Genomic DNA, 144179 nt, shown 5'->3' on the forward strand with positions numbered 1-144179 from the left:
CATCTTTTGAATGATACTCACTGCTGCTACTGAAGTTCTCTCAGAAGTGAAAACATCTTCACCACACCCCCATGTGAAAATCTAGCAGAATCTTACATTTCAATCAATTAGCTTCTTTCTGTCCTAAACTCCGGTGGTGAAGGGACTGAACGTCTCCTCCATTAACCAGCCAACATCAATTAGCCTCACTTCAAATGGTCATGTGACATTAGAGCTGATGCACCACCATTTCCTCCATCTCATTGTCTGCAAGAGTGACATTACTCAAATGTGACTCCCACAAACATTGGCTGTCTTCCAGTTTTACTTCATTAATACCTGGCTGCCACCTTAGCTAATTGTAAAGATTGGGGTTTTGCTTGACCTGTAATCAAACTTTCCCGTCTCTGATCTAATTAGTCTTTCAACGCACTTTAACCTCTCAATTATCACATAGCTGCATTAACCCTCTTCCTTTCAGGTGAAATCCTTACAATTTATTACAGTTACTGTCTCTTAAATCTCTAACTATCCAGAACACAAATCTTCACCTTTCCACTTGTGTAATGCCTCATTCATGTATCTCCTTGTCATCTGACAATTGCTTCTTTTGGTTCCCATCAAATAAACCTACTAAATATTGGATTTTCTTCTTTCTGAGAAAGTAATGTGTGCATAAAACTAACTTAAATTGACCTGAAGTTACACATTCATAAGTGATATGTTAATCCCATTTAATAGATGAGTGCTATATCATTTATTTCACTAATATCTCAATTTCAATGTGTTCTAACAATTCATAGAGAGTCGTAGAGTTGTACAGCACAGAAACAGCCCCTTGGGCCCAACTCATTCATGATGACCAGTTATCCTAAACAGATCTAGTCCCATTTGCCAGTATGTGGCCTGTATCCCTCTAAACATTTCCTATTCATATCCACATCCAGATGCCTTTTAAATGTTGTAATTATATCAGCTTCCAACACTGACTCTGGCAGCTTGTCCCACTACACGAATTACCCTCTGTGTGAAAAGCTTGCCCCTCAGGCTCCTTTAAATCTTCCCCCTCTCACCTTAAACCAATGTTCTTGGACTCCCTTGCCCGAGGTAAAAAAAGACCTTGGCTATTCATCTTATCTATGCCCCTCACGATTTTATTAACTTCTATAAGGTCACCTCTCAGCGTCCCATGCTTCAGAGAAAAAAAGCCTCAGCATATTCAGTCATTCAGTCTCTCCCTATAGCTCAAACCCTCCAATCCTGGCAACATCAGTGTCAATCTTTTCTGAACCTTTTTAAGTTTAATGAAATCTTACCTATAGCAGGGAGACCAAAATTGTAAGCAGTACTCTAAAGGTGGCCTCACAAATGTCCTGTAGAGATGCAACACAATGTCCCAACTCCTGTACTACATTTTTGCAGCAGTAGCAGAAGCAGCAAAAGCGAGGACCAGAGGGCTGCCAGGAAGGTACGTTAATTGTTTAAAAGCTTACCTCGTGTATCGGCAGAGCACATACTGAACAGGAGCGGACACCAGAAGGCTGAGAAAGTGAGGTAATATATTTGGGTGGTTGCTTTACCTGAAATACTACTTAGGTGTTAATACCATTTAATCGACACTCAGCCTTTCTTTTTGATTAGAGAAGGAGGATTTCAGTAATGTTTCCCACTCATCCTCCTCCTCCTCTAACCAAAAAAAAAGTTCTGAGTGCCAGTTCGCTAAGGTTACTGTATTTTTTTTCCCATGGTCTCTTTGGGAATTCAGAACAGTGGGAATAGAGGTTAGGGCAGTTGGATGCTCCTCCTGTAGAATGTGAGAGGTAAGGATCATCACTAGTGTACCCACTGATTTTCATCAATTCCAGCTCCTCGGAAACCGCATTAGGGAACTGGAGCTGGAGTTGGTTGAACTTCAGATCATTCGGGAAGCTGAGGGGGTAACTGAGAGGTGTTACAGGGAGGTAGTCACACCTCAGGTACAGGAAAAAGGTAGATGGGTTCCAGTCACGGGACAGAAAGGGAGCCGGCAGGCAGTGCAGGGATCCCCCGTGGCCGGTCCCCTCAACAACAAACATACTGTTTTGGATACTGTTGGGTGGGAAGACTTACCGGGGGTAAGCTGTGGAGTACAGGTCTCTGGCACAGAGTCTGTCCCTGTTGCTCTGAAGAGTAGGGGAGAGAGGAGTAGAGCATTAGTCATCGGGGACTCCATAGTTAAGGGGACTGATAGGAGGTTCTGTGGGAATGAGAGAGATTTACGGTTGGTGTGTTGCCTCCCAGGTGCCAGATTGTCTCCTAGATATCTTGGATTGTGTTTTCCAAATCCTTAAGGGGGAGGGGGAGGGGGAGGGGGAGCAGCCTCAAGTTGTAGTCCACATAAGCACCAATGACATAGGTAGGTAAGGGATGGGGACGTAAGGCAGAAATTCAGGGAACTATGGTGGAAGCTTAGAGCTAGAATAGACAGAATTGTTATCTCTGGTTTATTGTCCATGCCACATGCTAGCGAGATGTGGAATAGGGAGAGAAATTGAACACATGGCTACCGGGATGGTGCAGGAGGGAAGGATTCAGATATCTGATAATGGAGCTCATTCTGGGGTAGGCAAGATCTCTACAAACGGGATTGTCTACACCTGAACCAGAGGGGTACCAATATCCTGGGGCACAGGGAAATTTGTTAATGCTCTTCAGGATGGTTTAAACTAATTTAGCAGGGGAATGGGAAGCTGAGTTGTAGCTCCAGTGTCCAGGAGGTTGAGAGAGTAGCGTGGTCATGAATAAGGTTGCAAGGTCACAGGAGTGCACCAGCAGGCAGGAAAGTGGTTTGAGATGTGTCAACTTCAATGCCAGGAGCATCCGGAATAAGGTGAACTTGCAGCATGAGTTTATACCTGAGAGTTCAATGTTGTGCCAATTTTGGAGACATGGATAGAACAAGGAATGGAGTGGGTGTTGCAGATTCCCGGGATTTAGATATCTCAGAAAGATCAGGAAAGGTGGTAAAAGAGGGCGAGGTGTGGCATTGTTAGTCAAGGACAGTATTATGTTGGCAGAAGGGACGTTTGATTAGGACTCATCCATTGAGGTAATATGGGCTGTGGTTAGAAACAGGAAAGGAGAGGTCACCTTGCTGTGAGTTTTCTCCAGGCCTTCAAAATGTTTGGAGCCTCTGAAGTAGAGAAAAGGATTGCAAAGATGATCCTGGAAAGGAGTGAAAGTAATAGGGTAGTTGTTATGGGGGCTATAACTTTCCAAATACTGACTGAAAATGCTATAGTTTGAGTACTTTTGATGGGTCTGTTTTTGTCCAATGTGTGCAGGAGGGTTTCCTGATACTGTATGCAATCTGGCACCTGGGAGGCAACAAGAGGCAAAGCCACATTAGATATGGTACTGAGTAATGAACCCAGCCAGGTGTTAGATTTGGAGGTAGGTAAGCTCATGGGTGATAGTGACCACAATTCGGTTATGTTTACCTTAGCAATGGAAAGGGATAGGTATATGCTGCAGGCCATGAGTTATAGCAGGGGGAAAGGCAATTTTAAGGCGATTAAGCAAGATTTAGGATGCATAGGATGGGAAAGGAAACAGCAGGGGATGTGCACAATTGAAAGTGTTGTGAAATATGAAAGGGTTCAGAAAAGATTTACAAGGATGTTGCCAGGTTGGAAGATTTGAGCTAGAGGGAGAGGTTAAATAGGCTAGGGCTGTTTTCTCTGGAGCGTCGGAGGCTGAGGGATGACCTTTTAGAGATTTATAAAATTATGAGGGGCATGGATAGGATAAATAGACAAAGTCTTTTCCTTAGGGTGGGGGAGTCCAGAACTAGAGGGCATAGGTTTAGGGTGAGAGGAGAAAGATATAAAAGAGACCTAAGGGGCAACTTTTTCACTCAGGGGTGGTACGTATATGGGATGAGCTGCCAGAGGAAGTGGTGGTGGCTGGTACAATTGCAACATTTAAAAGGCATCTGGATGAGTATATGAATAGGAAGGGTTTGGAGGGACATGGGCTGGGTGCTGGCAGGTGGGACTAGATTGGGTTGGGATATCTGGGCGGCATGGACGGGTTGGACCAAAAGGTCTGTTTCAGTGCTGTACATCTCTATGACTATGACTCCATGACTAAAAGCTACTGTGTGTCCTTGATAAGTTCATACCTGTCAGACAGGGAAAAAGTGGTCGAGCAAGGGAGCTGTGGTTTCCTAAAGAAGTTGAATCTCTTGTCAAGAGGAAAAAGGAGGCTTATGTAAAGAGAAGCATGAAGACTCAGCTAGGCCACTTGTGAGAAACAAGTTAGCCAAGAAGGACTGAAAGAGAGAGCTAAGAAGAGCCATGAGAAGTCTTTGGCAGGTAGGATCAAGGAAAATCCTAAAGCTTCCTATATGTATATCAGAAATAAAAGAATGACTAGAGTAAGATTAGGGCCAATCAAGGACCGTAGCAAGAAATTGTATGTGGAGTCTGAAGAGATAGGAGAGGTACTGAATGAATATTTTTCATCAGTGTTCACACAGGAAAAAGACAATGTTGTCGAGAGGAAAACAGATACAAGCTACTAGACGAGACGGGATTGAGGTTCATAAGGAGGAAGTGTTAACACTCCTGGAAAGTTTGAATACAGATAAATCCAGGGGTTGGATGGGATTTATCCTGGGATTCTCTGGGAAGCTAGGGAGGAGATTGCAGAGCCTTAGGCTTTGATCTTTATGTCATCATTGTCTACAGAAGATTGGAGGATAGCAAATGTTGTTTCTTTGTTCAAGAAGGGGAGTAGAGACAACCCTGGAAATTATAGACCAGTGAGCCTTACTTTGGTTATGGGTAAAGTGTTGGAAAGGATTGTAAGAGATAAGATTTATTATCATCTAGAAAGGAATAAGTTGATTAGGGATAGTTGGCACGGTTTTGTGAAGGGTGGGTCGTGCCTCACAAACCTTATCGAGTTCTTTGAGAAGGTGACCAAACAGGTGGATGAAAGCAGTTGATGTGGTATACATGGATTTCAGTAAAGCATTTGATAAGATTCTCCACGGTAGGCTATTGCAGAAATTACAGAGGCATGGGATTTAGCGGTTTGGATCAGAAATTGTTTAGCTGTTAGAAGACAGAGTGGTGGTTGATTGGAAGTGTTCATCCTGGAGTTGAGTTGCTAGTAGTGTATTGCAAGGATCTATTTTGGGGCCACTGCTGTTTTTCATTGTTATAAATGATCAGGATGAGGGTGTAAAAGTATGGGTTAGTAAATTTGCAGACAATACTAAATTCGGTGGAATTGTGGATAGTGCCGAAGGATGTTGCAGGTTACAGAGGGACATAGATAAGCTGCAGATCTGGGCTGAGAGATGGCAAATGGAGTTTAATGCAGAAAAGTATGAGGTGATTCACTTTGGAAGGAGTAACAGGAATACAGAGTACTGTGCTAATGATAAGATTCTTGGTAGCGTGGATGTGCAGAGAGATCTTGGTGTCCATGTGCGTAGATCCCTGAAAGTTGCTGTTAAAAAGGCTTACGGTGTGTTAGCTTTTATTGGTAGAAGGATTGAGTTTCGGAACCAAGAGGTCATGTTGCAGCTGTACAAAACTCTGGTGCGGCCGCACTTGGAGTATTGCATACAGTTCTGGTCGCCACATTATAGGAAGGATGTGGAAGCATTGGAAAGCGTGTAGAGGAGATTTACCAGGATGTTACCTGGTATGGAGGGAAGGTCTTATCAGGAAAGGCTCAGGAACTTGAGGCTGTTTTCATTAGAGAGAAGAAGGTTAGGAGGTGTCTTAATAGAGACATACAAGATGATCAGAGGATTAGATAAGGTGGACAGTGAGAGTCTTTTCCCTCACCAGATGACGGCTAGCACGAGGGGACAACACCTTCTTCCCTTTCCGGTCCACCTTCAAGGAAATATGCACCTGTACCCCAAAGGCTCTTTGTTCAGCAACACTCATTCTATCATTGTGTATAAGTTTTGCCCCGATTTGCCTTACCAAAATGCAATATCTCACATTTATCTAAATTAAATTCCATCTGCTATTCCTCAGTCCATTGGCCCATCTGATCAAGGTCCTGTTATACTTTGAGGTAACCTTCTTCGCTGTCCACTATATCACCTATTTTGGTATTATATGCAAACTTATCAACCATACCTCTCAAGTTCACATCCAAATCATTTATATATAACTGATGAAAAGCAGCGGACCCAGCATCAATCCTCACAGCAACCAGTCAAAAGCAACCAGTCCGAAAAGCAACCCTCCATTACCACCCTCTGTCTCCTACCTTCAATTTAATTTTGTATCCAGTTGGCTAGCTCCCCTTGTATTCCATGTGATCTAAGCTTGTTAACCTGTCTACCATGCAGAACCTTGACCAACGCCTTGCTAAAACCTATCTAGATAAGATCATATATTCAAATTTATTCAGAGTGGCATTAGTGCTTAATCTAAATCCTCTTCGATTTTATTAAATTACTAAAAGCAAGAGCTATTCCTATGGGAGTGGACTATATTGTTAAATGCATCAGTTGTGAATTTGGAAGACTTTCTGGTGATTGTATGCAAAGATTAGAAAGTGCCAGGTATCATGGTGAAGCTGATTAATATCCTTTCTGCTTTGTAATCCTTCCCTGGATCATTTCCCTCTAAAAATTAGAAAAATCTTTACTGTTGGCTGTTTTTCATGGCCATCTGGTAAAGGAACTAGATTTGAATTCAATTAGTATAACCTCAGACAATATTTTTTAAGTTGCAATTTAAACTTATTTGAATCCTGGTGGCAATTTATAAACTGTGCACATTTCTCTTTATTATTCCGTCAATGTTATACCAGAAAGTGGATAATGAATGATGGAATTCAATCAAGAAAAAAGTAGGGCCATTTGAACATACAAACAAGGAATAGGCCATTCAGATCCTTGAGCCTGCTCTACCATTTAATAGGCTGAGCTGATTGTAACCTCAAATTCACATTACCATGAATCTCTCCACCTCTGTCTTAATAATATTTAATCGCTCTCCCTTCCACGACCTTTTTAGGAAATGTTCCAAAGACTCACAATCCTCTGTGAGAAAAATAAATTCACCCCACCTCTGTTTTAACTGCCCCCTTGTGCCCACTTACCCCATTTCAATGCTTTCCCATTACAAAGCATCCTCTCCACTTCTACCCATTGAGTCATACAGCATGGAACCGAGAGTGTGTGGTGCTGGAAAAGCACAGCAGGTCAGGCAGCATCCGAGGATTAGGAGAATCGACGTTTCAGGCATACGCCCTTCATCAAGAATCTGGCATTCCTGATGAAGGGCTTATGCCCGAAACATCGATTCCCCTGCTCCTTGGATGTTGCCTGACCTGCTGTGCTTTTCCAGCACCACATTCTCGACTCTGATTTCCAACATCTGCAGTGCTCATTTTTTTCGTATAGCATGGAACCAGATACGTTGGTCTAACACATTCATGTCAACCAAGTTTCCCAAACTAAATTAGTACACTTTGCCTGTGTTGGGCCCATATCACTCTGAACCTTTCCTATTCATGTACCTATCCATGGTGATTAGAACCAGGTGGATCTTATTGACTCTGAGATCCTTGATTGAATTTGTTAACCTGGGCCAATCAGGGATCCCTGGCCGACCAATCTAACCAGGGTATGGATTTGAGGTTTGTCTTCATTTCCCTGCTAACTGATTTGAACGGTGGGGTTTGGCATTTGGCCTGGCTGCCCCTTCCCCTGTAAATAGTGGGGTTTTTGTGAACTGCTGCTTTTCGTTTATTGTTAACTGTATTTTGTACTGTTTAATAAAATAATAAATATATCCACAGGGGATTCCATGCGTTATGTTTGCAGCACTGTTATCTTATGTAGACTTGAATTTACTGTTTGAGATTTTTTTTTCCGTAGAATGCTCTTTGTTAACATTTCCATGAAAGAAAATATAAATAGGGGATTATAAACTCCTGAATTCAGGGGGGCTGATTCCGAGCTGGCTGGCCACAGTCACTGTGCACAAGTAAATAAAGGATGACTTAGTGATGGGGAAAACCCATGTAACCAGGGTATTCAGAATCTCCTCACTTCAGGGATTGACTCTGAGCTGACTGACTCTGAGCCAGTGTATATCTAAATAAAGGGTGACTCGGTACAGGATATCCTGTGTAGTTATGTCACTATCGAAACATCTTTTAAATGCTGTACCTGTACATCTACCACTTCCTCTGGCAGTTTATTCTACACACGAACCACCCTCTGTGTGAAAACGTTGCCCCTCAGGTCCTTTGAAATTTGTCTCCTTGCACCTTAAACTTATGCTCCCTAGTTTTGAACACCCCCACCCTAGGGAAAAGACCTTTGCTATTCACCTTATCTATGCCCCTCATGATCTTATAAACCTCGATAAGGTCACCTCTCAACCTTCCACACTCCCTCTCAGGGTTTTATGTTTCAATCAATTAGCCTTGTGCTCTCCTAAACACCAGTGGATACAAGCTTAACCTGAACAACCTCTCCTTATAAGAAAACTACTCCATTCCAAGTATAAGTTTAACAAACCTTCTCTGAACTGTTTCTAATTCATTTGCATCCTTCCTGAAATAAGAAGACCAATATTGTACACCATACCCTAGTGTTGGTTTCACCCATTGAATTGTATAATGTAAAACACAGTCAAAGAACTATAAACTGTAAACCAACATTGTTCCTTTTCCTGAAAGACAAATAAATGCATGAAGGATGAATTGTTCCAAAAGACAGAGATACTTTGTAAATAGAATTGAGTTTGCAGAGCTGAAAGCTAGCTGACAATTGGACTTATCTCGGGGAGTACTTACAACAGAAAAATCTCAAGATAAATCAGTATTGCCATTGACAATTCCTAATTACCTTATTCTTCCCCTGCAATGATAATGAGTTAATGTTAGTGCCAGGGAGGAAATGGTTTGACCATATGGTAGCCATTATTAGTGAGGAAAAATCTGTAAAAACAGGCAATAAGTTTCCTGCCAAAAGCAAAATTCACGCCAATGAGCTACATGAGAAAGTGATGAGCTTAAGGTTGCATTTTTCAGAAACAGTAACAGATGCTGAAAAACACTGAGAAAACTCTGTTTAGCTATTATGGTGCTTGAGGGGTATTGGAATGCATTACCATATCTGTAATTCATATCTGTCACAGAATACCTCAGGTGGGAATTGAACAGTTGGCTAACTGGCTCTGAAAGATCCAGGTTGGTCAGTCAATAACTTGAACAGTTGTAACCTTGGCTTGGAGCTAAATGACAGCTTACCAAACCTGCCTAATGTGAAAAATAGAAAAGAGATAAGAACCATATCACATTAACAAGAGCTTCAGTTTTATTTAAAAATTGTTAAATAAACAAATGGTTTAGGGTCAAAAGACTATTGACTCAATTTATTGCTTTATCCTTCTGAGCTAGTTTAGAGGAATAGCCCAGTTACTAAAAGGGTGCAATCAAAAAGACCTGAGGCCACTTCTGTCACAGTCGTTTGAATCTTACATTTATTCAACCAAGTCTGTGTTATGTTGAATTTTTAAGAAGGTTTTTCAGTGCAACATCAAAAAAGTATGGCGCTGGAAAAGTACAGCAAGTCAGGCAGCATCCGAGGAGTAGGAGAGTCGACATTTTGGCCTGATGAAGGGCTTATGCCCAAAACGTTGATTTCCCTGCGCCACGGAAGCTGCCTGACCTGCTGTGCTTTTCCAGCACCACACTTTTTGATTCTGATCTCCAGCTTTTGCAGGCCTCACTTTCTCCTTTTCAATGCAAAGTCTAGCAAGATTTCTCTCCCTATCTTACCAAGCATACCTCATTAATTACCAACCATATCCCAATAATGTCTCTCATGTGTGATTTCAGACCCAAAAACAGCTATTCCATCCACTGTAATCTCATTCAAATTCTCCCTTTTTCTTATTACATGAGAAGACAGCCCATAATAGGTCAGAAAGAGCCTGTACAGGTGGAAATGTGTCACTAACCCATATATGGAGAGAATCCTGGCTGTCACAGGTGAAGACTGGGACTGCTTCTGCAGAGATGCAGAAATATCCATATTCAGGCCAAATGTGTAAGTTCCACACTTGATTGCACTGCCACTCTCACATCAACACTACTGTCTCTCTCTCCATCGTGGGACAGCATTTCTAATCACTGGCCACAATATTTTCTCTCTCTTTTATCTTTCAGGTTCTGAAAGTCTATCCTTGACCTCTGTGACAAAACATCCGGATTTCCCAGAGGCTCCATCCTTGACCTCTGAAGATGAGAGTACTAAGGTCTCAGACCACAATGCAGCAAGGTTGCCTCATACATTTCCCACCAGCCTAGGTGTGAACCCCCTCAGTGGAAAGTGTACTGATAGAGAGTGAGAGAACACAATCTGGCGAGCACCTCACTGAAAGACCCCCACAGCTGGATGAGAAAGAAGTGCCCCAGGCTGCTAGCATTCGGAGGACTGCCAGAGACCAGGCACCTGTTCGGGCCCAGGTGGGAGTCAGCAGTGAGAGACTTCATTCACATGCATACAGTTGAGCAGCAGCAGCAGACAGAAACGTTGAAGACAGTGTGCGTCATCAGTGCAGCAAGTCAAACGACTGGCTCTGCCTCCATGGAAAGGTTAGCAGCTGCTATAGATAGCCAGGCCCAGCACTGTCTGAAAGGGTGGGAATCCTCAACACATTTAGGATTTATTTAGACGAGTTCTTAAATGCCATAGCAGACTGGGCTATGGGCTAAATGCTGTACAATGGGATTAGAATAGATGGATGTGTGTCATGGATATTATTGCCTGAACAGTATCTTTCTATTTGTAAGAACTCTATGACTCCATAACCCTCAGTGTCTGTTGGAAAGGCATACACACCTTCACTCCAACTATCAGTCCCCAAGACTGAAGACATGGTGAAGGAGAGACTGGGGACCTTGACCGGAGTCTAGGTGTCCCCTCCTCACAAGGAAACAGGGCAGTGTCAGGGGGCACCCAACCAGAGACAGAACCACACAGATAGGCCTCTCTACACTCAGGACATTGCAGAATTGGCCTGGCCCTCCATCCCCACCCTGCCTGCGCCTCTCTACCTCTTGGAAGGTTAACTTTCCTCTGGAAATAAGACCCTGAGCATGCCTTGCCAATCAAGATAAGTGTCTCTGAGGTCAGCCCACCAAACCTCCAGAGTCAACAGTCTCAACAGATGAGCAGGCTTACTCCAATTCAGATCCAGGGAGTACGCTAACAATTTATTGGAGGGAGAGAACAAAACAAACATATTGAGAGCATTTTGGTGGCAGGAGTTAATAAAGCTTGTACGTCCGTCTCAGTTTATTCATAAACGTTGACCATGTTAATTTTTCTGTGTCTTTCTATGTAGGCACTAAATGTATCTTCACACTATCATGCAGCACCTCATGGCCACAGAGGTTCCACAGCAGGGGGCAGAACTGAGAGTCCCACTGCACCATCTGGAAGCAGAGAGCACAATGTGTACCCATAGCATTGGGTTACCACGACACCTTTGTCCCCCTTTGCTCACTGTCTCAAATGTTTGGCTGCCACTGTGCATAAAGATGTAGATAAAGAATTGTCCAGCAGTGGCTGTGCCAGGGAGGTGCCATACACTGAGAGGCTCATTGTAATGTTGCTTCCCTTTAAAAGCCTAATGGTCAGTGTTTGCCGCAGCCCGCTTTCTTGAGCCACTTACCTTGCCCACTTTGAGTGTGGTCGCAGCCATTTTCTTCTCCATTACGTCCTTCCCATTTGCAGAAGGCAATGAGCACTCCTTTGCCAGTAATTTCCAGCCTCAGCCTGAGCATATCAATGAGCTGCCAGATATCCAGATCCCCTTGCTGGTAGCCCACCTGTAACTTCCATTGGCTCCACATTTCCCCAAGGCCCCACCACCCTGCCTACCTTTCCCACCAGCCTCTGGCAAATGAGGTGACCATGCCAGGTGTGCACATACACTATCTCCACCTTGAAGGCTGCTCCTGACTATGTGTGACCCATTCTCCAGTATTACATCTTTGCCAACCATATTTTACCATTAAGCCCCCTTGCAGACCCTACTTCACCATCCCAATTTTGCAATTGCACTGAACCTATAGCCTCCAGTCCTGAAGACTACTCTGTCCATGCTCAGCCCCACAGCATCAGCCACAATTGTTCCCCACCCTTCCCACCTCACCTTAGTTTCTGTGGATGGACCGAACAGAATGACCCTTGGTCCACCCTTTCCACTGATATGAAAGGTTAGTGCCAGGCAGGTTGTGCTCTGAACCCTCACTGGTCCTTGTACATCTCCCTAGCTGTGTTTTGCTTACCATCAGACTTGCCACAATGGAGCCAATTCCCTGAACAGAAGAGGCATGAATACCCTGATTGATGAACCACTGACCAGATGCTTAATGTTGGCCAAATCCCTTGATTGGTATGGGAGGATACCCTTGGCTTACTGTGCCAGGACCTCTGACTACCATGGATTTCAATGACAACTGCTCCCCTAAGACTCTGAGACGTGATTGTCTGCTTTTGAGACTGCGCTAATTGACACAGCGTTGCAAGGCAGGGATTAGATTAGATTGATTACTTACAGTGTGGAAACAGGCCCTTCGACCAAACAAGTCCACACTGACCCGCCGAAGCGCAACCCACCCATACCCCTAACCTAACACTACGGGCAATTTAGCATGGCCAATTCACCTGACCTGCACATCTTTGGACTGTGGGAGGAAACCTGAACACCCGGAGGAAACCCACGCAGACACGGGGAGAATGTGCAAACTCCACACAGTCAGTTGCCTGAGGCGGGAATTGAGCCCAGGTCTCTGGCGCTGTGAGGCAGCAGTGCTAACCACTGTGCCACCGTGCCGCCCGTAAATGCTGTAAAGTATGCTGGGATGCTGTGAGTATGCAGGTCAGCTCTATGTGAGTGAGTGCTAAGAAATTAAATGAGCGTCCTGAGATAAAGCTTATCCACTCAAGGTGTTGGGTGCCTGTCCCTTCTGCAGCCTTTCAATAGTAGTTGATGATCTACTGGGCAATTCATGTCTCTGCCAATGCATTGGTAAGTACCAGGACGTTTGTGAGTGATTGTCAGATGCCAGGAGTCAATGTCGATGGAAGGGAGACACATGGTGTCCGATGGTTATGGCCTAGTTTGGCCACAGTCAAAAAGGAGGCAGATCAGAGCAAGTTGAATCCACTATGTACCCACTCTGGCTTCCTCGTCAGGTCTTCCCAACGTCTAGCTCATTTGGCAAGCTGAATATTAATGAGGTAAATGTGGCATTAATAAAGTGTTCAGCAAGTGTTAATCCTCATCAGTTGGCAACTCGCCAGTGTCCAGTGAGAATCTCGCCATACCATTTGTGAAAAGTATAAAACATGGAGTGAAATGATCTCAAGATGGAGATATGCGGGATGGCTCATCCGATTCTTCCAGACATCAGGCCATAGCCCATGGCATTAGACCTGAAAGGATTCTGTCCAGTGTCAAATAACTTTCCCTCCTGCCGGGAGGGAAAGTGTGAGTGGATTGGTGTCAAACCCAAAAAGGTGTTTGGTGGCTAAATTGTACTGGCTAATTAAGGCTCAGGGTTCAGAATGAGCGAAGAGCCCTTGCCTATCAGGAGTGATGCAAACAACAAGCTACCATCTTTCTGATGGATAAATGTTGTGAAGAGTCCAGAGATGATTGCAATTCACACTCAAAAGTACTGGCTGCAGTGGCAGACCTTCCACAAACTGTTCTGTCAATGTCAAGGACCACAAAGGAATCCAGCTGCAACCAGGCACAGAACATGAAGCCAAACCTTACTAGGTCTAGGCAGTGGTCAATCCCATGGCAAGACGAGGAGAAGTCAGAGAGGGTGCAGATTGTTCTCAAGGGGGAGACGGCCTAGCAGGAGGTCATTAAACACATCGGAACCAACAACACATGAAAGGAAAAGGCTGAGTTTCTGAAGGGAGAATATAGAGAGTTAGGCAGGAATTTAAAAAAGAGAACCTCAAGAGTAGTAGCATCTGGATTACTCTTGGTGCTGCGAGCTAGTGAGGGCAGGAATAGAAGGATAGAGCAGATGAAAGCATGGCTAAGGAGCTGGTGTATGGGAGAACAATTCACATTTTTGGATCATTGGAATCTCTTCTGGGATAGAAGTGACCTGTACAAGAAGGGCGGATTGCTGCTGAATGGGAAGGGGACTAATATATTGGCAGGGAGATTTGCTAGAGCTGCTCGGGAGGATTTAAACTAGTAAGGTGGGACCGAGGGAGATAGTGAGGAAAGAGATCAATCTGAGACTGGTACAGTTGAAAAAAGAAGCGAGTCAAACAGTCAGGGCAGGCAGGGACAAAGCAGAGAACAAGGTAGGACTGATCAATTAAAATGCATTTATTTCAATGCAAGAGACCTAACAGGGAAGGCAGGTGAACTCAGGGCTTGGTTAGGAACATGGGACTGGGATATCATAGCAATTACAGAGATGTGTCTCAGAGATGGACAGGACAGGCAGTTGAATGTTCCAGGATATAAGGATAGCATTATAGCTGTGCTGAGGGAGGATATTCCTGGAAATACATCCAGAGAAATAAGAAAGGGATGATCACATTATTGGGATTGTATTATAGAACCCCCTAGCAGTCAGCAGGAAATTGAGAAACAAATTTGTAAGGAGATCTCAGTTATCTGTAAGAATAATAGGGTGGTTCTGGCAGGGGGTTTTAACTTTCCAAACTTAGACTGGGACTGCCATAGTGTTAAGGGTTTAGTTGGAGAGGAATTTGTTATGTGCGTACAAGAAAGTTTTCTGATTCAGTATGTGGATGTACTTATGAGAGAAGGTGCAAAACTTGACCTATTCTTGGGAAACAAGGCAGGGCAGGTGATTGAGGTGTCAGTGCGGGAGCACTTTGGGGCCAGCGACCATAATTCTATTAATTTTAAAATAGTGATGGAAAAGGGTAGACCAGATCTAAAAGTTGAAGTTCTAAACTGGAGGAAGGCAAATATTGACAGTATTAGGCAAGAACTTTCAAAAGTTGATTGGGGCGTTTATTTGCAGGTAAAGGGATGGCTGAAAAATAGGAAGCCTTCAAAAATGAGATAACAAGAGTTCAGAGAGAGTATGTTCCTGTTAGGGTGAAAGGAAAGGCTGGTAGGTGTAGGGAGTGCTGGATGACTAGAGAACTTGAGGTTTCAGTCAAAAAAAAGGACGTCTATGTCAGCTACAGACAGGATAGGTCGAGTGAATCCTTAGAACAGAATAAAAACAGTAGGAGTACACTTAAGAGGGAAATCAGGAGGGCAAAAAGGGGGCATGAAATAGCATTGGCAATTAGGGTTAAGGAGAATCCAAAGGGATTTTATAAATACATTAAGGACAAAAGGGTAACTAGGGAGAGAATAGGTCCCCTCAAAAATCAGCAAGGCAGCCTTTGTGTGGAACTTCAGGAGATGGGGAGATACTCAACGAGTATTTTGCATCAGTGTTTACTGTGGAGAAGGACATGGAGGATATAGAATGTAGGAAATAGATGGTGACATCTTGAAAATGTCCATATTACAGAGGGGGCGGTGCTAGATGGGTCTTAAAACACATAAGAATGGATGAATCTCCAGTACCTGATCAGGTATACCATAGAACTCTGTGGGAAGCTAGGAAAGTGATTGCTAGGCCTCTTAGTGAGATATTTGTATCATTGAAAGTCACAGGTGAAGTGCTGGAAGAGGTTGGCTAATGTGGTGACACTATTTAAGAAAGGTGGTAAGGAAAAGCCAGGGAACTATAGATCGGTGAATGTGACATTGATGGTGGGCGAGTTGTTGGAGGGAATACTGAGGGAAAGGATGTGCATGTATTTGGAAAGTCAAGGTCTGATTAGGGATAGTCAACATGGCTTTGTGTGTGGATAAAAATGTCGCAAAGCCTTGATTGAGTTTTTTGAAGAATTAGCAAAGAGGATTGATGAAGGCAGAGCGGTAGATGCGAAATATATGGATCTCAGTAAAGCGTTTGACAAGGTTCCCCATGGGAGACTGGTTAGCAAGGTTAGATCTCACAGAAAGAGGGAGAACTCACCATTTGGACACAGAACTGGCTCAAAGATAGAAGACAGAGGGTGGTGGTGGTGGAGGGTTGTTTTTCAGACTGGAGGCCTGTGACCAGTGGAGTGCCACAAGGATCAGTGCTGGGTCCACTACTTTTTGTCATTTATCTAAATGAATTGCAGGTGAGCATAAGAGGCATAGTTGGTAAGTTTGCAGATGACACCAAAATTGAAAGTGTAGTGGACAGTAAAGAACGATACCTCAGATTACAACAGGATCTTGATCAGATGGGCCAATGTGCCAAGGAGTGGCAGATTGAGTTTAATTTAGATAAATGCTAGGTGCTACATTTTGGGAAAGCAAACCTTAGCAGGACTTATATACTTAATGCAAGGTCCTAGGGAGTGTTGCTGAACAAAGAGGCCTTGGAGTGCAGGTTCATAGCTCCTTGAAAGTAGAACTGCAGGAAAAGTGAAGAAGGTGTTTGGTATGCTTTCCTTTATTGGTCAGAGTATTGAGTACAGGAGTTGGGAGGTCATGTTGTGACTGTACAGGACATTAGTTAGGCAACTTTTGGAATGTTGCATGCAATTCTGGTCTCCTTCCTATCGGAGGGATATTGTGAAAAGATGTACAAGGATGTTGCCAGGGTTGGAGGATTTGAGCTTGAGGGAGAGGCTGATCAGGCTGGGGCTGCTTTCCCTGGAGCATTGGATGCTGAGGAGTGACCTTATAGAGTTTAGATTAGATTACTTACAGTGTGGAAACAGGCCCTTTGGCCCAACAAGTCACACCGCCCCGCCGAAGCGCAACCCACTCATACCCCTACATTTACCCCTTACCTAACACTACGGGCAATTTAGCATGGCCAATTCACCTGACCTGCACATCTTTGGACTGTGGGAGGAAACCGGAGCACCCGGAGGAAATCCACGCAGACACGGGGAGAATGTGCAAACTCCACACAGTCAGTCGCCTGAGGCGGGAATTGAACCCCGGTCTCTAGCGCTGTGAGGCAGCAGTGCTAACCACTGTGCCACCGTGCCGCCCAAAGGTATCGATAGGATAAGTTAGACAAAGCCTTTTCCCTGGAGTGGGGGAGTCCAGAACCAGAGGGCATAGGTTTAGAGTGAGAGGAGAAATATATATAAGGGGCCTAAGGCACAACATTTTCACACAGAGGGTGGTACGTGTATGGAATGAGCTGCCAGAGGAAGTGGTGAGGCTGGTACAATTGCAACATTTAAAAGGCATTTGGATGTATATATGAATAGGAAGGATTTTGAGGGATATGGGCCAGGTGCTGGCAGGTGGGGCTAGATTGGGTTGGGATATCTGGTCAGCATGGATGAGCTGGACTGAAGGATCTGTTTCTGTGCTGTACATCTCTATGACTCTATGACTCATTCCCCACGTGCTGCTCTGGGATTGATTCCCCACACGTTGCTCTGGGACCTATTCCCCATATGCTGCTCCGGAACCTCAGAGCAACAAAACTTCAGTTTGTAATGAGCAGAGATTGCTCAAACAGATCCATCAAACTGGAGAGACTCTGCTCTGTGGTTGTGACATTGTTTGTTTGGAGCATGGAATTGCTTTTCTCTCTCATAATGACGTTCTTTGCCCTCCCTTCACTGTCACTCCACCATGGCTTTGTTGCCTGGCATCCAGCCAGCACAGCAAGCTACTGCCCATTATCAAGGTGCAGTGCAAAGCTGGACCATAGAGATTCTGGATCAGTGGTGCTGGAAGAGCACAGCAATTCAGGCAGCATCCGAGGACAGGCAAAATCGACGTTTCGGGCAAAAGCCCTTCCCCGAAACGTCGATTTTGCCTGTCCTCGGATGCTGCCTGAATTGCTGTGCTCTTCCAGCACCACTGATCCAGAATCTGGTTTCCAGCATCTGCAGTCATTGTTTTTACCATAGAGATTCTGTACTGTTTGAGCTCATTCTGCAAGTTCTTCTGCAGCCTCCCCTACACTGATAGACAACACCCTTCCATCAACCCTGCTGTAGTCTTTGGGTACCACTGCTTAGGAACTTTGGAATAGGTTAAGGCACCTGCAAGGTAGATATTAAGGAAATGGTCAAGGAAAGATGAATTTGGATATGTGTGGATTTTGGATAGCTTGGTACAGAATGATTATTTTGCACAATGATATCCTTTCAGTGTCACGTGTACGCCATTGTAGGAATACAGCGAATAGGTTTTATAATGTCTGCCTTCTTATGGTGATACCTTACATGCTATCGTGCCAGTCTCCGCCTGGGACTCAAAATCTGTGCTCCGGGATTGAATCCCCACGTGCTGCTCCGGGACTGAGTTCCCACTTGCTGCACCAGGACTGATTCCCCACATGCTGCTCCAGGACTGATTCCCCCCTCGCTCCTCTGGGACTGATTCCCCAATGTGCTACTCCAAGATTGATTCACCATGTGCTGCTCCAGGACTGAATCCACAAGTGCTGCTCCGGGTTCTGAAAAGATTTACAAGGATGTTGCCAGGGTTGGAGGATATGAGCTACAGGGAGAGGCTGAACAGGCTGGGGCTGTTTTCCCTGGAGCGTCAGAGGCTGAGAAGTGACCTTATACAGGTTTACAAAATTATGAGGGGCATGGATAGGATAAGTAGACAAAGTCTTTTCCCTGGGTTGAAAGAGTCCAGAACTCGAGGGCATCAGTTTAGGGTGAGAGGGGAAAGATATAAAAGAGATCTAAGGGCAATTTTTTCACGCAGAGGGTTGTACGTGTATGGAATGAGCTGCCAGAGGATGTGGTGGAGACTGGTACAATTGCAGCATTTAAAAGGCAGTTGGATGGGTATATGAATTGGAAGGATTTGGAGGGATATGTGCCGGGTGCTGGCAGGTTGGATGAGATTGGGTTGGAATATCTGGTCAGCATGGACAGGTTGGACCGAAGGGTCTGTTTCCGTGCTGTACATCTCTATGACTCTATGACTGATTCCCCACTTGCTGCTCCGGGATTGATTCCCCACACGTTGCTCCGGGACTTATTCCCCATATGCTGCTCCGGGACTGATTCCCAATAAGCTGCTCCAGGACTGATTCTCCACACACTGTTCTGGGAGGTTCCCCACATGCTGCCCCGGGACTGATTCCCCACTCGCTGTCCAGGGTCTGAATCCCACGTGCTGCTCCGCGATTAACTCCCCACATGCTGCTCCTGGACTGATTCCCAACATGTCGCTTGGGGACTGATTCCCCATGTGCTGTTCAGGGACTGATTCCCTATGGACTGCTCTGGTACTGAATCCCCACGTGCTGTTCTGGGACTGATTGGCTACTCGCAGCTCCGGGACTATATCCCCACTCGCTGCTCCGGGACTGATTCCCCACACGCTGCTCTGGGACTAATTCCCCAGATGCTGCTCCGGGCCTCATTCCCCAGACGCTGCTCCAGGACTGATTCGCCACACACTGCTCCGGGACTGATTCCCCATTCGCGCTTCTGGGACTGAATCCCCATTTGCTGTTCTGGGACTGAATCCTCATGTGCTGCTCCAGGACTGATTCCACACACATTGCTCCAGGACCAATTCCCTTTGTGCGGCTCCAGGTAGATGATTCTTGGAATACTGCATGCAATTCTGGTCTCCCTCCTATGGGAAAGATGTTGTCAAACTTTAAAGGGTTCAGAAAAGATTCACAAGGATGTTGCCAGGGTTGGAGGATCTGAGCTACAGGGAGAGGCTGAACAGGAGCTGTTTTCCCTGGAGCGTCGGAGGCTGAGGGGTGACCTTATACAGGTTTACAAAATTATGAGGGGCATAGATAGGGTAAATAGGCAAAGTCTTTTCCCTGGGATCGGGGAGTCCAGAACTAGAGGGCATAGGTTTAGAGTGAGAGGGGAAAGATATAAAAGAGATCTAAGGGCCAACTTTTTTACGCAGAGGGTGGTACATGTATGGAATGAGCTGCCAGAGGATGTGGTGGAGGCTGGTACAATTGCAACATTTATAAGGCAATTGGATGGGTATATGAATAGGAAGGGTTTGAAGGGATATGGGCCGGGTGCTGGCAGGTGGGACTAGATTGGGTTGGGATATCTGGTCGGCATGGACGAGTTGGACCGAAGGGTCTATTTCCATACTGTACATCTCTATGGCTTTATAACTCTATGACTGATTCCCCACTTGCTGCTCTGGGACTGATTCCCAATAAGCTGCTCAGGGACTGGTTCCCCACACGTTCCTCCGGGACTTATTCCCATGTGCTGCTCCAGGACTGATTCCCAATAAGCTGCTCTGGAACTGATTCCCCACACGCTGCTCTGGGATTGATTCCCCACACACTGTTCTGGGACTGAATCCCCACGCGCTACTCCGGGATTGATTCCCCACTTGCTGCTCCAGGATTAATTCCACACGTGCAGGTCGGGGACTGATTCTCCGCATGCTGCTTCGGGACTCACTCCCCACGGCTGCTCCGGGACTGACTCCCCACGTGCTGTTCTGGGACTTATTCCCCATGTGCTGATTCCAGACTAATTCCTCACACGCTGCTCCGGGACTGATTCCCCACGCGCTGCTCCAGGACTGATTCCCCACGCGGTGCTCAGGGAGTGATTCCCCTTGTGCTGCTCTGGGACTGATTCTCCACACGCTGTTCCAGGACTGTTTCTATACTTGCTGCTCCGGGACTGATTCCCCATGTGCGGTTCCGGGACTGATTCCCCATGTGCTCCTCTGGGACTGATTCCCCAGGCGCTGCTCCGGGACGGATTCCCCACGTCTGCTCCGGGACGGATTCCCCACGTCTGCTCCGGGACGGATTCCCCACGTGCTGCTCCGGGACTGATTCCCCACGTGCTGCTCCGGGACTGATTCCTGACGTGCTGCTCCAGGACTGATTCCCCACGTGCTGCTCCGGGACTTATTCCCCATGTGCTGCTTCCCTACTAATTCCTCAAACGCTGCTCCAGGACCGATTCCCCACTCACTGCTCCGGGACGGATTCCCCACGCGCTGCTCCGGGACAGAATCCCCATGTGCTGCTCCGGGACAGAATCCCCACACGCTACTCCAGGACAGAATCCCCACACGCTGCTCTGGGATTGATTCCCTACTCACTGCTCCAGGACTGATACTCCACATGCTCCTCCAGGACTGATTCCCCACATGCTGCTCTGGGACAGATTCCCCACGTGCTGTCCTGGGACTGATTTCCCCACTCGCTGCTCCGGGACTGATTCCCCATGTGCTGTCCTGAGACTGATTCCCCACTCGCTGCTCCGGGACTGATTCCCCACATGCTGCTCCGGGACGGATTCCCGACGTGCTCCTCCGGGACTGATTCCCCACGCGCTGCTCCGGGACTGATTCCCCATGTGCTGTTCTGGGACTTATTCCTCATGTGCTGCTTCCAGAATAATTCCTCAAACGCTGCTCCAGGACTGATTCCCCACATGCTGCTCCGGGATTGATTCCCCACTCACTGCTCCGGGACTGATTCCCTACGTGTTGTCCTGGGACTGATTCCCCACTCGCTGCTCCGGGACCAATCCCCACTCACTGCTCCGGGACTGATTCCCTAAGTGCTGTCCTGGGACTGATTCCCCACTCGCTGCTCCGGGACCGATCCCCACTCATTGCTCCGGGACTGATTCCCTACCTGCTGGCCCGGGACCGATTCCCCACATGCTGGTCCGGGACTGATTCCCTACGTGCTTCCCCCGGGACTGATTCCCCACACGTTGCTCCAGGACTGATTCTCCACGTGCTGCTCCAGGACAGATTCCCCACGTGCTGCTCCGGGACAGATTCCCCACGTGCTGCTCTGGGACTGATTCCCCACTCGCTGGTCTGGGACTGATTCCACACTCGCTGCTCCGGGACTGATTCCACATGTGCTGTCAGGGACTGATTCCCCACGTGCTCCTCCGGGACTGATTCCCCACTTGCTGGTCCAGGACAGATTCCCCACGTGCTGCTCCGGGACAGATTCCCCACTCGCTGCTCTGGGACTGATTCCCCACTCGCTGCTCTGGGACTGATTCCACACTCGCTGTTCCGGGACTGATTCCCCATGTGCTGTTCTGGGACTGAATCCCCACACATTGCTCCTGGTCTGATTCACCACTTGCTGCTCCGCGACTGATTTACTTTGTGCTGCTCAGGGACTGATTCCCCATGCGCTGCTCCAGGACCGATTCGTTACACGTTGCTCTGGGAACGATTTCCCATACGCTGCTCCAGGACTGGTTCCCCACACTTTGCTCCGGGACTGATTATCCATGTGCTGCTCTGGGGCTGATTCCCTATTCGCTGCTCCAGGAGTGATTTCCGCATGTTGCTCTGGGACCTATTTCCCACGTGCTGTTCCACAACGGATTCCCCACGCGCTGCTCCAGGACTGATTCCCCACGTGCTGCTCCACGACTAATTCCCCACGTGTTGCTCCGAGACTGATTCCCCACACGCTGCTCTGGGACGGATTCCCCACATGCTGCTCCGGGACGGTTTTCCCCACATGCTGCTCCAGGACAGAATCCCCACGCGATGCTCCGGGACTGATTCCCCGCTCGCTGCTCTGGGACTGAAACCTCACGTGCTCCTCTGGGACAGATTGCCCAGGTGCTGCTCTGGGACTGATTCCCTACGTGCTCCGGGACTGATTCCCACGTGCTCCTCTGGGTCTGATTCCCCATGTGCTCCTCCGGGACAGATTCCCCACGTGCTGCTCCAGAATTAATTCCACACGTGCTGGTCAGGGACTGATTCTCCACATGCTGCTCCGGGACTGATTCCCCACGTGCTGCTCCGGGACAGATTCCCCACGTGCTGCTCCGGGACAGATTGCCCACGTGCTGCTCTGGGACTGATTCCCCACGTGCTCCGGGACTGATTCCCATGTGCTCCTCTGGGACGGATTCCCCACACGTTGTTCCAGGACTGATTCCCCACATGCTGCTCCGGGACAGATTCCCCACATGCTGCTCCGGGACAGATTCCCCATGTTCTGTCAGGGACTGATTCCTCACGTGCTCCTCCGGGACTGATTCCCCACTTGCTGCTCTGGGACTGATTCCCCACGTGCTCCTCCGGGACTGATTCCCCACATGCGGCTCAGGGACTGATTGACTATGTGCTACTCCGCGACTGATTCCCCATGCGCTGCTTCAGGACTGATTCCTTACACGTTGCTCTGGGAACGATTTCCCACACGCTGCTCCAGGACTGATTATCCATGTGCTGCTCTGGGGCTTATTCCCTATTCGCTGCTCCAGGAGTGATTTCCGCATGTTGCTCCGGGACTGATTCCCCACGCGCTGCTCCGGGACTGATTCCCCACGTGCTGCTCCGGGACTGATTCCCCACACGATGCTCCCGGACTGATTCCCCACGTGCTGCTGCAGGACTGATTCCCCACGCGCTGCTCCGGGACTGATTCCCCACGTGCTGCTGCAGGACTGATTCCCCACGCGCTGCTCCGGGACTGATTCCCCACGTGCTGCTCCAGGACTGACTCCCCACGTGCTGCTCTGGGACTGATTCCCTATGTCCTGCTCCGGGACAGATGTGCTGCTGTGGGACTAATTTTCCACATGCACCCGGACTGATTACCCACATGTTGCTCCAGGACTGATTCCCCATGTGCTGCTCCGGGACAGATACCCCACATGCTCCTCCAGGACTGATTCCTCATGTGCTGCTCCAGGATTGATTCCCTACTCACTGCTCCGGGACAGATACTCCGCAAGCTGCTCCAGGACTGAATCCCCACGTGCTGCTCCGGGACTGATTCCCCACGTGCTGCTCCGGGACTGATTCCCCACACGCTGCTCCAGGACTGATTCCCCACGCGCTGCTCTGGGACTGATTCCCCACGCGCTGCTCCGGGACTGATTCCCCACGTGCTGCTCCGGGACTGATTCCCCACACGCTGCTCCAGGACTGATTCCCCACGCGCTGCTCCGGGACTGATTCCCCACGCGCTGCTCTGGGACTGATTCCCCACGCGCTGCTCCGCGACTGATTCCACATGTGTTGCTCCGGGACTGATTCCCCACGCGCTGCTCCGGGACTGACTCCCTACACGGTGCTCCGGGACTGATTCCACAGGCACTGTTCAGGGATTGATTCCCCAGGCGCTGCTCAGGGAGTGATTTCCCACGCACTGCTCAGGGACTGATTCCCCACGCGCTGCTCCGGGACTGATTCCCCAGGCGCTGCTCAGGGACGGATTCCCCATGCGCTGCTCAGGGACTGATTCCCACGCGCTGCTCAGGGAGTGATTCCCCAGGCACTGCTCCGGGACTGATTCCCACGCGATGTTTAGGGAGTGATTCCCCAGGCACTGCTCTGGGACTGATTCCCACGCGCTGTTCATGGAGTGATTCCCCAGGCACTGCTCCGGGACTGATTCCCCAGGCGCTGTTCAGGGAGTGATTCCCCAGGCACTGCTCCGGGACTGATTCCCCACGTGCTGCTCTGGGACTGATTCCCCACGTGCTGCTCTGGGACTGTTTCCCCACGTGCTGCTCTGGGACTGTTTCCCCACGTGCTCCTCTGGGACGGATTCCCCACACGTTGCTCCGCGACTGATTCCCCACATGCTGTTCCGGGACAGATTCCCCACATGCTGCTCCGGGACTGATTCACTACGTGCTACTCCGCGACTGATTCCGCATGTGCTGCTCTGGGGCTGATTCCCTATTCGCTGCTCCAGGAGTGATTTCCGAATGTTGCTCCGGGACCTATTCCCCACGTGCTGCTCCAGGACTGATTCCCCACTCGCTGCTCCACAACTGATTCCACATGTGCTGCCCTGGGACAGATTCCCCATGTGCTCCTCCGGGACTGAATCCCCACACATTGCTCCTGGTCTGATTCACTACGTGCAGCTCCGGGGCTGATTCCCCACGTGCTGCTCCAGGACTGATTTCCGCATGTTGCTCCGGGACTGATTCCCCACTTGCTGCTCTGGGACTGATTCCCCATGCGCTGCTCAGGGATTGATTCCTTACACGTTGCTCTGGCAACGAGTTCCCACATGCTGCTCTGGGGCTGAGTCCGTATTTGCTGCTCCAGGACTGATTTCCGCATGTTGCTCCGGGACTGATTCCCCACGCGCTGCTCCGGGACTGACTCCCTACACGGTGCTCTGGGACTGATTCCACAGGCGCTGCTCAGGGAGTGATTCCCCAGGCACTGCTCCGGGACTGATTCCCCACACGCTGCTCCGGGACTGATTCCCCAGGCGCTGCTTAGGGAGTGATTCCCCAGGCACTGCTCCGGGACTGATTCCTCACGTGCTGCTCTGGGACTGTTTCCCCACGTGCTCCTCTGGGACGGATTCCCCACACGTTGCTCCAGGACCGATTCCCCACATGCTGCTCCGGGACAGATTCCCCGCGTGCTGCTCCGGGACAGAATCCCCACGTGCTCCTCCAGGACTGATTCTCCACGCGCTGCTCCGCGACTGATTCCACATGCGCAGCTCCGGGACTGATTCATTACACGTTGCTCTGGGAACGATTTCCCACACTTTGCTCCAGGACTGGTTCCCCATGTGCTGCTCTAGGGCTGATTCCCTATTCGCTGCTCCAGGAGTGATTTCCGAATGTTGCTCCGGGACCTATTCCCCACGTGCTGCTCCAGGACTGATTCCCCGCTCGCTGCTCCGCGACTGATTCCCCACGCGCTCCTCCTGGACTGAATCCCCACACATTGATCCTGGTCTGATTCCTCACGCGCTGCTCCGGGACTGATTCCGCAGGCGCTGCTCAGGGAGTGATTCCCCAGGCGCTGCTCAGGGAGTGATTCCCCAGGCGCTGCTCAGGGAGTGATTCCCCAGGCGCTGCTCAGGGAGTGATTCCCCACGCGCTGCTCAGGGAGTGATTCCCCAGGCGCTGCTCAGGGAGTGATTCCCCAGGCACTGCTCAGGGAGTGATTCCCCAGGCGCTGCTCAGGGAGTGATTCCCCAGGCGCTGCTCAGGGAGTGATTCCGCACGTGCTGCTCCGGGACTGATTCACTAGGCGCTACCAAAATGTTTCTCTCCAGATAATTATCCAAATTTCCTTTGAAAGTTACAATTGAATCTGCCTTCAATGCACTCTCAAGTAGAGTATTGCAGACCCAAACCACTTGTTGCATATAAACATCTTTCCTCTTGTGCTGACTGGGTATGGTTTGGCCGCGGACAGAAGTTATCAGTGAGGTTCAAAGCGAACAATCCTTGCTGCATAGCAGCCAGGATCCAGCTTTAACAAGGTGGCTGAAAGGTTGCTGGATTAGTGAATTGGCAGAGCATGAATAGATGGGAGCTGCTACCAGAATAGCAGGCACAAACCAGTTGGATATTTTGAATGTGGTCCAACTCAGAACTCAGAGACATCAAAGCCATTTATGTACAAGCAATGGCACCTTTACATATTGTTATGGACCAGTCCAAACTCCCCTCAAAACATGTCAGAAAGATAGCCCAGATCCTAACTTTTTCTTATTTTGAAGGTAGATGTGAAGTAGGTGCTCCAAGAATGATGCAACTGGTCAAACCACTCATCTTTAAGCAAGACAGAATTTATTTAAACACTCCAGTTGAAACACAAACAAAAGAAAGTGGCATTTAGAATAACTTTACTATTGGAAAACTTAACCGACCTGATACAGTCACTATTACTAATTAACTGTTCCAATCCATTTTTTGCATACCATGGATGGTGTGCACATTGACTGAATGGAAAATATGCAGTTGACATGTAATATGTGCACATATTCAGTGATACCCAGGACATTAGATAAATTAGCAATAGGTAGACCTGTTGAAGTGTCTTCTAATATGAACCTTCTAAACTGTACGTTGCTTACATTCTGAATACAGGTTAACATCTCTCTTTGGCTCACAATAACAAAGTCAGTAATAGCTAACTGGAATAGTCCACTGGAGAAACTATGTAGTGAGTTGTGACCTTCACAATCACGGATAGGTCAGGTCTAATCATAGAAGCCATAAAACAAACTGCTACCATTGTGCTCAGGTTCAGTTAAACAACTACCATTCTAGAGAAAAAAAAGAAACTACTTATTCACTGTCGTTCTGCTAATTAAATTTATTATGTTTTGGCTTGCTAGCTTCGATTCATAGCTAAAAAGTGTTATTACTTGAACAATAGATGAGTGTTTGAAATATTCATATAACATCCTTATACCACTGTCTTAATGCAGTCATTCATATGTCTATTCATACCAAATAGAATAACACCTCCACTAAAATAGTGGATGCTTTGAATTAATAATTCAACATGTGTTTGGCTGTCGAGATTCCTGTTCTTTTGCATTCCTGTGAGTGAGATAGTTCTTCATTTTTCTGAAAAATAAATAGCAACCCAAATAGCATGATATTCCAAGTTATGCTTGGCAAAATATTTATCTGTTAATGCCAGTTATGAATTAACACTACAGCCAGAAATTTCAGTAGAGTTGTTAGGGCACACTAGGCAATGGGATAGGGCGGGAATGAATGGGTGTAAATTTTGGAAATGTCTGCACTTGGGGTCCAGGGCAGTTTTGCATGATTGGCAGTGTTGGCACTTTTTATATCATCGATGGTTGTGGTAAAGCTAGCTTTGGTGTGGAGAAGAAATGTATCCTCTTCTATTGATCACTAGAAAGAGTGAACAGAATCTTAAAGTGAACTGCCAAATGTAATAACAGGGAATATTCTGTAACGCAATGAATTCTTTCACATTCTTTGATTTGCAACAGGTTATATTGCAAAAACAGTTATTTTATTTGGGGCAGCACGGTGGCTCAGTAGTTAGCACTGCTGCCTCACAGCGCCAAGGACCCGGGTTCGATTCCAGCCTGGGGCGACTGTCTGTGTGGAGTTTGCACATTCTCCCTGTGTCTGCATGGATTTCGTCCGGATGCTATGGTTTCCTTCCACAGTCCAAAGACGTGCAGGTTAGGTGAATTGGTCATGATAAATTGCCCGTAGAGTTAGGTGCATTAGTTAGGGGGGAATGGATCTGGGTGGGTTACTCTTCGGAGGGTCGGTGTGGACTAGTTGGGCTGAAGCGCCTGTTTCCACACTGTAGGGAATCGAATCTAATCTAAATGACTCTTAAGTAATGCACAGGCAACTTTTGCAGCCAGCATTACTAATGCATGGATGGTGGGAAATATGGAAGTTTTAGTCCTTCTATCATTTGCAAAGGCTAATACTGTACCTGATCATTTGTGACTGTGTGTAATTAGGCATTATTTCTGTGCTATCAGATTTGGGTCTGTCTTGAATATTCTTTCAGGTTCAAAAGCGCTGATTACTTCTCTAAACGGTCCCCACATTCTAGTATATCTTGCAAATACACCAATAAGCTGCAGTTCTGAAATGAGATAAGGAAATGATTAAAATGTTGAAAGTGATTCACAAAAATGCAGGACAAAGCTAACTTGGTAGATTACTGCACTCAGCCTCCATAGACACTGATTTCCGAACCCATGACCACTACCATCCAAAAGAACAACGACAACAAACATTTGGAATCACCACTTTCTACAATTTCCCCTCCAAGCCCTACATCACCCTGATCTAAAAATATGGCATCACTCTTTCACCATCACTAAATTACTCCCTGCCTAACAGCATTGTGGGTATATCTACCTTCCAGGGACTGCGGTAGTTCAGAAGGCAGCTCGCTACCACCTTTCTGGGACAAGAGAGATGGGTAATAAATGTTGGCCGAGCAAGGACTTGCCACATCCCAGCAATAATAACAAAAAACGTTACAGACCTGGTCACTGAGCAAGTTGGTACGGATGAGTGATTCAGTAAAACATCAATTACCTTAGCAATTACATGGGTGAGTTGAAGCATGGATGGCATTGCATCTAAAGTTCAATATTTAAACACATTCTCCAATCTTTGCTGTGGAAAACTCACAAGCCTCATTCACTACTTCGGTGCAATTTCCAACGGTTGGGAAAAGGTGTGGAGTTTGGAATGAGATTCAGATGGATGCAAAGATCCTACAGCACTTTTCAAGGAACAGCAGGGATCTGCTGCCTTTGCCAATACTTCTTCCTAAAAAAGCATTGCAAGAATAGATTAACTGCTTCACTTTTATCATGAATGTTTATGGGACCTTTTGTATAGGTAGCTCTCATAATAGCATATGAAAAATGTCCCAAAGGCAAAGCCCTTTCATTTTACTTTGGTATATCTCTGGTGCCAACCTGTCCTATGTCCATGAGGAGTTGATGCTATTGTATCCTTGGGTCAGAGGGTTGTCTTAGCAACCATCTTGTCTATCGTTAAATAAAATTTGAATTAATTAGAGTCCAGGCTTCTTTCCTGATCAAGACCTCACCAATAGGATTCTGATTTCTTCAAAGTAGCTTTAATATTGATGATACAGGCTTCTACTATTCTCCCAAGAGCACTGCTAATCTTTTGCCAAAAATTTGTGATCAGTAAAAGCCTAACCAAATTTCAGTGTGAATGCATTTAGGAGGCTATTACATCACCTTCACAGTCATTTCATCTGCACAAATACAAATATAAATTGTTTTCCAATAATTGACAGTTTATATTAAGTTATGTAAGTCTGTCCATAGTGCAGCGATTATGTTTGGGAAAATGTCATTTTTAATTCTACCATACTGTGGTTAAACATACAACAAATAATGATAAGCATAATAAAGTCTGTAATAATTCTTATCTCAAGGCTACCAACACCCCGTACTAGTTTCAGCTGGGAGAACTTCACACTTCTTATAAACTAATTTTCTTTTTAACTCCTATGCTACAAGCTTGAACACAGGGAGATGGGAAATTTGTAATCTTTTTCATGATTTCATCTTCTATTTCCGCCTTTTTCAAGCTTTCCAACATCAGCGTTTTTCTTTATTAGTCTCCAGAAACATGAAGGATAGTAAAATGAAGGGTTTGTAGGTAAGTTTTGTCTTAGAGTAGGATAAAAGGTTGGTACAACATTGAGGGCTGAAGGGCCTGTTCTATGCTCTATGACATTCACTATGCTGGAGGTGACAATGGACCAATCTGCTATGATACAGCAGTGATCTCTGACAGATGCTTGCTTCTAGTGACTTCAAGATGTGAGAGAGTAACATGAAAATACATAGGTATGCACCTGCTTATAATAACAGAATTGAGAGCAAGCAGCTTCATATTGATCATACATTCTTCTTAGGCAGAAAGTAAGTTATTACAAAGAGTCAATTAACCATTGAAAATATCTATATAGTTTGCACAAAGTCCTTCCCAGAGATCAGTCAATGAGAATGACTATTCTGACAGGTATTTATCCTAATTAATGGAAGACACAAGGTTTGCATTCCATATCGTAACAATTTCATGCCAAGTAATGAAGTTAGCATTGTCTGTCATTAACCTCCAGATTACATCATTGAACACTTAGCTGATATGGTTACTCCCAACTGCAAATATGACCCAATTGTGTGTTTTACTCCTGGATTTGAGTTGAAAATTTCTCCAAAAGGTGTAATGCAGATTCCAACACTTCTGAGAAAATATTTGAATCATCTTGCCCTACATTGGTTCACCAATTGAAACTCCTGACAGAATTATATAACCTCAGTTTAAAGAGTGAAATAAAAGATCAATTGCATGCATTTATTTTAGATATAATTCAAGAGTTGAAGGTGGCTACTATGCACTAGTAACCCAGGGATGCTATGCTCAGTAGTGTTACATAGGTGTGGGGGTGTAGTTTCATGGCTTGTATGAGGGGGCAGAGATACAAATTGAGGGGTGTAAACATTGTCCAAATAGCCATGCTTTTACACATGAGCTGAAGCATTGACCGTTAAGAGATGTTTGACAATAAATAAATCAACATTTGAGTTCATGGTGTTTGTAGCAACATCAACACACACCTATTTCTCTGCAGCAGTCACACAATATTAATAACCAGAATCCTATAAGTGTTGCTTTCTCAGAGATCATGGAAGAGACAAATTTCAACAGACTTTTTACATTATTCCTTTCTCTTCACTTCTGTAATATTCTATATTTTGAAAGCTGTTGTCTTAAACCTAAAATAAGTAGATGATTGCAGACTCTATGGATTTAATTGGGGTATAACAGCATTATGGCTGTGCACAGGTTCATGGGTGGAACTCAAAATGTAATTGGAAATGAAAATTGGTTAACTTGTATAATGCACAGCCAATCTGATACTGGTGGATTTACATTTATGCCAAAGTGAAAAGTAGGTCTGATATTTTCTCACAGAGTCACAGCTTCTCAGTTGCCAATTTGTTACAATGCAAGCAAAATCTTCACTTCTGAGTTTTGGCCCATGATGCTCCACTGAATGAGAGAATGAACCACTGAGAGTATGGCAGTTTTTTACAAATCTGTTATGTTTTCTTTGTATTTGTACTTCTTTATATCTAGGAAAATATCCAAAGAAAGCAAAAAAAAATAAAAAAGTGTTATGACATATGAATGCAGAACATGAATAAGCCATTCAGTCCAATGAACTTGGTTCACCATTTAATATAATCATGGCTGATCTAACGCTCTAATGCCTTTTAACCAGACTATTAACTATTTACATCATTCTTAATCAGTACTCTATCAACTTTGACATTAAATATACTTAAAAACTGGTCTTCCTCAGCCCCTTGGAGTAGAGAATTCCAAAGATTCACAATCATCTGAGTAAAAGGAAATCTCTCTAATCTCAGCCCTAATTGATATGCCTCTCATTTTTAATTTGTGTCAACTTTCCAAGAAACATGCGGCTCCTTTCTTCTTGGGAATGTTCTCATTGGAGAGAAGAAGGCTAAGAGGGGATTTGATAGAGATATACAAGATGATCAGAGGATTAGATAGGGTGGATAGTGAGAGTCTTTTTCCTAGGATGATGACATGGCTTGTATGAGGGGGCATAGATACAAATTGAGGGGTGATAGATTTAAGACAAATATCAGAGGCAGTTTCTTTACTTAGAGAGTGGTGAGGGTGTGGAATGCCTTGTCTGCTAATGTAGTTAACTCAGCCACATTAGGAGCATCTAAACAGTCCTTGGATAAGCACATGGGTGATGATGGGATAGTGTAGGGGGAATGGGCTTAGGTTTGTTCATTGGTCGGTGCAACATTGAGGCCCGAAGGGCCTGTTCTGCACGGTAATGTTCTATGTTCTATGTTCTAAATTATCTAATTATGGCTTTTGTGCTATAATCAAGTCTATCTGAGAAAAATAGGTTTGAAGGTTGAGTAAGTTTGCTGTTCAGAAAGAGAAGTAGTTAGGATCATGCAGTCCAACAGGGGAGTCAAAGGTTATTAAGGGTAGATCAGAATGTGGAGTTGTGGTCACAATTAGATCAGCTGTGGTCTTATTGAATGGCAGAGTTAGCTTGATTGGCCAAATGGCCTACTCCTGCTCCTAATTCGTATTGTCATATACACGTTTGCATGTCTATTCATTCTTTGGTTCAACATTTGATAGATGCTATGAAGTTTTGCTTCTCCTGATGAGGTTAAGTCAACTTTGAAAGTCAATTAAAATACTCATGAACCTATTGTGCACATTGAAAGCTTATGGTCTGAGGTTGAGAAGTTTGGCTGTTCATTGCTTTCAGTTTGATGCAGTCTGGAGGTTAATGATGATGCTAACTTCATAACTTGGCATGAAATCATTATGATATGGAATGCAAACATTGTGTATTCCATTAGTTATGATAAATACCTGTCAGTAAAGTCATTCTCATTGAATGATCTCTGGGAAGCACTTTGTAAAAACTATGCAGATATTTTACATATTTAAACCTGGTCAACGCTAGCAGGAGAAGGCTATTGTGGATATGCTCAGGACTGAACGTCTGTGCATCAAATAGGAAACACACTAAACGTCTAATGAAAATATTTGCTAGTCTATAAATAATATAAATCCTATCTCCGGTTTGTATTATAAAGCATATCTTAATTCTTGTAATACTTTTTGATCGTTAGCAAAATCAGTTCTGAAATCTACAACAACTTTCACCAAATGTTGTAGAAATCATTCGCTGTCTACAATAATAAAGCCCATCTATCTGGAACAGATTAAGATTGCATGACATGCCTTATTCTGTTTCATCAACAAACACATTCCACTTTGGCAAGGTACCTATCAGGAGTTCTAAAGGGGGTAAGCCCAGAGAGAAAAGTGTGTCATTTTCAACTAAACACTAAATGAGACCATACCAGGAATTGAGGAAAGCCAGTGCAATTGCTGAAATAAGCATTGTCAATTGATATCATAGATTTTGAGGGAAAGATTTAAAAGGAATCTAAGGAGCAACTTTTTCATGCAGAGGGTGGTGCGTGTATGGACTGAGATGCCAGAGGAAGTCCTGGAGGCTGGTACAAATACAACATTTAAAAGGCATCTGGATAAGTATATAAATAGGAAGGGCTGAGTGGGATATGGGCCAAATGCTGGCAAATGGGACTAGATTTACTTAGGATATCTGGTCAGCACAGACAGGTTGGACCATTGGGTCTGTTTCCATTCTGTATATTGCTATGACTATATGAAGGATACCAATTTTTATGATTTCTTTATTCGAGTAATATAGTTCATAAAAGTAGCAAATATTATTGCAAAATACCCTTTAGAAAAATGGTAACCAATAAAAATACATTTCAATTGTAGAATGGGGTAACATAAATTCCAAAGGTTCCTAATTTTTCAAATTGGTTCCTCAAGCATAAACAATTATGGCAGCTCATAACAGAAAACGAGTACCTGCTTATTCAGTAGCCTCGGTGCTAAGGGAGCAGCATTCATCTACATTCTCTGTGACCACCACCAAACATTAAGATAAAAAAAAACATAAATGTAGGAAAGTCTTCTCTGGGAACCAGAAAGAACAACAGTACCCTTTGCCTCCACTAGCATCATGATTGGCATCCACTCCATCACCTACACAAATCTTTTGTTGAGATCTACCCATGGGTTACCAGTGGAAATGTAACAGGATCCAGAATCTCAGCAATAAAATGATAGTGAGGTCCAAGTTCAAGAAAGAGTCAGATTTCTCAGTTCAAGTGTATATTTCTGTGCAGTTTTATTCTCAGACTCAATTCTTTCACATCACTCACCAACGGGTAATCAAAAAAAAATAACTCTTTGCTAAAAGTCACACACCAGATTATAGTCCAACAGGTTTAATTGGAAGCACACTAGCTTTCGGAGCGCTGCTCCTTTATCAGGTGGACAACCACCTGATGAAGGAGCAGCACCCCGAAAGCTAGTGATTCCAATTAAACCGGTTGGACTATAATCTGGTGTGTGATTTTTAACTTTGTACACCCCAGTCCAATACTGGCATTTCTGAATTGTAACTCTTTGCAGTTACTTGAGACCAAAATATTTGCAGTTTCATTTCATTGTGAAAATCTTACCAATGTATGCAATCAAACCTCAACTAAAGTTGAGTTCATGGCATTTATACAAAGAGCAAGTCCTCTGTAGTTAACATGGGTGTACTGACTGTTGGTGGAATCTTTGTTTTGGCAGCAGCAAGAAGGAAATATGTCCAAGGAACATATTGACAAATGGGAAATTATTTGGATTTAACTGAATGCCAGTATTTTCACAAATGCTGCAGAGAAAATAATGGCTTGGAATTTCCTTCACTATCCCACCCCAAATCATGGTCTGGCAAGCTGTCCCTTTGCCTTGCCTTTTGCTGTTGTTTCTGCTGCACCCATGCATCACCAGAAGCTAGGTAGTACTAATCACTGGGGCAATGATGGAAGGACCTCTGATGTTCTTTTTCAGGAGAAAAATAAGGTACTTATTGCTCCTTCATTTCTGGTTTTAATCCTCTATCAATTTAGGCCTCAGTCGTGACAGATGTTCCAACTGCAAAATCAAGTGAGCCAGGAGCCCGGCTGTATCCAGGTTATCAGTATGAGTTTGATGCCTTTAGCTTCTTCTCTTTCTTAAGCTGCCACTCAGGATGGAGGATGATGTGTCGCCATTTTGGTTTGATGGGTTTGGAGATGGTTGATCATTCTAATGTGTTATCTGCCACATTCTGGCAGACTGGGTAGAGAGTTGCTGGGAAGTTCTTGCACTCTCTCCAAAGTCTCAACATTTTCATTTAAGGCAGTTTGTACCTGCAAGGTTTATCTGATATCACAAGATAACCTCCGCCCATTAAGACATAAACAATTGTTCCTGCAAGGAGCTAACCTATGTCTTAAGGAGTGCTGCTTCTTATTCTGTGCTTGTTATCAATGCTCTGTGAGAATGTTTTTGTAACTGTAATGTGAAATTCCACTAAGGTTGCACTTGATGTCACATGAATACTAATTATGTATCTCAGACATAGTGCTGGCGGCTGTCAAATTATTTGTAATATATTTAGTGCTCACCAAGACTGAGCCCTTCCTCTGCCTCAAATGTTGTGTGGGCATCCTTCCCTCATGGTATCCATACCTTAGAGAAACAGCAGCAAGAATGACTTGTGGGGTCGAATCTCGCCAAGATACCTCAGATCATATCCAATATTATACAATAGCTGAGGAATTTGCTGAGTGTAGCAGAGCCCAGGTCTGCTTGTTGCCGAAGAAGTCTCTCGATGCATTCAGTGTCTTCCTGAAAACCCTAATCCTATATGTCTGCACTCACAGAACACTTACTTGTTAATTGAAGACTTTGATTATTCAGACAATGGAGTCAGTCTGGTGGTGTAACTCAGGATATGCTTATTAAGTAACAAAGATAATAGGCAGTAACTTTAGTGCCTAAACACAGGTATTGCTTTTCAAATCAGCTCAGGACACAGGTAACACTTGGTCTTTGTTCTCTCTCATCTGTGGTCTTCAGCTTTCAGCTGGTGAGCAGGATTTGAGCTTCAGTTCAAACATTGGTGTACAATTTGGCCATTGAAGCTTGTCCACCTGAACGAATTCTTTCCAGGCCACAAGTCACAGCATGCTCATTGATGTCATTTTGGTGAGGCTAATATCTAATTGGCTTAAAAGGTGGATGAACAATTTCTGATTGGCTCTTAAAGAAGGTGGTCATTGATTAATGCCACTTCCCACTAGTTCATATGTCCCAAAAAACGTCATGGACGATCATCCTCATAATAGATTGTTCTGTTATGTTTATGACTTCTTACTAAGATAATAGAATATTTAACAATATCTTATGCTGTCATACGCTCATGGTTTCAGATTTGCATAACTGGTCAGAGTTCCTTATTAACTCTGAAACCAATTCATGACTATTTGTTTTCCATTTGGACATATAGAACAGGGGCCAAAGTAGGCCATTCAGCCCCTTGATTCTGCTCTACCATTGCATAAGATCATGGATGATTTGTTTTTGATCTGAACTCCACACATTCCCATCTACCCTGAGAACCTCGATTCCCCAGCTTGATAAGAATCCATCTGTCTCAATCTTAAAAATATTCAATACTTATGCTTTGATCTCCTTCTGATGATACAGAGTTCCAAAGTATCATAAACCCCATCTTTATCCTAAAAGGGCAACACCTCATTTTAAAATAGTCTTCACCATTTTTGGAGTCATGCATATGAAGAAATATCCTTTCCCATCCAGCTTGCCAAGGCAATTCAAGATCTTATGCCTCAATAAAGGCAACCCTTATTCTTCTAAACTTCAGTGAAAACAAGCCCAGTTTATCAAATGTAATCTAATTTGTTGACCCACTCATTACAGGTCTCAATCTATTAAGTCTCCCTTGAATCAGATTCAAAACATCCTTCCAAAAATAGGGAGACAGAACCCACAGAAAGCATTTAGAGTCATAGAGTCATACAGCATCCTTCCAGTCCAACCCTTCCATGATGACCATAATTCCAGACTAAACTAGTCCCACCTGCCTGAGCTCGACTCTTATCCCTTCAAATATTTCTTATTCATGTACTTATCTAAATGTGTTTTATATATAATCATGCCCACATTCACCACATCCTCTGGAAGTTCATTCCACACATAAACAACTCTCCGTGTAAAACAATTGAACTGGCCCTCATGTTTTTTCAAAAAATCTATCTCCTCTCACCTTAAAAATATGCCACCGGTCTTGAAATCCTGCCACTTAGGGAAAAACACAGCCATTCATCTTAACTATACCTCTCGTCATTTTATAAACTTCTCTACGGCCACCCCTCAACTTCCTACGTCCAGTGAAAATAGTCCCAGCCTATGTAGCCTCTCCTTATATCTGAAACCTTCCATTCCCAGCAAAAATTTGAGATGTGGTCCCTCCAATAGCCTGGCTTTATGTTCAAATCCTCACATCATAAGGCTAGCTGGAGAAAGTGAGGACTGCAGATGCTGGAGATCAGAATCGAAAAGTATAGCGCTGGAAAAGCACAGCAGGCCAGGCAGCATCTGAGAAGCAGGAGAGTCGATGTTTCAGGCATAAGCCCTTCATCAGCAAGTCCTTTAACAGTCCTGATAATAAGGGTAGCATTCACTATATACAACATAACTGCTTACAAAGTTGGGTGTAGTTTATTAACATGGATGGAAAATTGTTTAACAGACAGAAATCAGAGAGTGGGATTAAGTGTGATATTTTCAAGCTGCTATATGACAAGGATCAATGCCAGTGCCTCAGCTATTTACAATCCTTGTTAATTACTCAAATTAAGAGACCAGGAGTAATGCATGCAAGTGTTCCAACAATATAAAATTAGTTGGTAAAATAAGTTGTGAGGTGACCCAATGATGCTGCAATGAGATATTTATCAGTTAAATTAATTGGCAATATGGTCACTGAAGAAGCAGAATGTGGGGAAATGTGTGATTGGCTGCTTTGGTTGAACTAATAGAAAAGCAGAACATTTTGAAACTCTATGAAATTTCTCTTTGGTGATTTCCAGAGTGACTTGTGTACTCATACAAAGACTGCAGAACGCTATCATGCAGGTACAGCATGCAATTTGGAAGTTAAATCTTATGTTGGCTTTTATTGCAAAGGTATTCGAGCACAACAGTAAGGAAGTCTCTTAAAATTGTATGGTGCTTTAGTGAGACCCACTCTGTTTTATTCTGATTTAAGATACACCCTTGTGATATGGGATCAATCAAATAGAACTCAAATGAGGAGAAATTTCTTCACTCCCAAGATTGTGAAGCCTAGGAATTCTCTACCCTAGTCAGCAATGGATGCTTCACCGATGAACTTTCTCATGGCTGGCACTTCAGTTGCTCAGGGAATCAAGAGGTATGGGGAATGGATGGGAAAGTGGAGATGATAGATCAGCCAAAATTAGGTTAAATGCAGACTGACGAGAAAGGCCATCTATTTCTGCTTCTATATGTATACATCATGGGCATCTATCTTTATCATTGACAGTATTTTGTCAGTTCTGTTAGTCAATCCAAATGTGTTCGTTCCTTTGACAGTGAATCTACTGTGAAGAATATATGAAATTTGTGTGGAGCAAAGGACCACCTTGCCTCAAAGGTTTCCTGAAAACAAATTACTTATTATTCAGCTTTCTGTTTGCAGAAATGTGACTTGGATGGGTTTCAGAAAATAGGTTCTGCTTGTAGAATAATGGAGTCTGCTTTTACTGGGGCCCATGTATGGTGGCTAGCCCACTACCGTTCTACTCACCCCAAGCTCAGCCCCCATATTATTGAGGGGATAGGTGAATGACAAAATCTGAATGTAAATAAATAATTTAAAGTTCAATTGATCCCAGGATTACCCTGCCCATGCCATAACAATGAAGTGGTGGATGGGAGTGGGCACCCGGTGCTTTATTTAAATCAGCTGGAAAGGAGGAGTTACTATATTAAGTGGGCGTTCTTTGTCCATTGGGGGAGCACTGCCCAGAAGATAGCACCCGCACTTCCTTCCAGACTCACAGACTTAAAAACCCAACATCCCTGCCCACTCCCTTCAATGGAAAATGCCCCTTATCTCCCACCCTTCAGTCTGAAATGACTAATGTACCTGAATCCAAGATCCATTGGGCCTCCTATTTAAGCCTGGCTGGTGTCATGGCAATATCATACAGAGCTCTGTGGTAAGGGGATGAGCTGTTTCACACTTCCCTAATGTCGTGTGCCTGCATCGCATTGTGGTTACAGAGCGGGTTTGTTCCCCATCTGTCAGCTCACTGCCAATTTTTCCTCTCTGGGATGGGACAGGGGAGTCATCCACATCGCCCACTCCACCCACACATGTTTCTGCTCCATACCTCACCATGACTCACTACGTCCGGAGGAGTGGACTAAATGCCGAAAACTGAAAGTTTGTCTTCAGTTTGGTGCAAGAGATCACAGTTAAGTGCATCATCACTTCCTCTGATCTCTTTTCTTGCACATGATCATTGTACACCATTCAGCCTAAAAAAGGCTGATTTTACAAAATATTTGCTAGTATTTATTCAAAACCCAACCAATATGCAGCATGACTTCATCTTGTGACTTTGGTTATCAATATTGTTGGTGACCAGATGTTGTCAGACCTGAAATATTTCCAGCATTTTCTGTTTGTGTATCAGATTTCCAGTTTATATAGTACTTTTCTTTCATGCAGAAAAGTCTTGAGAGGGACCCTGTTGACACTCTACAATTCTTTCTTCATGTTCACATCTTCATTATGTTAACAAGTGCAAGACTTAAATGACAGAAAATACTGAAATCTATAGAGCCTCTCCATTTGGCAGAAAAATCAGATTTAAAGTGTTGTTGGAGTGTTGGAAGTAGTTATAGTATAATGAGTTATGGAAGGAGATTTATTTTATAGGTTTATAATTACTAATGATGTTAGGTTCACAGTGTTGTGGTTAACGCACGATATTGATCTCTCAATCAATATCATTAAAACAGATAATCTGGTGATGATCACATTCTTATTTGTGGACATTCATTTAGACAAATTGTCTACTGCATTTCTTTAATAATAAAACAACTACAATTTTAAACATACTTACATTGATTCCAAAAACATGCTTTGAGACATACTGAACTTGCAAAGGACACAATGTAAATGCAAATTTTTCTTTTTTGCTTCTTTGGCAGAAGTAGACTGCGGATTACCAGAACAAGAAACTAGAGAAAAGGCTCTAATTAAAGGAGGCAACATATTCAACTTGGCTTGGAAGTTTTCAACTTATGGAACAGGCTGCCACCTAGTGTAGCAAACATTGAATGAGTTGAAGTGATCTATTGGCTTTGGATGAATTCATACAAATAGCAGTGTTGGGGAGACATGCTCTGTTCCCAAACTTTCCCATACTGAGAGACAAGAATGCTTCATTTTCTCTAAAGAAAACTGAGACACTTGGAGTTTAATAATAGCTTCTACAAGCAAGAATTTCTCAATTCTGCTAACAATTACAGGTTACTAAATTTGATTGGATGGTGGCAATGTTTGAGCTTGTTTACAATGCTTTTTGGAGTCTTTCAGCATTCAATGCTTCATTTTTCTACTGTTAAAAAAAAAACATAAATGTTAACTAAAGATGATCAAAGTAGGAAAGTTACCTAAATATGACGAAGTAAGGGTGGCCTCATTCAACTAATAATAATCTCAATGTGGCTTGAGTTTATATTTAATTTGTAATTTGTGACTTGTGTCTTCTGAAAGGGCAGATTTCATGTTGTCCTGGTAAGAAAGATGGTTACTGCCAAATAAAATGGTAAAACAGAGACCACATGCATAATAATAAGGTCATTATGTGAAGCTTCAACTTCAAATGAATTGCTCTTCAGTCATATGGAATATGTTTGTATGTAGATTGGATCACAAAATCGAGAGAATTTAATAGAAGGAGGTAAAAAGGAAGGCAACAAACTTAACAGGATGAGTTAAAGACAATGAAGAAGCATTAAAGGATATTTTTATAGAAATGCATGTGTAACTTGTATAATAGTAGTTTGCCATAGTTCTTTGACCTTTGCTTTAACTTGCTTTCAGTGTGGAAGCAATAAGCCATTAAAACATTTGATATGAAACATGGTTTCAGAAATGCCCAGTTGCAAATGTGTTGACTTTCAGACCTTTTTTAAGAGAGTGAGCTACTGTTGGAATCAGCAAAGAATAATTACAACAGCAATTGGAAACTTCATTTTACAGGTGAGTTAGGATAGGTGAGAATTGAAATGAAAGGCAAAATGAATCAGAATTGGAATTTTTCCAGTCTCAGTACAAAAATATGTGATAGCTACAGAATTGAATAAGAAGCCCAAAAAAATAAGAACAGCTCCACACAAAATTCAATTATCATCCCAGAGTTAAGACTGCCACAAGCTGTATTACAACTTGATCTCACTGAAGAGCAGAAAAGACTGAAGAAGTTTTGAAGGCCTGAAGAAACATATTGAACATTTTTTAAAAGCTACTTGTGAACTGTATGTGTACAACATTCAAGCTCATGGGGGAAGGAGATATTAATTATAATGCAAAGCCACTGATCAGCTTGCTGATACCTGTGATTTTTGACAACGAAAAGATGATCTCATCAGCAATAGGCATAAGGGGTTCCATCCTGAGAGCACTATACTGAGAGAGGAGAAACAAGCTCTCAAGAAAGCTTTTGAAATGTACAGAAGCTCTGAGGATGTTGACCAGAAGGACCAATAGAAGGACTAAGGATTAAGGAGATGGGTGCCTGTCACAACGTGCAAAGTGGCTTGACAGTCGCATTGCAATGAAAGATGTCAATGAGCTCTAAAGAATTGGTGAACTGTATTATAAGTGAATTGCAGATGAACCACGGTGATGCAGTGGGGTTGATGCTTGTTCAATGCCAAACTCCTTGAAGATAGGCTATCACTGAACATTGAAGCATACCTGAGATATTGAAGAATATTGACCAGAGTGGAAGCACTTGTCCTCCAGTTGTCAGATCTTCGTCCACTCAGTTAACCTATGTCTCTTTGTATCCTCCTTATGTGTTCTTCACAATATGATTGACCAATCTGTAGGCAGTGTTGATATAAGGGCAGAAGATTGTTTTCACTGTCAGCAGCTCTGCTAGAAGCTCATGTAACTGGTTATTGCTTCTAAACAAACCCAAAGAATATACCATTGACACTGGGCTGGAAAAAGGATACAAGCTTGAGCCCCCAAACACTCGCTCAAAGCTTCATGTCAGAAATTGTTGCAATCCAGTCTTCTCAACTGCCTGGTAAAATAACAAACTGCATCTAATGAGGTGAGACTAGTTAATAAAGAGATGGTAATGCATAAAAATCGATTCCTCACCACTCGGTGATTCAGATACTCGTCTCAATGTTAAAACCTTGGATAATTGGACTTTTATTTTTCTTGAAATTGAGAATGTAATTTTTCTGATTTTGCCATATTTTCCTAACTGACTCACCATTATCCATTCAGTGGTTAGGAGATTCATCCCCATAGGTTTGTTCATGAATAATAATTTTCTTTACTGATCATGTATATTGTGCAATTTGGATAATTTATAACTACAAATGTTAGTGCATAGATGTCTTTTTAATTGGCATTTTGCTTATCTAAAGGGAGACATTGAGAGAAATACAATTGTACAATAGACCATAGCAATCAATTAGCTATGGTCCTGATTACTTGCTGTAATAATAACCTGTGATTCATGTACTAGGACACCAACATCTCTCTGCATCTCGGAGCTCTGCTACTTCTCGAGATTTAGATAATATACTTTTTCTATTCCTTCTGAAAAAAATGGGCAATTTCACACTTTTTCCAATTTGTCCTCCAGTTGTCAGATCTTTGTCTACTCAGTTAACCTATCTATATCCTTTTGTAACCTCCTTATGTCTTCTACACAATGTGATTGACTGATCTGTAGGCAGTGTTGATGTAAGGGCAAGATTGATTTGGAGAAAGTGAGGACTGCAGATGCTGGAGATCAGAGTCGAGAGTGTGGTGCTGGAAAAGCACAGCACGTCAGGCAGCATCTGAGGAGCAGGGGAATCAATGTTTTGGACATAAGCCCTTCATCAGGAATGAGGCTTGTTGATTTCACTGTCAACAGCTCTGGTGCAAGCTCATGGAACTGGCTTTTGCCTCTATACAAACCCAAAACATATATCATTGACACTGTGCTGGAAGAAGCATGCAAGCTTGAAGCAACTGTAAAAGCCTACTGAATCTGCAAATGCATGAGTCTGGAGTAACCCTTGTAGCCATCAACAGATTCAGTAGGACACCCAGATATTATGAGATATGAGAAGACAGTATCCAGCATTTTGAGACATATTCTCCAAAAGAAGAAAATTGGGTTGATGTGTTTATGAAGTCTAATCGCCAAGAAACAAAAAGTACAGCACAATGCTCCAAAGCAGGGGGCACTTTTCTGTGAAAAAAGTCAACAAAGGAACAATGCCAGAAAAGGTTTTTATAATTTCTGTCCATGGATCACATGCATGTCACAAGTCCAGGAGGTAACCATAATGACACAAACTATAGACCTAGTCAGACAGTACATATGGTAAATATATCACCCACCTTCACCTCCATCCAAGTGATATACCTCAAAAGGATTGAACAATGGGCATGATGTGTTAAGCTTGATACTGGTGCCAACATAAATATCAACCTTTTATGCATCTATCAATCTTTTATACATCTTACATGAGATATACTCAGGAAAACTGGCACAATGTAGTCCTGAAGAAGGGCTTATGCTCGAAACGTCGATTCTCCTGTTCCCTGGATGCTGCCTGACCTGCTGCGCTTTTCCAACAACACATTTTCAGCTCTGATCTCCAGCATCTGCAGACCTCACTTTCTCCACAATGTAGTCCAGCCCACCTAAGATAATCTAACTGCTTACAGTGGGTCCAATAAAAAGATAAAAAGCAAAGAAAAATTACAGCCCAGAACAGGCCCTTCGGCCCTCCAAGCCCGGGCCAATCCAAATCCACTATCTAAATCTGTCGCCCAATTCCTAAGTATCTGTATCCCTCTGCTCCCCACCTACTTATGCATCTGTCCAGACGCATCTTAGATGAATCTACCATGCCTGCCTCTACTACCTCTGCTGGCAACGTGATCCAGGTACCTACCACACTCTGTGCGAAGTACTTGCTGCGTTTTTTCACTTCTCACCTTGAAAGCATGACCTCTCATTATTGAATCCTTCACCCTGGGAAAAAGTTTATTTCTATCTACCCTGTCTATAATCTTCATGATTTTGCTCAATCAGCTCCCCTTCAATCTCCTTTTTTTCTAATTAAAACAAACCTAACCGACTCAACCTCTCTTCATAGCCAGCACTTCCCATACCAGCCAACACCCTCGTAAACCTTCTCTGAACCCTCTCCAAAGTGTCCACATCTTTTTGGTAATGTAGCGACCAGAACTGTACACAATATCCTAAATGTGGCCGAACCAATGTCGTGTACAATTTTAACATGACCTGCCAGCTCTTATACTCAATATCCCGTCCAATGTAGGCAAATATACCATATGCCTTCCTGACCACTCTATCCACTTGTGCAGCAACCTTCAGGGTACAATGGACCTGAACTCCCAGATCTCTCTGCTCATTAACGTTTCCCAAGGCTCTTCCTTTTTACTGTAAAATTCACTCTAGAATTAGACTTCCAAAATGCATCACCTCACATTTGCCTGGATTGAACTCCATCTTCCATTTCTCCATCCAACTCTATATTCTCCTGTATTCTTTGACAGTCCCTTATGCTTTCTGCTACTCCACCAATTTTCGTGTCATCTGCAAACTTGCTGATCATACCAACAGTGCCCTCTTCCAGGTCATTTATGTATATCACAAACAACAGTGGCCCTAGCACTGGTCCCTGTGGAATGCTACTGGTCACCTTTCTCCATTCCGAGAAACTCCCTTCAACTACTACTCTCTGTTTCCTGTTGCTCAATCAGTTCTTTATCCACCTAGCTAGAACACCCTGCACACCATGTGACTTCACTTTCTCTATTAGTTTACCATGCATTGTCATTATCAATCTTAAATTGCCAAAATGGGCTATCACGATGGACACATGAAATCTTGTATTTTATTGAATCAGATAGACCTCCTACCAGTATGATATGTCTGACAATAATGTATGTATGTTCTTATGACCCATGACTTGGCACATCCATTAGTTGCAATGTCAAAGGCTACAGACCATAACGTCAATCTTGTTCATTTTGGTTAGAGCTGAGAAATGTGTTGCTGGAAAAGCGCACCACATCAGGTAGCATCCAAGGAGCAGGAGAATCGACATTTCGGGCATAAGCCCTTCTTCAGGAATGAGGAGGGTGTGCCAAGCAGGCTAAGATAAAAGGAAGGGAGGAGGGACTTGGGGGAGGGGCGTAGGAAATGCGATAGGTGGATGGAGGTTAAGGTGAGGGTGATTGGGCGGAGAGGTCGGGAAGAAGATTGCAGGTCAAGAAGGCGGTGCTAAGTCCGAGGGTTGGGACTGAGATAAGGTGGGGGGAGAGGAAATGAGGAAGCTGGAGAAATCTGCATTCATCCCTTGTGGTTGGAGGGTTCCTAGGCGGAAGATGAGGCGCTCTTCCTCTAGGCGTCGTGTTGCCATGGTCTGGTGATGGAGGAGGCCAAGCACCTGCATGTCCTTGGTGGAGTGGGAGGGGGAGTTAAAGTGTTCTGCCACGGGGCGGTTGGGTTGGTTGGTGCAGGAGTCCCAGAGGTGTTCCCTGAAACGTTCCGCAAGTAGGCTGCCTGTCTCCCCAATGTAGAGGAGGCCACATCGGGTGCAGCGGATGCAGTAAATGATGCAGGTGAATTTGTGATGGATATGGAAGGGTCCCTTGGAGCCTTGGAGGGAAGTGAGGGGGTAAGTGTGGGCGCAAGATTTGCATTTCTTGCGGTTGCAGGGAGGTGCCAGGAGTGGAAGTTGGGTTGGTGGGGGGTGTGGACCTGACGAGGAAGTCGCGGAGGGAGTGGTCTTTCTGGAACTCTGATAGGGGAGGAGAGGGAAATATATCCTTGGTGGTGGGGTCCGTTTGGAGGTGGCGGAAATGACGAAGGATGATACGATATATCTGGAGGTTGGTGGTGTGGTAGGTGAGGACCAGTGGGGTTTTGTCCTGGTGGCGATTGGAGGGGCGGGGCTCAAGGGTGGAGGAGTGGGAAGTGGAGGAGATGCGGTGGAGAGCATCGTCAACCACGTCTGAGGGGAAATTGTGGTCTTTGATGAAGACCGAACAACCCAGATGGCCTCCTTCTTCAAAGACCGCAATTTCCCCTCAGATGTGGTTGATGATGCTCTCCACCGCATCTCCTCCACTTCCCGCTCCTCCGCCCTTGAACCCCGCCCCTCCAATCGCCACCAGGACAGAACCCCACTGGTCCTCCCCTACCACCCCACCAACCTCCAGATACATCGTATCATCCTTCGTCATTTCTGCCACCTCCAAACAGACCCCACCACCAAGGATATATTTCCTTCCCCTCCCCTATCAGTGTTCCAGAAAGACCACTCCCTCCGCGACTCCCTCGTCAGGTCCACACCCCCCACCAACCCAACCTCCACTCCCAGCACCTTCCCCTGCAACCGCAAGAAATGCAAAACTTGTGCCCACACCTCCCCCCTCACTTCCCTCCAAGGCCCCAAGGGATCCTTTCATATCTATCTGCACCTGCACCTCCACCCACATCATTTACTGCATCTGCTGCACCCGATGTGGCCTCCTCTACATTGGGGAGACAGGCCGCCTACTTGCGGAACATTTCAGAGAACACCTCTGGGACACCCGCACCAACCAAACCAATCGTCCCAAGGCTGAACATTTTAACTCCCCCTCCCACTCCACCAAAGACATGTAGGTCCTTGGCCTCCTCCATCGCCAGACCATGGCAACACGACACCTGGAGGAAGAGTGCCTCATCTTCCGCCTAGGAACCCTCCAACCACAAGGGATGAATGCAGATTTCTCCAGCTTCCTCATTTCCCCTCCCCCCACCTTATCTCAGTCCCAACCTTCGGACTCAGCACCATTTTCTTGACTGCAATCTTCTTCCCGACCTCTCCGCCCCCAACCCCTCTCCAGCCTATCACCCTCACCTTAACCTCCTTCCACCTATCGCATTCCCAACGCCCCTCCCCCAAGTCCCTCCTTCCTTCCTTTTATCTTAGCCTGCTTGGCACACCCTCCTCATTGTTGAAGAAGGGCTTATGCCCGAAATGTCAATTCTCCTGCTCGTTGGATGCTGCCTGACGTGGTGCGCTTTTCCAGCAACACATTTTTCAGCTCTGATCTCCAGCATCTGCAGTCCTCACGTTCTCCATTTTGGTTACAGCCAGGCAGAGCAGAGTCAGCAAGTTGTGTAAGATGTTGACTAGTTGCACCAGGTCAAGAAAATCATCAACAGAGGGTGTCCTGAAGCATCTGACAGACCCTGAGCTAGTACATTATTGCTGATCATCCAGAGAGGAACTTGGACTCTCCCAGAATGTAATCTCCAAATGCAAACAAGTTGTAATTTCACCCGTTTGATGCCAAACAAGATTCAGTAAACTTTTTATTAACCAGTATCTATGAGACCAGGAGTGTGCTGGTTGATCAAATATTCCAGTTGAACAAGAGTTCCACGTAAACAATGTTAAAACGCACACTAGGTAATAGAAGCGTAATGCTATTACGCTTTTAGTTTTGACTGACAAAGCCAAACATGTTGGTCAGAGAGAATGATGGCTATTTTCATTAGATAACTGGGGAGTTTGAGTGCTAATATCACTATCACTATTATACTTTATTTACAGCACAAATCACTTAAATAAGAATGCAACTTTGCCTTAAATAAAGCTTACCAACAGACAGCCTTCTCACTCACATCTTCAAATGACTACTCAGACATTGTGGAGATCTCAATAATACAGTAAACCTCTGGTACTTCAGGTATTTTTTTTGCTGGTTTAATGAGAGCACTGCTTCATAGGGTACTGGTTAAAACAGAGTTTGCTGTACGTATGCGGTTACATGGGTACAGAAAGAAAACCAAGAGATTGAGTTTGAACCCTTATATTGGCCCAGCATTATTATAGACATTGATCAACCAACTTAAGTATGTGCTACTTATCAATCTCAGTGAACAAAAGAACTCCTCCCTCCACAGGAGATTTGTTCTGAGCCATGGTGCAAGACTGTGACTGACATTTTCTTTGTCCAAGGACATGATTACATTCTAGTGACTATTTCACCAAATTCCCTTTTTGTGCGACAAATTTCAGATTCCACCACCACAACATTGCTGACATATTAACCATCACATTCAGAATGTTTGGTGTACCTTAATAATTGTATTCAACAAAGGTCCAAATCTATGATCATTAAATACAAAAAAACTTGTTAAGATTTATAAACATCTATGTTAAATCTCTGAGCTAGTCCTTTAGGAATGGTTTACACTTACTGACAACTCTTATGTTTCGAAGACAGTTTATGTATGATATCATGCCAGACAACAACTACACCTATATAATAAAAAATACCCATCCACCTTGACAACAGATAACATACCACAGAAGGAAACTACACCACCACAATAACTACATCAGGACTAGGCCTGGTTTTGTTGTAGGCAAAAGTGAGGACTGCAGATGCTGGAAATCAGAGTCTAGATTAGAGTGATGCTGGAAAAGCACAGCCGGTCAGGCAGCATCCGAGGAGCAGGAAAATCGACTTATCTGAATTCACAGAACGTTTAATGTATGTTCCAATATTAAGGTACTTACATTGCTTTCAATCATTCTCTCTGTATCATGGAATCAGTGTAGACAGCTATGTATGTGTGATGTACAGTAATATCATTAAGCACAGAACACAGATTATGTGTAAAAGTCTGTGATGCTATAGTTTTGTAAATAAACATCAAAATATCTATCTCACAAGAACCTGATTCTCTGTAGTACATGTTAGATGGGCTAACATATAGGAAACCACAGGCTGCATCAGGTAGAATTTCGGAGAGTTTCAAAGGTAGGAAAAGAGGCAATGAACCAAAGAAACTCAGGAAAAAAGCTGTACAGTGTAGGCTGAAAGCCTTGGCTCTGGAACAAACAGTACTATGATGGAAACAGAATGGAATTCTGTTTCACATTAGAATGTTTCTAAATATATTCCTCGCAGAAAAAAAAGGTAGGCTGATATGTGATGATTTGTTGGAATTTTGGAAATATATCTTTTGTTTTTCTATGAGGGAAGTGAAACAAATACACTAAGTATTAGTTTCAAGAATTCACAATCCTCTGTTGTAAATGAGAAGACTTATAAACAAATTCTAATAGGAGCAAGTTTGCTTACGCAAATCTCAGGTCTCTTGTAATTAAAATAATGCAAGTAAGTTGGCCAACCTGTATTGTAGGCACCAGTTAATGGTCTATAAGTGCCAAAACCATTAACTGAAGAGTTCTGTGTCAAATCCAACTTCTAACAGGTTTAATTGACTCTGTTTCCAGGTTTGGTGTCATGAGCAGGTCTCCAGACAGTGAAGGGATTGATTCTGTTTACAATCTGTCTATTTGAAGAATAAAAATCATTACTAGTCTATTTACCTATTGTTTGAGAAAGAAATTGGGCTTTCTTTAAATAAGCAGACATAGTTTTGAAAAACTGTTTTGACTTCTGATGTTAAATTTGCTTAACTGCAAGTGTGGCCTACCTTATTATGCTTCACTGATGTTTCAAGTTTTTCTGCTACTTTCTTTAAAAAGGGTTTATCATCTCTAGTATCGGTGTTAATCGGGCAGAAATAGTGTGCAATGGAACATCCTCTTGTGCCATCTCATCCTTGTTTCTACTGGATTTCCCAGTTGGGTGATGATTAGAGTCATAGAGTCATAGAAATGTACAGCACAGAAACAGACCTTTTGGTCCAACTTGTCCATGCTGACCAGATATCCCAACCCAATCTAGTCCCACCTGCCAGCACCCGGCCCATATCCTTCCAAACCTCTCCTATTCATATATACATCCAGATGCCTTTTAAATGTTGTAATGGTACTAGCCTCCACCATTTCCTCTGGCAGCTCATTCCATACACATACCACCATCTGCATGGAAAAAGTTGCCCCTTGGGTCTCTTTTATATCTTTCCCCTCTCACCCTAACCTATACCCTCCAGTTCTGGACTGCCCCACCACAGGGAAAAGACTTTGTCTATGTATCCTATCCATGCCCTTCATGATTTTATAAACCTCCATAAGGTCACCCCTCAGCTTTCGATGCTCCAGGGAAAACAACCCCAGCCTATTCAATCTCTCCTGATAGCTCAAATCTTCCAACACTGACAACATCCTTGTAAATCTTTTCTTAACCGTTTCAAGTTTCACAACATCTTTCTGATAGGAAGGAGACCAGAATTGCACGCAATATTCCAACAGTGGCCTAACCAATGTCCTGTACAACTGCAACATGACCTCCCAACTCCTGTACTCAGTACTCTGACCAATAACGTTTCAGAGAACACCTCTGGGACACCCGGACCAACCAATCCAACCACCCCGTAGCCCAACACTTTAACTCCCCCTCCCACTCCACCAAGGACATGCAGGTCCTTGGACTCCTCCATCGCCAGACCATGGCAACACGACGGTTGGAGGAAGAGCGCCTCATCTTCTGCCTGGGAACCCTCCAACCACAAGGGATGAACTCAGGTTTCTCCAGTTTCCTCATTTCCCCTCCCCCCACCTTGTCTCAGTCAAATCCCTCGAACTCAGCACCGCCTTCCTAACCTACAATCATCTTCCTGACCTCTCCGCCCCCACCCCACTCCGGCCTATCACCCTCACCTTGACCTCCCTCCACCTATCGCATTTCCAAAGCCCCTCCCCGAAGTCCCTCCTCCCTACCTTTTATCTTAGCCTGCTGGACACACTTTCCTCATTCCTGAAGAAGGGCTTATGCCCGAAACGTCGATTCTCCTGTTCCTTGGATGCTGCCTGACCTGCTGCACTTTTCCAGCAACACATTTTCAACTCTGACCAATAAAGGATTGCATACCACGGGTGGCACGGTAGCACAGTGATTCGCACTGCTGCCTCACAGCGCCTGAGACCCGGGTTCAATTCCCGCCTCAGGTGACTGACTGTGTGGGGTTTGCACCTTCTCCCCGTGTCTGCATGGGTTTCCTCCGGGTGCTCCAGTTTCCTCCCACAGTCTAAAGATGTGCAGGTCAGGTGAATTGGCCATGCTAAATTGCCCGTAGTGTTAGGTAAGGGGTAAATGTAGGTGTATGGGTGGGTTGCACTTCGGCAGGTCGGTGTGGACTTGTTGGGCCGAAGGGCCTGTTTCCACACTGTAATGTAATCTAATAAAACAATAATCAAATGCCTTCTTCACTATCCTTTTTAACTACAACTCCACTTTCAAGAAACAATGAACCTGCACTCCGAGTTCTCTTTGTTCAGCAACGTTCCCTAGGACTTTACCTGCTAAGATGTGCCTTCCTAAAATGCAGCACCTCACGTTTATCTAAATTAGACAATAGACAATAGGTGCAGGAGTAGGCCATTCTGCCCTTCGAGCCTGCACCACCATTCAATATGATCATGGCTGATCATCCTTAATCAGTATCCTGTTCCTGCCTTATCTCCATAACCCTTGATTCCACAATCCTTGAGAGCTCTACCCAACTCTTTCTTAAATGAATCCAGAGACTAGGCCTCCACTGCCCTCTGGGTCAGAGCATTTCACACAGCCACCACTCTCTGGGTGAAGAAGTTTCTTCTTATCTCTGTCCTAAATGGTCTACCTCGTACTTTTAAGCTGTGTCCTCTGGCTCGGCACTCACCCATCAGCGGAAACATGTTTCCTGCCTCAAGAGTGTCCAATCCTTTAATAATCTTATATGTCTCAATCAGATCCCCCTCTCAGTCTTCTAAACTCAAAGGTATACAAGCCCAGTCGTTCCAGTCTTTCAATGTAAGGTAATCCCGCCATTCCAGGAATTGACCTCGTGAACCTACGCTGCACTCCCTCAATAGCCAGAATGTCTTTCCTCAAATTTGGAGACCAGAACTGCACACAATACTCGAGGTGTGGTCTCACCAGGGCCCTGTACAGCTGTAGAAGAACCTCTTTGCTTCTATACTCAATCCCTCTTGTTATGAAGGCCAGCATGCTATTAGCCTTCTTCACTACCTGCTGTACTTGCATGCTTACCTTCATTGACTGGTGTACAAGAACACCCAGATCTCTCTGTACTGCCCCTTTTCCTAAATTGATTCCATTTAGGTAGTAATCTGCCTTCCTGTTCTTGCCACCAAATGGATAACCATACATTTATCCACATTAAACTGCATCTGCCATGCATCTGACCACTCACCTAACTTGTCCAGGTTACCCTGTAATCTCCTAACATCCTCATCACATTTCACCCTGCCACCCAGCTTAGTATCATCAGCAAATTTGCTAATGTTATTGCTAATACCATCTTCTATATCATTAACATATATTGTAAAAAGCTGCAGTCCCAGTACTGATCCCTGCGGTACCCCACTGGTCGCTGCCTGCCATTCCGAAATGGAGCCGTTTATCACTACTCTTTATTTCCTATCAGCCAACCAACGTTCAATCCAAGTTAGTACTTTGCTCCCAATACCATGCACCCTAATTTTGCTCACTAACCTCTTATGTGGGACTTTATCAAAAGCTTTCTGAAAGTCCAGGTACACTACATCTACTGGATCTCCCTCGTCCATCTTCAGAGTTACATCCTCAAAAAATTCCAGAAGATTAGTCAAGCATGATTTCCCCTTCATAAATCCATGCTGACTCTGACCTATCCTGTTACTACTCTCCAGATGTATCGTAATTTCATCCTTTATAATAGACACCAGCATCTTTCCCACCACTGAGGTCAGACTAACTGGTTTATAATTTCCTGCTTTCTCTCTCCCACCTTTCTTAAAAAAATGATACAACATTAGCCACTCTCCAATCTGCAGGAACTGATCCCGAATCTTAAAACGCCGTCTGCCAACTCTCGGCCCATTGGCCCATCTCATCAAGATCTTGTTGTAATCTGAGATAACTTTCTTCGCTGTCCATTACACCTCCAATTTTGGTGTCATCTGCAAACTTACTAACTATACCTCTTATGCTCACATCTAAATCATTTATATAAATAATGAAAAGTAGTGGACCCAGCACCGATCCTTATAGCACTCTGCTGGTCACAGACCTCCAGTCTCAAAGACAACCTTCGGCCACCACCCTCTGTCTTCTACCTTTGAACCAGTTCTGTATCCAAATGGCTAGGTCTCCCTGTATTCCATGAGATCAAACCTTGCTAACCAGATCACACGGGGAACCTTGTTGAAAGCCTTACTGAAGCCCATATAGATCACATCTACTGCTCTCCCCTCATTAATCCTCTTTGTTTCTTCTTCAAAAAACTCAATCAAGTTTGTGAGACATGATTTCCCACGCACAAAACCTAATCAGTCCTTGCCTTTCCAAATACATGTATATCAAGCTCCCACCAGCATAGACAAGTTGCAAAAAATCTTTGGCAGGGCATTATCTTCTGACCTTGACACTGTGCTGGATCACACGATTCACCCAGGCCCATCCTACAGATTTCCAAGCCATAGCATTGATAATAACATCCATTTGGTCCAAGGTATTATTTATCTTTCCCAGCGGACTGGTATATCAAGCATCATTCTCTCCCTTAATTGGGAAAAGGTGTTTGCCAGTGTGAACCATGGATATTTACTTTGTGAGCTTTTAGGCTTGGAGTACATTTTGTCCAACTTCTGTACAATGCTCTAATGCTGCCTAGTGTCTAGTGAAATCTAATGGGTCCCTAACAGTATCCCTTTGCTTTGGAAGAGGTGTACCTCAGGGCAGTCTTCCAAACAGCAAGTTATATTGAAATTGTAGATCCATACCTCTTAGGGAAGAGTTTGATTGGGTTTGGCTCTGTGCAGACCTTCTCAGTCCAGATTAATAAAGCCCAAGATATAGGAGGCTATACAAAACATTCTTTCAACCTGTCCTGGTATTTTCAATGACCTATGCACACATTTTCCCATTTATTTATTATGCCCTTATATGTTCTTCTGAGGAAAATGAATCATATTGCATTTTTCAGCATTGAACTTCACCAAAGGTTCTTAGACAACACCTTTCAAACCCACAAACACTTCCATCTAAAAGGACAAGGGCAGCAGGTATTTGGGAACATCACGGCAGCCCCTTCTGGGCTTATGCCCGAAACGTCGATTCTCCTGTTCCCTGGATGCTGCCTGGCCTGCTGCGCTTTTCCAGCAACACATTTTCAGCTCTGATCTCCAGCATCTGCAGACCTCACTTTCTCCTTTGGGAACATCACCACCTGCAAGTTCCCCTCCAAGCCACTCACCTTCCTGATTTGGAATTATACTGTTGTTCCTTCACAGTCGTTGCATCAAAATCCTGGAATTCCCTCCCTACCGGCATTGTGGGTCAACCCAGCAAGTGGACTGCAGCGATTCAAGAAGGCAGCTTACCACCACCTTCTCAAGGGAAAATAAGGATTGGCTATCAATGCAGGCCAGTCAGCAGTGCCCAAGTCCCACAAATGAATACAAAATAAACTTCATCTGCTGCCCATCCATCCATTCCATCAATTTTTTAATGTCCTTTTGATGTTCTACACTATCCTCCTTACAGTTCACATCACTTCCAATACTCATGTCATCTATAAAACAACTTGTACTTTGTACACCAACTTCTACATCAATAATATAAATCAGGAAAAACAAAAGTCTCAACACTGACTCCTGGTGAACTCCATTACAGAACTTCCTCCATTCCAAAAATCATCCTTTAACCACGAATCCCTGTTTCCTGTGCCTCATTCAATTTAGTCCCCATGTTTCTACTGACCCTTTCATTCCATTAGCCATAACTTTGCTCATGAATCTATTGTGTGGTGCTGTATCAAGCCGATTTGGATGTCCATATATATAGTCAACATCAACTGTGTCAACCCTTCTGTCATGTCCTCAAAATATTTCTGAAAGCGAGTAAAACATGATTTTCCCATAATAAAGCCATGCTGGCTTTCTTCATCTGACTCACATTGCTCACTATTTTCATCTGGTCCTGGGACCTTGTCAACTTTAAGCACAGACCTATCTAAGGCCTTGTACTAAATAATTTTCAACACTTCTAGTGTATGAGTTGCCCTCTCTTTCACCATGGCTTAGGTGAAAGACAGATTCAAAGTATTTGTCCTCAGCTATGCACTCTGTTTCTAAGTGTAAATCTCCTTTTTGGTCCTTAATTGGCCCCATTCCTTTACTACTTTTCACTATATATATGCCTATAGTCGTTTTTGGCTTTTGTTTATGTTGAGGGCCAATCTGATTTCATGCTCACCCTTTGCTTCTCTGATTTCCATTGTCATTTCCCCATTGAATATTCTAAATTCAGTGCAGTTCTCAATCATACTTTCTGCCTGACATATATAGTAAGCACATTTTTTATTCTTTACCTTAATTTCTACCTCTTTTCTCACCCAGGAAACTTTGGTTTTTGTTGCCATAGATCCTCACAATCATTTGAAAGCATAACGCACATGTCTATATGGAATAGCACTCATACAGATGCAAGCTTCATCTAATCTTAATGATGCTTCCAGCAACAAATCTCTCAAGCACATGATAGCTGTATCATACATGTCCTATTACTGGTGCTCACAATGAATTGACAGATTTCAACAAGGATATCAGTAATGATCAATCCCTTGTCAAAGCTTTGGGAAGTGCACTAATATTGGGCAACCATGTCATGCTGCTGTAATATTTCATTAGGAAAGTCTCTGAAAACACTGGGAGGCAATGAAGTAAAGTGGTAATAAGAGAACTACTTCCTGTGTGTGCTGTTGTATTAACAATGGAGAAATGGATTGTAAAAAAAAAAATTTTCTAATCAACCAATCAACCAAGGGCGGCACGGTGGCACAGTGGTTAGCACTGCTGCCTCACAGCGCCAGAGACCCGGGTTCAATTCCCGCCTCAGGCGACTGACTGTGTGGAGTTTGCACGTTCTCCCCGTGTCTGCGTGGGTTTCCTCCGGGTGCTCCGGTTTCCTCCCACCATCCAAAGATGTGCAGGGTCAGGTAAATTGGCCATATTAAATTGCCTGTAGTGTTAGGTAAGGGGTAAATGTAGGGATATTGGTGGGTTTCGCTTCGGTGGGTCGGTGTGGACTTGTTGGGCCGAAGGGCCTGTTTCCACACTGTAATCTAATCTAATCTAATCTAATCAATTCAAAACAGGCAGGCTCCAGGCCCAGGCTTCCTGGCCCAGAGGTATTCCATTGTGTCACAAGAAGCTCTAAAGAAATGGAATATATTCAGTAGAAAATTGTACCCAGAGTCTGCTTCAAGTTTTGACTATCCTTGCTCTATATTAGTCTAAAAGCTCATAGTGTATTAGATTTTGTGGCAAATAGAGATCTGAGCATCAGACTTAAAATACTGAAAGGAGGAACAAGGTTACTGGGACTAGGAAAATAAATCAGCCTGAGCTTGCAGTCTCAGGATATTATAATGTAAGATCGAGAATACAATACTTAAGCCAAACCTTGGTGTGGCTGCACTTGGAATACAGAGCCAAGTTATGATCCCTGCACAAGATGACCAAAGTTACGCTCAGTCTTGCAACGTGTAATTAGTAATTAGGATAGGCTTCAGGATTTGGGGCTACTCTGTTTAGAAAAATGTAGGCTGAGAAATATATGATTGAGGCTTGTAAAATAATGATGGGATGACATTTTGTCAAGTTGGATATGCTATTTAAGATGGTTAAGAATGGAAGAATTAAAGGGTGGGAATATAAAATTTGTAAGTTCAAAATGTTTGATAGTTACTGGCAAGAATCTCTTTTCAGAAAGAGGGCCATTGCTCTCTGGAACAAATTATTGTAAGTGGTGAGTATGCTTTTACTGCAGTCTTTTTAAGAAAGAGCTGAACAAGGTGACCATCTGCATCCCTTTACTCCTCCACAACTCTGAACCTTTTACCTGTGATTTATCTTTTTCAACTTTGAAGCGAATTACATCACACTTCCCCAGATTGAATCCATTTCTTCTAGTTTTGCCAATTCACATAATTTGCCCATCTTCTTTACTCAACTTCTTTTTCTAGGCTCATACCCTACTGTGTCATCAAAAACTGACATCCAGGTAACGCTATTCCTTCATCTAAGTTATATATATTTCCTTGCAGCAAATGTGGTTTTACCGTGTCTGGATGTGATTGGCTTCATGGACTGGATGATTTTGTTATGGATCTTTTATTTAGATTTCTATATTATTGTCCTCGTTGACTGTTGGCACCTCATGGTATTTGTGATCAACATAGTGTGAGTTACTGGGTAAGAATTGTTTGGGGAAGCTCACTATTACCATTTTTCCTTTGCTTTGAGAACAAAGAACAAAGAAAATTACATCACAGGAACAGGCCTTTCGCCCTCCAAGCCTGCACCGATCCAGATCCTCTATCTAAACCTGTCACCTATTTTCTAAGGATCTGTATCTCTCTGCTCCCTGCCCATTCATGTATCTGTCTAGATACATCTTAAATAATGCTATTGTGCCCACCTCTACCACCTCTGCTGGCAATGCGTAGCAAGCACCTACCACCCTCTGTGTAAAGAACTTTCCACATATATTTCCCTTAAACTTCTCACCTTGAACTCGTGACCTCTAGTAATTGGGTTCCCCACTCTGAGAAAAAGCTTTTTACTATCCACCCTCTCTGCACCTCTCATGATTTTGTAGATCTCAATCAGGTCCCTCCCTCAACCTCTGTCTTTCTAATGAAAATAATCTTAATCTACTCAACCTCTCTTCACAGCTAGTGCCCTCCAATATCATGCAACATCTTGGTGAACCTCCTCTGCACCCCCTCCAAAGCATCCACATCCTTCTGATAATGTGGCGACCAGAACTGTACACAGTATTCCAAATGTGGCTGAACCAAAGTCCTACACAACTGAACAGGACCTGCCAACTCTTGTACTCAATACCCCATCTGATGACAGAAAGCATGCTGTATGCCTTCTTGACCACTCTATCGACTTGTATTATCAGTTTCAGGGTAATGGACCTGAACACCCAGATCTCTCTGTAAATCAATATTCCCCAGGACTTTTCCATTTACCATATAGTTCGCTCAAGAATTGGATCTTTCAAAATGCATCACCTCACATTTGCCTGGATTGAACTCCATTTGCTTTGACCTGGACCAATTCAGTGATTAACATTGGAGGAGACCCACTTTGCCATATCTACAGAAAATGCATTGTTCTTAAATAACAGGAAGATTTATTGCATGATAGCAATAAACAAAACTATAATTAATCAGGCATAATTATTAGAATTTTAGGGAGCTGGTATAGATACATCTGCTTTCTGTGAAAAGTAGACTAGCATTCCTTGTCTTCACACTCTTGCCATATATGACATCAATAAAATGGATGGAACTAATTTAAGCTGAACATTAGAACATTCTATCTCCCCACAAGCTTTTTTCACATGGCAAGCCCTTTGTACTCACTTCAGAGTCGGAAGATGTTAGGTCTCTTGCTTTAGGACAGATAAAGCTTAAAAATGTGTTGCTGGAAAAGCGCAGCAGGTCAGGCAGCATCAAAGGAACAGGAGAATCAACGTTTCAGGCATAAGCCCTTCTACAGGAATGAGGAGGGTGTGCCAAGCAGGCTAAGATAAAAGGTAGGGAGGAGGACTTGGGGGACGGGCATTGGGAATACGATAGGTGGAAGGAGGTTAAGGTGAGGGTGATAGGCTGGAGAGGGGGTGGGAGCGGAGAGGTCAGGAAGAAGATTGCAGGTCAAGAAGGTGGTGCTGAGTCTGAGGGTTGGGACTGAGAAAAGGTGGGGGAGGGGAAATGAGGAAGCTGGAGAAATCTGCCCGAAACGTCGATTCTCCTGCTCCTTGGATGCTGCCTGACCTGTTGCGCTTTCCCAGCAAAACATTTTTAAGCTCTGATCTCCAGCATCTGCAGTCCTCACTTTCTCCTTGAGGACAGATAACCCTTGTTCTCATCTGTGGATTGTTTCTCCACCGGAGGAATTTATCTCATGGACATCCTTCACAGAAGATGTAATTTATTGTGGTCTTGTTGTTAGGCCAGTGCTTTATCTGAAGGACACTTAACCTCATGGATTTCCTCCTTGGAAGCCAGCTGCTTGAAATAAGTACATTCTTCCTAGTAGCACCCTGAATTTATCAATCATGCAACTGTTTCCTAATTCGAAGAGGGTAGTTATTTTTGTTGTACTGTGGATGCTTAGACCAGGCAGTGTCTTCTTTGTCACTGTACCCTGAATGTGTGGATGTTTGTTTGTTTCCTACATGCAGCTTACCTCCCTTCAGTATTTAACCAGGCTGGACATCCTCAGTAACCACTGTAGTTGTTTGTTTGATGAAGTAAACATCAGGCTCTCAGTTGCATTTCTGAAAGATTGCTGCTCACTCAGCACTCTGTCACTGGCAATGAATGCTCTATTTTAAAAGACAGAGGACTGAATATTTTTACTAGACCTGTAAAGTTTATGACTTCCTCTCTGTTAATAGTGTCAAACTGCTCTGTTATATGGACAGGCATGATCTCATTTGCTACTTTCTTCTGCTCGGTTGCCATCACGATCTGGGAAGCCCAATGAAGTCTTCTACAGGTTACCTTTCGTTAGGTTGGTGATTTGCTCATGGCTCATTTTTCAGACAGTTGTTTGCTTCTGGATCAGTTGTTCTCTGGGACTTTGTTATCTTCCTCCAACTTTTCTAATGAAGATGAGCTTGAAACATAAACGTTGGCTCAGTATTAAAGTAGGTTTATTGCAAACAATGGACAACTTTGTAAGTTGCATTGTCATGTAACTCATAAGAACATAAGAACTAAGAGTATGAGTAGGCAATTCCACCCCTCAAGATGATTCCACCATTCAATATGACCGTGGCTGGTCTCATCTCAGCTTCAACTCCACTATCCAGCCTGCTCCCTATGACCCTTTAACCTATTACTAATTAAAAATCTGTCTCTCTCCTCCCTGGATTTACTAAATGGCCTGGCATCCAATCCAGGAGAAAGTGAGGATTGCAGATGCTGGAGATCAGAGCTGAAAATGTGTTGCTGGAAAAGCGCAGCAGATCAGGCAGCATCCAAGGAGCAGGAGAATTGATGTTTCGGGCATGAGCCCGAATTTCCTGAAGAAGGGCTCATGCCCGAAACGTCGATTCTCCTGCTCCTTGGATGCTGCCTGACCTGCTGCGCTTTTCCAGCAACACATTTTCAGCTGGTATCCATTCCACTCTGGTGTAGTCATTTCCATAGATTGACAACTTTTTGAAAACAGTAATTCTTCCTCATCTCTTAGCCGAAACTACGAACTGTCATTCTAGATTTCCCCACAAGGTGAAACAATCTCTCTACATTGACTTTGTTATTCCCCTTTAGCTTTTTATACAATTCAATTCGACCTACACTCATTCTTCTAAACTCCAGCGAGTACCAGCTTAGACTGTTTAATTTCACCTCATAAAATGAGCCTGTCATTCCTGGAAAAAATCTTATAAATCTCCACTGAAACGTTACCAATGGAATTATATTCTTCTTCAGTGGACCAAAGATTTTACACACTACTTCGGATGTGGGCTCGCAAATACTTTGTCCAATTACAACAACTTACATACTCCACTTATAGCATTCCTATGCTTCTAACCTTTATTCTACATGCACCATGTAGTCTTTACTCTGTAGGTTTTTCTGTGCATGATATTGGTCCAACTTCCTCAGAACTCATCTGCAGCCTAACCATGCTCTATAAAGTTGCAACAAGACTTCCTTGCCACTATGCTCTATACCGCAACTACTAAAGGCAAGTATCCCATATGCCTCCTTCACTACCGACCTTCCTGGGCTGACACCTTCAAGGATCTATGGACTTGTACAACAAGGTCCCTTTGTTACTCAGTACTTCATTCATTATATGGATCCTTCCCTTATTAGACCTCCCAAAATACATCATTTCGCACTTATCAGGATTAAATTCCATCTTCCCAATTTACCAGCTGTTGAATATTAGACTGCAGCCTGAGACCATTCTCCCCTCTATCAACGATACTTCTAATTTTTGTGTCATCTGCAAACTCAACAATTATACCTTCTACATTCATATTCAAGCCATTATTGTACATAACAAACAGCAAGGGTCTCAGAACTAACCCTCATGGTATACTGCTGGTCACAGGTTTCCAATCACAAAAACAACCTTCCACCATCACCCTTTCCTCCTACTTACAAGCCAATTTTGGATTCAATTTGCCAATTTGCCTTCGATCCAAAGGGTTTTCATCTTTCAGACCAGATTTCCATGTCAAGGGACTTGCAGAAGGTTATATAAAACCTATCAACTACACTATCTTCACCAATATATTTAGTCACGTTTTTGAAAAACTCAATTACATTTGTCAGACAGAATCTCCCACTAATAAACCCAACCTGACTATCTCTGATGAGATTCTGACTTTCCAATTATTGATTAATGCAGTCACTCAGAAATCTTTCCAATAATTTCCCCACCACTGATGTCAGGCTAACTCCTCTGTAATTACCTGATACCTGGTATAGATAACTGCTCTGTAATTACCTGGTAATGGTGGCACAGTGGCTGACTGGTTAGCACTGCTGCCTCACAGTGCCAGGGACCCAGTTTCGATTCCAGCCTGTCTGTGTGGAGTTTGCACATTCTCCTCATGTCTGTGTGGGTTTCCTTTGGGTGCTCCAGTTTCCTCCCACAGTCCAAAGATGTGCAGATTAGGAGAATTGGCCATGCTAAATTGCCCATATTGTTCAGGGATGCATAGATTAGATGCATTAGTCAGGGGAAATGTACAGTAATTGGTTTGGGGAATGGATCTGGATAGGATACTCTTCGGAGGGTTGGTGTGAACTTGCTAGGCCTAATGGCATGTTCCCAACTGTGGGGATTCTATGATCTCTGCTTCCCTTACAGTCATAGAATCATAGAGATAAACAGCACAGAAACAGACCCTTTTGTCCAACTCGTCCATGCCAACCAGATATCCAAATTAAATCTAGTCCCATTTGCTAGCATTTGGCCAATATCCCTCTAAACCCTTCATATTCATGTACCCACCTAGATGCCTTATGAATGTTGGAATTGTACCAGCCTCCACCACCTCCTCTGGCGGCTCATTCCACACACACACCACCCTCTGACTGAAAAGGTTACCCATTAGGTCCTGTTTAAAACTTTCCCCTCTTACCCTAAACTTATGCCTTCTAGTTTTGGTCTTCACCACTCTGGGGAAAAGACCTTGTCTACTTACCCTATCCATGCCTCTCATGATTTTATAAACCTCTATAAGGTCACCCCTCAACCTCCGACGCTCCAGGAAAAACAGCCCCAGCCTGTTCCGCCTCTCCTGATAGCTCAAACCCTCCAACCCTGGCAACATCCTTGTAAATCTTTTCTGAACCCTTTCAAGTTGCACAACATTCTTCTTTTAGGAGGGAAACCAGGAATGCACACAGTATTCTTGAATAAAGGAACCACATTAGCTATTCTCCAGTTATCCGGGACTTCATTTGTGGCCAGTGAAATATTAAACCACCAGGGGATCAATACTTTTCTTTTGTCTCCCATAGCAGCCTGGGATACAGCTCCTCAGGCTTATATTGATCAATATGAAGGCATTTCTCTCCAAATCCAGAAGCTAACCAAAACAGGAATGCCTGTCTTGAGACCCTGAGCTCTACATCCATTTACTTTAATTGTTGCTGCCACCATCAGGGATTCTCAAATAGCTGATAATGAGCTTCTTTGCTCTCTGTATGCAGCAACTTCCATCTTCTTACTTCTGCTATCAATGTCATGTATGATATGTCCACCCCTTAACATGGCAGTTTCTGCTTGGAACAGGAATGCTGCAGATGACAGAAAGATCATGTTCCATTTTGTTACCCTACAGCATACACATTTTTGGAAAGCTTTAAGAATTCAGAGTCCTCTCACAAGATAATGAGGTTTGTTTTCACGCAGATATTATGTCACTCTTGAGAAATCTCTGTGTACCTGATGATTTAAAGTCTCCTGTTCATAAGAATGCAGAAACCAATGTGAGTGCTCCAATAATAAGACAACATGAAGTGAACTGAACCAAGAAGTGAACCTTGAACGTCAAGTCTATACAGTTTAGTGTTGTACTGAGCGGTTCTTTTATCAGCAGGCCTTTCAATGTACATTTTGTCAAATTCTTTTAGACATGTGAATCTCTCAAAGACTTGGTACAAATTTGAAACTTTCATTCAGTTCAATAAAGTTTAAGTCAATCATCCAAGCTTCCTTGTTTTCCCATTTTAGGAAAAAAATGGCCAATGTTATAATAGGTTGAGAAAAAATAACTGAAACATAAAATTATTTGAAGCAATAAGTTGTTTAAAATTAAATTTAAATGGAGAACTCACTACCAATGTCATTTTGCCTTTTGAGTTCTCAATTTGCCTAAAAGAAGCAGTTTGTTTTATATGGAAAACACACATTTTGTTGAAACTCAGTATATTATGATAGATACCATAATGGAAACCATATTTTACTTTCTTCAGCACAAGAGTATTTGCTGTACAGATTTGGCAACAGACACAAGATAGTAGACTGACTCACACTTTAAGAGCTGTTAGTCTTTTTTCAGTTCATACTGGGCATAATCCAAAGAAATCAAGCCATTATTTAAAACAGGTTTGTTGGATTCTTGGTGTATTCTAGCTACTGAAGCCCATTTGCTTGATATTTTGCCAATATTTTGAAGTAAGATTAAGTTTCCAAAGACATTGGTACAAATGATTAGAAACCAGTGAGAGAGGGAATTTTAATGCCAATTCTATTTTTTTGGCATTAGCATTCAATGTCAGTAACGAAAAGGCAGTGGGTGGAATGTTTTGCGCCGGGAGGTGGGAAGGACAATAAATAGGTGGAATGGGGGTGGGAGGTGGGAGGTGGGAGATGGAATCTCAAATCATACCATCTTTTTGCCTTCACTGAAATAAAGTTAAGGACAGAATTTGGTTTTCTGTTACATTTGGAATCCCCAAGACTGCCTTCTCTGCAGAGATCAGAGTCGATCCCAGTCTCTCATTCCAAGACAATATAAAACCTTGAAGGAAGAGCACATTAATTAGCATGTCAGCTAAGATCATGGCTGATCTCACCCACGCCTTAATTCCTCTTTAGTTTTAGCTCACCATAGTCCTCAACTTGCCAATTTTTCAAAAATCTATCTACCTCTTAAATATTTTCAGTGCTCTAGCCTCTATAGCCCTATGGAGTAGGCAATTCCAGACATTTTCTATTCTCTAGGAGAAGAAATCCCTTCCCATCTCAGGTTAAATGAGTGCTCGTTATTCTGTAAAAATGTTCCCCAACCAAGACTTCTGCACTAGTAGATCCATCTTCTCAGCATCTACCGCATCAAGTCCCTCAGAAACTTGTACTTTTCAATTCAATTACTCCCCTTTCTTATAAACTCTAATGGATGAAGGGATAACCTATTCAGCCCTTCTTGATGACTCACCAATTTTTTCCCATTAGCACCTTGCTACCTTTAGTTTTGGGATGTTTATTGTGTCCTCCATGGGAAGACCAATGCAAATAGCATTTTATATTATCTGCCATTTCTCTCTTCCTCTTTATTAATTCCAAATTTGCATCTTCCAAGGGTTCCAGACTTACTTTATCTACTCTTCCTATATGCCCATAGGAGGTCTTGTTGTTTGCTTTTGTATCTCTTGCCAATTTACATTTATCATTAATTTTCACTATCTTTATTAGTATTTTAATCATCTCCTACTAGTTGCTAAAATTTTTCTAATCTTCTGGCCTACTATTAATTTTAAGCACTTTTTATGTCTTAGTCCTTTGATTGGATATTCTCCTTGGAAGCTTTTGTTAATGATATATTCATTCATCCTACTCGAATCCTGTGTTTTTGACCAAAATATATTTACTTAAATGTCTGCTACTCCTCATCACCTGATTTTCCCCTTAGTCTATTTTCCCAGCTTGCTTCAGATAAGATGGAGAGTGACACAATTTAATGAGAAACTAGGGTCTTGAACTTAAAGAAACCTAACTCTGATGGTATGAGGCACACATTAGCTAGGATAAGCTGGCCAAGGATACTTGAGGGGTTGATGCTGAATAAGCAATGGCAGACATTTGAAAAACAAATGGATGAACTTCAACAATTGTACATCCCTATCTGGTGTAAGAGTAAAACAGAGAAGGTGGCTCAACCATGGCTAATAAAGGAAATCAGGGATAATGTTAAAGCTAAACAGAAGACATACAATTCGGCCAGAAAAAGCAGCAAACCTGAGGACTGGGAGAAATTTAACATTCAGTAGAGGAGGACAAAGGGTTTAATTCAGAAGGGAAAATAGAATATGAAAGTAAGCTTGCAGAAAACATAAAAACTGACTGCAAAAGCTTCTATAGATACGTGAAGAGAAAAAGACGAGTGAAAAATAATAGGCAAAAGTGAGGACTGCAGATGCTGAAAACCAGAGTTTAGATCAGAGTGGTGCTGGAAAAGCACAACAGGTCAGGCAGCATCTGAGGAGCAGGAAAATCTGCTGCCTGACCTGCTGTGCTTTTCCAGCACCACTCTGATCTAAACACGAGTGAAAAATAATGTAGGTCCCTTGCAGTTAGAATCAGGTGAATTCATAATTGGCAATAAAGAGATGGCAGACCAGTTGAACAAATACTTTGGACCTATCTTCACTAAGGAGGACACAAATAAACAGCAGGAAATGCTGGGGGACCAAGCGTCAAACATAAAGGAGGAACTGAAGTAAATCCTTATTAGTCAGGAAATAGTATTGGGGAAATTGATGGGATTAAAACCCGTTAAGTCCCCAGAGGCTGATATTCTGCATGCTAGATTACTTAAAGAAGTGGGAGAAAGTGAGAACTGCAGATTCTGGAGTGTCTGAATCGAAACGTGTGATGTTGGAAAAGCACAGTGGTTAAAGGCAGCAGCCAAGGAGCAGGAGAGTCGACGTTTCAGACATAAATCTTTCATCTAGGAAATATTAAAGGCCACCAAGAGTTGCTAAACTGTTGGAACAAGTGTAAATCAGGGCATCATAAAGACACGTAATGTCATGTGTGGTTTTTATTTGCATATTGACTGAACAAATCAGATGGGCAAAGGTAAGATGACATATGAAAAGTAGAGAAACTAAGGAAAATATGGCTTGCAAGTGGAGTTAAATAATGCATTAGATCAAAGGAAGAGACATTATGAAGTTATTTAAAAAGAAGTGAGCCTGAGGATTGGGAGGAATTTATAATTCAGCAAAGGAGGACTGAGAAACTGATTAAAAAAAGGATAGAATACAAATGTAAACCAGCAAAACAATAGTTTAAAAGATGCTATAGCTATGTTAAAAGGAAAAGATTAGCAATGACTGATGTGGATACATTACAGATAGGGACAGGAAAATCTATAATGGGAAATAGAGAAAGGTCAGAGAAACCAAATAAATATTTTTTTATCTATCTTCATAGAGAAAGGTACAATAAATCTCCCAGAATTAAAAGAGATCCAAGTGAGAATGAGGAATTTAAAAAAATAGCATATATGTAAAAAGTTACTGACTAAATTAATGGGACTGAAATTAAACTAATCATTGGGGCCTAGTGATTTACATGGCAGTGTTGACAATAGATGCATTGGTGGTCATTGTTCAAAATTCTTTAAATTCTGACAGATCTCTGCAGATTGGAAGGTTGCAAATGTTCAACTTATTATTTAGAAAAGGACACAGAAAGTGAGGTACTTTAGACCTGTTAGCCTGATGTTAATAATAGAGAAAATATTGGAATCTATTACAAATAATATAATAACAGGATACTTAGAAAATGATGATTCAACATGAACTGATGAAGAGGAAATTATATTTGACAAACCTATTGGAGGTTTTTGAGGAGAGTGCCAGCAGAGTAAATAAGGAAGAGCTGTGGATGTGGCGTCCTTATATTTTCAGAAAGATTTTGATAAATTCCCACACAGAAAGTTCTGAGGTTGGCAGTCATATATTGTCATGGTTTGAAGATTGATTAGTTAAAAACTAGCTGAGAATAGGAATAAAAGTATTATATTCAGGTTCCAAGCTGTGATTAGTGGTGTACTGCAAGGATTAATCCGTATCAATGATTTAATATGGGATCAAATTTCCAAGCTTAAGGATGACATAAAACTAGACTGAAGTGTAAATTTTGAGGAAAATGCAAACAGGAGTCAATGAGATTTAGATAGAATGGTGAGTGGACAAGAAAATGGCAGATTAAATTTAAGTGTGAGTTTATTCACTGTAGAAAAAAACATAAGAAATTCAGAGTAACATGAAGCTAACATGAAGATTAGCAAACTGGATAAGGAAGGACTGTATAACGAAGAGAGATTGAGTAAGTTAGGCCTGTAATCATTGGACTTCAGAAGAATGAGTGTGATGTTATGATAACATGTAAGCTTTTCAGGGGAGTGGACAGGTAGATGCGGAGAAGTTGTTTCCCCTGTGGGAGAGTCAAGAGCCAAAGGGTATGATTTCAGTGTAAGGAGGCATTCATTTAAAACAGAGATGAGAAGAAATTTCTTCTCTCAAAGGGTAGTGGATGTGTAGAATTTTTTAATACAGAAGGCTGTCAAAGGTGGGTTGCTAAGTAAATTCAAGGCTGAGATTGACATATTTTAAATCAGTTGCATATCAAGGGTTATGGGGGTAAGGCAGGAAAGTTGAGATGATAATTATCAGATTACCCTGATCTCATTGAAAGGCAGAGCAGACCCAATGGGCTGAAAGACCTGCTTCTGCTGCTATGTCTTCTGGTCATTTATTGACCATTACAATTTTCATTTAAGACATTGATCACAAGCTACTTTCTTGAACCACGATAGTCCAATGGTTAGAAACAACAACAGTGCTATTAGAGAGACATTTCTAGGATTTTGAGCCAGCTACACTGAAGGAATGACAAGATATTTCCAAGTCAGAATGGTGAGTGGTTTGGAGGGGAATTGCAGTGGTAGTGTTCCCATGTATTTGCTGTTCCTGTTCTTCTATATTTCTGTTTATTTGAAATATACTGCCTAAGGAGCTTTGCTGAATTACTGCAGTGCATCTTGTAGATATTACCCAATACTAATACTGAGCATCGGGTGAAGGGAGTTGTGGATTGTCAATGTAGTGCTAATCAGATGGGCTGCTTTTGATGGCATCAAGCTTCTTTAGTGTTGTCGGAGCTGCACTCATCTAGGCAAGTGGGGAATATTCCATTCACTCAATTGACCTGTACATTGTAGATGGTAGACAGTCTTCAGAGGAGTCAGGAGCTGATACCCACTGCAGGGTTCCTAGTTTCTGAGCTGCTCTTGTAGCCAAAACACTTACATGGTTAGTTCAGTTCATTTTCTGGGCCAATGCCTGCCCCAAGAATGTTGATAATGTGGCATTCAGTGATGGAGATAACATTGAATGTGAATGGTTGGATTGTCTCTTATTGGAGATGATCATTGCCTGAAATTTGTGTGGCATGAGTATTTCTTGTTGCTTTTAAACCCAAGCCTGGATATTGTCCAGATTGTGCTGCATTTGGACATGGACTGCTTCAGTGTCTGAAGAGTTACAAGTGGTATTGAACATTATGCAATCATCGGTGAACACTTCTGATGGAGGGAAGGTTATTGATGAAGCAGATGAAGATGGTTGGGACTAGGATACTACCCTGAGGAGCTTGTGCAGAGATGTCCTGGAGATAAGATTACTGAATTCCATAAACCACAACTATCTTTATTTGTGCCAGTTACGACTCCAATCAGTGGAGAAACTTCCCTGATTATCACTGACACACTTTTTTGCTGGGACTCCTTGATGCCACATTTGCTGGAATGTAACATTGGTGTCAAAAGCAGTCTGTCTCACCTCATCTCTGAAGTTCAGCTCTTTAGTCCATGATTTAACCAAGGCTGGATTGAGGTTAGGAACTGCGTGGTCCTGAAGGAATCCAAGCTGAGCATCGCTGAGCTTGTTATTGTTATGCAGCTGCTGCTTGATATGTTCCATCTCTTTATTGATGATTTTGAGTGTACCAACGAGCTGGTAGTTGTTCGGGTTAGATTTGTCCTGCTGTTAGTATACAAGACATACCTGGGCAATTTTCTACATTGTTGTAAAAATTCATTGTTGTAGCTATACTAAAACAACTTAGCTCAACACAATCTGGAACTCATGTCCACAGTATTATTACTGGAATGTTGTCGGCCTATAGTCTGAGCAACATTCAATGCCTCCAATTGTTTCTTCCTATCACATGGAGTGAATGGAATTGGCTGAAGACTGGTATCTCTGATGTGGGGGATTTCTGGAGGAGGCGGAGGTGGATCATCCACTTGGCACTTTGGACTGAAGATTCTTGCAAATGCTTTAGATTTATCTTTTGCACTGATGTGTTGTTTGGCCCTATCATTGAGGATGGTGTTATGGACCAGACCAAACCCCCTCAAAATATAGTAAGAAGATAGTGTGGACCTTAGCTTTTTTTTTTATTTTAACTGTAAGTACAAAGCGCTGTATCCTAGATGCAATTCAAATGGTCAAATTATTTGACATAAAACAAAATGTCCTTTAGTTTTACACTACAGTTAAAATACATATCAAATAGAAACAAAAGAAACAAATTGGCTTATCTGTAACTCTATCAAAATGCTTTACAAAATTATAGATACTAATAATACTAACTGTTCCAATATCGTAACCTCTCATAAACACACTCTTGGCAAAGGCAAATTCAGTGAAATAGATTGTCTCATATACAATTCTAGCAGCAGGAAGAGAACTCCAGCCTTTAGCTGTAACAGAGAGAGGTATAAGAGCTTCCAAAGCTGAAAATGTGTTGCTGGAAAAGCGCAGCAGGTCAGGCAGCATCCAAGGAGCAGGAGAATCGACGTTTCGGGCATGAGCCCTTCTTCAGGAAGGGCTTCTACATCCAGCTTCAAGACCCCAGCAACTGTAGAAAGCTAAAAATAAAAATCCGAGTTTAGTGGAAGCTTAACCCCATCCATTCAGCGTGCTTCTATTGTTCCAACTTTACAAAAAAATGAGATGTTACAAGCTGTTTACTTTATTGGCTATGAAGCACCACTATCTCAACCTTTTTTCGTGAAAAATAAACCTCTTAAAGGCAAAGTATCATCACGATTGAGGTATTTGTGGAGCTTCCTCTTCCTTTCGTGAGTTGTTCAATTGTCCACAATAGAATGGGATAGGATTGCAGAGCTGAGATCTGATCCATTGGCTGTAGTATAGCTAAGCTATGTTTATCATTGTTGCTTATGCTGCTTGGCATGCAAGTAACTTCCGAGGAGCACGAAAATCGACATTTTGGGCAAAAGCCCTTAATCAGAAATGTTGATTTTCCTGCTCCTCGGATGCTGCTTGACCTGCTGTGCTTTTGCAGTACCACTCTAATCTAGACTCTGATCTCCATCATCTGCAGTCCTCACTTTCGCCTATGCAAGTAACTTCACCAGGCTGGCACCTCATTTCAGGTATGCCTGGTGCTGTTACTGGTACACCCTTCTGCACTCATCATTGAACTACACTCTTAATTGTGCTGCTCACCAGATTGTACTCCCACAACCTCAAAGCCTAACATAGGTTAGGTTATTTTTACAACAGTCTTGTTTTTTATTCATCACGGGATTTATTGCCCATCCAAATTGCCCTTGAGCTGTCAGTATCGGAGCTGGTGGGAGGTGCAGTCTTCCTCTGAGCTCTCAGTATTTTCATCCTCAGCGATCAAGGAGATAGTTTGTGGAGGAGATAAGCATTTCCCTGTAGAGTTGTTGGAGATGCTGGCTGTCTGCAAAACTCAATAAAGAGAAAGCATGAGTCAGTGCCGTGCATTGAATGAGAGAAACACTGGGATTCATATGTGAATTGCAATGGAAGGAAGAGGAATATTTACTCGTAGTTGGGAGATAGATGTCTCTGCATCCCTGACAGAGTGGTCCAGTTCTTCTCCTGAGAGAAGCAGGATTCTCTCATCATATGGGCTGAGAAGCTAGAAGTTGAAGGTGGCTCTCCACCTGTACTGACCCTCTCTGTCTCTTAAAGGCTGTTTTCTTTTGAAATAAGGGAAAGAAAGGGATTGAGGGAGATGAAACTGAATGGCACAGCGGTTAGTTCAGGTGGGGGAAAGGTAGTGAGGTATTCCGAAGGAGTGAGTGGGCAATGGAGATGGCCTGAGGGGTTGGTGTTGTGACAGACTGGGGAATGGAGACAGCTGATTATGGAAGATGTTGAAGGCAATAGCAAGATTGGGAGAAGTATGTGCCTTGGTAGGAGGTGGTTCTAGTAACAGAAACTGAGTGTGAGATAGCAAAATGCAAAGAGTTTCCCTGTTAGAGAGGGTCATTGACCATTCTTTGACAATGCTAGCTGCTCCTTTGAACTGACCTGGGGGGTGACCTTAATTCAGCTGGGCAATGTCTGGCAGCACAGCTTCCTCTGGGAGGCCTCTGGGTAAAGCACCACTTTCCTTTGTGCCACTCCTTGACCAGGACTCCAGGTCACTGTGGGAAGATTCCCCATCCCTGATGGTAGGTCAGCTTCACAATGCCAGCTTCACAATGCCATGTACACAATTAGCTTTTAAAGGTGGCATGGTTGCGAGGGAAGCTAATATTTCAGCAGAGATTGGTTGAGTGGTGAGTTGTTCTCGATGGTAAGATGGGGCTGGAGTCAGACTTATGGATGGCTTAATGTTGAGTAGATAACTAATACTGTGAGTTTGGTAAGACATAGCAAGAGCACCTGCAAGACAGCGCAGCAAAATATTCACCTAAAGACTTGATAGAACTCAGATTGAGCCAAACAAATGGAAGATAAAGCCCATTTTGTTTTATTCTTATCCTGGTTTATGATACTTTGGAATCAATCAGTCCCATGAGGTTATTACAGAAGGGATTTGAACCCAGGCCTCCTGGCCATTGCACCACAACAGCTCCTCATTATCCTGGTTTAGCAAGTTGTTAAAGAATTTCCTTGTTGTTAATAAAACAAGTATTTAAGCAGGTGACTGGGATTAATTGATGAATAACTGGTTAAATATAAAGTGGGAACAGTTAGGGCATGATGTGCAGAAGGAGTGGAAGACTGAGTAGTTAATTAGCTCTATCTACAAAGGGAGGTGCTTTCTTTGTTACTGACTGTTTTGACACATATCTATTTTTTGAATATTTTCTTTATCTTCTTAATCATATGACCTTACATGAAATGGCAACAACTGATGTTGTAAGCTATGAAAAAATTACAAGGCTCAAAGGCTGGTAAATATTTGTCCAGCTGGTGACACATACCTAGAGCAATGAAATAAAAATGATCCTTCAATGAATAACAATTTAGATCTCAATATTACTTCAACATCCCATTTAAAGTAAAATATATAAAATAAAATATTTAAGGTAAAATCAGCTTGGAAAAAGAAATAAATGATAAAATTACAGGAGTTGTTCTTTCCTTGTATGAATATATAAGTGTTTGGTTCCTCTCCTTAAAAGAGGAAGAATAGAGTTCAATTGTTGTAGCAAAAGGAAGTGTGCACGTCACTTTAAGTATATTTTCAATCTATTTACTCACCTGGTCTAGAAATCATTCCAAAGTGCACTCATACTGTTGGTTGTTCTTTGTGAAACTCAGACCCCGTACTTACAAAAGCTGTTCATAAAGCAATGCTTCATCAGAGATAGAATGAGAAAGAAATCCTACATCTGTGAGGAATACCCATCAGGTCATACCTCCTTAGTGATAACCACTTTTCTATTTCATAATTTTGTCATTTGTTTTCCCTTTTCTAAGTTTATTTTTATCTGAAGTGCTTTATTTTATGTAATTTACTTTAAATGGAATGTTGAAATAATGTTGAGATATAAATTGTAAGTAATTGTAAGGTCATTTTTATTTTATTCCTCTTGGGACGTATGTGTCACTGGCTGGGCAAGTATTTAATGCCCACTACAAATTTTTGTTGAGAAAGAGGTGATAAACTATCTTATGAACAGTTGCAACTCACATATAGGTATTTGTAAAGTGTTATTAGGGAAGGAGTTCCAAGATTTCAATCCAATACCAGTGAAGTAAAGGCAATGTAGCTTCAAATCAGGATGGTGCATGACAGGCAGTGGAATACCCATATGTCTGATACCATTATTGTTCAGGCGGTAGAGGTTGCAGGTATGGGAAGTGCTGGCAAGGAGCATTGGTGAGTTGTGCATCTTGGTGAGTTGGTCATAATGGTGGAGGGAGTCAATGTTTAAGACGATTGATGAGGTACTCGTTACATGGAGTGCTTTATTCTGAATAGTGTTGAACATAGTATTTATTGAGGACCTACATTTAGTCTTTTGATTTACATATCTTTTATAACACTTCTCAATTCATATTATTTACTCAGATTGGATTATCTGGTAGGTGGGATATAGATAATAACAACATACAAATATATATTAACAATATATCCAACTACATAGAGATCACATAATCGAGAATCTACCAGGTTGTCTCTGTATTGCAGATGATGTTGAAATATACTTATGCTATGTTTAATCCCCATCCTGTACAAGAATAAAAACCATAGACAGACCAATTTTAGGAAGAAGGTTGTATAAGTAAACATAGATGGACGGTGCGATTGTTTTAATGAATACTTTATGCACATCAATAGCTGGAAGGTGAACACATTCAAGCATCTGAAGTGAACACTTTTTTTTCATGGATTTTGCGCAATAACAAAAATAACTGAGTATGTAGAAAGTTTTAATGAATATGTTGCACAACTTAGGCTGCCTCTAGATAAATCCAGACAGGAAATGGAGTAATGAGGAAGGATGTAACTGAATATGAAATCTGGTGGAGTTGGTTGCAGCATACAGGAGAAAGTTCTTGGAATAACTTAAACAGAATAGAAAGTGTAAGGTCATGTTTGTGGATGTTTATAAGCTTATTATGCTAATATATAATTTGGGTTGGTAGGTGATAGTGTCAGAAATATATTCTTAAGCCCCCACATCTATTTTGCGAAATAGAAATTAATGATTTTTAAAATGGTTGCTAATTGGTGTTTTATTACATTTCTGCACAACAAGCTAAGATAAATCCATATTATATAGCAATGGACATATATAGAATATACAGAGTAGGGTAGATCTGTTCAAGTGTTAGATGTGGGTGTATGAAAATGATATTCTATCCTCTTCATAGCTCGTGGTTACAAATTATTTTCAGTCAAACTGTTCAGATCTATTATGATACACTTTCAAGGCAGGTGGGACTTGAAGCTGAATGCCCTGACCCAGAGGTAAAGGTAATAGCACCAGACCACAATAGCCCACTTAACAGTCAATAATATAGTTTAAAATATGGGAAAGCAAGCAGCCAATTTACACATAAGGGAATCTAATCTAATCTAATCTTAGTCCTTGATTCCCCAACCCTGGGAGAAGGACTGAGTTCATTCACCCTATCCATGCCTCTCATGATCTTATACACTTCTGTAAGATCTCCCAGATTGGAGAAATTGAGACTATATTCCTTGGAGAGAAGGCTAAAAGGAGATTTGATCAATGTTTTCCAAAGCTTGAGATCTGGACAGAGTCAGCAGGCAGAAAGTCATTACAATTTGTAAAAGAAAAATAAATGAGGTGACACAGATTTAAAATAATTTACCAAAGAAGCAAATGCCATGTGTGAAAATAAAAATTCACAAAGTAAAATGGGTAGGTTCTGGAATGCATTGCCTGTTAGTATGATGGAGTCAGGTTTAATCAACACATACAAGAAAGTACTAATGCATTCTTTAAATAGAAACAATGGGGCAGGGTACAGGAAAAAAAACAGGAGAATGGCACCAAGTCATGATGCACATTAGAAGAACAAGAACAGACACAATGGGCCAAATAGCCTTTTTCTGCACTGTAATGCTGTGATTCTGTGTGTTATCTTATCTGAAACACTTCACTTCCAACAGTGCAGAATTCTCTTGGTATGTCAGATTAGATCTTGTGCATAAATCTCTCAGAGTTTGAGAAGGTCAGTCATAATAACAGATCTTCAAGATTGTTTTGGTATCTTTTCAGATCTAGTTACCTACTTCTAGTTGAAAGAACTCTACAGCACTATGCCAAATATTCCTGCAGTCCTTGGAGATTCAATGATTATGATAGCAAGTGCTGGTCACTTCATTACCACTTTGATTCTATCTAGTAACAACAATTGTCTCAACAACAACCCGACTTCATTAAAAGAAGGTTAAGTTTGGCAGTGCATTGTCTTGTGTTCTAGGTGACCTCATGGGATTGTACATAGGGTTTGCATCAATTTAAACCATAACACATTAAGCTGATGGAAGAAAATTTCTGAACTGTAAACATTGCTTCCAGGAATTATCAACAATGTCAAGATTTTTACCATCTGGCGATCTGGTTTTATTTATATGGCCAACAGTTGTGCAAAGTCTATGGAACAAGTACAATAATAACAGCATCCATCTATGAACATATGAATCTCAGAGACACAAAGAAAAGACAAAGTCGAAGCCACAAGTGTTTTTTAATTTCAACAAAATAACAGTCTTGGGATTTGCATGTTTTAGTCACTATCCTTTCAAAGGTTTTCAGGTTTAAAATAAATACAGAAACTACTTGATGTAGGAACTTAATGAAATATCATCCTTTAACAGAAAATGCATGCAATTAGTTACAAAAGGGGACCACAACAGATGCACATTCTCTCCAAAACTGACAACTTCACTTACGTAAGTTTTGTCTCATTTACAAACTTATGTTAAAAAAGTCTAAGATTAAAGAGACTGGGCAAAATAAGCAAGAGTTAGTCTTTAATCTTTATGTGTGTGTAAAGCCAAGCTGTTTCTTTTCCATTCCAGTGAGCCATTTGAGTTGCATCTGGTATCTAACAACATATTGTAACAGATATCTGTGTAAAACAAAATAGTGTTATTGCATAAAGATTTTACAACAATTCCAAATTCTTATGTAGACAGACCAACGAAGGGAGAGGTCATTATGTAGACAGACCGACGAGGGGAGAGGTCATTTTGAATTTGGTGCTTGGCAATGAATCAGGACAGGAGAAAGTGAGGGCTGCAGATGCTGGAGATCTGAGCTGAAAATGTGTTGCTGGAAAAGCGCAGCAGGTCAGACAGCATCCAGGGAACAGGAGAATTGACGTTTCGGGCATAAGCCCTTCTTCAGGAATGAGGAAAGTGTGTCCAGCAGGCTAAGATAAAAGGTAGGGAGGAGGGACTTGGGGGAGGGGCTTTGGAAATGCGATAGGTGGAGGGACGTCAAGGTGTGAGGTTGATAGGGTGGAGTGGGGTGGGGGCGGAGAGGTCAGGAAGATGATTGCAGGTTAGGAAGGTGATGCTGAGTTCGAGAGATTTGACTGAGACAAGGTGGGGGGAGGGGAAATGAGGAAACTGGAGAAATCTGAGTTCATCCCTTGTGGTTGGAGGGTTCCCAGGCAGAAGATGAGGCGCTCTTCCTCCAACCGTCGTGTTGCCATGGTCTGGTGATGGAGGAGTCCAAGGACCTGCATGTCCTTGGTGGAGTGGGAGGGGGAGTTAAAGTGTTGGGCTACGGGGTGGTTGGGTTGGTTGGTCCGGGTGTCCCAGAGGTATTCTCTGAAACGTTCCACAAATAGGCGGCCTGTCTCCCCAATATAGAGGAGGCCACATCGGGTGCAGCGTATGCAATAGATGATGTGTGTGGAGCTGCAGGTGAATTTGTGGCGGATATGGAAGTATCCCTTGGGGCCTTGGAGGGAAGTAAGGGGGGAGGTGTGGGCACAAGTTTTGCATTTTTTGCGGTTGCAGGGGAAGGTGCCGGGAGTGGTGGTTGGGTTGGTGGGGGGTGTGGACCTGACGAGGGAGTCACGGAGGGAGTGGTCTTTTCCGAATGCTGATAGGGGAGGGGAGGGAAATATATCCGTGGTGGTGGGGTCCGTTTGGAGGTGGCGGAAATGACGGCGGATGATACATGGAGGTTGGTGGGGTGGTAGGTGAGGACCAATGGGGTTCTGTCCTGGTGGTGGTTGGAGGGGCGGGGCTCAAGGGCAGAGGAGTGGGAAATGGAAGAGATGCGGTAGAGGGCATCGTCGACTACGTCTGGCGGGAAATTGCGGTCCTTGAAGAAGGAGGCCATCTGGGTTGTACAGTTTTGGAACTGGTCCTCCTGGGAGCAGATGCAGCGGAGACGAAGGAATTGGGAATATGGGATGGCGTTTTTACAGGGGGCATGGTGGGAGGAGGTGTAGTCTAGGTAGCTGTGGGAGTCGGTCGGTTTATAGTAGATGTCCGTGTCGATTCGGTCACCCGAGATAGAAATGGAAAGGTATAGGAAGGGGAGGGAGGAGTCTGAGACGGTCCAGGTGAATTTGAGGTTGGGGTGGAAGGTGTTGGTAAAGTGGATGAACTGTTCAACCTCCTCGTGGGAGCACGAGGCAGCGCCGATACAATCATCGATGTAGCGGAGGAAAAGGTGGGGGGTGGTGCCAGTGTAGCTGCGGAAGATGAACTGTTCCATATATCCTACGAAGAGGCAGGCATAGCTGGGGCCCATGCGGGTGCCCATGGCTACTCCTTTGGTTTGGAGGAAGTGGGAGGATTGGAAAGAGAAGTTGTTCAGGGTGAGGACCAGTTCAGTCAGTCGAAGGAGGGTGTCAGTGGAAGGGTACTGGATGGTACGGCGGGAAAGGAAGAAGGCTTTAAGTCCTTCGTGATGGGGGATGGAGGTGTACTGGTGAAGATAAGGTGCTGGGGACCGGGGAAGCGAAAATCATGGAGAGGTGGAGGGCGTGGGTTCTGAGACGGTCCAGGTGAATTTGAGGTCGGGGTGGATCTGAGATGGTCCAGGTGAATTTGAGGTCGGGGTGGATCTGAGATGGTCCAGGTGAATTTGAGGTCGGGGTGGAATGAATCAGGACAGGTGTCAGACCTCGCGGTGGGAGAACACTGTGACAGTGATCACAACTGCCTCACATTTACCATAGCCTTGGAAAGGGAAAGGACCAGTTACCGAGGGAAGATATTTAATTGGGGAAAAGGAAATTATGATGCTATCAGACAGGAGTTAGGAAGTACAGACTGGGAGCAATTGTTCCACAGAAAGGGCACAGCAGACATGTGGGGACTATTTAAGGAGCAGTTGTTGTGAGTGATGCACAAATTTGTTCCTCTGAGACAGGTAAGAAGGAGTAAGATTAAGGAGCCTTGAATGACGAGAACAGAGGAGCTTCTCGTCAAAAGGAAGAAGGCAGCTTATGTAAGGTGGAGGAAGCAAGGATTGATACAGCTTTCCAGGAATACAGGCTTGTGAGAAAGGAGCTCAGAAATTGACTGAGGAGAGCCAGGAGGGGTCACGAAAAAGGCCTGGCAAGAAGGATTAGGGAGAACCCAAAGGCATTTTACTCATACTTGAGGAATAAGAGAATGATCAGGGAGAAGATAGGGCCAATCAGGGATAGCAGAGGGAACTTGTGCATGGAGTCTGAGCAGATAGGGGAAGCCCTAAATGAGTGTTTTGCTTCGGTATTCATGAAGGAAAGGGACCTTATTGTGAATGAGAACTTTGAGGAGCTGGGATATAGGCTTGACCAGATCAAGATTGATGAAGTTGATGTGCTGGAAAATTTGGAAAACATTAAGATTGATAAGTCCGCAGGCCCAGACAAGATTTATCCTAGGCTGCTCCGGGAAGCAAGAAAGGAGGTTGCTAAGCCGCTGGTGAGGATATTTGCCTCCTCACTCTCCACGGGAATCGTACCGGAGGATTGGAAGGAGGCGAATGTTGTTCCCCTTTTCAAGAAGGGTAATAGGGAAATCCCTGGCAATTACAAACCAGTCAGTCTTATGTCTGTGGTTAGCAAAATTTTGGAAAGAATTCTGAGGGATAGGATATATGACTATTTGGCAAAGCATAGTATGATTAAAGGCAATCAGCATGGCTTTGTGAGGGGCAGGTCATGTCTCACAAATCTTATTGAGTTCTTTCAGGAGGTGACAAGACAAGTATGTATGGTGCATATGGGCTTCAGAAAGGCATTTGATAAGGTTCCCATGGTAGGATCATTCATAAAGTTAGGAAGTATGGGATACAGGGATATTTGGCTATCTGGATTCAGAATTGGTTGGCTGACAGAAGGCAGAGAGTGGTTGTAGATGGAAAGTATTCTGCCTGGAGGTCAGTGTTGAGTGGGGTCCTGCAGGGCTCTGTTCTTGGGCTTCTGTTCTTTGTAGTTTTTATAAATGACTTGGATGAGGAGGTTGAGGGGTGGGTTAGTAAATTTGCAGATAACACAAAGGTTGGAGGTGCCATCAGTAGTATTGAGGCTATTGCAGGCTACAGTATGACATAGATAGGATGCAGAGCTGGGCTGAGAAATGGCAGGTGGAGTTCAACCTGAATAAATGCGAAGTGATGCATTTTGGAAGGTCAAACTCGAATGCTGAATATAGGATTAAAGACAGGATTCTTGGCAGTGTGGAGGAACAGAGGGGCCTGAGTGTGCAAGTACATAGATCCCTCAAAGTTGCCACCCAAGTGCGTAGGGTTGTTAAGAAAGCATATGGTGTTTTGGCTTTCATTAACAAGGGGATCGAGTTTAAAAGCCGTGAGGTTTTGCTGCAGCTCTACAAGTCCCTGGTGAGGCCACACTTGGAATATTGTGTCCAGGTCTGGTTGTCCTACTATAGGAAAGATACAGAGGCTTTGGAGAGGGTGCAAAGAAGGTTTACCAGGATGCTGCCTGTACTGGAGGGCTTGCCTTATAAAGAAAGGTTGAATAAGCTCGGACTTTTCTCTCTGGTGAAAAGAAGGAAGAGACCTGATTGAGGTATATAAGGTAATGAAAGGAATAGATAGAGTCGATAGCCAGGGACCTTTCCCCAGGGCAGGATTGACTGGTACGAGGGGTCATAGTTTTAAGATATTAGGAGAAAGATGTAGAGGAGACGTCAGAGTTAGGTTCTTTACGCAGAGAGTTGTGAATGCATGGAAATTGTTGCCAGCGGTTGTGGTGGTGGAAGCAGAGTCATTAGGGACATTTAAGTGACTGCTGGACATGCACATGGATAGCAGTGAGTTGAGGGGCGCGTAGGTTAAGTTCGTATATTTTACATTAGGATTAAACCTCGGCACAACATTGTGAGCCAAAGGGCTTGTTCTGTGCTGTACTTTTCTATGTTCTATGTTCTAAAAGCATTTTGAAGACACTAGTTGGTGTGATGATAATCAGAACATTTAGCTTTTCAAGTACAAACTTTACAGTTTAGTTGTCAGTTATCTTGTGATTGAAGGTAGTTCAGGAATTGGATCTAAATCACTGCAAATACATCCAGACTTTAAATTTGAAATACTCCCATAAATGTCAAAATGTTCCAATGCTAAGTGTGATGCACATCCATAATGCAACAGAAATGTTATCTCAGGTCTGCTTTAATATTGGTGCAGTGGAATTTTCACTAGGGCTCTCCCACTATTCCATTTTCTCAGGGTTTCCATGACTTATCTCCTCAATTCATGGCAGATGAGTAGGAGGAGCCTTGCAGAAAACCCTCACAAGTATTTCTGCTACCCTTCTAGGTGGCCAACAAGTCACAGGTTTGGAATATGCTGTCTAAGGAGCCTTGGTGGGTTGCTGCAGTGTAGCTTGTAGGTAATACACACTGCTGTTATTGAGCATCAATGCTGGAGGCTCTGAATGTTTAAGTGGGGGCTGAGATGCCAATTGAGCAGGTGTCATGAAGTGCTGATGTAATGAGATACATTGTGCCTAAGCTCATTTCCATTGTAAACATGTAGAGTAAGCTAATTTTTTTCTCAATCTGCTCAGACTTGTTATGAATACCTCCGAGGCAGAAGAGACTTGAAATTGGACCTTCTGCTCCAGAGGTAGAGATACTTACCACTGTGCAACAAAACGCTCTGATCAACTTTTAGATTAGATTAGATTCCCTATAGTGTGGAAACAGGCCCTTTGGCCCAACAAGTCCACACCGACCCTCTGAAGAGTAACCCACCCAGACCCATTCCCCTTCCCTGTATTTACCCCTAACTAATGCACCTAACACTATGGGCAATTTAGCATGGCCAATTCACCTAACCTGCATATCTTTGGAATGTGGGAGGAAACTGGAGCACCAGGAGGAAACTCATGCAGACACAGGGAGAACGTGCAACTCCACACAGACAGTCACCCGAGGCTGGAATCGAACCTGGGTACCTGGTGCTGTGAGGCAGCAGTGCTAACCACTGAGCCACCAATCTTCCTGTAAGTAACCTTCCAATAAAGGGAGAATTTCCAGGATGCAGTTCCTACGATGAAATTTCCTATCATGGAAGTTCACTGGACATGAACCCAAAACACAAGAGCTAGTGTTACATCTGTTAACGTTCTTGGCTGTGGGGCACCATGACGGAAAGTCCTGCCTTGCTAAATCAGTACTACAACTACCAGGATAAGGATTGCAATGATAAAGTACGGCAGTAATGCGAGTTTGGTTAACATAAAAGGAGAAAAAGTAGGAAATTCATACTAACCCATAGGTTATGAGATTCTTCAGACTTTTCTATCTTTGACGTGTTCTTCAAATTATCCACCGAATTCATAGGGTTTGACACTTAGCAGGATAAATTGTCACTTGCTTGAGCTTTAATTTCCGAATCATGAGGAAAATCTGCTTGCCCTTGCGCAACAGGAGAACTAGTGAGAAGATTACAGAACAAATTTTAAAAAAAGGTTCTTGATGTCAAGAAAGAAAAGTCCAATTTCCTTCTTATGTTTGAAAGCCTTATAGGAAGGCAGTGAGGACTGAATTTCCATGCACTTGCATTTTGTTAATACTTAATTTCACCTCATTGCTATTCAGGTACAGGTGAGAAACAGGACAGAAATAATTCCCAACATGAAAGTCAGAGTGGTTACCTGGCAGATAAAGCTCACCAGTTGCTCCCCAGGTCTTCATATTTAGCTCCATTCACTGACATCTCATGACAAGCTCCATGGACACAAATTGATTCTACTCTTTGTCTACGGATGTTGTTATGGACCAGGCCAGACCCCCTCAAAACATTGCTAGTTGTTTTAAGCATTCCAGGAGAGGTGGCATTGGTCAAACCACATAGTTTTAAACAAAACAGAATTTATTTAAAAGATTACTGAATGAACCTCAAACAAAAGAGAACAGAATACAAAATAACATAACCTATCTGAAAACCCAATAGATTATCCCAACTTACTGATGCTGTTCCAAATACTTGCAACATGTTTTCTCATCCTGCGACATGCACAAATTTCAAATTGAATGTCTGTAACAACAGCTTCATCTAAACAATCTGGCATTTTTGTCCTTAAATGCCTTCACAAACTTCAGTGGGCTATGATCGGTGTAGATGTTTGTCTGATATGTTATAGTAACATAAACATTGAAATGTTGTAATGCCAACACCAAGCTCAAAGACACCTTCTCAAATGTTGAATAATTCTGGTAATGAATGTTCAATTTCCTGGAGAAATACCCGAAGAGCACAGCACCGACATCTACGTCACTCGCATTGATAGCCACCTTGAATGACTTTGCACAATTAGGTGTGGCTAATGCTGGGGCAGTGGCTAACACAGTTTTCAGGCTGCCAAATGCCTTTTGATAGTTCTCTTGCCTTTGTTTAGCAATTCAGTGAGCAGAGCAACCATACTGCTAAAGTTTGGTACAAATTTTCGATAAAATCCACTCAATCCCAGGAACCGTAGTACTACTCTTTTTTTGATGGTATAGGAAACTCCCCAGTTACCTTTGTTTTTGCATCCTGTGGGGTCATTTGTCCACGTTCAATAACATGACCCAGCAAGAAGACTTGGCCTTTGGCAAATTCACTTTTAGCCAAGTTTATCACCAAGGCTGCCTTCTGAAGTCGAACGAACAAGTCTGATAAGTGTTGCAAATGTTCCTTCCATGTGTGACTAAAATCACCATGTCATCTATGTATACCACACAATTGGGTAGTCAAGCGATGACCTTACTGGTTAGTCTCTGAAATGTGGCTAGCACATTTTTCATACCAAATGGCACAACTTTAAACTGATACAGTCCATTCAGCATTACAAAAGCCTTTGCTCTTTCTGACAAAGTTAGCAAATTCAGCTTAGAAATATAAGTTGCTTGTCTCACATTTTCAATACAGTCTTTGTAACTGCATTGACTTTGCTATAGTCCGCACATAACCATTGGGTACTATCTGGTTTAGGTACCAATATTATGGGTGAGCTTCAGTTACTCAAACTCACTTGATTATGTCATCTTGGAGCAGGCATTCTATCTCCTTTTGAACGTGTGATAACGTTAGAGGGGTAAGTCAATAAGTATGTTGCTGAATCAGAACAGCATCTCCTATAGATACATTGGCTTAGTACTGCCCACCTTATTTCCACATATCTCCCCATGCGATAGTAATAATTCTTTCAGGTCATTTCAATTTTCCTCTGGAAGATAACTCAATAATTTATCCCAATAATTGACAACTTCCTAATTGTCCAATTTAATTTGAGGAATGTCCAATTCAGAATCCTCTGAACTTGGATCTTCTCTCTGTGTTGTAACCAATAACACGTCTCCTCTTGCTTTCCTTCGCTGTCAAAATACCTTTTGAGCATATTCACATGACACAACTCTGAGATATCTTTCTGTCTGGAGATCTTATCAAATAGTTCATCTCACTTAATTTCCTTTCAACTTGAAAAGGTCCACTAAACCTTGCTTTTAAAGGTTCACCCATCACTGAAAATAACACTAACACCTTATTCCCCAATAGCAAAATTGCAAGTTTTTAATTTCCTGTCTGTTTCCTGTTTCATTGTATGCTGTGATACTTTTAAATGCTGTCTAGCCAACCCCCCCATTCTATTTAATCATTCCTGAAAATTTGACACATACCCAAATATGTGATCTCTGAATTCTGACTTATCAATTTCTCCTTAATCAATTTTAATGGTCCTCTCACTTCATGCCCAAAAAACTCATTCAAATGGAATGAATTTGGTCGATTCATTTAGTGCATCTCTGATCGCAAAAAGCACAGATGGAATTCCCTTATCCCAATCATCTGGTTCATCTTTACAATAAGCCCTCAACATGGTCTTTAATATCTGATGCCATGCTTCTAGCTCCCTGCGACTCTGGATGGTACGCAGTAGATTTGAAGTGTTTTGTTTCTAAGCTGTCCATAACTTTCTTGAATAATTTTGATGTGAAGTTTGACCCTTGATCTGATTGTATCTCTGTGGGTAGTCTGTAACTAGTGGAAAATTTTGAGTTAACTCCTCTGTGATGCTGTGTAATGGAATGGCCTCTGGAAATCTCGTCGATACATCCATTATTGTGAACAAATACTGATTCCCACTTTTTGTTTTAGGTAGGTGTCCTATGCAATCAAATAAGACTCTTATAAAAGAGTCAAATGCAGGAATAGGTATTAATATAGGTATTAATGGTGCAGGTTTTATTATTGCCTGTGGTTTTCTAATTAACTGACATTTATGACTAGTCTGGCAAAATTCAACTACACCCTTGTGCAGTCCAGGCCAATAAAAATATTTGTGTATTTTAGCTTGGGTTTTTCTCACTCCTAAATAACCTCCAACTCGTAGCTCATGTGCCACTCGCAACACCTCCATTCTCTAACCGACTGGCAATATGATTTGATGAACTTCTGCCCATTTTTCATCTGCCTGAATATGTGATGGCCTCATTTCCTCATTAAGACTTCATATTTAAGATAATAACATTCAGGGATACATTCGGATTCTCTTCCTGTGTATGCCTTTTGATACAAATGCTTTAAATGTTCATCTTTCTGCTGTAACTGAGTTAATTTATCTCAGCTAAAGATATCAGCTATGTCATCTGTCTGCTCCTAGTTTGTCTCAACCATCTGATCAAACAGGGTCCCTGCTAATTCCACTTTAACTTTCTTATCTGTGCTCTTTGATCTCTCCTGTTTCAACTGGTGACTTTGTGATTTCGTTACAACACAGTCTGGAAAAATCACAGGATACATGTCCTGCAATGGTTCAGCTGCCTGAGTTTCCACTGGCTTTTCAACCACAGTAGGCAGCACTCCTACCTGTGAACCAGCTATATCATTAGCAAGGACAAATTGTATTCCTGGAGCTGAGAGTTTGTCCAGTACTCCTACCATGACTACTCCACTCTTCACTGGATACTCTAACCTCACTTTACATAATTGAGCGCTTCTTGTCTCACCGTGAATTCCCATTACTAGTACCTTTTCTGACAGTAGTTTTTCAGAGGTACATATCTCCTCATCTTTCAGCATCACAGATTGAGAGGATCCTGTATCTCTTAATATTGTAACCTCTTTACCTGTTGCTCCTGGCCTATGTGAGCAAACTTTACCTTTGCAGGTATATGATTTAAGAAGATCTGGCACTTGTTCCATAACTAACCCCCAACCAGCTTGTACATTCTGGTGCAGCTTTCTCACCTCCACTGTATTTTCTATTACCACTCCAACAAAATTCACTGACTTATCCTGTTTTCCTACATCTGCTTTTCCTAACCCACCAACACTGTGATGTCATGTGGCCTACTTCATTCTGTAAAACACCGGAGCTTTTTAACTTCTCTTTCCCCTTCAAAGGTTTCCTTTTTACCATGTGGTAAGCTATCCTTGTGATGTTCACTGAGATCTACCCTTTCCTTACCATGCGCTGATTTCCCTTTTCCCCAATTTCTATCCCTAACGGATTGAAATTGAGTTTGGAAGCTAAACTTTGAATAATGGACCAACTCGTAATCATCAGCCATTTCAGCTGCTAATCTTGCCATTTTAACTCTCTGCTCTTCTACATGAGTGGAACCCTCACATTTTGTTTGGATCAGCAAAACCTACATGGTCACTGGCCACATTTGTTTAGCCTTCTTTTCAAATGAGATGAAAAAGGCTTCCACGTCCTTCTCATCAAATTTAGGCAATGTTTGAATATATGTAAGCAGTTTCTCACTAGGCCTTTGGCTACCATACGTTTGCTCATCCTCACTTTCTTTCTCACTAAGCTTACCTTCAGCCTTCATCTCCATCCTTTTAAGCTGACGTTCCTGTCCAAGTGCCAGTTTCTGATGTTCAAACTCCCTCTCCTTCTCTTCCTCACGGAAGGAGGCAGCTCTAACTCCAACATGTCTGCTAATTTCAGCAGCTTGGCCATATTCACCTTTCATAAAACCCCCAAGGTCCTTTCTTCCACCCCCAGAAAACTCTTGGTGACTGAAAGAGCCATTGCTATCCCAAGCAATTGTTTAAAACAAACAAATCCAACACCCAAAACAAAAGACAATAATACCTACCACTCGCTGCCTTCAAGTTCAACAACCGTAATCCCAAATTGGAACGATGGAACAAATCCGGCAAAGAGCACACCCCCCCCTCCCCACCCAAATCTGTAATGGACTAGGCCAGACTCCCTCAAAACACTTCAGAAAGTGGCCCAGACCTTAACTTTGCTAGTTATTTTAAGCAGTTGTAAAGTGAATATTCCAGGAGAGATGGCACGTAGTTTTAAACAAAACAGAAGTTATTTACAAAATTACTGAATGAAGCACAAACAAAAGTGTACAGAATACAGAATAACTTAAGCTATCCGAAAACCTAATAGATCATCCCAACTTAATGATGCTGTTCCAAATATGTGCAACAATCCCCATAAACGCCCCTTGGCACAAAAAGGTAAAATCAAGTCCATGGCCTTACAGGAGAGATGTCAGAGAGAGAGTACCAGCATTGACCTGCTTCTTTGGGTCCAGCCGCTTCAATAGACTACTGTGCTAAAACTCCACCAAGCCAGAGAAAGTTAAAAATCACACAGGTTATAGTCCATCAGGTTTAATTGGAAATGCTAGCTTTTGGAGCGCCGCTCCTTCATCAGGTGGAGGACACAATTGTAAGACACAGAATTTATAGCAAAGGTTTACAGTGTGATGTAACTGAAATTATACATTGAAAAATACCTTGATTGTTTGTTGAGTCTTTCATCTGTTCGAATATCATGATTGTGTCACTTCTTTCATATGGAAATGCCAAACCTTTTTTTAAAAAGTTACATTCTCAGGTTAACTCTAACAATTGGTGTCAGCCAAATAATATGTTGAAGTTGTTAGAAGTGACACTATCATGATATTCGAACAGATGAAAGACTCTTTTATGACCTCCCTGAAAAAACCCAAGAGCAACATCACCTTGTTAAAGGAGCATCGTCACAATTTTGACATCAGCAGAACATCTGTCTCATCATGGCTGATCAGGGACTAAGTCAGAAGACATCCCAACATTTCAATATAGCACTTTAGAGCTCACCAACACTTTACATTGCAATTTTCTTCCAGGTCACTCAATGCACATGAACACATATCTATCTCATGCTAGGCATGTCATATGATGTTTGCATTGTTAGCTCTCACTTAATTGGATGCTCCCAGCATTTCTGACTTACCTTGCTTTTTACCACATTGCCACTTCATTCAGAACATATAGAATCATAGAATTCTGTACCGCACCTTGCTTTTTAGGGGAATCATAGAATCCTTACACTGTGGAAACTGACCATTCAGTCCATTAAGTACACAGCAACTGTCTGAAGAGCATCCCACCATCTCCCCGCCCCCACCACCTTTTCGCTGTAATCTTATGTCTCCCATGACTAATTCACCTAGCCAACTAGGTAGGGGGAAAGGTGTCTTACTCACATGAGTGGCCAGGAGATTCAGAAAGACTTCCTTAGAAAGGCTTAAAAGGCTGTTGTACATTAGTCAAGCTGTAGCATTTGGAGTTGCCCTCCACAGTTCTCAGCATTCATTACAGACATTGCGGTGCAGGGTAAATTGATGCCCTGCATCATGTACAGGGTACCTTGAGGCACTGGTGGATTGGATGGTGCAGCAAAAAGATATTCTTTTCCCCATGCACTGGGGAAAAGGAGGCCTTGACACTCGAAGCTGTCAGCCTGGACTTAGACTGCCATTCAGGTCACTGTGGTCTCCATTGCCTGGGTAAATGCATTGCATTCAGTGACCTTGTCCACCTTGCCAGTGTAGGTGCCACCATCTGCATTCTGCTGGCACCAATTTGGGTTGGGAGCTAGTGTTGGTGAGGCATCACTGCCATGTCTCTGGGGCGAGTTGGGAATGAAAGACATCAGATCACTGGCACTTAGAAGACTTCATGTTAATATGTGATATTGGCATCACTGGCTCAGGTCAGCATTTTTTCCCATCATTAATAGCCCATGGGGCAATTAAAAAGCAGCCACACTGCTGTGAGTGTGGAATCACTTGTAGGCCATTAGTGATACAGATGGGTTTTTACAATAATTGACTTTGGTCACCTGGTCACCATTTAAGCCCGCTTACTTTTCCAGATTTTAATTGAATTCAAACTTAGCTGTTTGTTATGATGGAATTTGAACCCGTGTTTCTAAAACATTAGTCTGGAGTTCTGCATTGCTAGCCCAGTTTAGTGCAAGAGAAGAAGCACCTCCACGGCCCAAGGAAAGAGAAGAGGTCATAATATTGTCAATTAGGGACTTCATCAACTCAGGAGCAGCAGTAGGTCTTTCAGAGGCTCTGGCTGAATGAGAGAAAGGTTAGATGACTTCACCAGTGCTGTTTGCATCATCCTGCCTCCAGCATGTGAGTGGGTACCTCCATGACAGGTTGGCAACTGCCACACAGAGCCGGATACAGCACACTCTACTGGGTATGTGCACAGAACTGTACTCCATTACTATGGCCATTACAGCTCAACACTAACAGCAATACAACAGAGTGGGGGTAAGGAGGGATGGTGAGAGTTCTTTACTTCTCTCAAGATACCTCTTTCTCACAAGGAGATAGGGAGGCATCCAGATGAAGGAAGGGCCACAAACAGACTCTACGCCATCTTCTCACAAACCAGTCCTGCCTGCCAGCCTCAGCCATGCTTAAGCAGCATTGCTGGTACTGGAGCCACTAATGCTTATCCCTACACAATGTTGCATGGTCCAGGGTGTGAGGTGATTCGCTGTATCAATGTTGTGGACCAGATCAAGCCCCTTCAAAATATATTAAGAATGTAGTCTAGACCCTAAATCTTTCTTTCTTTAAAGGCAAGTGTAAGGTATTGTGCTTCAGGTGCAATTTGATTGGTCAAACTACTCAACGGAATGAGGACATGCGCAACCCAAAGGACTAGCCACACTACCATACATCAAGAGCATTTCCGAACTGACAGCCAGACTACTACGACCGCTAGGACTCATAACAGCACACAATCCAACAGCCACTCTCAGACAACAACTCACCAGAACGAAGGACCCGATACCCAGCATGAGCAAAACCAATGTAGTGTACAAAATCCCATGCAAGGACTGCACAAAACACTACATAGGACAAACAGGAAGACAGCTAATGATCCACATCCATGAACACCAACTAGCCACGAAACAACACGACCAGCTATCCTTAGTAGCCACACACGCAGATGACAAGCAACATGAATTTGACTGGGACAATACTACTATTATAGGACAAGCCAAACAGAGAACAGCCAGGGAACTCCTAGAGGCATGGCACTCATCCACAGATTCAATCAATAAACACATCGACCTGGACCCAATATACCGACCACTGCAATGGACAGCTGGAACTGACAACCGGAAGCGGCGGATTCAAACCACTACAAATGCCAGAGGAAAGATCACAGAAGTGCTTCACAGGAGGCTCCCAAGCACGGAGGATGTCACCTAGACAGGGGCGAAACGTCTGCAACACAAATTCCCAGCTCGGCGAACAGAACCACAACAAACTACTCAACATTAAGCAAAATACATTTTGTTTTTGCACTAAGTTAAAACTACAGACAAAATGAAAATAAAGTAAAAGGATTGGTTCAACAGTAACTCTAACAAAATGCCCAACATAATAAAACATATATTAACTACTATTATTTAACTGTTCCAATATAATAACATCCCATATGCACATATACACAAATTCAATAAAATAGATTGTCTCACATGCAATTCTAGCAGCAGGAAGAGAATCTCAGTTTTTAGCTGTGATGGTGAGAGAAATAAGAGCTTCCATATCAGCTTCAATATTCAGCAACTGCAGAAAGCTAAAATTTTAAAAAATCCTGATTCTGTGGGAGTTTGACCTCACCCATTCAGGCTGCATCTATTGTTCCATCTTTATAAAAAAACCCAAAGCCTCAAGCTGTTTATTCTATTGGCTTTGAGCAGGCTGCTCTTACAGTCATAGAGCTGTATAGCCTGGAAACAGATGCTTCAGTCTAACTTGTCAATGCCGACCAGATATCCTAAATTAACCTAGTCCCATTTGCTAGCATTTAGGCCATATCCTTCAAAACCCTCTGCATGAAAATGTTACCCCTTAATGCTGTTTTAAATCTTTCCCCTCTCACCTTAAACCTATGCCCTCTAGTTTTAGACTTTACCATCCTGGGGAAAAGACCTTGGCTATTAACCTGATCTATGCCCATCATAATTTTATAAACCTCTATAAGGTCACCCCTCAGCCTCTGATGCTCCAGGGAAAATAGCTTCAGCCTATTCAGTCTCTCCCTATAGTTCAAACCCTCGAACCCTGGTAAAATCCTTGTAAATGTTTTCTGAATTCTTTCAAGCTTCACAAAATCCTCCCAGAACAGGGAGAATAGAACTGAATGCAATATTCCAAAAGTAGCCTAACCAATGTGCTGTACAACTACAACATGATCTCCAAACTCCTATACTCAATACACTGACCAATAAAGGTAAGCATACAAACTGCTTTCTTAAAACAAAATCCTGGTTCTGTGGGAGTTTGACCTCACCCGTTCAGGCTGCATCTATTGTTCCAACTTTATAATAAATCCTGTCTACTTGCAACTCTACTTTCAATGAACTATGAACCTGCACTTGAAGGTCTCTTTGTTCAGCAACACTCCCCAGATCCTTACCATTAAGTGTGTGAGTCCTGCCCTGATTTGCTTTTCCAAAATGCAGCACCTCACATTTACCTAAAGTAAACTCCATCTGCCACTCCTCAGCCCATTGGCCCATCTGATCAAGATCCTGTTGCACTCCAAGGTAACCTTCTTTGCTCCTCACTACACCTCCAATTTGGGTGTCATCTGGAAACTTACTAACCATACCTCATATGCTCATAACCAAATATTTATATAAATGACAAAAGGCCGTGAACCCAGGACCAACCCTTATGCCACACCACTGGTCACAGGCCTCCAGTCTGAAAAGCAAACTTCCACCATCACCCTCTTTTTCAAGCCAGTTCTGTGTACAAATGGCTAGTTCTCACTGTATTCCATGTGATCTAACCTTGCTAACTAGTTTACCATGCAAACTTTTGTCAAACGCCTTACTGAAGTCAATATATATCATATCCACCATTCTGCCTTCATCAATCCTCTTTGTTACTTCTTCAGAAAACTCAATTAAGTTAGTGAGACACAATATCCCCCACACAAAGCCATGTTGACTATCCTTAATCATTCCTTGCCTTTCCAAATACATGTAAATCCTGTCCCTCAGGATTCCCTCCAACAACTTGCCAGCCACTGATGTCAGGCTCACTGATCTATAGATTCCTGACTTTTCCTTACCACTTTTCTTAAATAGTGGCACCACGTTAGCCAACCTCCAGTCTTCCGGCATCTTACCTGTGGCTACAGATGATATAAATATTTCAGCAAGAGGCCCAACAATAGCTTCCCTAGATTCTCTTCTTCACCTCTGCCTCAACCTCTCTTAAAAGAAAGGCCAAAATACATCTCTTAAAACTTTTGTATCGTCATATCATATCCAGGTGATAGGGAATGGCATGTGCTTAGGATCTGCCAACTCTTCTTCACCTTTCCAGAAAAACAGACATTGCCTTTGTGTGCCAGGTATTAGTGGAGTTCTGTCATTTTGCTGCATGAAGTGATCAGGGAGCTTACAATGGGCTAACACCGAAGAGTCACACAGAATGGAATTCTCACCTTCTGTGTGCAGGTATGTGTCTAACAACATTGCCCTTCAAAGAGCTTCACATGACACGGACTTGAACCATTCCCCAGAATGAAGCACTTACTCTGCTCTCTCTGGATGAATTTGCCACCATCTGGATTTCTGTTGAGGGGTCTGGACTATTGAAGTACAGCATGATGGAGGAAACAAGCAGATAGTGAGTCTCAGGATCCAGCTCCCTCCCCATCGATCCCACTGGATTTCCAACTCCAAAATCCCCACCCAGCAAGATTACAAGAGTCGGTTGCTGCCCACCAACCTTCCCCTTCACCATAAACCCCCTTTACCACAACACAAGTCACCACACCCATACATCCTATCCCAGTCACTTTATGTCAAGGTGCCAGATCCAGCAGAGCACTAAACCTTGATCCTGCTTTCAAGCCAGGGTGCTGCTGTTAACCATCAACATCAACCTACCTTATCCTACGGTCCTTTTCCCTCCTATGGCCTTACTATATACCCCTCTTAAATAATGAGTCACCTCCATCCACTTCCAATATTCTTATTCCCTTGATTCACTGCAATCACTCCAGTCCCTATAATTATGATCCCCAGCCTCCCTCACACAACAGTGGCCCAAGAGCTTTAGTGGACAGACCCCTCAGATTGGCTGTGGCCCATCCCTTTGAGCGATTTAACTACACAGTCCCAAGCAATGAGTGACCAGACCCCTGACTGATACCTACATAGCTGCCTGACTGTCTTCGCACAATTTCCCAAACTGGTTGCACTTCTCCTACAGGTTAACCATGACCCATTCCACAGTCCGTACAAGTATGGACGCTCTGTCCTGACTGGACACCTGGCCGTGCCCAAGCTGCTGGACTAATAATGGGCCTCCTGCCTGAAGAGCACCTCCATAGACATTTGAGTGGACTACTCCAAACAGTCATGAGACATGACTGTTTGCTTGTAGCAAATGTGTTTGCAGGGTCAGAATGGTACAGTTATGACAGTAATGGAGCAATGGAGGAATTCTGGCATGGGCAAAGAGGTGGGAGCTTCAGAGTTAGGCAGCTGGTGGAGGTAGGATGTTTCGGGAGGCTGCAGTGGCGAAGGTGGTGTGGTCCATTCCTCGCTGCCATTGTGGCAACATACTGGTGGGTCTAATAATGTGGTAGTCTGTTTCAGCAGCTATGGCAGTGTGATGGTCTAGTCCAAGTCCAACAGCTCTTGATTCAGCGGCTTCAATGTCCACTTTCTACAATGATGGACAACATAGGTCTTGCCTTTTCCTTGAAATTGGACTTCGTTTTCATTTTAAAATGTTTAGTATATGATTTTTGTTATTAATATAGGCACCAGGGTGTGGCAACTTATTTTCATTGTACTTCTTGTAAAAATACAAGTGATAATAAATTACAATTCTATCATAAATTACTATTCTATTGAATGAGCCATAACCAACAGGTCCACCCACTTGATGGACAGATGCTGACCAACACTACAAGCTGCCTGGCTTTGTGCAAGTGAGACAGTTTGGTGAGCCTTTAAGCTCTGACTGAGAGGGCAGAAAGGTAAAGCAAGAAACAACAAGGCCAGGCAGAAATGTTATTGGCATCCGGATAGACAGTTAATGTGTGAGCATGATAAGTGTGAGCAAGCAACTCTGAGCCGCAGCCCAGTCTAATCTGTAAGCTGGATATTTGTTGCAGCATATAAAATGTGCCTGCAACACCATTGTAATGGCAGGTGCCAATGTGCTCCGAAAGTGCAGAAGTGGAATGTAAGTGGATCGGAGATGTGCCATGATAATGCAGAGACTGGTACGTGACAAATGCCAAAGTCTGTAAACATGGAGCGCACTGGCCCCTTAACTATGGAGTTTGCCCAGAGATGTTGTTCTCACATGGCCAAGCTGATTGTCTGGAGGAACAAGCAGCCAGCTGCAGCTGTCCAGATCAACTGGGTTGATTCTTATTTCAGGAATGCTCAGACTCATGGGACTTCTCACATAATTCTCCTAGACTTGTGCCATTGCTCACATCATTCAGGACCCTATAAGATTCCACCAGTGAATCTGATTTTTGTGGTGCCAAATGCTACTTATGATTTAGGGCTCACTTGGTTTTTAATTAATCTGCAGAACATAGCTCTGGAAGGTAAGGTGAAAGGCAACTTATCTGTGGTCCTCAACAATGATGAACTTTTTCTGTAATTGCCCTTCTGTACCGTGTCCTTGGGAATCAAATTCCAGAAACGAGGAAAACAAATTTTGGCCAATCATGCAGAAGCCTGAATAACATCAAGATTGTTTATCAGCTTTATTTATCAGCTTCCTTCTTTTCACACTCGGCAGTGATAGCTCAGCTTTGGGGAGAAATGGTGATATACCAGTCATGTCACTCAACTTGTACTCGAGAACCTTGAGTTCATATTTTATGGACTTGACTTAACATCCTACAACAGCAGAACTTAAATTAACAATTCGGGCATGTTAAGAAATTAACAAATCTGGAATTGAAATCCAATCTCAGTAATGGTGACCATGAAACTATGACATTTTGATTATCATCAAAACGCATTTAGTTCTCTAACACCCATTGGGGAAGGAAATCTGTCACTCTTACCTGGACTGTCCTACATGTGACTCGAAATCCACAATAATCTGGTTAACTCCTATTTGTTCTCTGAACCCTATCAAGTCATTCAACGTAAGGGCGACTAGTGATTGGCAAGAAATGTTGGCCCAGCCAGTGATGTCAACATCCAATAAAAAAAAATGCAGCTATTAACTGAGAAATTCAACTATTGATATTTAACTTGTGGAAAATTCTTCTCAATTAAAACATTTATCCTCTTGGGCAACAATATCACAGGAGGAAACTTTCTGAACTGCACTTTTGTGAACCCAATTCTAAGATCTTTGTCTCATTTGTAAACAAAAGGAACTTCTCTAGAAGTGTAACCAGCCTATCATAGCATACAAGCCAAATCATACTTGTGTCTTTCTGCTCCAGTCAAGAATTCCAGGGACTTGAGAGTTGTCAAGAGAAGCAAGAACTAAGGATTTGGAGAAAAGGAAAGAGAAAGGGTTTGTAAAGAAAACTGCAAACAATTGCTAATAATATAATAAGAGGAACAGAAAATGTGAAGGAGAAAGAAAACAATCTGAGGCAGACTATGAAAGAAAAAAAACAATTAAAAGCAAAAAAGGGGAATAAAACCGAATAAAACAGAAAATAAGCAAAAGTAAAATAACACAAATAGTGTCAAGTGCAAAACTTAGTATAATTAGAAATGTAGAATTGTTATTTGTTTAAATACAGCAGTGTAATTATCTGTTTAAATCTAAACACAATGGATAAGGACCCTAAGCAAAGTCTAATATAAGAAATATGTCCTTTTCAAATAAAACACAAATATGATGTAGATATGTTTATGATTCAAACTATGGTTCAAAATGATTTTGAATTTATAGGATTGATGAGTGAAACCATGTTATTTCTGAATGAACAGAGTGTGGGAGCTACTTAATTAAATTTATATGAGCTCTTTCTGAATCTAAGTGTTAAATCCTAACAAGCCATAGTAATAGGTGAAGAGTGTGTAAATCAAATTATTATTGTCGTATTGGTTGAGGAGTAACTGTTCACCAGGACACTAGAGGAATTCTCTACCCTTTTTTATATCCTGCCAAGGGAACCTATAAGGCTACCAAAACAGTTGGATAGGCCTTAATTTAACATCCTTTCTGAAAGGCAACATATCTAAAAATGCAATAATCCCATAATGCTGCACTAGAGTAAAGCTGTAAATGGTGCTGATTCAGAACTGAATGATAAATCAACATTTCAAATGGCTTTAAGATGAAAGAATCTGAAAGAGGAGGCCACAGAAAGCCTCCGTATTTGAATATGAAAAGTGCCTGATGGCCACTTCAGACATGGACAAAGGAAACTTCAATTCTCAAGGATCATGAGGAAAAGGCAGGAAAGTCGAGTTGAGGGATATCAGATCAGGTATGATCTCATTGAATAGTAAAGCAGACTCATTTGGCTGAATGACCTACTTCTGCACCTCAGGTATTCTGGTCTGTTGATCTGAGTAGCACTTTGGACCATAGCAGTTCAAGTAATACCCAAGATATTGCACTGCCAATTTCTAAACCAGTAATTTCCTCAGTTTTATGAACTTGCTTTCTTCCACAACAAACTGTGAATGATAATCAGTTACATTGAAACCTAAAAACTGACTAAATACATTTAAAACAAACATTGAACTAAACATTTGTTTGTAGACACAACAAATGCACCATGAATATATAATTTAGATAAGATTTGGCATCCACATGGTACTTACACAATCCCAAAGTGCAATAGACTATTTTTTGTTCGATTGAAATGATTGCACTCAGAATACTCAGGCTAAGTACATTCCTTCCATAAAGAGAAGTTCTAAAGGAAGGATCAGTGGTTAAAATAGTTACAGAAAGCATCAAACTTAAGGAAAAAATATATAACTATGCAAAGGTGAATAGCAGGTCTGATGGCTGGTCAGAATATTAAAAAAAACACAGAAAAAATAATGAAGAAATTAGAGTATGAGAGGAAATTAGCTACAAATATAAAAATATAGCAGGATTCCTACTGATATTTTAAAAGGAAAAGATTAAATAAAGTGAATATTGGTCCTATAGAGAATGAAAATGGGGAGTTAATAATACATAATAAGGCTTGAAGGATGTAGTGAGCAAATATTTCGCTTCGGCCTTCACTGTAGAGGATACAAAGTTCTTCTCCAGTGATAAGAAGGGAGCAAGGGATAAACCAGGAAACTGCAGAACAGTCAGTCTCACCTCAGTGGTGGGAAAATTATTGGAAGCAATTCTGAGGAACAGAACAAATCTGCATTTCAAGAGGCAGGGATGAATCAAAAACAGTCAACAGGGTTTTTGCTCAGGGTGGTAATGTTTGGCAGACTTGATTGAATGTTTTGAAGAGATAACCAGGTGCATTGATGAGAGCAATACACTTGAGGCAGTCTCCTTAGCCTTTAGCAAGACTTTTGATTCAATCCCACAAGGGAGACTAGTAAGATCCCATGGGGTGCAAGGAAATTTGGCCAACTGGATTCAGAATTGACTGAATGGCAGGAAGCAGAGGGTGAAGGTTGAGGGGTGTTTTGTGACTGGAAGCATGTGTCTAGTGAGGTCTCACAAAGATTAGTATTGGGATCCTTGTTGTTTATGTTACATTTAGATTCAGACTTGAATGAAAGAGCATTGATGAATAAGTTGCGGATAATACGAAAATTTGTGGGGTGGTAAATAGTGAGGAGGATACTTATAGGACAGCATAGACAGGTTGGTCAGATGGCTGATCCGTGAAAATGTAATTCAATCTGGATAAAGTGTGAGGTGATCACTTGGGCAGGACAAAGAAGGCAAGGGAATACATGGTGAACAGTAGGACCCTGGGATGCACCAAGGGTCAGAAGAAACTTCTGTATGTCCATTGATCCTTTAAAGCCACAGGAGAGGTAGATAAATTGGTTAAGAAGGCATATGAAAGATTTGCCTTTATTAGCTGAAGTATAAAGTTTCAGGCAGGGAGGTTATGCTATAACTGTATAAAATGTTGTTTAGCTAGCAGCAAGAGTATTGTGGGCAGTTGTGGAATCTACATTATGCTTGATAGCACAGGAGAGAGTACAGCGGAGATGTTGCCCTGGCTGGAGAATTTTAGTTATGAAGAAAAATTGGACAGACTAGGGTTGTTTTCCCTGGAGCAGAGGAGACTAAGGAGGGACATGATTGAGATGTATCAAATTGTGAGGGGCAGAGACAGAGGAGAAAGGAAGAATCTTCTCTTCTTGGTGGAGTGATCAATGATGAGGGGTTATAGATTTTAGGAACGTTTAGAAGGGATATAAGGACAATATTTTTCACCCAGAAAGCAGTGGGAATGTGGAACTCCCTGCCTTTAAGGGTGGTTGAGGCAAAAACCCTCCTAACATTTGAAGGAGTATTCAGATGTACACTTGCGATGCCAAGGCATTAAAGGCTACGGGCCAAGAGTGGAAAAGATTGGGATTAGAATAATTAGGTGGTTGTATCTGATTGCCACAGACTCAATGGGCTGAAAGAGCTTTCTCTATGCTGTTGACCTCAGTGACATCATGACTCATTATAAATGAGGAGGCATAAGGCAGGAAAGAATTTAGTGAAGTTACAATCCAGTAGGGTTGGGTGAGGAGGGTGATGGTCTGTGACCTGTTATGACTGCGTTTGATTGGGGAGGTGGTCAGTCTTGGGCCTGGCAGGAACAAGTCTGGTTACAGGCTTGAGGGGGTGTTTGTGCCTGAGAAAATCAATTTGAGGGAATAGTGGGAATCACTTCTGGCAGGTTAGGGTGGGGCCAAAACCGAGTGTGCTCGAGAAACTCTGCAGGTCTGGTCACTTCTGAGAAGAGAAAAACAGATTTAATGTTTTGAGTCCAAAGACTCTTCTTTGGAACAGACTGCATGATGTCTGCATATGTGTAGTTAAATAACGAAATCTGATATTGCTATTGTTGTAGATTCATATGAAGCTTGCATGAAGATTGTCTTTGTGGCAAGAACTTTGGCTGATTATTCAGAACTCACACACTAACAACAGCTGAAAGTGTTAGCGTGACCTTGTACAATCAGAAATAACTGAGTCGTTAATAGGGTAGTAAGTAATAATTATTGCTGAACAATCTCTCTGGCCTTGAAAATTAATTTTACAAGCATGTTGTCTCGCTTCTTGGATGAAAATTTATGTTGCAAAGTTTTAGCAATTTATATTTTTTATATTTTTTCTGTAACTTATGAATGTAAATGCCTCAATCTTTGCTTTAATTTCTCCACGGTGGCTTAAATACAATTGATAGATCCTATTTCTTACTTTATGCTTTGCAGTCTGTGCATTTCAGTAAGAATGCTTCAGCCTGCTTGGTAGAAAAATGATGTGGAAATGCCGATGTTGGACTGAGTGGGACAACGTCGAAAGTCACATGACACCAATATGGGCGGCACAGTGGCACAGTGGATAGCACTGCTGCCTCACAGTGCCAGAGACCCGAGTTCAATTCCCACCTCAGGCGATTGTCTGTGTGGAGTTTGCATATTCTCCCCGTGTCTGCGTGGGTTTCCTCCGGGTGCTCCAGTTTCCTCCCAAATCCAAAGATGTGCAGGTTAGGCGAATTGGCCATGCTAAGTTGCCCGTAGTGTTAGGTGAAGGGGTAAATGTAGTGGAATGGGTCTGGGTGGGTTGCGCTTCGGCGGGGCGGTGTGGACTTGTTGGGCTGAAGGGCCTGTTTCCACACTGTAAGCAATCTAATCTAATTACAGTCTAACAGGTCTATGTGAAATCACAAGGTTTCAGACCATTGCTGCTCCATCAGGTGAAGACTTCACCTGTTGGACTATAACCTGGCATCATGTGACTTCTGACTTTGGTTGAAAAATGTCCTGGCTTCTTGATCTGGTCACAGACACAACAGATCTCTTGCCAAACTCAAGAAGCTGCTAGACAATGATAGACCTTGCCCACTGCAGATTCCAGGTGATTACCAGTTCATATACTTCTGAAGAGGACAATGTTTATATTTTTCGATTAATTTTTGATATCAGATAACCAAATACACCCCAGATGTAGAACAGAGTAACTAAGATTTGTAAAGTAAATTGCATTTTTTAAAATCCAAATGTAAATAAGAGTGAGTGTAAATGGAGTACTTATCCTAAAATAGAGGTATAAATTTCACTTCTAGCTAAAGCCACTAATATTTAACTTCGTGAAATATAGTTTTACTCAACTAACATTTGTAGTCAGGTACCATTAAATATGGTTCCTTTGAGAGCCATTACCACTGTTGATTCTGAGTTTCAATTTATTTTGTCTCTACTACTAGTCTGCCAATGCATGCAAATGGGAATCCAAACCCATGCTGGTGTTCCCTTTCAAGAGAATTGGGAAATAAATTGCCAAAACTAATATTGAACTGTTATTTGGTTTGTCACATGTGAGTTGTGTTCATAGAAGCATTGATGGTTAACCTTGGGTTGGCAAAAACACTGCAATTATACAAAATCATTTTAGTAATATAATATTGTTCTAATTCATTTTTTTAAGAGAATAACCTATTATATTACAGGTTGCTTCCCAAAGTGGGGATCGGGATCTCAAATGGAGTCACAAGCTGAAATTTTGGGGTCATGAGTTCCATGGCAGGAATGGTCACTACGGAACACTGACCAAGTTATTGTAGGCTCTAACAAGTCTCCACTGTCTTAACTCTTAAGGACAGGTTGCAACAATTTTCAAGCCTCAAGTTAAGGTCACAGTGGGAACAGTTTGGAAAACATTGACCTAATTTATTGGCTATCCCATTCAGGAACATTTTGTTGTAACAACACAAACTGTTCTGGTCGCTTTGCTACAGGAAGGGTATTATTAAATTAGAGGCGGTTCAGAAAAGATATCCCAGGATGTTGATGGTACTGGAGGGTTGGAGTTATAAGGATCGTCTGGGACTTCTTTCACTGGAGCACCAGAAGTTGAGAGGTGACCTTTTGGAGGTTTATCACATCATGAGGGCAGAGATAAAGTAAATAGCAGTTATTTTTGCTAGGATGGAGGAGTTCAAAACCTGGCTGCATGTTTTTATGGTGAGAGGAGAAATATTTAAAAGGGACCTGAGGGGCAACATTTTCACATTTAGGGTGGTTTGTGTGGAGAAGGAACTGCCAGGGAAAGTGGTAGATGTATGCACAATTACACATTTAAACACATTTGGACAGGTACATGAATAGCAAACGTTTAGAGGGAGATAGACCAAACCCAGGTAAGTGGGACTAGTTTAGTTTGGGGAAATTGGTCAGCTTGGAAGAGTCTGTTTCCATGCTGTATGACTCCATGACTCTGAGTTTCTGGTTGTTTCATTGTTGCTGTTTTCCTTGTGATCTGTGCTATATCTGTTGCTATCTGGAATCTGCTACCTACATGCCACAACATATTTGGATGGATTTAGGTGTTTTTGGCACTTACAGTCAGTAACCTTGCATATTATGCAGCATATTAATGTTGGCTACTTCCTCAGAAGCCAATTGAGTAGACAAAGAAAAGGTCACAGTGAGAGGAACATTATTCTGAAACAGTTAACAGAAAATCGACTAGAAGTTTGGAGGAAGGGTTTGTCTTGTGAAGAAAGGTTGAACATGTTAGGCAAGTTTAGAAGAATGAGAGATGGTCTTGTTGCAATATATAGATCCTGTGAGGACTTGACAGGATAGATGCTGAAAGGAAGGGACAAAAGCTCTGGGGACACAGTTAAAGCTAAAAATCCCCCAATTAAACTGGAGGTGAGGAGAATTTTATTTTCTCTGAGGGCCATGAGTCACTGGAATTCTCCTTCTCAGAGTATGGTGGAGGCAGAGTCATTGGTTATTAACAAGACAGAGGTGGATAGATTCATGATGAACAAATGAGTTAAAGATTCTTAGGTGGAGGTGGAAATATGGAGCTAAAGTTACAATTAGATTGGTGATGTTTCTTATTGATTACCCAGGTTGACTAGAAGCTGGAATAGTCTACCACTGCTCCTAATTTATATATTAGTGCCAGAACAATAAAGACTAATCCATCATCTTGCCAGCTGAGAAATCTCTTCCACTAACAACCCAAACAGATTTATGACATATTGTGAAATTTTTTCATCTCAGCATCATTGGAAAAGCCAATAGGAGAGGAAAAAAAATGCTACATTGTTTCCAGATGAAACCCTTTATAACAGAAATAGGCTGTACATATATCTCATTGGATGTTAGCTCTTTCAACTGCTTCCCTGATGAGGATCCCCAATTCGTTGTGAATCTGATGGGATACCACCAAATGGTAACTTTGCAGGTGGAGTAGGCAGTTAGGAAGGCAAATACAATAGTATCATTCATCTCAAGAGGACTAGAATATAAAAGCAGGAATGTATTTCTGAGGCTTTTTAAGATCAGACCACATTTAGAGTACCGTGAGCAATTTTGGGCCCCACACCTCAGGAAGGATGTATTGGCCCTGGAGTGGGTCCAGAGGAGGTTCACGAGGATGATCCCAGGAATGAAAAGCTTAACATATGATGAACATTTGAGGACTCTGGGACTGTACTCAATGGCGTTTAGAAGCATGAGGAGGGGGAAACTGATTGAAACTTACCAAATACTGAATGGCCTGGACAGAATGGACATTCAGAAGAGGTTTCCATTGGTAGGAGAGACAAGGACCCAACGGCACAGCCTAAGAGTAAAGGGAATACCCTTCCGAATAGAGATAAGGAGAAACTTCTTCAGCCAGAGAGTGGTGAATCTGTGGAATTCATTGCCACAGAGGGCTGTGGAGGCCAGGTCATTGAGTATATTTAATACAGAGTTAGATAAATTCTTGATTACTCAAGGGATCAAAGGTGACAGGGAGAAAGTGGAAAAATGGGATTGAGAAACCTATCAGCCGTGATTGAATGGTGAAGCAAACTTGTGGGCTGAAAGGCCTAAATGCTCCTATGGTCTTATGGTTTTATGGTTAAGCTCCCATGAGGGAAGTGATGTACATCTCCCTTCTTTACTCAACTTCTGCCTCAGTTGGACTCAACAAGGTTAATTTAAAAAGGATCTCTTCCCTTGTGTATACCCCCTCCCAGACCAAATATATTTCAGGGTCCATTTAAACAGCTTTTTTAAGTTATAGAAAGAGTGAGTTTATTGGCAACTAAAACACCAGAAACAATAATAAAATGCAATAAACAGTAACACAGGTTAGAAATGTAAGATGAGTGCTTAAAAGTAAAAGTTAAAAAAAGTGAAACAAAAAATATATGAGCTATGGCTTATCTGTGCTAAAACGAAACATGACAGTCATTAAAGAGAGAGATTCTGACAGTACTGCCCTTGGCAGAAGAATACTTATTTGGAGATTCTTGGTTCTGCAGTTAGCTGAAGGAGGTTGACCACTTCACTTCAGCAGTGAATTTCTTTTCCAATAACCCAAATAAAGAAACTTTATTTCCTTTTACAGTTGTCTAGTGGCGTGTTCTCAGCTGTGGTCCTCACAGCACACTTTAGTACAGTCAAATATTAGCCATAAGTCAGCACATTTGCACATCAGCCCTCCAATGCACAGAAACCACAGCTTGGATTTTAGTCTCCTTTCTTATATATACCTGGAAGAGTTAAAACATAAACGTGGCCTTCACCCAAAACTGACTTATTTTCAACTCAACATATATGCAGTCTGGAAAAGAACTCACAGGAGATCATAGTTTAATTTTGCGAATGGTATCTCTCTCTCTTTGAACTGTTGCTGTCTGAAGTTCCCTTGACACTCTTCATGTGCAACATTCCATGATTATTAAAAATCTAAAGAACTGGAGATGCTGTAAATCAGGAACAAAAACAGAAGTTGCTGGAAAAGCTCAGCAGGTCTGGCAGCATCTGTGAAGAGGAATCAGAGTTAACGTTTCGGGTCCAGTGATATTTCCTCAGAACCGTGGAGTTCTGAGGAAGGGTCACCGAATCCAATATGTTAACTCTGATTCCTCTTCACAGCTGCTGCCAGACCTGCTGAGCTTTTCCAGCAACTTCTGTTTTCATTGCATGATTATTATTGGAACTCAACGTAATTCCCGCAAAGATTTTAAATGTCACTAAGTTTGCAAATATTGCCACTTATTGGCTTCTATATTTTTCTGTAAAAAAGACACACTTCATAGTGCCCCTAAAGTGGGGATGCAGGCCATTTAGCCATTGAGTCCACACCAACCCTCCAAAGAGCATCGCACCCAGATCTATCTGCCAAACCTATCCCTGTAACCCTGCATTCTCCATGGTTAAAGCACGTAGTCTGCACATCCCTGGAAACAATGCACAATTTAGCATGGCCAATCCAGCTAACCCGCACATCTTTTTGATTGTGGAAGGAAACATGAGTACCTGGAGGAAACATGTTCAGACACGGGGAGAATGTGCAAACTTCACACAGATGGTCACCTGAGGGTGGAATCAAACCCAGGTCCCTAGTGCTGTGAGGCAGCAGTGCTAACCACTGAGCTACCATGCCACCCCAAAGCTACTTAACAGTTCAGTATATCCATATGTAATTCAGGGTTATGAGCTGTCATCATGACAAAGCATTGGAGCAGTAAGCACCTTTATGTTACTGAATTACAGAATAAGCAAGAATAGCAATGAACAATGGATAGCAAATGTTGAATTAGGCAGCTAACATCTAAACTCTCCATCCCCTCTTCTGTTTATAGATGAGAGCCAAATATGCTGAGGGTGATCTGCTCACATTGTGGAATGACCATATCAGTTCCTGTGAGTCTTTGCTTGTGAATTTTTTTCTCCATTACTGGAACAAAGAATCAAGACATCAGTAACTGGAAATCATGCAGACATGTGGTCAATACATATCCCGTGTGCATGATGTATTGCAGATTCTTAACAGACTTTGCAACATTTTTATGTGGTTGTTCAAACTATTAGAGAAGTGGATTCTATTTGGAAACTTTGTATTTGCTGCAGTTTAAATTTTGGTTCTTACCATGTGTGTTATGCATGAGGCTCTTCTTTGATTTCCATTCAGCATCTTCTTATTTAGGTCTGTGAACTCAAGGCACTCATTGCACTCGCTCCGTTATCGCTCCCTATTGTTCCTATAACTTTCACCAGAGGTAGATTCCTGCTTTAAAAGAATACCATCCTCCTTTATTTGACTTATTTCATTATCATATTAAATCAAGGAAAGAGGTCATTTTCCCTGTCAGTTCAAATTTCTCTAGATTTTAGGCTTAAATGTTTTTGCAGCATAAAAATAGAAGCACTCCCACTTCATGAACAAAAACACATAGCTTTGTCAAAAATCTTACTTTAGAAAAGATTTATTAGGGATAGTCAGCATGCCTTTGTCAGAGGGAGGTCATGCCTAATACATTTGTCAGAATGTTTTGAAAATGTGATCAAGTGTGTAGATGAGGGAAGCTTAGTTGATGTAGTTTCTCTGGATTTTAGCAAAGCTTTTGACAAAGGTTTTGGGAGACTGATTAAGAACATTAAATTAACGCAATTGGAATTCAGGAAAACTTGGCGAGTTGGATCAGAAACTGGCTTGGTAATAGGACACAAACTGCTCTGGTAGAAGGCTGTTTGAGTGACTGGAGGCCAGTGTCCAGTGGTGTACCACAAAGATCACTACAAGGACCCTTCTTGTCTGTTATATACACAAATGATATAGATGAAAAGTTGGGCGGGGGGCATGTTAAGCCAATTGGCAGATGGCACCAAGATTGGTATAGTGGTTAGTAGCGAAGAAGATGGTTGTAGTTTATAGATGGGTTGTTCAGATGGGCAGACCAGTGGCAGATGGTATTTAACACTGATAAGAACGAGGTGATGCACTTTGAAGGAAGAAACAAAACAAGGGGACAGTTAATGAATGGTGGGATGTTGGGTAGCTTAGAGGAACAGAGGGATCTTGGGATATTTATTCACAGATTCCTTAAGCCAGCAGAGCACATGAATAGGATAGTTAAAAAGGCATATGGGACACTTGCTTTCATCAGTCGTGGCACAGAGTATGAGAGCAAGGAGGTAAAGTTGGAGTTGTACAGAGCATTGGTCAGGCCACAGCTACAATACTGTGTGCAGTTCTGGTCACCTCAATACAGGAAGAATGTGATAACACTAAAGGGAATACAGAGGAAGTTCATGAGGATGTCACCTGGCATGAGGAAACTGAACTACAAGGAGAGGATAGATAGGCTCAGATTGTATTCCTTAGAACAGAGAAGGCTGAGGGGGGACATGATTGAGGTGTATAAGATTATGAAGATCATGGACAAGATGAATAGAGAGCAGCTGTTCCTTTAGTTGAGGGGGGCATGGTTGTAGGGTAAGGGACAGGAGATTCAGAAGGAGATTTTTGCCAGAGCGGCGAGGAGAGAAGGAGAGGTGAAGCGAGGGCTGCCGGGAATGGTGAGCTTTCCCGCATTAAAAGGGACTAACCTAGGGAGTCGGGCCTCCATTTTGCCAGAGCGGCGAGGGAGGAGAGAAGGACTTCTGGGAAAACATATATTTGTGTGGTTGCGTTACCCGAAACACTACTCGGGTAGTGTCTCCCACCCATCCCCCTCCTCTAACCAATAAAAAAGGACCTGTGCGCCAGATTGGTAAAGTAACGAGTTTTTTTTATTCCTTATTTTTTCATCAGTCTCTTTGGGAATTTAGAATAGTGGGAATGGAGGTTAGGGCAGTTGAATGTTCCTCCTGCAGAAAGTGGGAGGTAAGGGTCACCACTAGTGTCCCTGCTGACTACATCTGCGGGAAGTGCACCCAACTCCAGCTCCTCGAAAACCACGTTATGGAACTTGAGCTGGAGCTGGATGAACTTTGGATCATTTGGGAGGCAGAGGGGGTTATTGAGAGGAGTTACAGGGAGATAGTCACTCCTCAGGTACAAGAAAAAGGCAAATGGGTTACAATCAGGGGACGGAAAGGGAACCGACAGGCAGTGCAGGGATCCACTGTGGCCATTCCCCTCAACAGTAAGTATACCGTTTTGGTAACTTTGGGGGGGACAACTTACCAGGGGAAAGCAGTGGGGTACAGGGCTCTGGCACAGAGTCTGTACCTGCTGCTCAGAAGGGAAAGGGGAAGAGGAGCAGAGCAGTAGTCATTGGGGACTCCATAGTTAGGGGGACAGATAGGAGGTTCTGTGGGGACGAGAGAGACTCACCGTTGGTGTGTTGCCTCCCAGGTGCCAGGGTTCGTGATGTCTCTGATCGTGTTTTTGGGATCCTTAAGGGGGAGGGAGAGCAACCCCAAGTCATGGTCCACATTGTCACCAATGACATAGGTAGGAAGAGAGATGGGGACTTAAGGCAGAAATTCAGGGTACAATTGCAACATTTTAGAGGCATTTGGATGGGTATATGAATAGGAAGGGTTTGGAGGGATATGGGCCAGGTGCTGGCAGGTGGGACTAGATTGGGTTGGGATAACTGTTCGGCATGGATGGGTTGTACCGAAGGGTCTGTTTCCATGCTGTACATCTCTATGATTCTATGACTCAAACATAACACAGAGAGTACTGGAGACACTCAAAGGTCTGGCAACATCTGTGGAGAGACAAACAGGATTAATGAACTCTTCAGAATTCATTCATAGACTGCTAGCTGCATTAGAAAGACCAATGTAAGGAGAAAAGCATTTGCAAGGGCATGATAACATCTTACCATGATCGTGTGACCTCTACAGTAGAGTTTTCAGTTTATAAAAAACAGCCATTAACTCTGAGATATGAAGCAGCCTCATTTATTGCCTAGTCCTGATTGCCCTGTGAAGGTGGTGTGCAGTTTATTCTTTGAACTGCAGTCATTGTGATGGCACAGCATACGGCTATGAATAATTACACTATTTTCCAACATGGACTGAGTGGAGATCTAACTAACATTAATATCTTGGGCCACAGTGGAAGAAGTGACCAGCTGGGCCCTCTTCATTAAGATGACATTTCAGCAAGTACTCTATTACCAGCTCAAGATTATTATTAACATTCACCAGGCGTAGATGCGAGAAAATCAGATGGAAACCCAGGTTCTGTGTCCCGTTAACTGCACCATCTAATTTTACATATCATAGCAAAGGAATCTGTGTCAATCCAGTTCCTGCTGCAAAGGGTCAAGGGGAGATCGTGGTAATGTCACTATAATAGCAATCCAGAACCTCAGGCCAAAGTTCTAGAAATATGGATACATTTTCCACACTGGCAGATGATGAAATTTGAATTCAATAAATCCGGAAGAGTGAACTGGTCTAATGGAACCATGTGGCTACTGTTTTGTTGTAGAAATTCATCTGGTTTCCTAATGTCCTTTAAGAAAGGAAATCCAGTGTCCTAACATGATCTGGCTTACATGTGACTTCAGATACACTGTATTGCGATTGACTTTGAATTAACATCTGGACAATTAGGGATGACAATAAATGCTGGCCTAGAATATGAACAAATCTTTAAACCATTGATAGGAATGTCAATTGGCAGTTTACATTTCAATGAAATTGACTGCCAGGCTCATAGAAATCAGACACCTTTAATACTGTTGGAAATGAAATGCCTGAAAGTCTTTACCTTCTGATGTTGTGATTAAAAGACATTGTTAAAACGTAGTTGAAGAATTTCAGGAAAAATATTGCCAGTACAACCAGTACCATTAATCTTCAAATTCTTCATCCTAGCCAATGCTTTGAAAAATATGTTAAAGCTATAATTGAGCCAACCAATCAGACGAAAGCATACATCTACCAGCACCACACTGACGAACGATACTGACAAATGATATTGACAAATGTAACAATTACTTTCAATTGATCAGCAGTCAGAAACAAATGATAGTATAAGTAGTGAGTCTTAATAGCATTACAACAAAATTAACAATAATTGATCAGTTGTTAAACTAGTAAGACGGATTTTATTTGAAACTTTCATAGCACATCTCAGAGGGAAAAACAATGAACAAAAACAGTAATAATTGGAAGTGAACATACTGATCCTCCATTTTGAAGTATGCAAAATGAATTGAAACATTATGTCTCATTCACCAATTATTTAAAGTTATTAATTAGCCAAACATTTATGTCTCTTTAAAATGAATGTTGATTATATGAATGTGCTGGCAATGGAACATCCCAACCTTGAGTCACCTTGAAAAGAACTATATGACCTTATAGAGAACTAAAATAATTGAAACATCACTTGGAACTGTTTGAATAGTGAATTGTCCAGAATCAGATAGGAAGATGTTGTGAAACAGTTCTATTGTCTTATTGCTTGGGCTTAGTAACTGGGATCTAATCAAATTAATTCAGAAAAGTAATTGACCAATTATTGAGTTACAATGAACCCAACTCGAAGTGAAGCAATGGTGATTTAGAGGTAAAAATAAACATCCTGAGGGGCTTCCTTGTGAGTCAGGGGTTGAATTCTCCAAATGCAGAATTCAGAAAGAACTGCTGTCTGGAAAGAGTTTTGAGAAGCTTCGGCAAGTTGATTTAAGTTAGTAAAGTTGCTTTGAGTTGATACATATGCATTTTCTTTGAATAAACTTTTTCTTAATTTATTATCCAGAACATAGTAAATCTAGAAGGTAGAAAGATCCTGTGTTACATTAAAGTTATATTCTTGTTTGAATTGAAACAATTTACAAATCGCTGGTAAATTGGGTTGATTGCAATTAAATTGTAGGTAACAAGATTCCGTTACATAAAAGTTGACAAAAAATGAAAGAAGTGGCAGAAAATGATAAATGCTCTGACATTTAATCAGCAGAGTGTTAAAAGTGGTTAGTACAATCCACTAAACTAACAATTTGTTTGATTTGATTTATTGTCACATCAACCTCAGTACAGTGAAAAGCATTGTTTACAAGTAGTACAGGCAGCCATAGTAAGCAAGGAATACAGATCATGAGATGAAAAAGAAAAAAAACTTGGGCAGAGGCATGCAGGTTACACCAGACAGGGATGCACGAGGCAAAACCAATATTAACAAGATCAGCATTATTTGAAGATAGACAGTCTATTCATTGGTTTAATAACGGCAGGGAAGAAGCTGATCTTGAACATGCTGGTGCACGTGTTCAAGCTTCTGTATCTTCTGCCTGACGGAAGAGATTGTGGGGTGCGATGGGTCCTTCATGATGTTGACGACCTCTCAGTGACGATGAGCCGAGTGAATAGAGTCCACAGATAGGAAATCGGCTTCCGTGAGGATCTGGACTGTGCACACAACCTTCTGTAGTTTCTTATGGTCCTGGGCAGTTCAGTTGCCATACCAGGTCATTATGCAACTGGATAATATCGTTCTATGGTGCATCTGTAAAAGTTAGTGCGAGGAAAGTTAGACTAATGGAAACATAAATGAATGTCAGAATTTAATCCACCTCCTCTCAGCACAAGTAGAGGCTAGGGCAGGAGAGAGTGGACAGTCAAGTGTAGAAGGCGAGGAAAAGATTTTGGTCTGGCTGTGAATATCTTTTTGCACTAACAAGGTTGAGATGCATCTGATATAAGTATCAGAGGATCCTACAGTTCGAATAGGATCTCAGAACTGAGATGAAAGCCTTAACAAGCAACACAGAGCTTAAATATGTTGTTGTGGTTCTGTTCGCTGATCTGGGAATTTGTGTTGCAGACGTTTCGTCCCCTGTCTAGGTGACATCCTCAGTGCTTGGGAGCCTCCTGTGAAGCGCTTCTGTGATCTTTCCTCCGGCATTTGTAGTGGTTTGAATCTGCCGCTTCCGGTTGTCAATTCCAGCTGTCTGCTGCAGAGGCTGATATATTGGGTCCAGGTCGATGTGCTTATTGATTGAATCTGTGGATAAGTGCCATGCCTCTAGGAATTCCCTGGCTGTTCTCTGTTTGGCTTGTCCTATAACAGTAGTGTTGTCCCAGTCGTATTCATGTTGTTTGTCATCTGCGTGTGTGACTACTAAGGATAGCTGGTCGTGTAGTTTCGTGGCTAGTTGGTGTTCATGGATGCAGATCGTTAGCTGTCTTCCTGTTTGTCCTAGTGTTCGAATAGGTTTTGTGCAGTTCTTGCATGGGATTTTGTACACTACATTGGTTTTGCTCATGCTGGGTATCGGATCCTTCGTCTTGGTGAGTTGTTGTCTGAGTGTGGCTGTTGGTTTGTGTGCTGTTATGAGTCCTTGTGGTCGCAGTAGTCTGGCTGTCAGTTCTGAAATGCTCTTGATGTATGGTAGTGTGGCTAGTCCTTTGGGTTGTGGCATGTCCTTGTTCCATTGTCTTTCCCTTAGGCATCTGTTGATGAAATTGCACGGGTATCCGTTTTTGGCGAATACATTGTATAAGACCATAAGACATAGGAGCGGAAGTAAGGCCATTCGGCCCATCGAGTCCACTCCGCCATTCAATCATGGCTGATGGGCATTTCAACTCCACTTACCCGCATTCTCCCCGTAGCCCTTAATTCCTTGTGACATCAAGAATTTATCAATTTCTGCCTTGAAGACAGTTAGTGTCCCATCCTCCACTGCAGTCTGTGGCAATGAATTCCACAGGCCCACCACTCTCTGGCTGAAGAAATGTCTCCGCATTTCTGTTCTGAATTTACCCCCTCTAATTCTAAGGCTGTGTCCATGGGTCCTAGTCTCCTCACCTAACGGAAACAATTTCCTAGCGTCCACCCTCTCCAAGCCATATATTATCTTGTAAGTTTCTATTAGATCTCACCTTAATCTTCTAAACTCCAATGAATACAATCTCAGGATCCTCAGCCGTTCCTCATATGTTAGATCTACCATTTCAGGGATCATCCATGTGAATCTCCGCTGGACACGCTCCAGTGGCAGTATGTCCTTCCTGAGGTGTGGGGACCAAAACTGGACACAGTACTCCAAATGGGGCCTAACCAGAGCTTTATAAAGTCTCAGTAGCACAACGGTGCTTTTATATTCCAACCCTCTTGAGATAATTGACAACATTGCATTCGCTTTCTTAATCACGGACTCAACCTGCATGTTTACCTTTAGAGAATCCTCAACTAGCACTCCCAGATCCTTCTGTACTTTGGCTTTACGAATTTTCTCACCGTTTAGAAAGTAGTCCATGCTTGTATTCTTTTTTCCAAAGTGTTCTTCTCCCTCTTTTTGCAATTCTGATGTACTGCAGTGTGTTGTGGCCCTTTTGAATAGTGTCTTGATGCAACTTCTTTTGAGTGTGTTGGGATGGTTGCTTTCATAGTTCAGGACTTGGTCTGTGTGTGTGGCTTTCCTGTATACCTTTGTGGTGAATTCTCCGTTCGGTGTTCTCTGTACCATCACATCTAGGAATGGGAGTTGTTTGTCCTTTTCTTCCTCTCTCGATAATTGGATTCCTGTGAGTGTGGTGTTGATGACCCGGTGTGTGTTTTCTATTTCTGTGTTTTTAATTATTACAAAGCTGTCATCAACATATCTGACCCAGAGTTTGGGTTGAATTTGCGGTAAGACTGTTTGTTCTAATCTTTGCATTACCGCTTCTGCTATGAGTTCAGAGATGGGTGAGCCCATGGGTGTGCTGTTGATTTGTTCATATATTTGGTTGTTGGATGTGAAGTGTGTTGTGAGGCACAGGTCCAGTAGTTTGAGTATGCCGTCTTTGTTGATAGGTTCACCGTCTTGTGGTCTGTTCTGTATGTCCAGCAGGTTGGCTATTGTTTCTCTGGCTAGGGTTTTGTCGATAGAGGTGAACAGTGCCGTTACATCGAATGAGACCACGGTTTCTTCCTTGTCTATGTGTATATTTCTGATGATGTCCAAGAATTCCTGTGTTGATTGTATAGAGTGTCTGGATCCGCTGATCAGGTGTTTCAGTTTCTGCTGTAGTTCTTTAGCCAGTTTGTGTGATGGTGTCCCTGGTAGTGATACTATGGGTCTGAGTGGGATGTCTGGTTTGTGCACTTTAGGTAGTCCATAGAATCTGGGGGTGTTGTTGCTTTCAGGTTTCATTCTCTGTAGGTCAAACCTGGTTATCTGTCCATGTTTTTGTAGGTTCCTCAGTGTGTTGTTTATCCTATTGGTGAGCTGTGGGGTGGGGTCAAACTCCCTCTTTTGGTAGGTGTTGGTGTCTGCAAGTAGTTGTTGCGCTTTTTGGATGTAGTCTGCTTTATCCAGGATGACCGTCATTCTGCCTTTGTCTGCTGGTAGTATGATTATGTTCTTATCATTTCTTAGTGATTTTAGTGCTTTCCTCTCCTTGGTGTTGAGGTTATGTGTTTTCCTTGTTATCAGAGGTACGATACTTTGTCTCACTGTTTGTTGTGTCTCTTCTGTCAGTCCATTGTTCCTGAGTGTGCATTCTAGTGCTGCTAGGAAGTCTGCTGTCTTGGCGTCCCTGTGGTTGTAGTTGAGTCCCTTGGCCAGTATTGTTCTTTCCATGTCTGTGAGCTGTCTGTGGGAGAGATTTCTAACCCAGGTGTGTGTTGTGGTGTCCTCTCTGTTGTGTGTTAGTTTGGCCATTTTTTCTTTTAGTGCCGTTTTTTTGTGGTGTGTGGTCCTGTTCTGTCCTATGGTGAAGCCTTTTCTATGGTTCAGGTCCATTCTGATTGGTGGTTTTTGAAATTAACGATTTTTGGCGCGCAACTTCTTGTCTGTATTTGTGAAGTCTGTTGTGAGCGTCTGTAATCATTACCTGGATCATCCTGAGTCTGTTCTGTCCGAGCTGAGAATTTGTGTTGCAGACGTTTCGTCCCCTGTCTAGGTGACATCCTCAGTGCTTGGGAGCCTCCTGTGAAGCGCTTCTGTGATCTTTCCTCCGGCATTTGTAGTGGTTTGAATCTGCCGCTTCCATTGCAGTGGCCGGTATATTGGGTCCAGGTCGATGTGCTTATTGATTGAATCTGTGGATGAGTGCCATGCCTCTAGGAATTCCCTGGCTGTTCTCTGTTTGGCTTGTCCTATAACAGTAGTGTTGACCCAGTCGGATTCATGTTGCTTGTCATCTGTGTGTGACTACTAGGGATAGCTGGTCATGTCGTTTTGTGGCTAGTTGGTGTTCATGGATGCGGATTGTTAGCTGTCTTCCTGTTTGTCCTATGTAGTGTTTTGTGCAGTTCTTGCATGGGATTTTGTACACTGCATTGGTTTTGCTCATGCTGGGTATCGGGTCTTTCATTCTGGTGAGTTGTTGTCTGAGAGTGGCTGTTGGTTTGTGTGCTGTTATGAGTCCTAGTGGTCACAGTAGTCTAGCTGTCAGTTCGGAAATGCTCTTGATGTATGGTAGTGTGGCTAGTCCTTTGGGTTGTGGCATGTCGCGCGGGTATCAGCTTTTGGCAAATACATTGTGTAGGTGTTCTTCTTCCTCTTTTTGCAGTTCTGGTGTGCTGCAGTGTGTTGTGGCCCTTTTGAATAGTGTCTTGGTGCAACTTTTTTTGTGTGTGTTGGGATGGTTGCTTTCAAGCGCTTCACAGGAGGCTTCACAAGCGCTTCAGAAGCGCTTCACAGGAGGCTCCCAAGTACTGAGGATGTCACCTAGACAGGGGACGAAACGTCTGCAACACAAATTCCCAGCTCGGCGAACAGAACCACAACAACGAGCACCCGAGCTACAAATCTTCTCACAAACCTTAAAAATGTGTTGCTGGAAAAGCGCAGCAGGTCAGGCAGCATCAGACGAACAGGAGAATCGACTTTTCGGGCATAAGCCCTTCTTCAGGAATCTTCCTGAAGAAGGGCTTATGCCCGAAACATCGATTCTCCTGTTCCTTTGATGCTGCCTGACCTGCTGCGCTTTTCCAGCAACACATTTTTAAGCTCTGATCTCCAGCATCTGCAGTCCTCACTTTCTCCTTAACAAGCAACACATACAATGCTGTGAAAAACTTACTGGTCCCAAAATAGGAACTGCTTTTCTCTCCACGAATGCTGCCAGGCATGCTGAATTTCTCCAGGAATTTCTGTTTTTGTTATGCAATACTCATTTATTTGGCAGCTTTGGACGTTGACAACACAACGTTGATACTGCACCAGCAGACCTACCCAGTGCTATTGCTGGTATGGTATTTGCTGAAGGGTTACAGCGAAAACAAGCATTTGCCAAATGCCAGCAAGAGAACAAGATGCTTTAATTAGAGTTATGGGACACAGGGGTATCCTTAGAGAACAGCCTAGGGAATACCATTCCCACTTTAAGTTAAGAATATATTAATTAGAATGGAGCTTGTGAAGGTAGCACCCACATGTTGCTGCAATTATTCAGAGAAATCTCATCCCAGCAGCACCATCAGATCCAAAAGTGTATTATGCTGATTGGAAATGACCAGACACAACCACCAACAAAACAGTGAAAACTGAGAATGTCCTTGTTGTACCAACATCTATTGCTCCTGCTACCCCCTCCAACTATGTATAATCCATCGGAAACCAATGCCCATTGTAGTAGGATTGCAAACTATTGTTAAGAGTTCACTGTTAGTGAACAAGGACGAATGTTCCATATTCCCTTCTCCCATTAGTTTACATGAGAGAAATGAGAACAACTAAAGGAGGATGTTATCCCATTGGAAAAAAAGGGTGGTTGGACACTTCAGATGAATTCATTCTGAATTGGAGGATCATAATTTAAAACTAATCCTTTTGACTGTTTGGACAAGAGATTGAAAAGAAAACGGAGGCTCTGAAATGTATATTAGGAAGCAAAGTAATAGTATTTATTTTGTTTACCCCTGGCATTGTAAACATAAATCTGAATCAAACAATGAACCATATCAAACTAATTCCAAAGGAGACTAGCCCTGCCTTTGATGAGGTTTATAATATCCTGCTTGGGTGGTACAGTGTTTCAGTGGTTAGCACTGCTGCCCCACAAAGCCAGGGACCAGGGTTCAACCTTACCTTCAGTCAACTGTCTTTATGAAGTTTGCATGTTCTCCCCATGTCTGTGTGAGTTTCCTTCAGGTGCTCCAGTTTCCTCCCACAGTCCAAAGATGAGCAGGTTAGATGGATTGACCATAATAAAATTGCCCATAGTGTCAAGGGTTGTGCAGGCTAAGTGGGTTAGTCATGGGAAATGCAGGGTTACAGGGATAGAGTTGGGGGGGGGGGGGGGGGGGGGGGGGGTGGGATCGGGGTGGGATGTTTTCCAGAGGGTTGATGTAAATAGTTTGGGTGGACCAGATTTTGTCAGGTGTGTCCAGGAAGGATTCCTCACTCAATATGTAGGTAGGCTAACTTGAGGGGAGGCCATATTGGATTTGGTGCTTTGCAATGAACCAGGTCAGGTGTCACATCTCTCACTGGTAGAGCATTTCAGTGACAGTGATCACAACTATCCCTCTCTGTGACTATAGTAAAGGTCAGGGAGGAGCAGATGATATGGGAAAGTATTTAATTGGAGGAGGGGGAATTACAATGCTATTAGGCAGGAACTGTGGAGTATAAATTCAGAACAGATATCCTCAGGGAAACGCAATACAGTAACATGGAGGTTGTTGAGGGAGCACTTGCTGTGAGTGCTGAATAACTTTGTCCCACTGAGGCAAGGAAAGGATGGGAGAGTGAAGGAACTTTGACAAGGGATGTGGGACATCTTGTCAGGAGGAAGAAGGAAGCTTACTTAAGGAAGCGAGGATCAGACAGAGATCTTCGAGGAGAAAGTGAGGTCTGCAGATGCTGGAGATCAAAGTTGAAACTTTATTGCTGGAACAGCACAGCAGGTCAGGCAGCATCCAGGGAACAGGAGATTTGACGTTTCGGGCACAGGCCCTTCTCATTCCTGAAGAAGGGCCTGTGCCCGAAACGTCGAATCTCCTGTTCCCTGGATGCTGCCTGACCTGCTGTGCTGTTCCAGCAATAAAGTTTCAACTCAGACAGAGATCTACAGGGTTACAAGGTAGCCAGGCAGGATCTGAAGAATGAACTTAGGAGAGCTAAAGGGGGGCATGAAAAAGTCTTGGTGGGTTGGATTAAGGAAAACCCCAAGGTTTTCTATACTTGATGAATAAGAGAATGGCGAGAGTGAGGGTAGGGCCGATCAGGGATAGTGGAAGGAACTTGCGGGTCAGAAGAGGTAGGGGAGGTTCTTAATGAATACTTTGCTTCAGTATTCACTACTGATAGGGACCTTGTCGTTTGTGAGGACAGCATGAAACAGGCTGATTCGCTCAAATGCATTGATATTAATAAGGAGGATGTGCTGTAAATTTGGAAAAACATGGAGTTAGATAAATCTCCTGGGCCAGATGGGATATACCCAAGGTTGCTACTTGAAGCGAAGAAGAAATTGCTGTAACTTTGGCGATGGTCTTGAGAGCAGTACCGGATGATTGGAAGATGGCAAATAGGAATAAACTTGGAAATTACAGACCAGTGAGTCTTACATCAGTGGTGGGCAAATTATTGGAAAGGATTTTGAGAGACACGATTTTTGATTATTTGGAAAAGCATAGTTTGATTAGAGATAGTCAGCATGGCTTTGTGAGGGGCAGGTCACCAGCCTTATTGAATTCTTTGAGGATGTGACAAAACACATTGATGAAGGTAATGCAGTGGATATGGTATATATGGATTTTAGCAAGGTGTTTGATTTGGTTCCCCATGGTAAACTTATTCAGAAAGTAAGGAAGCATGGGATAGAGGGACATTTGGCTGTCTGGACACAGAACTAGCTGGCCCATAGAAGACAGAGGGTGACAGTAGATGGAAAGTATTCAGCCTGGAGCTCAGTGACCAGTGGTGTTCCGCACAGGTCAGCTCTGGGATCTCGGCTCTTTGATATTTTTATAAATTATTTGGATGAGGATATGGAACGGTGGATTAGTAAGTTTTACAATGACAGGAAGGTTGGTGGAGTGGAGGATAGTGTGGAGGGCTATTGTAGGTTGCAATGGGACATTGACAGGATGCAGAACTGGGCTAATAAGTGGCAGATGGAGATCAACCTGGAAAAGTATGAAGTGATTCATTTTGGAAGGTTAAATTTGAGTGCAGATTACAGGGTTAAAGGCAGGATTCTTGCAGTGTGGAGAAACAGAGGGATCTTGGGGTCCATGTCTATAGATCCCTTAAAGTTGCCATAGGATTGTTAAAAAGGCACATGGTGTAATGGCTTTCATTAGTAGGTGGATTGAGTTTAAGAGCTGCGAGGTTATGCTGCAGTTCTATAGAGCCCTGGTAGGACCACACTTGGAATATTGTGTTCAGTTCTGGTCACATCATTATAGGAAGGATGTGGAAGCTTTAGAGGTGGTGCAGAAGAGATTTGCCAGGATGCTGGCTGGACTGGAGGGCATGACTAATGAAGAAAGGTTGAGGAAGCTAGAGCTTTTCTCATTGAGATGAAGGAGGATGAGAGGTGACTTGATAGATGTGTACAAGATGATAAGAGGCATCGATAGAGTGAATAGCCAGAGACATTTTCCCAGGGCAGAAATGGCTATCATGAGGCGGCATAATTTTAAGTTAATAGGAGGAAGGTTTAGGGGAGATGTCTGAGAGGTTCTTTACAGAGAGAGTGGTGAAATGCACTGCCAGCGGTGGTAGTAAAGTCAGATACATTAGGGACATGTAAGCGACTCTTGGATAGGCATCTGGATGATAGTAAAATGAAGGGTATGTAGGTTAGTTTGTTCTTAGAGTAGGATAAAAGGTTGGCACAACATCGAGGGCCAAAGGGCCTGGACTGTGCTGTACTGTTCTATGCTCGATGTTCAATGGACCGAATGGTCTGCTTCCACACTTTAGGGATTCTATAATACTTCCCAACTGCCATTCAGCTGAGTAACACTACTGCCATGTGGTTCTTGAGCTTCTTAAACAAGGTCATAATATCATTTGCAGTAGTTTCTTGTCCCACTCCCCCTGAGCTACAAGGAGCTACACTTGGCATCCACTTGCTTCTCATTTACATGCTGTCCCTTTACAACATCAGTCAAAACCACACCGTTAACGTTCACATGTAGACTGACAACCAGCATAAAGGGGAATCTTAAAGTTTTCAATGGACAAATAACTGGTCAAAGAGTGGTATAAGGAGGAATGGGGCTGATCCGGAACAAAGAATGGAACTTATGCCTCATTAAATGAATACCTAACATCCATATTTGTCAAGAAGGTAGATGCTCCCCAGCCCATGGTGACGACAGACAATGGTAACACCAGAAAAGTTTAAAATTGACTAGGAGGAACAACTGGATAACTGTTGGTATTTAAAGTTAACACAGTATTGAGACAGCATGGGAGCCATCCAAGGATATCGAAGAAGGTGAGAGTGGACATTGCAGGGGCACTGTTCATAATCTTTCCATCTTCTGTAGTCTCAGAGAGGTGCGAGAAGACTATAGAACTGCAAACTTCATGACATTGTTCAAGAATAAGCCCAGCAGTTGCAGACCGGTCAGTTTAGACTTCAGTTTCAGGGAAGCTTCGAGTAACAATTGTTAGGGATAGAATTAGAAGTGACATGTACAAAAAAAAGTGGTGAATTAGGAAGAGCCAGCATTGATTCCTAAAGAGGAAATGATGTTTCACTAACTAGCTGGAAGTTTTTGAAGGAGTAATAGAAAGGGTTGATCTGGGTAATGCCTTTGATATGTTTGTGGACTATTAGGAAATGTTCAATGCTGTGCCACAACAGACGTGAAAAGTTATAGAGTATGGAATGAAAGGGGCACTGCCAACCTGGATACAAAATTAGCTGAGTAATAGGAAACAGAACTAATGTGGAATGGATACATTATCAGTAGTGGAGTTCTCCTTGAGTTGTTGTTGGGACCCTTGATTTGCTGATACATATTAATGGTCTGGACCTCAGTGCGCAGGAGACCTCAGTGCGCAGGAGACCTCAGCGCGCAGGGGACCCCAGTTCCCTGGACACCTCATTGCACAGGGGACATCAGTGTGCACAGGATATCAGTGGACAGTAGACATCAGTGCGCACAGGGCATCAGTGGACAGTAGACATCAGTGCGCACAGGGCATCAGTGGACAGTAGACATCAGTGCACAGGTGACCTCAGTGCACAAGGGACCGCAGTGCGCAGGAGACCTCAGTGCGCAGGGGACCTCAGTGCGCAGGGGACCTCAGTGCGCAGGGGACCTCAGTGCGCAGGGGACCTCAGTGCGCAGGGGACCTCAGTGCGCAGGGGACCTCAGTGCGCAGGGGACCTCAGTGCGCAGGGGACCTCAGTGCGCAGGGGACCTCAGTGCGCAGGAGACCTCAGTGCACAGGAGACCTCAGTGCACAGGAGACCTCAGTGCGCAGGAGACCTCAGTGCACAGGAGACCTCAGTGCACAGGAGACCTCAGTGCGCAGGAGACCTCAGTGCGCAGGAGACCTCAGTGTGCAAGAAACCTCAGTGCACAGGAGACCTTGTGCACAGGGGACCTCAGTGCTCAGGAGACCTCGTGCTCAGGAGTCCTTGTGCACAGGGGACCTCAGTGCGCAGGAGACCTCAGTGCGCAGGAGACCTCAGTGCGCAGGAGACCTCAGTGCGCAGGAGACCTCAATGCGCAGGAGGAATCAGTGCACAGTGGACCTCAGAGCACAGGGGTGCAGAGTACACAGAAGACCTCAGTGCGCAGGGGATCTCACTGCACAGCGGATCTCAATGCACAGGAGACATCGTGCAAAGGGGACCCCAGTGCGCAGCGGACCCCAGTGTGCAGCGGACCCCAGTGCGCAGCGGACCCCAGTGCACTGGAGACATAGAACATAGAACATAGAAGAATACAGCGCAGTACAGGCCCTTCGGCCCTCGATGTTGAGCCTATCCAAGCCCACCTAACCTAGACTAGCCCACTATCCTCCATATGCCTATCCAATGCCCGCTTAAATGCCCATAATGAGGGAGAGTCCACCACTGCTACTGGCAGGGCATTCCATGAACTCACGACTCGCTGAGTAAATAACCTACCCCTAACATCTGTCCTATACCTACCCCCCCCTTAATTTAAAGCTATGCCCCCTTGTAATAGCTGACTCCATACGTGGAAAAAGATTCTCACTGTCGACCCTATCTAAACCCCTAATCATCTTGTACACCTCTATCAAGTCACCCCTAAACCTTCTTTTCTCCAATGAAAACAGCCCCAAGTGCCTCACCCTTTCCTCATACGATCTTCCTACCATACCAGGCAACATCCTGGTAAACCTCCTCTGCACCCGTTCCAGTGCCTCCACATCCTTCCTAAAGTATGGCGACCAAAACTGCACACAATACTCCAGATGCGGCCGCACCAGAGTCTTATACAACTGCAACATGACCTCAGGACTCCGGAACTCAATTCCTCTACCAATAAAAGCCAGTCCGCCATAGGCCTTCTTCACCGCACTATTTACCCTGGGTGGCAACTTTCAAAGATCTGTGTACATGGACACCAAGATCCCTCTGCTCACCCACACTACCAAGTATCCGACCATTAGCCCAGTACCCCATCTTTTTGTTACTCTTACCAAAGTGAACCACCTCACACTTAGCTACATTGAACTCCATTTGCCACCTTTCTGCCCAGTTCTGCAGCTTATCTATATCCCACTGTAACCTGCCACATCCTTCCTCACTGTCTACAACTCCTCCAACTTTTGTATCATCTGCAAACTTGCTCACCCAACCTTCTAACCCCTCCTCCAGGTCATTTATAAAAATGACAAACAGCAATGGTCCCAAAACAGATCCTTGCGGAACACCGCTCGTGACGGCACTCCAAGATGAACCTTTGCCATCAACTACTACCCTCTGTCTTCTTCCAGCCAGCCAACTCCTAATCCAACCCTCCAACTCACCCTCAATGCCATGCCTCCCGTATTTTCTGCAGTAGTCTACCATGGGGAACCTTATCAAACGCCTTACTAAAATCCATATACACCACATCTACCGCTTTCCCCTCGTCCACCTCCTTAGTCACCTTCTCAAAGAATTCAATAAGGTTTGTGAGGCATGACCTGCCCTTCACAAAACCATGCTGACTATCCTTGATCACATTATTCCTATCCAGATGTTCATAAATCCTATCCCTGACAATTCTCTCTAAGACTTTGCCCACAACAGAAGTGAGACTCACCGGCCTATAGTTACTAGGGTTATCCCTACTCCCCTTCTTGAACAAGGGAACCACATTTGCTAGCCTCCAATCTTCTGGCACTACTCCTGCAGACAACGAGGACATAAAAATCAAGGCCAATGGCTCTGCAATCTCCTCCCTTGCTTCCCAGTGAATCCTAGGATAAATGCCATCAGGCTCAGGGGACTTATCTATTTTCACCCTTTCCAGAATTTCCAACACCTCTTCTCTACATACCTCAAAGCCATCCATTCTACTTAATTGTGACTCCGTATTCACATCAACAACAATGTCCTGTTCCTGAGTGAATATTGACGAAAAGTATTCATTCAGTGTCTCCCCAATCTCTTCAGCCTCCACACGCAACTTCCCACTACTATCCTTGACTGGACCTATTCATACCGTAGTCATTCTTTTATTCCTGACATACCTATAGAAAGCCTTAGGGTTTTCCCTAATCCTACCAACTAAGGACCTTTCATGTCCTCTCCTTGCTGCTCTTAGCTCTCTCTTCAGGTCCTTCCTGGCTACCTTATAACTCTCAATCGCCCCAATTGAACCTTCACGCCTCATCTTTACATAGGCCGCCCTCTTCCATTTAACAAGGGATTCCAATTCCTTATTAAACCACGGCTCCCTTACACGACCCTTTCCTCCCTGCCTGACGGGTACATACTTATCAAGGACATTCAATAGTTGCTCCTTGAACAAGCTCCACATATCAATTACACCCTTGCCTTGAAGCTTACTTTTCCAAGCCACACATCCTAAGTCATGCCTCACCGCATCATAATTTCCCTGCCCCCAGCTATAACTCTTGCCCTGTAGTGCACACTTATCCCTCTCAATCACTAGTGTAAAAGTCACCGAATTGTGGTCACTGTCCCCAAAGTGCTCACCTACCTATAATTCTAACATCTGGCCTGGTTCATTACCCAGAACCAAATCCAAAATGGCCTCACCTCTTGTTGGCCTGTCTACATATTGTGTCAGGAAACCCTCCTGCACACATTGGACAAACACTGACCCATCTAATGAACTTGAGCTATAGCTTTCCCAATCAATATCAGGAAAGTTAAAGTCCCCCATAACAACCACCCTATTACTTTCACTCTTCTCTTGAATCATCCTCGCAATCCTTTCTTCTACGTTTCTAGGACTATTATGAAGCCTGTAAAAAACTCCTAACAGGGTGACCTCACCTTTCCTATTCCTAACCTCAGCCCAAACTACCTCAGATGGCGAGTCTTCATCCATCGTCCTTTCCACAGCTGTAATACTATCTTTGACAAGCAATGCCACACCTCCCCCTCTTTTACCCCCACCTCTGACCCTACTAAAACAGTTAAACCCTGGGACCTGCAACAGCCAATCCTGTCCCTGTTCTACCCATGTCTCCGTAATAGCCACAACATCAAAGTCCCAGGTACCAACCCACGCTGCAAGTTCACCTACCTTATTTCGTATACTTCTTGCATTGAAGTATACACACTTCAAGCCACTTTCCTGTTTACAGGCACCCTCCTTTGAAATTGATGCCATGTTCCTAACCTCCCTACACTCCAGGTCCTGCACCCTAAAGCTACAGTCTAGGTTCCCATGCCCCTGCAGAGTTAGTTTAAACACCCCCCAAGAGCACTAGCAAACCTCCCCCCAAGGATACTGGTGCCCCTCAGGTTCAGGTCCAGACCATCCTGTTTATAGAGGTCCCACCTTCCCCAGAAAGAACCCCAGTTATCCAAATACCGGAATCCCTCCCTCCTGCACCATCCCTGTAGCCACGCATTTAACTGTTCTCTCTCCCTATTCCTCGACTCTCTATCACGTGGCACGGGTAACAAACCAGAGACAACAACTCTGTTCGTTCCAACTTTGAGCTTCCAACCTAGCTCCCTGAAAGCCTGCCTAACATCCTCATCCATCTTCCTACCTATGTCGTTGGTGCCAATGCGGACCACGACTTCGGGCTGCTCCACCTCCCCTTTAAGGACCCGGAAAACACGATCAGAGACATCACGTACCCTTGCACCTGGGAGGCAACATACCAAACGTGAGTCTCTCTCGTTCCCACAAAACCGCCTATCTGTGCCCCGAACTATCGAGTCCCCAATTACTATTGCTCTGCTCTTCTCCACCCTTCCCTTCTGAGTAACGGGGACAGGCTCCGTGCCAGAGGCCTGAGCCCCGTTACTTACCCCTGGTAAGTCACCCCCCCCCACAAGTATCCAAAACGGTATACTTGTTCTTGAGGGGAACGGCCGCAGGGGGTCCCTGCACTGGCTGCTTCCTCCCAGTCCCCCTCACTGTCACCCATCTATCTGCCATCTTTGGAGTTACTACTTCCCTAAAGCTCCGATCTATGACCCCCTCTGCCTCCCGAATGATCCTAAGTTCAGCCAACTCCAGCTCCAGTTCCCTAACACGGTCTTGGAGGAGCTGGAGATGAGTGCACTTCCTGCAAGTGTAATCAGCAGGGATGTCCATGGCATCCCTCACCTCAAACATGTTGCAAGAGGAACATTGCACTGCCTTCACTGCCATCCCTCTGAAAGTAACCTTTTTTAAAAAAACTGGGTCTAAAGAATACAACAAGCAAAATGCAGCACTTACCTACTTCCCACAACGGGTCTTATTATTAGGTTAGAGGAGGAGGGCGGGTGGGAGACACTACCTCTGTAGTGCCTCGGGTTCTTCGCCTTTTAAAGGGGAAAAACCTACCCGGCTGCCGCTCTGGTCTTCGTCACTTCCCCCTGCTGCTCCCGCTCTTTGTGTGAAGAGAAAAAAAAAACACCGCTGCCTGCTACCGGTAAGTAATTTTAAAACAAACTGTCTTAGCTTAGCTGCTGCTCGCACTCAAAGAGCACAGGAGACCTCCGAGCACAGGAGACCTCAGCGCGCAGGACATCTCAGTGCGCAGGAGACCACAGTGCGCAGGGGACCTCAGTGCGCAGGGGACCACAGTGCAGAGGAGACCTCCGTGCAGAGGGGACCTCCGTGCAGAGGGGACCTCCGTGCAGAGGGGACCTCCGTGCAGAGGGGATCTCAGTGCGCAGGGGACCTCAGTGCGCAGGGGACCTTAGTGCGCAGGGGACCTTAGTGCGCAGGGGACCTCAGTGCGCAGGGGACCTCAGTGCACAGGAGACCTCCTGCAAAGGGGACCTTATTGCACAGGGGACCTCACTGCGCAGGAGACCTCAATGCGCAGGGGACCTCAATGCGCAGGGGACCTCAGTGCACGGGACACCTCAGTGCACGGGACACCTCAGTGCACGGGACACCTCAGTGCGCAGGGGACCTCAGTGCGCAGGGGACCTCAGTGCGCAGGGGACCTCAGTGCGCAGGGGACCTCAGTGCGCAGGGGACCTCAGTGCGCAGGGGACCTCAGTGCACAAGAAATTTCAGGGCACAGGAGACCTGCGCACTGGGTAGTAGTTGATGGCAAAGTTTCTTCATGGAGTGCCGTCACTAGCGGTGTTCCGCAAGGATCTGTTTTGGGACCATTGCTGTTTGTCATTTTTATAAATGACCTGGAAGAGGGGTTAGAAGGTTGGGTGAGCAAGTTTGCGGATGATACGAAAGTCGGAGGAGTTGTTGACAGTGAGGAAGCATGTGGCAGGTTACAGCAGGATATAGAGAAGCTGCAGAGCTGGGCAGAAAGGTGGCAGATGGAATTCAATGTAGCTAAGTGCGAGGTGATTCACTTTGGGAAGAATAACAAAAAGATGGGGTACTGGGCTAATGGTCGGATACTTGGTAGTGTGGATGAGCAGAGGGATCTTGGTGTCCATGTACACAGATCTCTGAAAGTTGCCACCCAGGTAAATAGTGCGGTCAGGAAGGCATATGGCGTACTGGCTTTTATTGGTAGAGGAATTGAGTTCCGGAGTCCTGAGGTCATGATGCAGTTGTATAAGACTCTGGTACGGCCGCATCTGGAATATTGTGTGCAGTTTTGGTCGCCATACTATAGGAAGGATGTGGAGGCATTGGAACGGGTGCAGAGGAGGTTTACCAGGATGTTGCCTGGTATGGAAGGAAAATCGTATGAGGAAAGACTGAGGCACTTGGGGCTGTTTTCACTAGAGAAAAGAAGGTTTAGGGGTGACTTGATTGAGGTGTACAAGATGATTAGGGGGTTAGATAGGGTCGACAGTATGAACCTTTTCCCGCGTATTGAGTCGGGTATTACAAGGGGGCATAGCTTTAAATTAAGGGGGGGTAGATATAGGACTGATGTTAGGGGTAGGTTCTTCACTCAGCGAGTCGTTAGTTCATGGAATGCCCTGCCAGTAACAGTGGTGGACTCTCCCTCTTTATGGGCATTTAAGAGGGCATTGGATAGGTATATGGAGGATAGTGGGTTAGTGTAGTTTAGGTGGGCTTGGATCGGCGCAACATCGAGGGCCCAAGGGCCTGTACTGCGCTGTATTCTTCTATGTTCTATGTTCTATACCTCAGTGCACAGGATACATCAGTGTACAAGGGACCACAGTGCACAGGGGACCTCAATGTGCAAGAAACCTTAGTGCACAGGGGATCTCAGTGCACAAGAAACCTCAGTGCGCAGGAGACCTCAGTGCGCAGGTGTCCTCAGTGCGCAGGTGTCCTCAGTGCGCTGGGGACGTCAGTGCGCTGGGGACCTCAGTGCACGGGGGACCTCAGTGCACGGGGGACCTCAGTGCACGGGGGACCTCAGTGCACGGGGGACCTCAGTGCACGGGGGACCTCAGTGCACAAGACACTTCAGGGCACAGGAGACCTCAGTGCACAGGATACATCAGTGTACAAGGGACCACAGTGCACAGGGGACCTCAATGTGCAAGAAACCTTAGTGCACAGGAGACCTCAGTGCACAGGAGACCTCAGTGCGCAGGGGACCTCAGGGCGCAGGGGACCTCAGGGCGCAGGGGACCTCAGGGCGCAGGATACATCAGTGTACAAGGGACCACAGTGCACAGGGGACCTCAGTGCGCAGGGGACCTCAGTGCTCTGGGGACCTCAGTGCGCTGGGGACCTCAGTGAGCAGGGGACCTCAGTGAGCAGGGGACCTCAGTGAGCAGGGGACCTCACTGCGCAGGAGTTCTAAGTGCACAGGAGACCTCAGTGCGCAGGGGACCTCAGTGCGCAGGGGACCTCAGTGCGCAGGGGACCTCAATGCGCAGGGGACCTCAATGCGCAGGAGACCTCAATGCGCAGGAGACCTCAATGCGCAGGAGACCTCAATGCGCAGGAGACCTCAATGCGCAGGAAACCACAGCGTGCAGGAAACCACAGCGCGCAGGAAACCTCAGCGCACAGGAGACCTCAGCGCGCATGAGACCTCAGTGCACAAGGGACCTCAGTGCACAAGGGACCTCAGTGCACAGGGGTCTCTTTGCATGGGGGACCTCAGTGCACAGGGGACGTCAGTGCACAAGGGTCTCTTTGCATGGGGGACCTCAGCGCGCAGGGGACCTCAGCGCGCAGGGGACCTCTGCGCGCAGGGGACCTCTGCGCGCAGGGGACCTCAGTGCAAGGAGACAGCATTGCACATGAGACTGGAGTGCACGGGAACTCAGTGCATTGGGGAGCAGAGTGCACAGGAGACCTCAGTGCACTGGAGACTTTAGTGCGCAAGAAACCTCAGTGCGCAGCGGACCTCAGTGTGCAGGAGACCTCAGTGTGCAGGAGACCTCAGTGTGCAGGAGACCTCAGTGTGCAGGAGACCTCAGTGCGCAGCGGACCGCAGTGTGCAGGGGACCGCAGTGCACTAGAGTCCTCAGTGCGCAGGGGACCTCAGTGCGCACGGGACCTCTTGCGCAGGGGAACTCAGTGCGCAGGGGAACTCAGTGCGCAGGGGAACTCAGTGCGCAGGGGAACTCAATGTGCAAGAAACCTCAGTGCGCAGGGGACCTCACTACGCAGGAGTTCTCACTGCGCAGGGGACCTCTGCGCGCAGGGGACCTCAGTGCAAGGAGACAGCATTGCACATGAGACTGGAGTGCACGGGAACTCAGTGCATTGGGGAGCAGAGTGCACAGGAGACCTCAGTGCACTGGAGACTTTAGTGCGCAAGAAACCTCAGTGCGCAGCGGACCTCAGTGTGCAGGAGACCTCAGTGTGCAGGAGACCTCAGTGTGCAGGAGACCTCAGTGCGCAGGAGACCTCAGTGCGCAGGAGACCTCAGTGCGCAGGAGACCTCAGTGCGCAGGAGACCTCAGTGCGCAGGAGACCGCAGTGTGCAGGGGACCGCAGTGCACTAGAGTCCTCAGTGCGCAGGGGACCTCAGTGCGCACGGGACCTCGTGCGCAGGGGAACTCAGTGCGCAGGGGAACTCAGTGCGCAGGGGAACTCAGTGCGCAGGGGAACTCAATGTGCAAGAAACCTCAGTGCGCAGGAGACCTCAGTGCGCAGGTGTCCTCAGTGCGCAGGGGACCTCACTACGCAGGGGACCTCACTACGCAGGAGTTCTCAGTGCGCTGGGGACCACAGTGCACAGGGGACCACAGTGCACAGGGGACCTCTGCGCACAGGGGACCTCTGCGCACAGGGGACCTCTGCGCACAGGGGACAGCAGTGCATAGGGGAGCAGAGTGCACAGGAGACCTCAGTGCACAGGGGACCTCAATGCGCAGGGGATCTCAGTGCGCAGGGGATCTCAGTGCGCAGGGGATCTCAGTGCGCAGGGGACCTCAATGCGCAGGGGACCTCAATGCGCAGGGGACCTCAATGCGCAGGGGACCTCAATGCGCAGGAAACCTCTGCGTGCAGGAAACCTCTGCGCGCAGGAAACCTCTGCGCGCAGGAAACCTCTGCGCGCAGGAAACCTCTGCGCGCAGGAGACCACAGTGCGCAGGAGACCACAGTGCGCAGGGGACCTCAGCGCGCAGGGGACCTCAGCGCGCAGGGGACCTCAGCGCGCAGGGGACCTCAGCGCGCAGGGGACCTCAGCGCGCAGGAAACCTCTGCGGACAGGGGACAGCAGTGTATAGGGGAGCAGAGTGCACAGGAGACCTCAGTGCACAGGGGACCTCAATGCGAAGGGGATCTCAGTGCACAGGAGACCTCAGTTCACGGGGGACCGCAGTGCACGGGGGACCTCAGCGCACGGGGACCTCAGCGCACGGGGGACCTCAGCGCACGGGGGACCTCAGCGCACGGGGGACCTCAGCGCACGGGGGACCTCAGCGCACGGGGGACCTCAGCGCACGGGGGACCTCAGCGCTAGGTAGAACTCAGCGCACAGGGGACCTCAGCGCACAGGCGACCTCAGCGCACAGGGGACCTCAGCGCACAGGAGACCTCAATGCGCAGGGGACCTCAATTCGCAGGGGACCTCAATGCGCAGGGGAACTCAGTGCGCAGTGCCCCTCATTGCACTCGGGACCCCAGTGCACAGGGGACCGCAGTGCACAGGACACCTCATTGCACAGGGGACCACAGTGCACAGGAGACCTCAGTGCGCAGGTGTCCTCAGTGCACAGGTGTCCTCAGTGCGCAGGGGACCTCAATGCGCAGGGGACCTCAATGCGCAGGGGACCTCAATGCGCAGGGGACCTCAATGCGCAGGGGACCACAATGCGCAGGGGACCTCAGTGCGCAGGTGTCCTCAGTGCGCAGGGGACCTCAGTGCGCAGGGGACCTCACTGCGCAGGAGTTCTAAGTGCACAGGAGACCTCAGTGCGCAGGGGACCTCAATGCGCAGGGGACCTCAGTGCGCAGGTGTCCTCAGTGCGCAGGGGACCTCAGTGCGCAGGGGACCTCAGTGCGCTGGGGACCACAGTGCACGGGACACCTCATTGCACAGGGGACCTCTGTGCACAGGCAACCTCAGTGCAGAGGATACCTCAGTGCAGAGGAGACAGCACTGCACATGAGACTGGAGTGCACGGGACCTCAGTGCATAGGGGAGCAGAGTGCACAGGAGACCTCAGTGCACTGGAGACTTTAGTGCGCAAGAAACCTCAGTGCGCAGCGGACCTCAGTGTGCAGGAGACCTCAGTGCGCAGGAGACCTCAGTGCGCAGGAGACCTCAGTGCGCAGGAGACCTCAGTGCGCAGGAGACCTCAGTGCGCAGGAGACCTCAGTGCGCAGGAGACCTCAGTGCGCAGGAGACCTCAGTGTGCAGGAGACCTCAGTGCGCAGCGGACCGCAGTGTGCAGGGGACCGCAGTGCACTAGAGTCCTCAGTGCGCAGGGGAACTCAGTGCGCAGGGGAACTCAGTGCGCAGGGGAACTCAGTGCGCAGGGGAACTCAGTGCGCAGGGGAACTCAGTGCGCAGGGGAACTCAGTGCGCAGGGGAACTCAATGTGCAAGAAACCTTAGTGCACAGGGGACCTCAGTGCACAAGAAACCTCAGTGCGCAGGAGACCTCAGTGCGAAGGTGTCCTCAGCGCGCAGGGGACCTCACTACGCAGGAGTTCTCAGTGCGCAGGGGTCCTCAGTTCGCAGGAGACCTCAGTGCGCTGAGGACCACAGTGCGCAGGGGACCACAGTGCACAGGGGACCTCTGCGGACAGGGGACCTCTGCGGACAGGGGACCTCTGCGGACAGGGGACCTCTGCGGACAGGGGACCTCTGCGGACAGGGGACCTCTACGGACAGGGGACCTCTGCGCACAGGGGACCTCTGCGCACAGGGGACCTCTGCGCACAGGGGACCTCTGCGCACAGGAGACAGCAGTGCATAGGGGAGCAGAGTGCACAGGAGACCTCAGTGCACAGGGGACCTCAATGCGCAGGGGACCTCAATGCGCAGGGGATCTCATTGCGCAGGAGACCTCAGTGCGCAGGGGACCTCAGTGCGCAGGGGACCTCAGTGCGCAGGGGACCTCAGTGCGCAGGGGACCTCTGCGCGCAGGGGACCTCTGCGCGCAGGGGACCTCTGCGCGCAGGGGACCACTGCGCGCAGGAAACCTCTGCGCGCAGGAAACCTCAGCGCGCAGGAAACCACAGCGCACAGGAGAGACTGGAGTGAACAAGGGACCACAGTGCACAGGAGACCTCAGTGCGCTGGGGACCTCAGTGCACAGGGGACTCTTTGCATGGGGGACCTCAGTGCGCAGGGGACTCTTTGCATGGGGGACCTCAGTGCGCAGGGGACCTCAATGCACAAGAGACCTCAGTGCACAGGATACATCAGTGTACAAGGGACCACAGTGCACAGGGGACCTCAATGCGAAGGGGATCTCAGTGCACAGGAGACCTCAGTTCACGGGGGACCGCAGTGCACGGGGGACCTCAGCGCACGGGGACCTCAGCGCACGGGGGACCTCAGCGCACGGGGGACCTCAGCGCACGGGGGACCTCAGCGCTAGGTAGAACTCAGCGCACAGGGGACCTCAGCGCACAGGCGACCTCAGCGCACAGGGGACCTCAGCGCACAGGAGACCTCAATGCGCAGGGGACCTCAATTCGCAGGGGACCTCAATGCGCAGGGGACCTCAATGCGCAGGGGAACTCAGTGCACAGTGCCCCTCATTGCACTCGGGACCCCAGTGCACAGGGGACCGCAGTGCACAGGACACCTCATTGCACAGGGGACCACAGTGCACAGGAGACCTCAGTGCGCAGGTGTCCTCAGTGCACAGGTGTCCTCAGTGCACAGGAGACCTCAGTGCGCAGGGGACCTCAATGCGCAGGGGACCTCAATGCGCAGGGGACCTCAATGCGCAGGGGACCTCAATGCGCAGGGGACCTCAGTGCGCAGGTGTCCTCAGTGCGCAGGGGACCTCAGTGCGCAGGGGACCTCACTGCGCAGGAGTTCTAAGTGCACAGGAGACCTCAGTGCGCAGGGGACCTCAATGCGCAGGGGACCTCAGTGCGCAGGTGTCCTCAGTGCGCAGGGGACCTCAGTGCGCAGGGGACCTCAGTGCGCTGGGGACCACAGTGCACGGGACACCTCATTGCACAGGGGACCTCTGTGCACAGGCAACCTCAGTGCAGAGGATACCTCAGTGCAGAGGAGACAGCACTGCACATGAGACTGGAGTGCACGGGACCTCAGTGCATAGGGGAGCAGAGTGCACAGGAGACCTCAGTGCACTGGAGACTTTAGTGCGCAAGAAACCTCAGTGCGCAGCGGACCTCAGTGTGCAGGAGACCTCAGTGTGCAGGAGACCTCAGTGCGCAGGAGACCTCAGTGCGCAGGAGACCTCAGTGCGCAGGAGACCTCAGTGCGCAGGAGACCTCAGTGCGCAGGAGACCTCAGTGCGCAGGAGACCTCAGTGCGCAGGAGACCTCAGTGCGCAGCGGACCGCAGTGTGCAGGGGACCGCAGTGCACTAGAGTCCTCAGTGCGCAGGGGAACTCAGTGCGCAGGGGAACTCAGTGCGCAGGGGAACTCAGTGCGCAGGGGAACTCAGTGCGCAGGGGAACTCAGTGCGCAGGGGAACTCAGTGCGCAGGGGAACTCAGTGCGCAGGGGAACTCAGTGCGCAGGGGAACTCAATGTGCAAGAAACCTTAGTGCACAGGGGACCTCAGTGCACAAGAAACCTCAGTGCGAAGGTGTCCTCAGCGCGCAGGGGACCTCACTACGCAGGAGTTCTCAGTGCGCAGGGGTCCTCAGTTCGCAGGAGACCTCAGTGCGCTGAGGACCACAGTGCGCAGGGGACCACAGTGCACAGGGGACCTCTGCGGACAGGGGACCTCTGCGGACAGGGGACCTCTGCGGACAGGGGACCTCTGCGGACAGGGGACCTCTACGGACAGGGGACCTATACGGACAGGGGACCTCTGCGCACAGGGGACCTCTGCGCACAGGGGACCTCTGCGCACAGGGGACCTCTGCGCACAGGGGACCTCAATGCGCAGGGGACCTCAATGCGCAGGGGATCTCATTGCGCAGGAGACCTCAGTGCGCAGGGGACCTCAGTGCGCAGGGGACCTCAGTGCGCAGGGGACCTCTGCGCGCAGGGGACCTCTGCGCGCAGGGGACCTCTGCGCGCAGGGGACCTCTGCGCGCAGGGGACCTCTGCGCGCAGGAAACCTCTGCGCGCAGGAAACCTCAGCGCGCAGGAAACCACAGCGCACAGGAGAGACTGGAGTGAACAAGGGACCACAGTGCACAGGAGACCTCAGTGCGCTGGGGACCTCAGTGCACAGGGGACTCTTTGCATGGGGGACCTCAGTGCGCAGGGGACTCTTTGCATGGGGGACCTCAGTGCGCAGGGGACCTCAATGCACAAGAGACCTCAGTGCACAGGATACATCAGTGTACAAGGGACCACAGTGCTCAGGAGACCTCAGTGCGCAGGGGACCTCAGTGCGCAGGGGTCCTCAGTGCGCAGGGGTCCTCAGTGCGCAGGGGTCCTCAGTGCGCAGGGGTCCTCAGTGCGCAGGAGACCACAGTGAGCAGGAGACCATAGTGCGCAGGAGACCACAGTGCGCTGGGGACCACAGTGCGCTGGGGACCACAGTGCGCTGGGGACCTCTGCGCACAGGGGACCTTGCGGACAGGGGACAGCAGTGTATAGGGGAGCAGAGTGCACAGGAGACCTCAGTGCACAGGGGACCTCAATGCGAAGGGGATCTCAGTGCACAGGAGACCTCAGTGCGCAGGGGACCTCAGCGCGCAGGGGACCTCAATGCGCAGGGGACCTCAGTGCACGGTGCCCCTCATTGCACTCGGGACCCCAGTGCACAGGGGACCTCAGTGCACGGGACACCTCATTGCACAGGAGACCTCAGTGCACAAGAAACCTCAGTGCGCAGGAGACCTCAGTGTTTTGGGGACCACAGTGCATGGGACACCTCATTGCACAGGGGACCTCTGCGCACAGGCAACCTCAGTGCAGAGGATACTTCAGTGCAGAGGAGACAGCACTGCACATGAGACTGGAGTGCACGGGACCTCAGTGCATAGGGGAGCAGAGTGCACAGGAGACTTCAGTGCACTGGAGACTTTAGTGCGCAAGAAACCTCAGTGCGCAGCAGACCTCAGTGCGCAGGAGACCTCAGTGCGCAGGGGACCGCAGTGCACTGGAGTCCTCAGTGCGCAGGAGACCTCAGTGCGCAGGAGACTTCGTGCACAGGGGACCTTAGTGCGCAGGGGACCTCTTGCACAGGGGTCCTCAATGCGCAGGGGACCTCAGTGCACGGTGCCCCTCATTGCACTTGGGACCCCAGTGCACAGGGGACCTCAGTGCACGGGGCACCTCATTGCGCAGAGACCTCAGTGCACAGGAGACCTCAGTGCGCAAGAGACCTCAGTGCGCAGGAGACCTCAGTGCGCAGGAGACCTCAGTGCGCAGGAGACCTCAGTGCGCAGGAGACCTCAATGCACAAGAAACTTCAGGGCACAGGAGACCTCAGTGCACAGGATACATCAGTGTACAAGGGACCACAGTGCACAGGAGACCTCAGTGCGCAGGAGACCTCAGTGCGCAGGGGACCTCAGTGCGCAGGGGACCTCAGTGCGCAGGGGACCTCAGTGCGCAGGGGACCTCAGTGCGCAAGAAACCTTAGTGCGCAGGGGACCTCAGCGCCCAGGGGACCTCAGCGCCCAGGGGACCTCAGCGCCCAGGGGACCTCAGTGCGCAGGAGACCTCATTGCACGGGACACCTCATTGCACAGGGGACCTCTGCGCACAGGCTACCTCCGTGCAGAGGATACCTCCGTGCAGAGGAGACAGCACTGCACATGACACTGGAGCGCACAGGGGACCTCAGCGCACAGGGGACCTCAGCGCACAGGGGACCTCAGTGCACAGGGGACCTTGTGCAAGGAGACCTCGTGCTCAGGAGACCTCGTGCTCAGGAGTCCTTGTGCACAGGGGACCTCAGTGCACAGAGAATCTCAGTGCACGGGACACCTCAGTGCCCAGCGGACCTCAGTGCGCAGGAGACCTCAGTGCGCTGGGGACCACAGTGCGCAGGGGACCTCAGTGCGCAGGAGACCTCAGTGCGCAGGGGACCTCAGTGCGCAGGGGACCTCAGTGCGCAGGGGACCTCAGTGCGCAGGGGACCTCAGTGCGCAGGGGACCTCAGTGCACAGGGGACCTCAGTGCACAGGGGACCTCAGTGCGCAGGAGACCTCAATGCACAAGAAACTTCAGGGCACAGGAGACCTCAGTGCACAGGATACATCAGTGTACAAGGGACCACAGTGCACAGGAGACCTCAGTGCGCAGGAGACCTCAGTGCGCAGGAGACCTCAGTGCGCAGGAGACCTCAGTGCGCAGGGGACCTCAGTGCGCAGGGGACCTCAGTGCGCAGGGGACCTCAGTGCGCAAGAAACCTTAGTGCGCAGGGGACCTCAGTGCGCAGGGGACCTCAGCGCCCAGGGGACCTCAGCGCCCAGGGGACCTCAGCGCCCAGGGGACCTCAGCGCCCAGGGGACCTCAGTGCGCAGGGGACCTCAGTGCGCAGGGGACCTCAGTGCACTGGAGACCTCAGTGCACAGGGGACCTCAGTGCGCAGGAGACCTCAGTGCGCAGGAGACCTCAGTGCGCAGGAGACCTCAGTGCGCAGGAGACCTCAGTGCACAAGAAACTTCAGGGCACAGGAGACCTCAGTGTACAAGGGGACCTCAGTGCACAGGGGACCTCAGTGCACTGGAGACCTCAGTGCGCAGGGGTCTCCCTGTGCACAGACAACCTCAGTGCAGAGGATACCTCCGTGCAGAGGAGTCAGCAGTGCATATGAGACTGGAGTGCACAAGGGACCTCAGTGCGCAGGAGACCTCACTATGCAGGGGACCTAAGTGCGCAGGAGACCTCAGTGCGCAGGAGACCTCAGTGCGCAGGGGACCTCAGTGCGCAGGGGACCTCAGTGCGCCGGGGACCTCAGTGCGCCGGGGACCTCAGTGCAACGGGGACCTCAGTGCAACGGGGACCTCAGTGCAACGGGGACCTCAGTGCGCAGGGGACTCCCTGTGCACAGACAACCTCAGTGCAGAGGATACCTCCGTGCAGAGGAGTCAGCAGTGCATATGAGACTGGAGTGCACAAGGGACCTCAGTGCGCAGGAGACCTCACTATGCAGGGGACCTAAGTGCGCAGGAGACCTCAGTGCGCAGGAGACCTCAGTGCGCAGGGGACCTCAGTGCGCAGGGGACCTCAGTGCGCAGGGGACCTCAGTGCGCAGGGGACCTCAGTGCACAGAGGACAATTTCAACATTTTAAGGTTTTGTGAAATTTGTAAGCATTGTAAAGTGTGAGGACAGTACAGAACCTCAAAAGGCATGAACAAATGTGGGGTCATGGAGCCCTGGCAAAACTAGAGTAAATAGGAATCAGAGGGGAAGCTCTGCTCTGGTTGGAGTCATTCCAGGTACAAAGGGAGATGGTTGTTTTTATTCATGGTCAATCATCTCAGCTCCAGAACATCTTTGCAGGTGTTCCTCAGGGTACTGTCCCATGCTCAACCATCTTCAGCTGCTTCGTCAATCACCTTCGCTTCCCGTTAAGATCAGAAGTGGGGATGTTCGCCTAAGATTGCACAATGTTCAGTAGCATTTACGACTTATCAGATGCTGAAGCAGTCAATGTTCTAATGCGGAAACAGCTGGACAATATCCAGGCTTGGGCTGACAAGAGGCAGTTAACATTCACGCCAGATAACATTCAGGTATAGCCATCTCCAGCAAGAGAGAATCTGAACACCATCAATGGCATTTCCAACACTGAATCATTCTGGGTGACCATTGACCAGAAACTGACTGGACCAGCCAGATAAATATAATGGCTACAAGAGTAGTTCAGAGGTTAGGAATTCTGCAGTGAGTAACTCAGCTACTGATTCACTGAAATGAGAGGAGATACAATAGAAGTTTTCAAAATGATGAGGGGACTGTATAAAATCGCTCGGGAGAAAATAATCATGCTCATAAACGGATAAAGAATTAGAGGGCATAGAAAATAAAGAGATATCCAAACAGCAATTGTGATGGAAGATTAAAAAGTTCACGCTGCAAGTAGTTAGGGTCTGGAACAACCTGCTCTAGATATGTGATGGAGGTAGATTTAATTGAAGCATTTAAGTGAGCACTGACTGATTATTTAAACAGAAACTATGCAAGAGTTTGGGGAAAAGACAGGAGAATGGAACTAACCAAAATGCTTCTTTGGAAAGCCAGTGCAGACAGGACTCATTCTGCACAGAAATATATATCTGTGATTGTGTGAATTATAAAAAAAAACTTGAAAAGTAGAAGTTACAGAATGCGTAAAACATGATTATTGTTTGATGTGTTGCTATCAAAGAAAGAAAATCATTTCATGAGATCATTCAGGATTTAGCTGGTTATATAGTACATTGTTGTTATTTACTCATGGCACATGGATGTCGCTGACTATGCCATTACCTATTGTCCATTCCAAACTGCCTTGGAGGATATGCTTTCTTGAACCACCACAGGCCATATAGTGTAGGTGCATCTGGAATGCTGTTAGGTAGGGAGATCCAGGATTTTGTTCCAGTGACAGTGAAGGAATGGCACTATAGTTCCAAGTCAGGATGGTGTGTGAGTTGGAGAGAAACTTGTAGGTGGTTGTGCTTTCATGTATCCATTGCTCTTCTAGGTGGTTGAGCCCATAGGTTTGGAACATGCTATCTCAGGGGCTTTGAGAGTTGTTAAGCTGTCCCTTGGCTGATGGAGACAGTGAACACTGAAAATGGTTTATGGGCGGCCTCTCGGTCCACATTAAAAAAGTCAGCTTCTTCCAAATACCTTGGTATATACGTACAAGCTCTGGATGGTGAAATAGTTGGTGGTTAGATCTCCCTCAGAAGGGAGCTTGAACAATGGATAGGTCAACCAAGAGATTTTAAACCAGAACCAAACAAAATTGCCATGGAAACTGGATGTCATCATGTTTATTGGGAAATATATATTACAATGTAAACTTTTTTAAAGCCCTAGTTATTTTATCCATAACATGAGCAATGAAGGTAACTTAAGGTACCTGTATCATTTTCTGTGCAATTATAGCTGAAAAGGTATATAATTATGATAGATAGGTCTGGCAGAGAATTCATTGCTGCCGATCCAACAAAAGGCCCTCATCCAAAACATCACAATGCACAGAAAGTAATTCCATCCACTTGAGCTTTTTAATGGCATGGATAAGGCAGTTGCCAGATTCCCTTGTCACACAACAGCTGCAAATAGTTAGTGAACTTTCTGATATTGTTCAAAATGATGAATCCCAGAATCATCAGAGTAAATACCATCCATAACGTATTTGTGTAAATGATTAACCAGGACATTGAAGACCATCTAAATGGGAGTGGTCTGCAATGAACAAATTTTGGCCTAGTTTATTTATCAAGGTAACTGTAGCTGACATCTTGTTCATAGTTTGATTTTTAATATATGTGTAGCGAAAAGCATTCATGATTTTAAAAAGTTATTATCTTCTGACATTCCTTGTAAATCTCAGCTGAAAACAATTCTGTGCTGAAGACTTCCAGTATGGAAATTTTGATGTACTTTGACAAATCATTATTTAACTTCAAAAAGTACATAAAACTGTTTTCTTTCTTCGAGGAGATTTTCAGAAGATTTTGTTTGGAGAAGAACCTATGCACTTGTACTTTTTAAATTTATATTGAAATAGAAAAGAAAGCTTTACTGATACCTCCCTCTGACTGCTACTGATTATTCTCACAAATGCTGAAATTGGGTATTTTTGTGATTTTTATTATGCATGTTAATTTCTCATACCTTTTGGTCTCTTTGACCATAAAGATGTATTATAAGCCAAAGAGTGTAAACTGTGACTTATCTTTCCGAAGAATGTTGTCTCCTTTTATTCAAAGAAGAGATGTACTCTCATTTACTCTGTTGACATTCCAAATCAGAACCACTGTATCCTGTGTCTGAAGCTATTTTCTATTGTTTTATGATGCTAGCTGGCAAAAGAGATGATTAGTCTGCCCAGGAATTAGACATACTGCAGAATCTGAGAACTAGTATCCTTATTTAGTTCTTAATACATTTGGAGATGAATAATCATTATGAATGTCCTGTCCTGCATCAAGCTAGTAGTTAAATGCCATTCAGTAAAATAATAACGAAAACATTAAGACATGGGACTAATAAAAGCATAATATAAAAGCAAAATTAGGATCCCCTCCCTCTCTCTGTACCTCTCCCTCACTGTTGGTGTTATATCTTTACCCTTAAACTTGCTGGTAAATTAATCAGTTGGAACACAGTGATTTACTGGTGGTAGCTAATACATGAAAAATATCACGGGTGATTTGGAGGTGGGAAGAAAAGCCATTTGGTGAAAACACTATTGAATACAAAAAACAAGAACAAAGACAAAATTAGGGACTCCTGTGGCACAGTGGTAGTAGTAGGGTCTGGCGGGGCAGTGGGGGCACTAAACTGGCTCAAAATATAGTTGGACTTTCCTTTACACAATACCTTTTCATTTTGTTTTGATCTTAATCTATCAAAATGGTGCTGGATTATGGCGGCAAGTGAAAGCATTTCACTGTATTTTACCATATTTCACTGTAAAATGCACTTGGTAATAATATCATTCATTCATTCTAAGCCAGGAGGCCCACATTAAGCCCTTGATGTGTGCCAGAATATCTAAACAAGCTAATTAAAACAACTACAAAAATGAAATACTGCAGAAGTTGGAAACCTAAAACACAATGAGAAAAGGCTGTGTGAGTATCACAGATGTCAGAGGTAGTTTCTTTATTCAGAGTGTAGTAGGGGTGTGGAATGGCCTGCCTGCAACTGTAGTAGACTCGCCACTTTTAAGGGTGTTTAAATGGTCATTGGATAGACACATGGATGAAAATAGTGTAGGTTAAATGGGCTTCAGATTGGTTTCTCAGGTCGGTGCAACATCAAGGGCTGAAGGGCCTGTACTGCACTATAATGTTCTATGTTCTATGTCAGGAAGGATCAGTGAAGAGGGTAAAGTGGAATTAAGGACCTGAAACCGCCCAGCCTATTTAAGGCTGCCAGGAGATGGGACTGGTTGCAATATTGAGATGATAGACTTTGGAGAGTATTGGTAATTCTGAAAGACAGTTAGCATATTAAATGGTGCTCATGCTTACATATTGTGGGCAAGTGATTATACTGCTTAAATAAACAATTAACTTTAATGTGACTGGGATTTTCCGATTTATCTAGACCTGCAGAGGAACAATAGGACTTCAGAACCTTTCCAGGTATTAGGAGGCAGTGAGCTGGCTGGAGATTGGTTCTGGTTCAAACAGCAGTCATTGTGAGGATGCCATGCCTTGGCCGTAAGCATGGGCATTGGCAGTCAGTTGGAGGAAGACTAAATGGTGGTTGCAGGGGCATACTGTCAGAGCAGTTAGTGTTACTGGCACTGTATGGGTAAGACAGGGGCATAAACAAACTCTGGAGACTAAGGAGGTCTATGCGCCACGGACCACATTCACTCCAGTGAACAGGAGGATCAGAGAAGCTGAGAGCTACAAACATAGGGCTGCACAGTGGCTCAGTAGTTAGCACTGCTGCCTCACAGTTTGATTCCACCCTGGGCGATTGTCTACATGGAGTTTGCACATTCTCCCTGTGACGACATGGTTTTCCTCCAATTTCCTCCCATAGTCTAAAAATGTGCAGGTTTGATAAATTGCCCATAGTGTCCAGGGGAGTGCAGGCTAGGTGGGCTAGCCTTGGGAAAGGTGGGTTACAGGGATGAGGTGGCTGGTGTGGGTCTGGGTAGGGTGCTGTTCAGAGGGTTGAGTCCAGATTTGATGGGCTGAATGACCTGCTCACTCCGTAGGTATTGTATGATTCAATGAAACAAGAACAGCAGCAGCAACACTTGGAGCAGCAAAAGCACCACTCTCTGACAAGGGAACAGAGGAGAAGGATGGTACAGTGGGACATACAACAAACCTCCTGCATGCAGAACGGGATGCCTGCTACAAAGGGAGCAAGCAGCAACTCCCTTCAAATGCCAGAACTGTCACCAAACATTGCACCTCTCAAGCTAGGTTTCTTTATAAAATTATTTTCATAGGAAGTGAGAATTGTTGGCAAGGAGGTGATGTTGAACTTGTTTAAGACAATAGTGAGGGTCACGGGCTGGGCGCCACACTTCAAGAATGTTATGAAAGATTGGAGTGTAGAAGACCTTCACAGAAATATTCCAGGAATGAGGAACTTCAGGTTCAGGAAGACAGATCTGAGGCTAGGATTTGATTGAAATTTTAGATGCTGAGAGTGCCTGGACAGAGTAGACAGGGAGAAACTACTCCTGTTCATAAAAGGATCAGACTGAGAGGGTCCAATATTAAAATAAATTTTAAAATAAGTAAATGCAGTGTGAGAAAACCTTTCACCAAATAGTTATTTATATAGACATAATGTGCAGGGCTTCAGGTAAAGGGTAGGAGAATGGAACCAACTTACGATGCTCACTTGGAGAACCAGTGCCGACACAATGAACCAAATGACCTCCTTCTTTACTGTAACAGTTCTAAAAGATTCTGATCTATCGCTGGTTTCTCCAAGTGCAAGGTGTCATTGACTGCCCACATGTTAGCATCATTACCCCTATTGGCCAACCAGCAGTCTTCATCACAAGAAGACTGTTCACTTGCTCAACATAGAACTGGTTTGTGACCAACCCAAACTCTTTCTGAAAGTGGGAGGAAGGATCCCAGGAAGCAGCCATGGTGCTCAGATAGTTCCACAATCCCTGGTGCCAGACTATTTCAAACTCCGTTGAATATTGGGAGATAAGATCAATCCTTTGACGTCCTTTCTACTGGTATAAAAGAGCAGTGGATTACCATGACACAACTAGAGTGATCATTGAGCAGGCCAAGGCTCCTGAAGATGTGAGTAAGCTGCCTACAGAGATCTTGTGGAACCTCCAACTTTGTGAGAAGATTTGTAGCTCGGGTGCTCGTTGTTGTGGTTCTGTTCGCCGAGCTGGGAATTTGTGTTGCAGACGCTTCGTCCCCTGTCTAGGTGACATCCTCAGTGCTTGGGAGCCTCCTGTGAAGCGCTTCTGTGATCTTTCATCCGGCATTTGTAGTAGTTTGAATCTACCGCTTCCGGTTGTCAGTTCCAGCTGTCCATTACAGTGGTCGGTATATTGGGTCCAGGTCGATGTGCTTATTGATTGAATCTGTGGATGAGTGCCATGCCTCTAGGAATTCCCTGGCTGTTCTCTGTTTGGCTTGTCCTATAATAGTAGTGTTGTCCCAGTCGAATTCATGTTGCTTGTCATCTGCGTGTGTGGCTACTAAGGATAGCTGGTTGTGTCGTTTCGCGGCTAGTTGGTGTTCATGGATGCGGATCGTTAGCTGTCTTCCTGTTTGTCCTATATAGTGTTCTGTGCAGTCCTTGCATGGGATTTTGTACACTATATTGGTTTTGCTCATGCTGGGTATCAGGTCCTTCGTTCTGGTGAGTTGTTGTCTGAGAGTGGCTGTTGGTTTGTGTGCTGTTATGAGTCCTAGTGGTCGCAGTAGTCTGGCTGTCAGTTCGGAAATGCTCTTGATGTATGGTAGTGTGGCTAGTCCTTTGGGTTGTGGCATGTCCTCGTTCCGTTGTCTTTCCCTTAGGCATCTGTTGATGAAATTGCGTGGGTATCCGTAGTACACTGCAGTACACCAGAACTGCAAAAAAGAGGAAGAAGAACATCTATACAATGTATTCGCCAAAAATGGATACCCGCGCAATTTCATCAACAGATGCCTAAGGGAAAGAAAATGGAACGAGGACATGCCACAACCCAAAGGACTAGCCACACTACCATACATCAAGAGCATTTCCGAACTGACAGCCAGACTACTGCGACCACTAGGACTCATAACTGCACACAAACCAACAGCCACTCTCAGACAACAACTCACCAGAATGAAGGACCCGGTACCCAGCATGAGCAAAACCAATGTAGTGTACAAAATCCCATGCAAGGACTGCACAAAACACTACATAGGACAAACAAGAAGACAGCTAACGATCCGCATCCATGAACACCAACTAGCCACGAAACGACACAACCAGCTATCCTTAGTAGCCACACACGCAGATGACAAGCAACATGAATTCGACTGGGACAACACTACTATTATAGGACAAGCCAAACAGAGAACAGCCAGGGAATTCCTAGAGGCATGGCACTCATCCACAGATTCAATTAATAAGCACATCGACCTGGACCCAATATACCGACCACTGCAACGGACAGCTGGAACTGACAACTGGAAGCGGCAGATTCAAACCACTACAAATGCCGGAGGAAACATCACAGAAGCGCTTCACAGGAGGCTCCCAAGCACTGAGGATGTCACCTAGACAGGGGACGAAACGTCTGCAACACAAATTCCCAGCTCAGCGAACAGAACCACAACATCTGGTGGAACCTTTCAAGATCCTCCAAGCAAGGCCTCAAATATCATTGTGGTGCTTTGTGCCTCAAACAACTTGGTATTGGATGGAAGAGCATATAAGAGGACCACTGAGCATGATGCCCCTTTCAAAGAAGAAAATGCAGAGGGAAATGACAGTCAGGTAAAGGATACTGAGGAGGCACAAAAATTACAAACAAGTCACCAGGAGATACACATAAGTGTGACCTATGATATGCTATTACAAGCGCAACTACATGGTCCTAACTGAAAGATCCATGCACTTCACCAAATCTTCAGCACTATACATCCCTGTGGCTGCCTTTTACACATGGAAGTTGACTAGCATTATAAAGTTTGAGACTGTAATTTTTTTTCAGTTGATCAGCTTGTGATCTCATGGTATGGAGATTCCTCAAATTTCTGAGAATGCTCATCTGTTTCCTATGTAACATTGACTCTACATGGGAGGGATATGTAGATTACCTGGTCACACTAGGCTTCTGTAAAATAAAGGTCTGGTCAGATTCTGTCATTTGTCTCTCCCATCCAACAAAGTGAAACAAAAATAGTCAATCTAAATAATTTATGTTAGAACACAAATATTTGATTATATAATGTACATAATTCTCTTCTCAAACAAAAATAAGCTGTTTCATATGGGGTGAAAATTAAAACCACTTGGGATTTCAGGAAATATGCCAGTCTTTGAGGCTGATGTATAATCTATTTCAGAACATTTTGTGACTGTGTTAATCTGGATTTAATTCAGTTCTTCTTCCAAAATGGACTGAACAATCTTAAAATTATTTCACTATCAATTATTTCAAAATCTTTTGTAAAATGAACATAAACGATGAATTGGATTTTTATCAAATATACTTTTAACTCTTGTGAGAATAATTTTAGCTACTTAGAGCTCCTTGACCAAAAATATATCTTATTTTCATTTCTTATTCTATTTGGAATTGCATCTCACTCCTGTCATAATGCAAAACATGGCTGTTACAATGTGCCTCTTCCACGCTCATTGATCCCACTTAACTTCATTGCTGAACCTAGAATTTTTCTACCATCTCATGTTGAACAAA

The sequence above is a fragment of the Chiloscyllium plagiosum genome, unplaced genomic scaffold (assembly GCF_037043375.1).
Source record: "Chiloscyllium plagiosum isolate Xiang-an unplaced genomic scaffold, Cpla_swu_hap1 HiC_scaffold_12, whole genome shotgun sequence".
NCBI classification, from domain to species: Eukaryota; Metazoa; Chordata; class Chondrichthyes; order Orectolobiformes; family Hemiscylliidae; genus Chiloscyllium; species Chiloscyllium plagiosum.